This window comes from Salvia splendens, chromosome 13 (genome assembly GCF_004379255.2).
Source record: "Salvia splendens isolate huo1 chromosome 13, SspV2, whole genome shotgun sequence".
Taxonomy (NCBI): domain Eukaryota; kingdom Viridiplantae; phylum Streptophyta; class Magnoliopsida; order Lamiales; family Lamiaceae; genus Salvia; species Salvia splendens.
Window position 1 is genome coordinate 34,007,152 of NC_056044.1, and position 132,497 is coordinate 34,139,648.

Consider the following 132,497-nt stretch of genomic DNA (forward strand, 5'->3'; position numbering starts at 1 on the left):
CGTATAACTGAACGGTCATTGAGTTCGGCTCTGGTGTGACTTCGGTAATTTCGCTTGCCTCTGACTCCGGCTGCTGTGATTGCTATGCTTGATGATGCCGATCTGATTGCTCGGCACTTTTAAGCGCAATCTGCAGACACTCTTTTGCTCTCTTTTGATCACCTCGGATGACCGCTATCCCCCCTTTAGTGGGGAGCTTGATGGTGAGATGATAAGTAGAGCAAACGGCCCGAACTGCGTTGAGCCAGTCTCTTCCCAGGATGATGTTGTACGGAGACCGAGCTTTTACCACAAAGAACTCAATCATCGTACTGGAGCTAGTAGGCGCTTTCCCCACCGTGATCGGAAGGCTGATAATACCTTCAGGGCGGGTGTCCTCCTGGGCGAAGCTCTTCAGGGGAAGCGGAGCCGGACTGAGCCGAGCTGGGTCCACTTCTAGTTTGTCGAAGCACTCTTTAAAAAGAATGCTAACCGACGCTCCTGTATCCACAAACACCCTGTGGATTAGTTTGTTTGCCACTCCGGCTTGGATGACAATGGCGTCTTGGTGAGGAGAGATGGCCGGGACGGGATCAGCATCCGAGAACGTAATCACTTCGTCCTGCTTCAGCCTTTTATGCGTTGGCTCCTCTCGATTGGAGCCTCTGCGCTCTGACTTCAGGGCCGACTTGGTCTTCCCGGCAGGGAGAGCGTCGATAGTCTGGATTACTCCATCATATTGCGGCTCGTCATCGTCTTCGGGATCCGGCTGCCTTTTCGGATCCTGAGGAGCGCAGTTCGCACCTCTCTGCTTTTTATTCTTCTTTGACTGCTTGCTTTGGTATTTTTTCAATGTCCCTGCCTTCACAAGAACATCGATACCTGCAGCCAAGTTTCTGCACTCCTCGGTATCGTGACCGTGGTCTTGATGGTAGGAGCAGTAGTTATCCCGGGGTCGGCGCGCGGCTGATTTCGTCATCCGCTTTGGCTTTTCGAACAGGTCAGAGTGCAGTTCGAAAATTTCCGCTCTCGGCTTGTTCAGCGGTACGAACTGAGCGGGCGGCTTCTCGGGATTGAGACGGGGTCCCAATCTGTCTTGTACCGGAGCCTTTTGAATTCTTTCAAATGGAGTCCGGCGAGGATGCCCCTGATCGCTATGATCGGGCTTCCTTCTGTCTCCTCGGGACGATGAGCTGTCTAACGACCGTTTGCGACGGTCTGCCTCATCGGCCCGGGAGTACTGGTCCGTAATGTCCCACATTTCCTGAGCTGTCTGCGGACCGCACTCAACGAGCTTCCTGTAGAGAGCTCCGGGCAGGATTCCATTTTGGAATGCCGAGATGACAAGCAGATCGTTGAGATCGTCTACTTGCAGGCATTCCTTGTGGAATCTTGTCATAAAGTCGCTGATTTTTTCGTCGCGACCTTGACGAATGGAAAGCAGCTGAGCCGAAGTGATTCGGACTTCCGCTTTCTGAAAGAACCTCCTATGGAATGCTTCCATTAGATCTCGGTAAGATCTAATGCTGCCTTGGGGGAGGCTATCGAACCACCTTCTTGCGTTCCCGATGAGCAGCTCGGGAAACAGCTTGCACATGTGGACCTCGTTGAGACCCTGGTTCGCCATGTTATATTGATAGCGTCCCAAGAAATCATGAGGATCCACGAGTCCGTCATAGGTTATCGATGGAGTTCGGTAGTTCTGTGGTAGGGGAGTTCGGGTAATATCGTCCGAGAACGGAGTCCTCAATGCTCCGTACACGGCGAACCCGACATTTCTTCGGTATGGAGGAGATGGAGTTCTCCTGTGATTCCGGTACCGAGGATTCTTTCTCCTGGAAGACATGACACTACTGCGGTAGTGACTGTCTCGTATGGAGGGAGAGGGAGAATCCGCCGTTTTCGTCTCCGGCTGCTTTTGGCTTTTTTGCAGGAAGGTTAAGAATTCCTCCTGCTTTTCAGCCAAAAACAGCTTGACAGCCTCGTTCAAATCGGGCTGCTGGGAAGACTCAGTGGGACGATTTTTGGAGCGGCTTGTTCCTCCGCCATGAGAACTGGTGGTGGATTTATCCCTAGGCTGTTTTCCAGACCTATGGGATGGATTGGCTTCCTCCTGGTTCTCACGGGCAGGAATACGGGTACTCTGCGATCTGGTATGCATTTTTTGGGTGGAAAAAATGGTCAAAAATTCGCTTTATCACAAATTTGGTTCTCTGTTTCCCACAGAAGGCGCCAGTGATGGATCCGCGAATTATTGATGATGATGAATGCTCGTAAAAATAAATTACGACACGGAAATTTTACGTGGTTCGATTTACTGAGGTAAATCTACGTCCACGGGGAGAAATGGGGGCAGGTTTGTATTGCTTGATCTGCGAATTACAGCTTACAACACAGACTTGCTATATGATTTTTTCTCTAGAGAGATTCTAACCCCTTCATATCAGATCTAAGTTCTATTTATATATGGAACTAAGATCGTGGCTTGCATCTCCACCCTACGTCGTGGATGTCGTGTAGGTCATGGCCTAAGATCGTGGATGTAGCGTAGGTCATGGCCTACGATCGTGGCCTGAGTTGACACCACGGGGTAGTGGGTGTGTTGGACATCCTGTATGGGTCCACTAACTCCTTGTTCGGTCGAATACTGAGACCGAACTGCTTTGGTTGCCGATCTTTGAGTAGAGCTTGATGCCGACCTGAGAGCAGAGCTTGATTGGTTGGCTTTTACCGAGCTGTAGGCTGAGGCCGAACTCTTTGGTAATGCCGAACTCATACTCCTGCTTTGGTTGCCGATCTGAGAGTAGAGCTTGATAGGTTGGCTTTTACCGAGCTGTAGGCTGAGGCCGAACTCTTTGGTAATGCCGAACTCATACTCTTCCTTGGGCTTTGGGCTGATGGGCCGTCATTGCTGTTGGGCTTGTTTAGTACGCACCCCATCAATTTGAAAGAAAGCACCATGATGAAATACAACTTATTTCTTCTCATCGCTTCATCACTTTTACTCCAAGCAACATTGTCTCGTTCTATTTGTAAATAAGAAAAATGGCTGAAAAATTTACAAAGTTATTTTTCAGTAGAAATGAAACAATTTGGACTTATTTGTTTGACTAAGAAAGTAAAGTTGTCGGAAAAATGATTAATGAGAATGTGATTCCTAAATATCAAGATATTGAAATCTATTTTTAAATTGAAATGCCAAACTAAAATATAATAAATTTTATATTATATATAAGTATTGATGTATATATATCATCATCTATCTGATACAATAACGCTTGATATTATTATGATAGTTTTAATATACTGAATCATTAAAATAGTTATGATTTGATTTATTTAAAATAATCTAACAGATTAACAAAAAACCAAATAATTCAACGCAGTATTATCTAAAAATTATCGATTGCATTTTATTAAAATAAGGTATTTACATTGTGAGCCAGTCTCCCTCCGAAATTCCCACCTCTACAATTCCATTGCTTTTCGAAGGATGATGATTGGGATATAATAATCTTAACCCAAATGTAAAATATCGATTCACATTCTGACTAAAACATTTGGCTACAATATTCTCATGTCGTTTCAAATGGAACATAAAGGACAAGGCCCGCGTTCCATCTTCCTCCGAATTCCCCACCTCAACAAGTGCATTGTTGGTCTAAAGATGCTGACTTGGGATATCAATACCAAACACTCGCCCCCGGGTGTAAATTATCAATTCTCATTTTGTGAAAATCCTTTAACCAATTTGTTCTCATTTTGTTTCCAGTGGAACGGAAACGAAAAGGGTTTTCGTCTTTAGACGTGAAGTGGGATCATAATCGATGTCAAGACAAATGTAATGGGGCACACCTATTATGTTGTGATGCCTGAAGGTTTCTTCTTCACAAATGAGTACGACAACAAAAAAATTAGAGTTTTTTATGTTCCTGGGACAATAATAACAAATTATTCGTATGTTAGGGTTGGAACACATTGAATTATTATTTTTGGTATATCCATTTCATATTAGTAAAGTGTAACTTAAAGAATGTTTTGGTATTCAGTTTAACTAATTTATGTTTCGATTCTCATCTATGGTCGGATGTTTAGCTAGCATTATTTTGTTAGTTCTTTAAAGTGAATTTTTAACTTTACCTTGTAAATTCCTCAATTTTAAATGATCACATGTAAAGTAGACGGGTTGGGATATACACACTTTATCTCTAGAGAGGCCATCAAATATAAGCCATGTAAAGATGATTTTTAAGATCACATGTAAGGTCAATGGCTTTGCCACAAAAGATTCGCTTTTGTCAAAACATAGTTATCCATATCGGGTTGGGAGATTTGTATACTTTGAAATAATGATGAACTTTAAGACCACTTTTAAATTCAATATGATGTACTCATTTTATCTACAGGCCGTCCGATAATACACTAAGGCAAATTGCCAGAAAATCCCATGAATATCAGCCAAATTATGTTATATCCCGCAACGTTAAAAATTAGCCATAAAAACCATGAATTTTAATATTTTCCTCATTTTTCCTATGACTAAATATACCAATTATGTATATTTTACTCTAATTATACTTCGTGGGGAATTTGAGAAAAGTATTAAAATTGATAATTTTTATCATTCATTTTCAAAGTTGTTATGTTGACCACAATTCATGGCTTTCTTACAATTTTTCAATATATTAAAGTTCACGTAAAGCTAGTTTTATGTGATCTAAAATGATCCCCTTGTAATCCCTTAGTAATCCGTAATGAATGCTCATTCATCTCTTCAACTTGGGATAATTTATACATTAAAAAAATATATCAAACACTACTCATTAGTCAACGTCCTATGGTGAACTTAGATTTATAAATACAGTCACTTCAGAAGAAGTTGCAAAACCTCACACAATCAACCAATATTTGAAAGAAAGCACCATGATGAAATACAACTTATTTCTTCTCATCGCTTCATCACTTTTACTCCAAGCAACATTGTCTCGGTCTCTTTGTATTACTAATCATTATGATGTTTATATTCGAAACAGTCTCCCTGCAGGTTCTCCACCTCTAAACGTTCATTGCTTTTCGGGAGACGATGATTTGGGATATCATGATCTCACACAGAATGCAGAATATCATTTTGACTTCTGTGAGAACGCTGTGGCTACTATGTTCGCGTGTCATTTCAAGTGGAATGGAAAGGACAAGTCGTTCCATGTTTACGATGCGCGTCATGGAGGTTCTGATCTATGCAATAAAGGAATATGCTATTATTCTGTGGCGAATGATGGTTTCCACTTCTCAAATGTTTACCCACCGAATCAAGGAAGGTTTTTCTGCGATTGGAACCCTAATACCTCATGTAATTAGTTTTTTTTTTTTTGAAATTGTTATAAATAATTCAGTGGCTGATAATGATATCACGTGTATGTTGTATTGAGATTATGATATATATGTGATACTTTTAGATAGTCTCTTCTCTTCGTCCGACTTATCTTAATTTGATTTGTATATTTCGAGTATCTCGTTTCATTTTAGTCGACGGGTTGGGATGTATGCACTTTATCTCTAGAGATGCCATCAAAGATAGGCTACGTAAAGATCAATGGCATGGCCACGAAAGATTCGCTTTTGCTAAAACATATTTATTCATATCGGGTTGGGAGATTTGCATACTTTGAAATAATGATGTACTTTAAGACCACTTTTAAATTCCATGTGATGTAGTACTCATTTTATCTACACACCGTCCGTTAACAAAATAAGGAAAATTGTCAGAAAAAACCATGAATATCAGCCAAATTATTTTATATCCCGCAAAATTAAAAATTAGCCATAAAAACCTTGAATTTTAACAATTTCCTCATTTTTCCTATGACTAAATATGCCAATTAGATCAATTTTATTCTAATTATTATACTTCGTTGGAAATTTGAGAAAAGTATTAAAACTGATAATTTTTATCATTCATTTTCGTAGTTGTTATGTTGACCACAATTCATGGCTTTCTAACAATTTTCCCATAAACTAAAGTTCATGTAAAGTTATTTTTATGTGATCTAAAATGATCCCTTGTAATCCCTTAGTAATCCGTAATGAATGCTCATTCATCTCTTCAACTTGGGATAATTTTTACTTTTAAAAAGTACTCTACATCAAACACTACTCATTAGTCAATGTCTAATGGTGAACTTAGACCTATAAATATAGTCACTTCAGAAGTAGCAAAATCTCACACAATCAACCAATATTTGAAAGAAAGCACCATGATGAAACACAACTTATTTCTTCTCATCGCTTCATCACTCTTACTCCAAGCAACATTGTCTCGTTCTATTTGTTTAACTACAAAATATGATGTTTATATTCGAAACAGTCTCCCTGCAGGTTCCCCACCTCTAAATGTTCATTGCTTTTCAGGAGACGATGATTTGAGATATCATGATCTTACTCAGAATGCAGAATTTCATTTCGACTTCTGTGAGAAACCTTTTGTTACTGTGTTCGCGTGTCGTTTCAAGTGGAACTGAAAGGACAAGTCGTTCCATGTGTACGATGTGACTCGCGCAGGTTATGTACAATGCGATAATGGAATATGCTATTATTCTGTGGCGAACGATGGTTTCTACTTATCAAATGTTTACCCGCCACCAAATAAAGGAAGGTTTTTATGCGATTGGAACCCTAATACCTCATGTAATTAGGGTTTCTTTGAAATTGTTATAAATAATTTAGTGGTTGAAAATTATATCACGAGTATGGTGTATTGAGATTATGACATATATGTGATACTTTTATATACTCTCTTCTCCTCGTCCGACTTATCTTAATTTCTTTTATATATTTTGATTATATCGTTTCATTTTTGTAAATAAGAAAAATGGCTGAAAAATTTACAAAGTTATTTTTCAGTAGAAATGAAACAATTTGGACTTAATTGTTAGACTAAGAAAGTAAAGTTGTCGGAAAAAATGATTATTGAGAATGTGATTCCTAAATATCAAGATATTGAAATCTATTTTTAAATTGAAACACCAAAATAAAATATAATAAATTTTATATTATATATAAGTATTGATGGATATATATCATCATCTCTCTGATACAATAACGCTTGATATTATTATGATAATTTTAATATACTGAATCATTAAAATAGTTATGATTTGATTTATTTAAAATAATCTAACAGATTAACAAAAAACTAAATAATTCATCGCAGTATTATCTAAAAATTATCGATTGCATTTTATTAAAATATGGTGTTTACATTGTGAGCCAGTCTCCCTCCCAAATTCCTACCTCTACAATTCCATTGCTTTTCGAAGGATGATGATTGGGATATAATAATCTTAACCCAAATGTAAAATATCGATTCACATTCTGACTAAAACCTTTGGCTACTATATTCTCATGTTGTTTCAAATGGAGCAGAAAGGACAAGGCTCGCGTTCCATCTTCCTCCGAATTCCCCACCTCAACAAGTGCATTGTTGGTCTAAAGATGCTGACTTGGGATACCAATACCATACACTCGCCCCCGGGTGTAAATTATCAATTCTCATTTTGTGAAAATCCTTTAACCAATTTGTTCTCATTTTGTTTCCAGTGGAACGGAAACGAAAAGGGTTTTCGTCTTTAGACGTGAAGTGGGATCATAATCGATGTCAAGACAAATGTAATGGGGCATACCTATTATGTTGTGATGTCAAGACATGTGTGGGTGATATCTGATTAATACATAACTAATCATAAACACAGAACAGTTAAGATATTTGTTACTTTATTATTAGTTCATTATGGTCATCAAGATCTTAAAGTTACCTAGTTAATTTTTAGATTGTTTAGTTCATTTTTAAAATCTGAATTTTCTCTAATGAACTAAAAGTGGTCTTATATATAATGACCTTATGTTCTGTCATAATTACGTATATTACTTTGGTTATGCGTTCTACATTTAAAAGGTGTTCCGTCTTTAACGTTGGTTCGTGTCAAATCCGTGTAAAAAATAGAATAAATCAATTCCAAAATTAGGGATCAGATTGAGTTAAATGACCTACGAAACAGCGTCTTTCGGCTTAAAATCGGTCATTGCCGTGCAAAGATCACAACTTGCCACGCAAGATGCCTTTTTAGCGGAACAATTCTATTTCGGTCGAATCAGGAGAATTGCACACTTTTAAAAGATAATTTTTAAGATCACATGTAAAGTCGATGGGTTGGGATGTACACACTTTATCTCTAGAGAGGCCATCAAATATAGGCCATGTAAAGATCATTTTTTAAGATCACATGTAAAGTCAATGGCATTGCCACGAATGATGCGCTTTTGTCAAAATTTAATTGGCGTTGGCCGCAAATTTTTTATGGCCCCGTCCAAAATGGACTAAATCTAGACCGTTTTTTCAATTGTGCAAGATAAAATAATTCAAAGGATAATGTTCTTGACCAAAAATGTAAAATCATCATATATTTAGGACCATATTTGGCTTTTAGTCATTCATATCCAATCCAACGTGTCTTGAAATGACATGCTTACAGACTTATTTATTAAATAGGTTATAATGGACTCTTAGCCACACATTATTCCTACTACTTAAAACTATTAAAATAACTCATAATAAGTTAAAAGTAACTCCTAAACTATTGATCCTAAACTATTGATGTGACTCTAAAACATCTAAAATCACTTATTTAACCTAAGAAGTAACTTAAAAAAAACTCTTCGACTTGACTTTCCACACTTGGAGAAAAGTTGATGGGATTCTCCTCAATTTGGGCCACCAAAATCTGATTTGTAATGAGTCCGCTCTTCATGCATGGTTTAGCCCATCAATTTGGATAATATAAATTTGGCCCAATATTGGTTAATCTTTGACTTGGACTTTTATATCAACAACTAAAATCATCGACTTATTTTTATCTTCTTGGCTTTAGTTCTTGTAATTTACCCATTTGGATAATTAAATGTTCCATCTTGTTGTACCTGTCTAGCAAGCTTGGGTGCATATCCCATCATAATTAATAAAGATAAACCTTCAAACATTTTTTTGTTTCTTATATGTAATTGGCCTATAAATTCTTGAACTCTTATCAAATTTTGAATTTGCATACCTATTTAAAAATCTTTCTATAAATTATTGAATTATTGTTTCGTTCTTACTTGCAATCAAAGTATTGATTTGTTCTTATCTTTTAACGATATAAGATTTTGGTGTTAAAATGACTTGATGACTTGCTTATGTGACCTTATCGGATGACAGCTAAAACAGCGTCACATTTAGGCACCAAAACAACGATATTTTATATACAAATTAAACAACTTAATTAGTTAGATTACAATTATATTAAGTAGATGGAAGCAAGAAAACAAGAAATGATAAACTAGATGTGGGTGAGTACAACAAATGAAATTGTTTATTTTATCGTATCATAGTACAATGTTATGAAATTGTTTGTTTTAGTCATTTCACTATGTAAGCAAATTGATAATTGCAAAATAGAAAAATTACTGTATTACTTAAATTCGATTTTTTTAGAATTTAGGAGTATTAGATTTGCTAAAAACAGTAAAAATGATTTACAAACATTAAAAGTTAAAAGAGAATAATAGAGGTAAACTACTCTGCACACTACTGCAATGGCGGCGCGGCGACTTCTCTCTCGCATGGCTGCAAAATATGCGCAGAATCCCCTCCCCAGAGGTAACCTACTCCACGCTCTCTTGTGTGAACTGTGTGTGTGTGTGTAGTTTTTAGGATTGAAGGAGATTCACTATATTTGATTTGTTTGGTTTGAATGCTTAATTTCCTAATTTAGGTTTCTGAATAAGATAAATCGATCAAAAATTGGGGATTCCTCGAAGTGAGCTTAGATTGTGGCTGAAATTTTAGGATTATATTCCCAATTTGTTGCTGAAGTTGGCCTAATTTGTTGAGTGAATACCTTTATATACTTACATATATATACATGTGTGCTTGTATGTATAAATTTCCTCTGATTAGCTGAGGTGTTCAATTTTGTGGAGATTTAGTGGTATATTTGGTTTCTTGTGAAGAAAGCTAATGCTAAACCTTGATGTGCTTATCAATACTGAAGCAAAATTTGAGCGTGTGTCAATTTGAAATGAAATGAATTACGGTTCTCTTGGTGTATTTTGTATCTGTGGATTAGTTGCGTAATCAGTTTAATGCTTGACATTTCATTCTGTGGTTTCGAAAAGAGAAATCACGATTTTTACGCCATTTAGACTGTATTCGTTTTTTCTTGTCTATTACTGTGTTATGTGATGAGCAGCTCGATGTTAACGGTTGCCGACATGTGCATAGCTGCTTCTTGTTGAATTCATATCAATATGTGGTATATGCAGCTTATACAAACACAAAATGTGATTGTGTCTTTGAAATATGGTTTTGATTGGACTTAGTATTTTGCTCTTCGGATAAATTATTTAAATTTCTTTGATTAGGTTAGGGAAAAAGGTTAAGGAATAACTTTTATTGTATTAACCAGTCGCACCATGGCAATAATTGTGAAGAACATGGACAAGGAAACTGTTGTAGAAGTCGTATTCTGTGGAAATTGTGTGGTGTATTACCTTTTATCGTCATTTCTTGTACATTACCGTGTTATGTATGGTTCAGCTCGGTGTTAATAGTTGCTGCCATCTGTTGTAGTAGTCCTGATTCTGTGGAAATTGTGTGGTGTATTGCATTTTATCGTCGTTTCTTGTACATTACTGTGTTATGTATGGTTCAGCTTGGTGTTAATAGGTGTTGCCTGCATTCTTGTTTGAGTTCATATCAGTCTGTGGTATTTGCAACTTATACAAACACAAAATGTGAGTGTCTTTGAAATATGCTTCGGATTGAGACCTTATATTTTACTCTTCTGATAAAGACAATTAAATTTTCTTTGATCATGTCAATCATGGTGAAGAACATGGAACAGGAAACTGTTTTAGAATTCAGAATTCTGTGGAAATTGTGTGGTGTGTTGCTTTTATTACTCCCTCTGCTGCAAGTAACTCGATTCATAATCCGTTTTGTGACGTCCCAAGTTAAAGAGTCAATTCCTATTTTGACAAAAAATCAACCTTTTAATTCTTTGTACTTTACTCTTTCTCCACTTATCGACTAAAGTCACTAACATTACTTTCTTAAATCTCATGCTAAAAAGAAACGCCTCGATTACCTTACTCGGGACAGGGGGAGTATCTTTTTTCTCATATGTAAAAAAACAAAAGCAAATTTTAACCACTTAACTATGTTTCCGATGCTGCAGAGGTCTCTAGGAAGTTTCATCCTTCTCCAAACTCGTTCTCTCGCAACTACGAGCAGTACACCAGAGGGTTCAAGTCTCTCTCAGAAGCCAGTGTTCCATCTGTGCAAAATCCAGCCGAAAACGGAAGTTGCAGCTCGAACAGTGACCAGAGCACGAGCGGATGCGTCTCCACCTTGAAAAATGACCAGGCTGCTGTGAAGCACCAAGTGAAATCCAACTTGAAGGTTTCCGAGAGGCACGATCTTGTCATGATGTTCACTTGCAAAGTCTGCGACACCAGAAACCTCAAAACGGCCTGTCGTGAGTCGTACGACAAAGGTGTGGTGGTTGCTAGATGCAATGGCTGCGACAATCTGCACCTGATTGCGGACCGGCTGGGATTGTTTGGTGAACCGAGCAGCGTAGAGGAGTTTCTAGCGGCTCGTGGGGAGGAAGTGAAGAAGGGATCAGCTGAGACTATGAATCTCACTCTTGAGGATCTTGCTGGAACAAAAGATGTTAGTGTTTGAGTTTCTGTTGTTTTTTCATTTCTTATGATTTATTCTGTAGAAGAGATTTTGGGGATATTAAACCATATAATACCAAATGATTCACCAATGTTACAAATTGCTCCAACATTTTTTAAGTTTATATAAATCATACTACAAAAAGTTTACTCCATAACATATTTTAAAGGGCAATTACAACCCCTAAAACCAAGTAAATCAAGAGAGAAGATATGGTGTTTCATTTCTAGAAACTTAACTAAAAATTCCAAGAGATCACATCTACCATTATTCCAAGATCAAAATCAGCTGCAAATCTTCTACAATGTCACTTGAAAGATGAATCTCCAACAAGTAAAATTTCAAAATTGAAACAATCTCATGCCGCAGATATTTCATCCAGCAACATTTTCCCTTCTTTACTCAATTCCACCTTCTCCATCTTCACCCTGCGATGCATGATGGGACTCTTCTTCTCGGCAGCTGCGTAAGTTCGAATCAACGACTCAAACACCTTGCCTGTCGGCTCCTTCAGGATCTTCACGAACCCTTCAGCGCCCCCGACGTCCTTGCTCTGCTCAAAGTGCCGCATAACAGCCTCCACTACTTCGGCTGATGGGGCCCACTCGCCTCCGTTAGCCCAGCCAGCTGTGACGGCGTTGTTGATGCATTTCACGAGTGGTTTGAACTCTTCCTTCTTCATGTAGTAGTCGATGTAATGCCCCCAGGTTTTGGCGTTGGGTTCCGCTCCTCTCCTCTTGGCGTGCCTCCTCAGCTTGTCCGCCTTCTCGGGCGAACCCTCTTTCAGATAAGCGCTGATGAGGATGTTTGCGATACGGATATCGAAAGTCGAGCTACCGGTTGAGTAAGCAGTCGCCCACTCGTGGAAACATTTCTCAGCACCTGGTAGATCATTCAGCTTAACCAACACCTGAATCATATTCAGATAACTCAAGTTTGCAGTTTTGGGAAAAGCTAGCTTCAACGAACGCCACACTCGATAAACTTCGAGCAGATTCCCAGTGCGTCCGTACAGTGTGATCAGAAATTGGTAAGCCGAGAGTTCTCTGCGGCCGTTTCTGCTCTCCAGTTCCTTAAGTGCCGCCTCAGCTTTATCAAACGCTCCGGCATCAGCATAGATAGATGCCAGATTGCTGTATGTCGTCCAATCTGCTGCAACTCGGCCATCTCTCTTCATCTCATCAATAACCCTCTCGACCCCGTCAATATCACCCGTGGCAGCAAGAGCCCTCATCCACACGTTGTAGGTGTAAACGTCAGGCATGACGCCAGCCTCCTTCATTTCTTTGACAAGTGCAGGGACGAGCTGCGGCAGCTCGTTTTTCATGTTCAGGGTCATGAGGCTGTTGTACGGCATGGAAGTCATCTCCAAATTAAGTTCTTTCATCCTCTCGAACATAGTCTCTGCCTTTGAAGTCATTGAGAGTTTGCAGTAGCAATTGAGAAGAGCGCTGTAAGTGAGATTCGTTTTTGATGACTCCGGCAGAGACACAAAATAGGTCTCGGCAGCAGCAATGCCTCGGCTTTTCGCTATCAGATCAAGATGAATAGCTTGGTCACTCACGGTTTTATTCATACCTCTTTTCTCCATAGTCTCGGATATCTGTGGAAACAAATGACCGAGTCAGATAATCTAGTGCACATTGAGATAAGGATCGAGCTGTAAACGAGGAAAAATATGAGCAAGCAGGTTAGGCATAGTGTGATTTCAAGGGCTACAATGATTCTCCTTCGCCAAATTACAATGCTTGATTCACTAACCATTTCTTCCGCCTCACATTTTCCACTCTCCTTCACGAATCACGAGTCTCACAGTTCAAATACTCGAACAACTCTCTTCGATTAATTCGTTTGCTGTTCTAAATAAACTAATACTACAATCGTTTCATCAAATTATTCCAGTCAAGATGCACATTTTGTACTCTCCTTCACATATAGCTTGCACCATCCAAATTAAGAGCCATAATCATATCATCAATCAAGATAAAAACAAACAAACAAAATCATAAGCTCCAATGCTCGATAACAAAGATCAACAACTCACCCCATCAAAAATCAATCGCACACACACATACTAAAAAATCAACAAAATTAGGGCTTGAAGGTGCAGCAATTAGTGACTACCTTGACAGCGGGTCCGTACAGTTTGCGGCCGCGGAGAATCTTCACGGTGCGGCCAACCTCCCATTTGTAAGCACTCTTACGCGACTTGAGAAACTCGTTCGTCTTCGCCCTGACGCTCCTCTCCTCGCCGCCATCGCTGAGCAGCTTCTTGTACAGCGCCTCCGTCAAATACTTCTTCGACGATCGCTTCACTACGGTCTTCTTCTTCGCGAATTGCTGCATAAACGTCGACGCCATTTTCCCTCTCCGGTTCAATCAATGCTGAGATTTTGCAAAACTGAGCTGATTAAACCTTGAATTTCAGCTTCCAATTTGGGGAAACAGTGGAAGCGGAAGTGAGGTTTGGAAATGGAGAGGGGTGTTTTCGGTAATTCACATTGTGGGGGGTTATAGTGGGCTTTTATTGGGCCTCAATTTAACAATTATCAAACCATAGAATAAAATGGGCACAACAACCCAATAAGCAAACATTTGTAAATCCTAATTATTGGGTATATTTAATTTTAATATATCCTATGAAATATGATATTAATCACAATATTTTTTTTATCAAAATAATTTTATCTTATCCCATATATCATATTGATGCATATAAGACAAAATATAATTTTAAAAGTCAATATAATCAAGCATTTGTGACTCATCATGCACAAGTTACGGCGCATGCCAACATTATCATGTCATATAAATATTCTAGTGTATTAAGTTTAATTATGACTAATGAAATTCAAAGTTTACCTAAACCACAACTCAATAAGTAGCGCATAACCAAACCCTAACACTAATCCCTAATCTCTAAACTCTAGAGTATAAACCTACTTATATACTCTTCTATAATGCTACTTATAATCCCTAATATGGGGCTTCAGTTGAAGGTTCAAAGTTGCAGGATTGAAGAACATGATCGAAATTGCAAGTCTGAATTGTTGCACTTGCAGATGCAATTCCGAAATAAAACTCATGGATACACAACTAGATTTGACTGTTGTTTTCTTACATTTATCTTGCCTCTCAAATTTATTACTCAATTCATTCTCGATTAAATATTACATTTTGACTTTGCATGAATTTTACGAAAAATTAAAAAAAAAAGTAAATGGAATAATTAGTAGTAAAATCTCAATCCTATTTTTATATATTAGTTTTAAATAAAAATAAAATACTAAAATATTTAATGGTAAAGAGAGCATTATTACTTAGATATTTAAGAAATATATTAAGAGCATGGACGGATGTTCCGGCGGACATCCCGACGAACTTTCCAAAAACACCTTCTGCCACATCATAAGGTCCTCCCACTGCACTGCCAAGTCATAAGGACATCCCGATGCACAATGACGGACATCCCCAAGGACATTCCGACGAACATTCACCATAATAAAAATTCACAAATTAACCAAATTAAACAATTTACGGAATTAAACAATATATAGAGTTTTTTTTAAAAAAATTAAAAAATCGGGACGTCGTCGGAAAGCCGCGGATCTGCGGTGTCCGCAAGCGACGTCCGCCTCGCGCTCGCCTAATGGCGGACATCCCGCGCGGACATTCGGCACGCCGGTCCGACATCTGTCAGGACGTCCGTCATTGCTGATGTTCTAATGAGATTGCATAACAAGCTAAAAATTTAATGATTATCGGGTGGCAGATTATAAATAATAATGATAGCATTCAATTTTATTTTTCGGGGGCATTCATAATCCACATGAATCCTCAGCTACCACGTGTACGGCTACGATCTACCCGTGTTTCTCTCAGCCTACCCGCCAACAATTTTAATGCCGGCGTTTCGGCAATTGTGGTTACAGTTATAAAAATCCAATCTTTAAATTTATATCCAAACTCTGATTTACAATCTGATTGCTTCGCCTCGAATTCAAAGGTTGGCTATTCACTTCCACACCCGTTTTTCCTTCCCGTTCTATCTTTGTTTCTTTCTTGATTTTAACTGTTAATCTTGTTAGTTGTTGGTTGTTAAAAGTTGATTTTTTTAGGAAGGGATTCTTTTGTTATGATAATCACGATAGATTGATATTGCGATGTGTGAAATTGAGTGATTGTTTTGAATTTCTTCTTATTACGATGTGGGATTGTTGAGTTTAAAATAGAGAAGCTGAATTTTTGCTGTTTACAATGTAGTGGTTTAAGTCTGTTTGCTTCTTTTCAAAAAAAGGAAATGAAATGAAATAGGGAAATTATTGAGCTTCGTAATGTTATGTGATATCTTCTGTTTTTTTGTTTGAAATTATCATTAATGGTGATGTATGGCTTTTGATGTATCTCCATTCCTCAAAGGATTTGATTTGTAACTTGTAAAGAGTTCTGTATTACGCGGTCGAGTGAATCGAGGAATGGTTTATTGAGTTAAAGATGATGGTTATACTTATTGTTGTTGAGACTTACCGTTGCTTAGGTGGGATGATATGATCTTTAGATTTTTGCCTTCTATGATTGTGAATTGGAGCTTATTAATCCTAATGTATTGTAACGTGGGTTAGTGGATTGCGGTTCCGCCAGTGACTAGGTGTTCTAGAACGTTCTTTTTCCATGGATTCATATGTTTGAGGCCTTGGATATGTTTATACATGTTAAGGTGTGAGCATCACTCGAGTAGTAAACTTAAACTCGTGGTATTTGTTTTCGTAGATGTGCTTTTTTTGCCATTCGGGCTCTGGATGTACAGAGAAGTTGCTTGTCTGCTTAGTAGCTCGAATAGAAAAGAATTTACGGATCAAGGTGATTGGTGTAACGTTTTGTTATTCGAAAGAATGCATTCATAACATAGATGACAGTTTAGAAAGGATAGTATCTGGTTCATGTGAAGTGCATAGCTGTTTCTCTATGCCTGTCGATTCTTTGTGGAATTTGATTCATATTGACTTTTCTGAAGTGGAGCTGCATTCGTTTTTCAGCCGGTATTAACTCATCAATCGTTTTTGGAAAGATCTTTTGCCAAACTTCAGCAAAACTATATGGGGATGGTGTGTGATCCAGATCCTGATGTAGTACGTTGGGGGCTTCACCACCTCTTTGACGTTTGCTCGTTAGCAAAAAATCACTCGCCACCAGCTTTGACGTGCTATGTGGAGGACATTTCAGCAACGTATACATTGAAGGAGGAGTTCTGCAATGCAGCAGAATCCGTAGTGGAGAACGATAAGGCAATCGCTCAAGCTCTTCAGGATGAGTTCATAAGGCTCGATGCTGCAAAGGATCTGGGATCTGTGTCTTCACGAGAAGAACATCAAAATGAATCGATTCTCAGTCAGAATTGGCCCTTCAGCTCTGGTAGGGAAAAGGCTGAATCAGCTGGTTCAGCCTTTTATTCGGTTATTGATGGTGAAATGGAGAAAAGGCTGAATCAGCTGGTTCCTGTTCCTGTAAGATGCCCTAATTTCCTCTTTTACTACTGGCAGAGTGCTCGAAGGGACGATGCATTGACCTTAAATCTTTCTTTGTGCTTATTTCCATTACAGCATGTTCCTAAAATCAACGGTGACATACCCTCCACTGATGAAGCTACATCAGACCATCAAAGGCTTTTGAACAGGTTTCGTCTCCAAAGTTCCTTATCGCTGTGTATTTTTAGTATTTAGTTTATATCTTTTACTATTCCAACGTAATCTTGAAACCATTGCTTTTCACAATCTGTGCAGTGAATCACTCTCGTGTGCTACGGTTCCTAACTCCTGCATTTTTTGTTGTTCTTTATCAGATTGCAATTGTATGAATTGGTTGAACTCAAAATTTTGGGAGATGGAAACTGTCAGGTTGGTTGTTTTTAGCATGTTCTTGTCTTCTCGTATGTCTTTGCCATCGTACTGAGTTCGTAAATTAAATCAGCATATTCTTCTGCAGTTTCGTTCGTTGTCTGATCAAATATATCGGGCCTCAGATCATCACAAATTTGTGAGAGAACAAGTGGTCAACCAGGTTCATTTACCAATCCAATCGGACTAGGTGTTCTTTCTCTTGAAACCGTATTTACTTTAAACGCCCGTTTCTTATTATGTGCAATCTTTCAGCTGAAGTTACGACGAGACTTGTACGAAAATTTTGTCCCGATGCCTTATGGTGATTACATAAAGAAAATGAGCAAGTAGAGCACCCTTCTGACCTACCATACTCCACTCTATCCTTTTTTGCCACTCGTCTAATAAATTTTCATCGATTTTAGGAACGGGGAATGGGGCGATCACCTCACGTTGCAGGCTGCTGCAGATTGGGTAACGGTTTTGTTTCTACGCCTGTTACAAAGTTCTTGCTCTATAGCTATATATGAACGTGTCGTATTTTGGCAGCTTGGCATCAAAATTTTCGTCGTTACATCATACAAGGATACATGCTACATCGAGATCCTTCCACAGACCGAACAGAAGTCAGATAGAAGTAATCTCTCTTCACATCTTATGTTTTATACATCTTGTTTCGTTTCCATCCCAACGAGTTCAAGTAACGTATCATTTACTCGCTTTCCGTTGTATCCTCTGTCGTCAATGCAGCTATATTCTTGAGCTTTTGGGCTGAGGTTCACTACAACTCGATATATCCGTTAGGAGGTAAATATTTTCCTTGTTTTTGTTACCATCGTTGTTGAAATGCGTCTTCGAATGAGCTTTCTTATCTACCTCGTTTTATTTGTTGTTAAAACTTACTTAACTGATGGCAGAGTGGCTGGAGACGCTACCGGAGATTGAAAATGATTCGGCTATCGATGGTGAATTGGGGAAAAGGCTGAATCAGCTGGTTCCTATTCCTGTAAGCTAGCCTAATTTCCTCTTGTGCTACTGGCAGAGTCTTCGAAGGGACAACGCATTGACTTTATGTCTTTCTTTGTGCTTATTCCCGTTACAGCATGTTCCTAAAATCAACGGCGAGATACCCTCGGTTGATGAAGCTACATCAGACCATCAAAGGCTTTTGAACAGGTTTCGTCTCCAAAGTTCCTTATTGCTGTGTAATTTTTGTATTTAGTTTCTATCTTTTTCTATTTCAACATTATCTTGTGCTTCTCGAGCTCTAGCTTGAGTCAATACATTATCAGGCTTACGCAAAATAATTCTTGAAACGATTGCTTTTCACAATCCGTGCAGTGAATCACTCTCGTGTGCTACCGTTCCTAACTCGTGCATTTTTTGTTGTTGGCATCAGATTGAAATTGTATGATTTGGTTGAACTTAAGATTTTGGGAGATGGAAACTGTCAGGTCGGTTGTTTTTAGCATGTTCTTGCCTTCTCGTATGTCTTTGCCATCATATCGAGTTCGTATCATGTAGAAGAATTAAATCGATTCATATTCTTGTGCAGTTCCGTTCGTTGTCTGATCAAATATACCGGGCCTCAGATCATCACAAATTCGTTAGAGAACAAGTGGTCAACCAGGTTCGTTTACCAATCCAACCGGACTTGGTGTTCTTTCTCTTGAAACCGAATTTACTTTAAACGCTCGTTTCTTATTATGTGCAATCTTTCAGCTGAAGTTACGACGAGACTTGTACGAAAATTTTGTCCCGATGGCTTATGGTGAATACATAATGAAAATGAGCAAGTAGAGCACCCTTCCGACCTACCATACTCCAATCTATCTTTTTTCGCCACTCGTCTAATAAATTTTCATCGATTTTAGGAACGGGGAATGGGGTGATCACCTCACGTTGCAGGCTGCTGCAGATTGGGTAACGGTTTTGTTTCTACGCCTGTTACAAAGTTCGTGCTCTATAGCTATATATGAACGTTTCGTATTTTGGCAGTTCGGGATCAAATTGTTCGTCGTTACATCATACAAGGATACATGTTACATCGAGATCCTTCCACAGACTGAACAGAAGTCTGATAGAAGTAAGCTCTCTTCACATCTTATGCTTTATACACACCTTTTCGTTTTCAAGTAACGTATCCTTTACTCGTTTTCCGTTGTATCCTCTGTCATCAATGCAGCTTTATTCTTGAGCTTCTGGGCTGAGGTCCACTACAACTCGATATATCCATTAGGAGGTAAATTTTTACTCGTTTTTGTTACCATTGTTGTTGAAAGGCGTCTACATACGAGCTTTCATTCTTAACGCCGTCCATGTTTCGTGTGTAGAACTTCCGGAGGAAGAGAGCAAGAAGAAGAAGAAGCGAAGGTGGTGGTGATCGTTGCGTGCAGGGCTCACTATGTGGCTCGTCGAAGCATCTACTCTCTAGCTGTGTATAGCAACATGGTTGGCAACATTTGATTGCATATTCCTTCATTATTCAATTTCATTTAGTTTGTAGATTAGATTTTTAGGGAGCCCTGTTTATTTCTCTTGTAGGTTTCCATGTCTGTACAGTAATAAATCTTCACGCCGACATGCGTGCTCGTCTCGTATTTTATTTCATCAGTGCATGTCGTGTGTACATGTACGATAGAGTGAAATACGAGATGAAATAAAGACATGTATATTAAGTTTAGAGCCAATATAGTGTCAATAGACACTATGTATTAAGTTTAGAGGTAATATAGTGTCATACAATTATTTACACAAAAAATATTTGAACAGTTTGATGATTCTAAAATAATTTCTTAAAAAAGAGTATAAATGAACATTGTGAATGAATTGTGGAGAATGCTACCAATAAATACTGTCAAGTTTAAAATTATATTTATTGATTGGTAGCTTTTCTTTTTTTATTCTTTCTTTTTTTTGCTTTACCGTTTTTATTTCTAATCCAGACACTATAGTAAGAAATACTTCATTCGTTCCAATTAAGATGTCACACTTACAGAATGACACATAATTGCAGAAATTGTATTGAATCGATTGAGACGAACTGAATACAACTAATTCAAGATTATACAAAAAGAAACGGCACTACAAAAATCGGGATTTACCGTGATGGAAAAATCCATCGGTAATTTTAAAAATTCTATCGGTATAGAGTTCATTGTCGAACTTGGTGGCGGCCTTCGTCGGATCTCTATGCCACCGGTGAATCTGTCAATAATCTCCAAATTTTCTTTTACTAACTAATTTCATTTTCTATAATTTCTCGAACCTCATATACTACCAAATAAGCTTTATGATGGCCTCCTATCACCTCTTCCTGCTTCTTGCCATCTCTCCATAGCTGCAAAACCAACACAAGATCTGAGTAAACCCTAACAAAACCGGGCATTTCGAACTTACAAGAACAAGCTTTTTACCTGTATTGTAGGCATCTTCTGCGTGTGTTTTGCAAATCAAATAGACGAAGGAAACACGAAAAGAACAGAAAAAAGAGAGTCAGTGACTGAGGATTTGGTGAAGTATGTTGGGGAAAATAGATGAACTTACTGTAACTTCAGCACGAACAACGAGCTTATGTGGAACACTGTTAACATCAACTGAATAAAATCTTACTCTGCATCAGTTGGTGATGAAAAAGAAAGGAATTCAGACTTCATTAGGGCATTATATAGCAAGAGAAATGGTGGATGCAGACCTTGGATGATAATCGGCTGCTAGTTTTTCGAGTTTTGGTTTCAAAAAGATGCACTTCCTGCACCAGCTCGCCATCCTACATATCGAAATACTTCATATTCTCAGCCTAAACAATCCATAAATAGATCAAAACAAGAAACTGATTATGTGCAAAAACTCACATAGGCGATGCAACAAAAGATGTCAAATTCTAGTTATAACCATTTCAAGAACTCATGGAAATATTTCTCGTTCTAACATAGGACATCCATGTGCTACTGAACCGACTAATCAGATATCAAATACCTCAAGATTCGTTTTCTTGACCACTATTTCTCCTTTTCTTTCGACTTCCCCTTTTGTTGTCCCTCTAATCTTCTTCTTCTTTTCTTTCTCTACTCTCCCATTCTCGTGGCATCTGACAATGAGAGCAGATGATGGTTGGGGCCCTTACACTAAAGGGAACGAGGCGAGGCCATAGAAATTGGCTGTCTGGCTAAAACAAGAATATATACTCTCCTTTAATGTGAAGAAGTTCGCCTTATATCTATTTTCCATTGAGGAAGAGCCGGGAATGATGAACTACCACGATAGATAACTAAAGTGTTTACGAGCATCCACATCGGTTCCTCTTCCTATGCAAATTGCAATCAAGAACTCGCCTTCCTACCTCACTCCTCCACACCTTAGACAAATACACATCACTAAAACCAATTCACTCCCACCAAACTTCAATCTAGTATAGCCACTCACGGCTACATCTAACTGCGAATTGAAACGACAAGAAGCTTCTAGCCGCATCTCTCTTTCTTGTGATCAAATGCATCATAATGAACATATGAGAATAACATTCTCGAGCATTATTTTCCAATGTAACCTTTAGAATAAACACATTCATATTCCTATTTACCCAAATAATCGAAACCATGTTCACATAAGCTACAAAATAAGGTATATAATGAATAAAATATGCACTTCAGCTAAATCAATCGTGAAAACTAGCAATCAAAAGGGGGAAAACAGAAAATAAAAATACAATCTTTTTCACTGAGAAATTCAGCTAAATAAAAGGGGGGAAACATGTTTAATTCAGAAAACGATATATATATATATATATATAGGAGAGAAAGAGAGACCATAAAATGACGACGGATTCATCGAGATGTTGAGACTCTGCGACGACGCGATCGAAATGTGCTTCGCTGGAAATGGGAACCAATTCCATCGAAAGCGGCGAAATCTCGAGCTCCTGTTGAGAAATCGGTCTGCTTTCATTAGAATTACAGCTTATTGCCAATCTCCGGCCTTTCATTTGATGAAAACTGCAGCTCCGAGAAACGGAGTTTGCGCCGCCATTGGAGAAATTGATTTTTCTGCTCGAATCAATGAAACAGCACGGCGGAATTTTCGAATACTGGGTTTTAACTGACGGCGAGATTTTCATTGGAGTGAATGAGTGATCGAATGCTTGATTTTGAATGTGTGTGGTTTGGAATTGAATGCGAAGAAGCTCTGAGCCGAATTGCTTTGGCGAAGAGAATGAATTTTATTATGAAATTGAATTGTTTGTTTTTCGACTTTTCTTCATTGATTTTTCTTCGTTTTTTTTAGTTGGTTGGGAAATGTACCAAATTCTTCAACTCAAATTTCATAATTTTATGAATAAATATCTTTAGTAACTTTACTTATTTTAATTTTTAGATATAAGCATTTTGTAATCTTTGATATACACTCTATTACCAATAATCTTAATAAGAGCATCCACAATAGTGTGGACATCCCGACGTACTAGCACTAAGACATTTCAAAAATACCTCATGTCACGTCACTAGGACATCACACTGCACTGCCACGTCACTAGCACATCCCACTGCACAATAATGGACAAGCACTAGGACTAGCTGACGCCCTAGCCAATAAAATAAATTAAAAAATACGATTAATTCATTTTAATTGTTGGTGTTTATCAAATATAAAAAAATGAAGTGCAATGAGTTATAAATATTGAGTATAAATAAAAAAAATTAAAAAAAATTTAAAAAAATGGGACGTCCTTCCTCTTGTCCGCTATTATGCGGACAAGAGGTAGGACGAGCCGCTAGTCCAACGGACAACCTCTCATCCGCCTGGGACGTCCGTCACCTGCTCGCCGGCTCCAATAGCGGACGTCGGATAGGACGAGCCGCTAGTCCATCGCGACATCCACTATTGCGGATGCTCTAATAAATATCACAAAATTAATAAATTAGAAGAGATATAGAGAAAAATAATTTAAATATTACTCTATTTATTTCATCATAAATTGATTCAGATTTTGTTCTAATCCGGATAAAATGGCATTTAACCTCATACATTAACATCTCTACCACTTGGCCAATTCACAAGTATACACGAGAGTCTCATTTTAAACTTCAAGTTTGGCATGGAATTCAATAATGTTTGGCACTAGTACTTTGAATAGAGAAATAAATTCATTAAATATAAGTATAGTTAGGGATAAAAAAGTGACACTTTTGATGAATGGAAATTGTGATGCTTTTTTTCGTCGAAGCAAATTTCTAAAATCATGGGATTTTACAGCAAAAGGCAACAAAAACAATGTCAAAATTCATGAAAAATCACACACTAATAACTAACTAACTAACAATTCCCAACACTACTGTGTTAGGTAGAGAGAATGCTGAAGAAATTGAGGATATGAATATGATGTGTAAGAAACAAACACACTGCAAAACATTCATGAGCTCAAATTCTGGACAATCTGGGAGAGGGCTGAATAGGTTCCGAACGCCGACGAAACCACGCCTACTCCGATCACCACCACGCACATCGATCCCTGTAAAACGAAGCAGCAAACACGAAAAAAAAGATGCCATCAAGTTCGAAAAGAGCAGAGAAACAACCCTACTCGTGTGAGAAATCGGCCTTACTTGAAACACGGAGACCTTCCCCTTCAAGATGCTCAAGTAGCACGCGCACGGAAGAATCAACGTCTGCGGAAAGTGAAATCGCGTTGTAGAATGGAAAAATACACGAGAGGCTAAACGTCGAGGTGGGAAGAAAAAGAGTACTTACTACTAGCATGGTGAGCAGAGAGCCGATCAATGCCATCACGAGACCTGTGTGGCACAAAAACTCATGTAAGACCGTCCGGTCCTAGTGGCATTTTCGTAATTTTCATGGATCAACAGACTCGTATGAAACACGAATGGACTAAATCGAACAAGAAGAGAAGTGAGGGAAACTTACCGAAGAAGGGGATGCTGAGGCCTATGATTAACGTGGATACAACCAATGCTGTACGAATGAGGATTGAATACATATACGACTTGGAGTGGCTAGACGGGATCAGCTCTTCCAGACTCATCGCCACGGGAGACATGGTTAATGCATACGTGTTTGAAGTTAAGGAAGAAAATGTTCTAGCAATCGATGATTTCTTTTTCGTTAGGTCTCTGGTTGATGGATGACTTATCGTTCTAGTCCTACATCGATAAAACTCCTAATGTTCGACCTGAATTGTAATCGTTTATAAACGTCTAGAGGTATAGAACATGATTGAATCGATGAATCGTGAAAAGGATATTTTGTAAATGGATTGACCACCTGCAAAAGAACATGTGAAAAAAGAGCTTAACGAAGCAAACGAAGCAAAATACGAGATGGAAACGACGTCGTTATCTGATATATTAAGCTACGAGAAGAGAATCCGACATACCGTTGTCCACACAGCGATTTTAGACGCAAGTAAGTCCTGAGGCATGTTGAGAGTGAACTGTGATTGTGTCGATTCGCCAAACATCATGTATCCGAGCACAGCAACCGCACCATACATCACGGTGCAGATTGCAAAGCTGCAGCCACCATTTAGTCACGAGGTTCAAACATTATGACAGAATCGTACAAAACAGACAGTCAAAATCGAGCATTTAGAGGCCGCCTCAGAGGTTCGATGGTTCACGGAACGAATCAAAATTCTGCATACCTCGTGAGGAGAACGGAAGGGTACTGGCTCGGTTTGTCCATGGACGTATAAATATTAGGAAAAACAGCGTGCCCCGAGTAGCAATACCCGTAGAGACCAATAGCAACGGGTAGAGAAGAGAGGTTAAGAACCGTCCCTTTCGTTTGGAATCCCACTTCGTCCACTAACCCGACCCAAAACAAGCACGCGACTACTAAGATCGATGCAATGACTCCGCCAGCTGATAGTGTCGAACAAATATGGTCAGAGAGTTAAGATAAAGCTCGTTGGCTGCACTAAACGATGGTGCTTACCGGAGATGTAACTGAGGATGCTCATATCTCGTAACCAAACGGTTGGAAGGACGGCCAAGGTGGCCGCCACGGCAAAAAGATGGTGAGAGTCCAATTGGATGATTCCGAGGTTTAGATGTGCGTTTGGAAATAACGACGACAAGTTATCGCTCTCCAGAATAATGTATTCAACGCAGCAAGCCTGCAAACGATAACTACGGTTAATTTGCAAGAGCATGATAAAGTTAAGAGTCGTTGTTAGAAGTACTTACGTATAACTCCACGTACAAAACTATCTGCAAAACGAGACAGAACGGGGAATCAATGCCTGCAACAAACATTCATCGTTTTCTCTTTAACATAGTACTAACACATACCGATATGGCAACACGGCCTATGGTGCCGAATGCAGCCTGGCCAATGTCGGGATACGTCTCAAGCCCCGGTTTACTGTCCAAACAGAGGCGGAGGAGGATTCCGGTGTAGTAAGAAAGTACAGCAAAGATCAATAATATGGAAAGCCCGAGCCAGCCTCCTTCTCTGACAGCATAAGGAGTCGAAAGGATTCCAACTCCACATAACACATTCATGCCTGAAATCGAAGAATAACGTCTCTTTACACGATCGACTAAAAAAGTTCGTTTGATAGGAAGATTGACGAGCACTTACCATTTAGCACAGCTTGGCCATATGAGCTGTTGCGAGAAATCGGGAGCTCGTGTGAGACTCCTGACTTGCCATCAGGTGTTATTTTCTTCAAACTAGACTTCCTCGATGGGATAGGCGGAAGAAGGGAGTGTGAGCTTCGTCTTTCTTTAGATTTCTCGGCCTCGGGTATAAGAGGCTTGCTGAGGGTAGGTAATATCTCGGGAGTGTGTCTCCTTGTAAGGGATGATGACAGGAACGAGCTGCCTAAACGGGATAATGAGGGCGTCCCGAGAAAGTTGAGGCTCGGAGATGGGACGCTGCTGTATAGATCAATGGATTGCCTGTGACAGGTTTATACAATACAGCAGATTTAAGTAAAAAAACGAAACTTTCAAAAATCCGTTTTAGGTAGCCACTGTCAAACGCCATAAACAAGCCCGTCTCAACATTCTAACATCGATTTAGGACAGAATTTCATAAATTAGCATTCAAGTTTTCTCACTGTCATTCGATGAGCTACCTAGAAAAGGGTTGAGTTCGTCGTAGAAGTTCTTAATCGTGTGAAATTACTCGAACTGACTAGAAAAAACAACTACGTGTTCAGAATCTAACAGCAAAAAACCAGCATCAACATGAGTCTCTCTCTCGGAAAAGTGTTGGTGAGCCGTAGAAATGCTCAAACTCCAACAACAGAATTCAGCACCAACAGAGAATTCAAGAAATAGTAAGAATCTAACACAAAATCAAGCATCATTATAGACCTCTCTCTCTACTGAATAAGTACTGGTGAACTCTAGAAATGCTCAAAATCCAACAACAGAATTTAGCACCAAAAGAGAATGTAAGAAATAATAAGAATCTAACAACAAAATTTAGCATCAACATAAGTCTCTCTCTCTCTCTCTCTCTCTCTCTCTCTCTCTCTGATAAGTGCTGTTGAACTCTAGAAATGCTCAAAATCCAACAACATAAATCAGAACTAAAAGAGAATTCAAGAAATGCTCAAAATCCAACAACAGAATCCAGCACCAACAAAGCCTAACATCAACACTCTCTCTCTCTGATTGCACAAACACACACAAACAAACACAGAGATGGAAAGCAACCTGTAACTTTGAGGCCAAGAGGGGTTAAGGGAATTGGGCTTGCTCTGCTCCCGATTCCCATCATCATCGTCGTCGTTATCACTGCAGTAATTCGACGAATCAGAACCGTTCCCAGCTTCATCCCCATCATCATCACCATCAGCTCTCCCAGACACCTCCACCTCCTCCTCATCCTCACTCTCTATGTAGAAGCTCTGCTCCGACACCGAGTTCTTCATCATTCACTACTCCTCTCCCTCCAAACACCTTCCAAAATCCAAATTCAAAACCACAAAGTTAAGCCACTTTTAGAGACAGCCATTCACTGACACTAGATCAGAAACAAACAAAAAAAGCAGATCAATATTCTCACACCTCAAATCCCCATCCACAGAATGAAAAAGTCATGTGAATATACACATGTGCAATTATTCAGCAACAAGGCATTATTATAATATTGAGTCATAATTTAATCTTTTCAACAATGGAGAAAGGACAAATGTGCAGTAGCTCCAAAGCTTATCAAAGCCCCAATACTTAAAATGCTGCTGCAAATAGTAATCCAATCAAATTTCTTAGCATTTGGGATTCTAACAATAAACACATTATTCACAACAGAATCATGAATCCTATTTCCTCAACTAAGCTCAGCTAATTCAAGAACTCAGCATATGCACCCCAACATATATAGTAATTGGAGAGAAAGAGAGAGGGGGAAAGGTCTAACCTTTGTAGAGAATTGCAAAAGCTGCAAAAGATTCAATTTTTTTTTCTGACAGAATTCTGGGACAAAAAAGGATTGAGCTTTTTTGTATTATAAACGTGTGAGAAATAAAAAAAATGATTCTTTTCTGCTCCGAATCTTCAAGAATCCACCAAAGAATAAACTTCACCTCTTAACCTCAGCAAACACACACAGTGAGAGTGTATCTATGAACAGATAAAACAGCTAACATTCACTGCTTCGCAATAGTTGAATGGCAGATGTATGTAGACATATATACACATATATGAAAACATCTATACCTACTGTTTGAAATTTTTCTGTAGCTAATCAAGTGTGAAGACAAGATTGAATAATTGAGTCATTCGTGGGTGTATTGAATCTTAAAATAACCCCATTTGTTAGTAATATTATTAAAAAAAATATTTCTAAAAATATTATTGCTAACAATATTATTTATGAAATATAATTACTGCTAATAATTTTTTATGGATAACTTATGTTGTATTTATAAATATTAAAAAAAAGGGTTAGATTTGTAAACGTTGGGTATCTTTAATTATCTAATAGACATAATAATTACAATAAAATTGTCTAGCTTAAATTATTAAGTGAGAAATAATATTAACTACTAGTATATCATTCATTTTGATTTATTATTTCTTAGGCTAAGCTTCGATTTTTTCCAATTTATTTAGCCATCTTTAAATTTTTCGGTGTATCCTTACTTTAAGATAATTTTTTTCTATTTTCTAAATAAAAGGACATTTCAAGCGACAGTGAAAAGTATTAATTAAATGTCATAATATAAATTATAATTACTCTTAGTAATATAATAATAGGATAATTAAAAGTATAATCTATAATTTGACATAATCTAGATTTATAATTAGACATGCACAGTTATGAGTTGAGCACCTTCAAGTTAGTGTTAAATTACATGAGATCAGCTACTCAATAAGGGTGGTGTTCGGTTTCCAAGAAAAAATAATACTAAAATACAATATATGATTGAGTTGTGAGATTATTTTAGTCATAGAGAATTAGGTATAACTAATTATCCCATGATTATTCATCCAGGATTAAATTGTGGGGTTGAATCTCATGAACCAAACACACTACAACTTTAATCTCGGATACAATCTTTCAAACCAAACACCCCTAAAGGATATTAATTTAAACATTGAGATCACAAGTAAATACTTTAATATACGTGCATGCCCAATAAAGTGCAGACATCTAAATATGGGTATCAAGATAATAATACTTTTATTTATTATTGTTGATGATTCGAACTCCATTAATTTATTCATAATTTTTAAATAAAATAAATAATAATTTCCCATTTATAATCATGGTTATGATAATTCAAAACTCCTGATTAATTATTTATTATAAGAAAATTATTTTACCAATTAATACAAACCTTGGAAATTTTATTTAGTAAGAGAAAAAGGTATTGGATCTTTATATTTGTTGATGAATCTTTACCACAAACCTTGGAATATTTATTTATTAAGAGCAAAAATTAATGAATCTTTTTATTTATTTGAAAGTGGATGAATCTTTGAAGATTCCATATTCTAGTCCTTTTTTACTTTTACCTTTGATTGGCTTAGCACATCAACTTGAGCTCATAATTATTTACCTTTCATAATTGACATATAATATTGTTTATTGTGTAGTTAATTGTACAAGTGTATACCACAAACTATGTGGTCCAACCAAATTAGGATTAATCACACAAATCTCATGTCCAATTAGTAGATGCTAACAAAGCAAAAGCTTTGACATAATCCATTCAAAATAAATAAATTGATGGTAATTATCGTCTCAAGGTCTATATAGTCTTTATACATTCCAAGAAAAAAACAGCAAATAGCATCATCAACTAACCAATTGTATGAGTATTTTTTTAAGGGAACATTATCTTAAGTTTAGGTAGATGTTAATATCATCAACTCCCTCCATTTGTCTCTTAAATAAAATACAAAAATAGTTTTTTAAGTGTTATAAAATACTTAACTATGACTAATAGAACAATGAAAACGAAGTGCACATAAAAACAATTTAGAATAAAAATACTTACAAAAATAATGAAAGCAATATATTCAATCCAAATCTACTATAAAAAATTAACATATAAACACAAGAAACAAAAGCAAATAGACCATACATCCTTTCATTTTTCAATGACCTCATCGATAAAGTAAAAAATCTATTTCACTCCTTTAGTTTTTTTCATTTGAAATTCAAAGAATCTAGATTTTATGTTTAAATTTGATGAGCTAAATCTTCCTTTACTTCATTAATCACATGTCCACATCAATCGTTTAAATCTGTAAAGTGGATCTCAAATACACTTGGGACATCTTTAATGTTCTAGGACAATCTTGACATCACTTTCTAGCATTATCCAAACGCTTCTTGATTAATTTCAATTCGATTTTTTTTTCATATATAGTTTTGACTTATACTTTATCACCACATAATATATAATATCGTTGAAACATAATGATTCCACAACTTAATTTTGTTTACCAATCAATGTCACTATGACTCAGTTCCTTTTGTTCCACACTAGCACACCATCCTAAAATTTTAGCCTTTTTTTAAGGTCGAAAAACGCCTATCATCTAAAATGACCTAAAAAGTTTATGTAAGGCCACAGATGGCCTGAAAACTATTGACGTTTTCGGACGGGCTAATAACCTTCAAAGATGGGCCTGATCCTACCCTATTTCCCTTGTTAGCTCGGTGGGCTTGAGCTGGGCTAGCCCTTGCCTGGCTCAACAATTTTGCCATCTCAGCATTCTTATACTCCATCCGTCCCATAAAAAATATGAACATTTCTATTTATGGAATGTTATCCCAAACTCATTATCTATATAAATTAATTTATCTACAACTTATATCACTATGATCCACCATTACAACTCCTTAAACACATACTTGAACTACCCTTCTTATCATATCTGTTAATTCACCAATTGTGCATTAATTATCGTGTCATTTTAATTGCCTATATTTTTATTGGACGGAAGGAGTATAAAGAATCACATTAGAGCTATAAACTCATTGATGGTGTCCAACTTGATGGATTGGACAAAATTAAGTCCTATGAATAATTTGTAGTTGGATAGATACATCACGATACTTAACCTTAAAATAATGCGACATAGGATTAGCTCTAGCTGATGAGTGTTGTCACCCCCCTTAACATAATTAATACTCACGTGACAATTTAATCTTGAAAGACCAGTCCAATCAAGAAAATGCATGTCAATCAATGATGAATTAGACATCACAATCCACAATGTGGATAAGTTCTCCACATGTAGCGGTTGGGAGACGTAAGAGCATCTCCAATGCTGACGGACGTCAAATAGCCGTCAAATAGCCTTCACACTGCCACATCATCAGCACTACAATTCTCCTGCCACATCAGCTTGCCACATCAACTGGACATCAAATAGCCATCAAATAGCCTTCACACTACCTATCCACATCACTAATAACAATTATATAATTTAATTTACACTTGTATCAACATACGAAATTTAAATTACGAGACAAATACGGAAAATTCGAATAATAATATTAAAATTTTTTTATTACATTAATATAAAAAAAAGTACAATAATTAAAAATATTACATTTAAAAAATTACATAAATTTGCATAAAAACTACCGCCTTGCAGTCCTCAGCGCCCACAACTCTTCAACTAAATCATTTTGCAGTCGAATATGAGCCTCCGTCTGACGCATGTCGGCATGTGCTTGGAGGAGGGCTTCTTCATCGTGCGGTACCCCACCTCGTACGTTGGCGGTGATGACGCCGTGGCTTGGACCTGCTTCATTATCGTCGGTGGCCCAATCAGTCAGTTGTACACCTTCATCTTCGACGATCATGTTGTGCATGATAATACAGGCATACATTATATCAGCAATGCAGTCGACATGCCACAAACGCGTTGGTCCCTTAACTGCAGCCCATCGAGCTTGAAGCACACCAAATGCGCGCTCCACGTCCTTTCGCGCCGACTCCTGCCGCGTCGCAAAGTAGGCCTTCTTCGGCTCTGATGCGCACCGGATCGTCTTCACAAAGACGGGCCACCTAGGGTATATCCCATCCGCCAAGTAGTAGCCCATATCATGCTGGTTGCCGTTGGCGACAAAACTGATGGCCGGACCGACGCCCTGGCACTGCTCGTTGAAAAGGGGCGACGAGTTGAGGACGTTTAGGTCGTTGTTCGAACCGGCTATCCCAAAATACGCATGCCAAATCCACAACCGGTAATCAGCCACGGCCTCGAGGATCATCGTGGGATTTTTTCCCTTGTAGCCGGTCGTGTAAAACCCCTTCCAGGCAGCGGGACAGTTCTTCCATTCCCAATGCATACAATCTATGCTGCCTAGCATTCCCGGGAACCCGTGCTGATCCCCGTGCATCCGCAGCAAATTCCGGCAATCTTCGGGGGTAGGCTTTCGGAGATACTGATCACCGAATACTTCGATCACGCCCTGGCAGAAATACTTCATACATTCGATGGCAGTCGTCTCACCGATGTGGAGGTATTCGTCCCACATGTCTGCCGCGGTGCCGTAGGCCAACTGCCTGATTGCCGCAGTGCACTTTTGAATAGGGGTGTGGCCGGGTCTGCCAACCGCATCGTGCCTGAAGCGGAAATACAGATATCGCTGCTCCAATTCGTTAACAATACGCATAAATAAGTCCCGCCTCATCCTAAAACGACGCCTGAAATGGTTGGCGTCAAAACGCGGCTCCTCTGCGAAGTAATCTGTGAACAGGCGCTGATGTGCAGCGTCATGATCACGATGCACCACTTGTCGACGGTGGACAACTGGTCGTGGGCGAGGTGCCGCCGGCTGCATATAACTCTGCATCCATCGATCAACCTCACGGCTCGTATAGGCATCAAGCTCTTCGTTCATCATACGCTCGTACTCATCCGCATCCCCACCACTACCACCGGCATTACTCATTTCTTAAATTGATCTTGTACAGAAAGTAAGGTAGAGAGAGAGTACTCGTTAAAACAAGTGGTGCGAATGAAAATGAGGTTCAACGCGCGTATATATAGTGTTTTGCGAAAAAAAAAAAAAAATATTTAAATCCGACGCCGGTTTGGCGCCGATCCGGGAGCCACAATGGCGCCCGTGAGGATCGGCGTGGGAACCGGCGTCGGCGCGGGAATCGGCATGGCGACGCCGATTTTGACGCCGATTTCGCCCACGCCGGTTCCAATGGTTCGGCGTCAAACCGGCGTGGGCGAAAAATCGGCGCTCCGGTGGTGACGCCGACCATTGGAGATGCTCTAAAAGACAGCATTTTGACCCAAATTTGGGAGTTTTTCAATTACACAACATAAGGTTAGTTTCACTTTCAATCTTGCCAAATGCCTCTGTCTGAATCTCAATGGCCCCTCTCATCATCCATTAGATTTTCAATCATCTCACAGATTTTTTTGCCATTCAACTTAACATGAAACAATATGTAGATTTTAGACCCTAATTCATTCCCTAATCTCAGCTGAATCAGGATAGTCCGATCAGCTCAGCTGACAGACCGGTGTATGAGTTCATGTATCTTATAGTTAGATCACACGCGACACAAATCCTACATGTTATGATGCACAAGTATCGGTTGGATCATCTAAACTCGAGCAGCGACTATATGCCAGGCAGCGGTAATGAGAGACAATCATAAAAGGATTAGTTGCCAACAAAGCTGATTAATTGAGGACAAATACTTTACACCTGTACAGAAGGATTTGTATATACTCCAGCAATGTTTTGAATGAAGTATCTAAGCGGAGATTGATAGGATCTGCGAGAGCAGCGTCTAAGGTTTTCAAAATAATACTTACCAGTTTCGAGCAAATATGATATCAAGCAATTAGAGTGGTCTGAATGCATTTTCCCAGTCAGCGGCATACACATGGTATTTTACCCAGAGGAGATGCAGATGCCACTGTGATCCAACACATACTGCAGATAACCGAGTCAAGGGAAATTGGCTGTTTTTCAGGAGATGGTACAAGATCAATGCGGGTTATGAGCTCTCGCGTGTGGTAGGGAAGCTAAGTCCATCTTTGATATGACTGGTTGCCGTTGGCCAAAGCCATTTTAGCATATTAGAACCCAAAACCTGATCAAGATAGATATTCTAACTTCAGCTGATATTTGTAGATAATATCTCAAATATTAAAGAACATTTCTATCGTCGCTCAAAATAAAAACTAATTAAAGTCATCAGATTTGGCTAAATGCATTTGCCTCTCCCACAGCACACCATAATCACATAAGAAAGACATGTAGGCACTGAGAAGAAGGTAAGGCGAGACCAGGGTTGCGTTTTTGTAAAAGCCGACATCATAAGGATGGTGATAGCTCAGTCCAGATTTCCTCGCCAACCAAGCAGCTCGTTTTCCCTCATGGTACTGAGAAGTAAATTATTACGAGACCATTCATTAGAACAATTACCACTGTTGGATAAATTGTCAACACACTATCCTTACCTCTATAGTTGTCATGTTATGAGAAGCAAGATATATATTCCAGATTAAGAAACTTCCAAGCGTCAAACTTAAAGCAGTAATCCACGATCCAATACCAATCTGAAAGTTACAAACAACAACTAAACGAGACATTTTTAAAAACCAATCGATGATTGAGGTTTCAACATACTGTGGCTTGGTTCGGAACTAAAAAGGAGAACTATCAATGCAGTATCTTGCTCTGGATTATAGTATACATCAGACATGGATGCGGTGGTGAAATAATGATCTAATAGAAACTTACGCGAAAGGTCTTTGAAGTGGAACTGGCACCAGTATCCCAGTCCTTGATTATGCAGCTTATTATGATAGCCTGTGAATGGAGAATAATAAATTATAATACGAAAAAACATCAACTAATGTACATAGAAATACATGTTTATGCATACCGCAGAGTATGTGGTTGCAGCAGTTGCGTAGAAGACTAAAAGAAGAAATGGCTTATAATTTCTCTGTCCCACACAGTTACTAATCCAGGTACAGTGGTGATCCTAAAAGGAAGATTGATTACAAGATAATAATGTGACTTTGATGCTACAGGAGAAATTGATACGTCTAAAAGGCACCCACCATCCTCAGAACACACCTTCTGCAGACACGGCAATGATGAGCTCTAGGAGGCTTGTATGACGAACACTTATCACATTTCCTTGGAACCACACCCTGAAAGACATCCCAAATTCGACTGATACAAGCTTCTTTTCTTATTAAGAAAATAATACAAGTTTGACCAGCAAAGTTATCTCACTTATGGTAGGAAATCAGAGATCGCATCTAATAAAATAAGAAAAATGTAGAAAGCTTAGATTTTCACTAGACATGGTTTCACAGAATAATGTGTAACATTTCCTTTCAACATAATTCTATTTTTAAGCTTGTTATCTATGAGTAGCATGTGACAAGAAGACTAATGTATGCTGACAAATCTCATAACTTAATTGGTCAAAAGAGGTATCAAATTATACATTTGATCTTTCTCTCTGCAAATGTAATTTTCTTATCGCGGGGAGAAAAAAAAAGAAAATACTGAAAATTCATGTACTCACCAACTACACGGGAGATATTCAAGCACTATGACTGGAAAAATTGTTAAGAGTTGATGCCTAATTTGACCCTAGCGATTATTATAGGTTAGTTGAATTAAAAGGCTACAGTCTCAACTAAAACACAGTAATTAATAAAGCACGCAAATGTATCTTCTCCATTCAACTCACGAGATCCCTAAACTTCACTGAAGCTTTAACACTTCGTAACTTCAGTGAACTGTTAACATGCTTAAATGTTGGTCCTCGCAATGAAAACAAAAGAGGGTTGCAAAGTAATGACAGTAGAAACACTCAATCTCGTCCAGAGGGAGGGATTAGTGATCTTCGGATAACTAAAACTGATACAGCAGTGTTTATCAATTCCACCAGCTAAACAGAACATCGTCTCTGAAACCAAATGCACAACCTAACACCTTGAATTGTCACCAAATCCCTAAGAATGCTAGAGAATAATACTAATCTCGACTTTTTCGAGTTGCTAAACTAACATTATAGGTGCTAAATCATATCTCCAAATCAAGTTATACACCACTCAAAATCACAAAATGAATGCTTTTTTCTTATTTCAAGAGAAAAATGCTATGAACTTTCACAAAATTCATCCAAAAACAGAAAAGCTAACACTGACATAAACAAGCACAGATCATAAATTGGCATAATCAATAGTTCTATCTTCACATAAACCTAATTTGCCCCAATTTCATTCGAAATTGCTAAAACGAGTCTAAAAACAGCTCACATTTCTCTTGATTTCCTGATCTGAGGCGTAGCTCTCTTCAACATCAGGGAGAAATCCAGATGGAACGCCGCCGGGATCCGCTAGAACACACACTAGAAACGAAAATACACACAGAGAAGCCAAAGCAGTGAAGATCAAAGAGTTGAGAAATCCAGCTGAGCTCTGTAATCCAATCCAATCCTCAATGAACACAAACACGGTCATGTAGTATACGAATCCGACTAGAGTAATTACTGATAAAACTGGGATTGAAACAAATCTTTTCAGCTTCATTTTGGGGAAACTTTTTCAGTAATCATCACAACTTCGTATCTTCAAAATTTGGGGCAAACACTAGATTTATGAAATATTTGGTCGATTTTGAAAATTCATCCACCTTTTGTGGATAATTACATGTTTTATGTACAATGTTTTTCGGTCCATTGTTTCAATTTACGACAAAAAGTATTAAATTTACATATTTTATACAAAAAGTTTATTTAGTGTTCCAAAATAAGTACATTCTTGTAAGTCCCTATTAATACTGTTATTTCCAATTACATAATAAATACAAAAAGTTTCATCAATGTTTCAAATTTGTACAAAAAAATTTAAATTAAAACTTTCCATTAATTATTTCAAACACAATTATCTTTATTATTCACAAAAATGAAAAACACATAAAAAATCATCACTCTTCGCCATCAAATTAGCGAATTAGATTTTACTGTCGAAGCTTTCTCACGTAACAATGGAGAATACCACTAAAAAGATATTGAATCTTTTTTGTAAAAATTAAATATTGATTTATTGACTGTTTGAAGCTCAAATTAGTCATTTTGTAAAGAATAAATATGGAATTATTTGATACTATGTTCTATAAAGAATACAATTAAAAAATAGAGTATATTGAAAAACGGAATTTTTTTAAACCACGGTCAATTGGTGGAAGAATTGTTATTGACTGTTATTTTTTAGAGTGATTAATTGTATTAAATCTTTAATTATTCTTTTATTATGATGATAAGTTGGAAAAATTATACACTAACTAACAGTGTTTAAAATATTTAACGGAATGTATTAATTTAAAACCTTAATATAATTTTTTGTATGAAATATGTAAACTTAATACTTTTTATACTAAATTGAAACAAAGGTAATACATTTTGTATGAAACATGTAATTACCTCACTTTTTGCACTTTTTAATATAATAGCCCATTTAATTAAGAAGATACGTGAGCCCAATTTAATAGATCTACTACAAGTCCAAAATTTTAAAATCAACAATAATTGAAGACGAGTCAAATCGAATCGAGTCAAACTAAAGTAATGGTAATTTTAATTGTAGATTAGTCTAGTTAAATCGAATATAAGCATGCTTGAGTTAGGCTCGTTAAGGTATTCTCACGACTGACCTAAATTGGATTCTCATTTTTCAGGCTAGAGTTCGGTTGGATACCCAGCTGGCGTCCGGCCTTCGATTTAGTTTGCACTTGACTTGTCTGTATTGGATACCATATTTTTTCCTTTTTAACGAAACCATTTATATAAATTATTTTAAATTGATAATAATTCAAAATGTATAGTATTTGTTTATTATGTTTTAATATAGTTTCAAAATTTGAAACTCATAAAAAATAAATTTTATTTCAAAATAAAAAATCCATTGCAATTTTCATAAAACATCACTTGTCACTTGACATAAATTTTGACAAACACACTATTGTGCCATGTGCAATGGAAAACTTTGAGTTGGTTTATTTTATTCACATGTCTATATTTTTGTCTCCAATTCAATAGTTTCAATAATGCTCTAAATCACTTTTTCATTTATTTACTAATAAAATGCTAAGTTCCAATTCATTTTTCGAATGCTATATATCGTCAATCAAATTCCTTAAAGTTCATGCATTGTGTGATTGTGTCCCACCATATATTCTTTTAAAATAAAATCAACCCAAACAATCCATTCACTAGATAATGAAATTCAACAATACATTCATAAATTACATTAACAACACTCTAACTTAAACCTAAAATGAAGCTCTCTCACCCACCCATACACATACACATACACACACACACCCATAAGCAGCGGCGGATCCAGGTGGGGTCGAGTGGGGTCGGCCGACCCCACCATCGCCCCCGGACTGCTGCCGGAAAGTTTGCCTTCGACCCTACGGCGCCCGTTCCTCAACCCTTTTACAGCTTTACCCCACGCAGCGTCTAAGATCTGACAGCGGCATCGCGCAGGAATGGAATGGAGGTGGCGACCGAGAAGGTGAGAGAGGAAGAGAGGCCTTTTCAGATTTGTTTTGAAGAAGAGATACGGGTATGTTGTGGTGATGAGAGTGGGTTAGTTGGTAGATAGAAGTCTTCTCCACTTAGTGGTATTACTTTTATTCCTATATTAATTACATAGAAAAGAATAGGTGGCTCCGTAAAAAATTGACACATTTCTATTCTAACTATCTAGAGTTTAATTTTAAAATAACGTTTGAAATTTTATTTCCATATTTGTATTATTTCAAAATATATCAAGCAAAAATGTAATGATATCTATTTTGGCCTAACTTTTTAAACAATTTTTACAATTAGTCAATTTTGTATAAAATACTATATTGATATTTCAACACATTAATTTATTTAAATTAAAAAACATACTTTAATAATAATACTACTCCTACTATATAGTGATTAGTGATATTTCTTAATTTTTTATAATTTTTTTATATAATTTAGCATTTCAACTTTATTATATAAGAATTATTTTTTAAAAATTCAATTTTCTATATTTTTTTATGTTATAGAAAAAATTGTGTTATTGCCAGAATAAAAAAAATAATGCATATCAAATTACTCCATCCGTCCCACTTTAGGAGTCTCATTGAGCTCGACACGGATTTTGAAAAATGTAAAAGAAAGTTGGTGAAAAAAAGATAGTGAAATATGAGTTACTTTTATATTATTTTTATATTATAAAATATGAGTGTAAAAAAGTTAGTGGAATATGAAGCCTATTACAATTTTCAGCTGGCGGAACACCCAAAAATGATAAACTAGGTGTCACACCTCAACCCCTCTGACGTATAATCTTTTAATAAATAAAACCCTTATCATAAAAGCAATCAATACACGTGTCTAATTCATAGAACACTCATATTATATAAGTTCAAACCAACACTTATCCGATACATATTTCAAAATATCCTGTAAAGTAGTGGAACCCTCTCACCACTCTATATACTATACATTTATCTACATGCAAAATGACGAGGAGGAGAAGGTTGCCAATATGCGTCAGCCGCCGAACCTAATAACACGTGGAGTTCCTATGACCCATGTCAGTCAAAACTTTACTGCTATCTTATTCCAGAAAAATTTAGTGGTTTATATGAGCCACAACTCAGTATATATAAATTTCCACCTTTAATCTCACATGATACAAACATCAAGCATATTCTTTTATCAATACATATAATCAGAAACAATATATAACATAATTTAAAAACAAACCATTTCATATTCATATGTATATGCCACTCTATTCAGTTTATTATTCTGTAACAGTCAAGCCTGGTATCTGCCCGGGATTCCTCTATGATTGACCCGTAGGTCCCATTATGATTTGACCCGAAGGTCCCATTGTGTTTGACCCGAAGGTCCCTCTATAATTGGACTTATAGGTCCCTCTGTAATTTGACCCGAAGGTCCCTCTGTAATTTGACCCGTAGGTCCCTCTGTAATTTCAGATCCAGTGCAAGACCGTCACAGATCCTCTTTAGTCCAATGATTCATATAATCGGTATCATAAACATATCTTTTACACCAATAACATATCCATATCATACTTCATAAAATTATCAAATATATCTATACAAACATGTCCATTTCAGCAATCAAATATTCATATCATATTTGACAATAAAAATCAAATAACATATAATCATATTGAATCACATCGTATAATCAAATCATTCATTTTGTTTAACACCTAGCAATGAAACAAATAAAACATGTAAAATTAAAAGTGTGATTTATACTCACCTGATTATGACAAGAATCTAACCGAACCTCTTATTCTGTCTCCTAATTCACAACCCTCGGTCCTAACTTCATAGCTCAGTCCATGTCATTATTTTTTTTATGATTTTCCAGATTCTATACCGTCTCCACTTCGTCTCCTTCCTCTTCTTTTCCTTATTTTCTTCATTATACTTTCTCAAATATGAAAGGGTCCTATAAAGCTTAGTCCAAAACCCGTTGCCTTACCACTTGGCCACGCCCCATTTCAATTTCTAATTGACACTAAGAAACAATAATATTGTTATCGAAGGTTCATACTCTAAAATTTATCTGATTTTGTCAATTGTTAGAATTTTTTCTCGAGGAAATCATGCATTTTCTAGGATATTATTATTCCGGATCTTATCGAAAACTTACAGCAGCCTGCCAAACAAAAGCTAAGAGAAAAAAAACAGAGGTATGACTGGCATAACATCTACGATTGGATTCAAAAAAGCATAGGCTTCGGGCAATTTGCCGAAGAAAAAACTACTCGAATAAAGGGGCGAATTAATACAAATACAGATCAAATATATGTATATTATTAAAAAATATGTTTATTATTAAAAAATATGGCAGCCAAGGTTTTATCAAGTTAAAAATGTTTCCTAAATTGGGCGTACCCCTGTGTACATAAAATATGTATACTAATAAAACAAGAAGAAGTCATCTATATTAATATTATAGAAGATCACTATACATAACCATCCATAAATTAAACTAACACACATACGCATACTTTTATATACACACACTTATATATAAAATATAATTATACAAATAATATTACAAATATGCAAATTGATGCATGTTTCAGGTTAGGGATGTCACACTAGGACTTGGGATGGAGAGAGTATTTATTTTAATACTCCTTATTTATATTTTTCGACCCCACGATATACAATTCCTGGATCCGCCATTGCCCATAAGAGCATGAAGATAGAAATAGCATAGTTCTTTCTCTATCTCTCACGCACACACATTCTGATCTGATAATATATACTCCCTCCTCCCGGGGAAGGATCCCCTGCTATGGGATAAAACACAGCACTATGTTCTATGGTACTAAACGACGCAGTTTTACATAAATTACATTAGTTTTATTCAACTAATAAACGCACCAACACTTATTTACTTCTTTTTCATTTCCCTCTATTTTTATGAGTGATAGGATAATTTCATCATCTTTCTTTCACCACATTGTTATCTATTTTTCTCAAAACAATCTAATAATATGATACTGCCTTTCCCTCTCATTTTTATGTACATATGATAATTTCACCTTCTTTATATATTTTTCTTGTTAGCTGCTTTTGCGTGTGAAATTTTGATTATTTGGTTGATTTCTTGAGCAATGTTTAGGACAAAAACTAATTTCTGGACAATAATTATATAAAGGTTTGCAAATATCTCTTTCAACAAATAATTTTTGTGAACTAATTTTCCAGTCTGAGTCACTAGTATTAGCCAGTAGAAAACATTGAAGAAAAAGATAAAGGAAAATGACTATTTAAAAAGCAAAAGAAAACTGCTCCATGTCGCAATATTTCATGTAATTCTTATCAAAATTGTACATGCAAAAGCAACGAACATTATAAAATAGTATTCCCTTCTTCTCATGTCTCCTAAAAAGATGTCTCACTTTCCTTTTTAATTTATTTTACTAAAGATGTCACATTTCCATTTTTTTTTAAAAAATCTCTCTCACATTAATATAAATATTATATTTTTTCTCTCTTCACTTAACTCACAAAACAAAAACCTCTTAAAATCCCGTGTTGTCTCACAAGTGTGATATCTTTTGTGGGACAGAGGAAGTATCTTTTAGAAGCTACTCCCTATTAAATGTCTTATTTTTCATTTTTCGTCATTCCGTCAATAAATGTCTCATTTCACTTTTACTATATTTGGTAATTGGACCATACATTCCATCAACTCATTCCGCTCACATTTTAATATAAAACCAATATATAGAAATAGGCTCACATTCCACCAACTTTTTCTACCCACTTTACATTATAAAATAAATAATTTATTAAAACTTGTGTCGATCAAATATGAGACATTTAATTATAAGCGGAGGGAGTATTAATTTTGAATAGTTTCTTGATAATAAATAGTGCAATTACCTGGGAGTTCTAGAATATTAAATTATATAGTTGCAAGTAGCAATATTATTTTATTAGATTGTTTTTAGAAGAGTAGATAACAGTGTAGTGAAAGAAGATGAAATTATCCTATCACGCATAAAAACAGAGGGAAATGAAAAAGAAGTAAATAAGTGTTGGTGCGTTTATTAGTTGAATAAAACTAATGTAATTTATGTAAAACTGCGTCGTTTAGTACCACAACACATGGTGGTGTGTTTTATCCCACCGCAGGGGATCTTTTCCCCTCGCTCTGTCCCAAGTTACTTGAGTCGTATTCTATTTTGGATTGTCCCAAGTGACTTAAGTCATTTCTTTTTTTGGCTAAATAAAAACAAAACATCTAATCATACTTCATTTATTATTTATTTTACTTTACTATCTCTTACTTTATTATCTCATCTACTTACTAAACACAATTTTCTTAAATCTCGTGTTGAAAAGAAATGCCTCAAGTAACATAAGACGGGGAGTAAGAGCATGCGGATTGAGATAGTATAGTTCTCTCTCTCTCACACACACATTAAAAGGGATTGAGATAGTATAGTTCTCACACACACACATTAAAAGCATGATGATTGTATAGCACTACATATCTCCATCGTCTCTTTCTCCAACTGTACAAGAAGAGGTTGTTTGGCAAAATAGATAACTCATCTATATTAGAATTATATGATAAAAATAATCAAAAAAGTAATATTTTTATTATATTTTATTTATTAATTTTGTGTGTCAAACTGCTCCTAACCATATATAAGAGCATCGAGATAGTTTACCAAATCTCTCATAACCCTCAGTTTAACAATACTCAACTTCACGAGCGCCAAACTGCAGCCGCGGACGAAGAGAAAGAATGAGCTTCTGCGAGAGACACGGAAGAGGGCCGCTGAGATCGTTCCGGCGGAGTTCCGGCCGCGTGGTGAAGGAGCAAAGAGCCAAATTTTACATCCTCCGCCGCTGCATCGTCTTGCTCATTTGTTGGCAAGATTGCACTGATTCCTGAATTATAAATTAATCTTGCTTAGTTTTGTATCATATGATAAAATAAAAAAAGGTTTTCAATTTTGATAGTATAAAGTACTTGTTTGATTCGAATTCGTGATCTTTAAATCATATGATCACTTATTCCCACCTTAAATGTTATTATCACTTATTCGGACATTCGGTCAGTTGCAATGAAAAGATCGATCTTGGTACACGTTATTTTTTGTGTTTTCGGAATTCGTGACCTTTAAATTCTATGATGATTTATTCTGACATTTGGTTGGTTGCAATGAAAAAATTGATCTTGATCACGTATTTTGTGTTTTCTGAATTCGTGATCGATAAATTCTATGATGATTTATTCTGACATTTGGTTGGTTGCAATGAAAAAAATTGATCTTGATAACGTAATTTGTATTTTCTGAATTCATGATCTATAAATTCTATGATGATTTATTCTGACATTTGGTTGGTTGCAATGAAAAAATTGATCTTGATACGTTATTTTTGTACTTATTTTCTTGTTGTCAGCTTCATGCATATATAATCGTATATATTATCAATATATGGTTTGTAGCAAGTGAATTAAACAACCTATGGTATTATTGGAGCTATTTTGATAATATACAAATTTAATAGTGATCATGATATATACAATTAGCTATAATTTCACAAAAAATATGTTAATCTTAATTATATGTTGTGACTAGTTATTAATATCACGTACATGAGTAATATTATCCTTATATTCTTTAAAAATATAAATCAAAGGTGAGGCAAATGGATATATGAGAGAGGGATAAATATATTGAAATCATTTAGAATTGTTTTCATCATGTCCCGAATTGATAATCGACCCAAGGCTTTTTTAAGGTTTTCGTTATTAATAATATAAAATCTCTTTCAAAAAATTATATAAAATGATTAATTTTCATTGACTCGTATACAATCTCAAATTCTTAATAAGATAAACCTATAGTACTCACAATCAACAATATGATGATATCTAATGAATATTTTTTCACCTAATTGGCATTATCAAGCCTCGTGTGTAGTTGCGTAATACTTTTAATAATGTATCGACGATATACATACATGATGTCATGTCACCCAATAATATACTACTCCCTCCGTCCCGGGCTACTCGCCCCTTTCCTTTTCGGCACGGAGATTAAGGAATGAGTGTATAGGAAAGTCAAAAATGACGGTTGTAGGTGAAATTTTTTACTAAAAATGGAAATAGTGCAAGTAACTTGGGACGCCCAAAAAGGAAATAAGTGCGAGTAGTGCGGGACGGAGGGAGATACACAACAACTTAAATAAGTGTATGAAAATTATTGATATTTTTGAATTTATGTATTTTTAGATAGTTCTAAAATGATCCATCTCTTATTCAATTTTGCTAAGAGTTGGATTCCCGTTTAATTTAATTCTGACAAGATATTATTAAGATTCGAGATCACAAAATTAGCCAAAATACTTATTAAAGCATAATCGTTTTTCGATAGATATTATGATATGATAAACTTGATTAAGCGATTCGAACACGAATGTCTTGTTAACTGAAAATCTAATCTCGTAAGTAATTAAAATAAAAATTGGCGTATAACATCAAAAATTGGCTACAATCAATAATTTGCATCCCATTGTCATTAAAATAATATAGAAATAATTAAATGACTGGAAAATAAAACACACTTTCTCAATTATTACACATCAGGTGGGATTGTCCCCCCTAAAAGGAAGTTGGCAAGTCTACTCAAATAAACATCAAATAGATATATTCAAAACCCATCAATATTTGTATGAAAATGGACAAAAAAAATTCGCATGCTCAACAAATATCAATTATAGCAGAAAAAGTTTTATTGTTGTACCAAACATTTGAAAATTATTTGAATTTGATTGCCAATTTGAGCTTGACCAATAATTATGTGTTTTTGTGAATGTACAAAATGAAGTAGGATGCATGAATGAATGTTTTGATTTAATTTGTCCCAATTACTGGTTAAGTTTAATGGTGGATTTATGTAGTGGCTCTAGGTAGCCATTGTCTCATTGTCTGCCATTTATTAAATTGAAGAAATATTCAATTATGTCGGTTTTCTAATCTTTTTATTCTATGTAGATCTTATCTACACTTGTTTTGCATGATATAATATCATACTACTATTATAGTAGTAGTAATAGTTATTGTAAGTTAAGTAAGTAACATAGTAGGAGTGCATGGTTCATGCACTATTTAAAAAAGTGTATACCAAACACCGAACTAGTTTATATAAGGAAATAGTGCTCGGTGAAAAAGGAGATGCTAAGCAAATTTTCCAGCACTAAGAGTGCACTATATTAGCCATGTCGGAATTTTGACCTACTCGAAAATTACTCGCTAGTTACGCTATTTTTTCGATGTTTCAATCTACTCTTTTGTTGGAAAATTGTGAACAAATGCAAATTTCCTAGCACTAAGAGTGCATTGTATTAGCCATGTCAGAATTTTTGACCTATCCGAAACTTGCTCGCTAGTTTTTTCCATATTTCAGGCTACTCTTTTGTTGGAAAATTGCGAACAAATCTAAACTTTATAATTTTTTCGATTGATTTTAAAAATTACAAGACCGTCTATAATTTAACTTGATTCAAAGTTTTTCCGCAATTTCCCTTTATTTATGGTAAAATGACATATACCAAATGATAAAAGATGGTCAAATTTGGTATGACACACATGTTTTAATATCTAAAAAAAATCATGAAGTTTGAGAATTTTGCAATTATCTCATCATTTCCTTTTTTGGCGACACTAATATGAAAACTAATTTAAAATATGTGAACAAAACAACAACGTCTAATTAAATTAAAAATAACGTTTTAACCAGGTATTTTAAGTTGGATTCATCATAAAAGATAATGAGATAATTGAATGAAATTTCAAACTTCATGCTTTTTTTTCAAATGTTGAGAGTGTGCGAGATACCATAATTTCGAAACTAATTTCACTAAGAAATTGTACTACTCGATTATTAATTTTCTAAGAAAAGAAAAGAAAAGAAAAACTAATTTATTAATTTTCTCTCTCACATTCACACACGCACATTCCAATCATAGATTCTATCGCATTACGAAGATCATCAACTCTCAGCCTTTGGCCTTTGCTGCGATTTGTAATTGAGATCGACGCCGATACATACGTGTAGCTATAATCTCAACACCCGGCGATCCGCTCCTCCATGGGTTGCGCTTCGTCAGCTCCAGGTGAATTTCAAAAATTTAGGTTTCCAATTGATGTTTCTTAATGAATCAACCTATTTCCCCTAATTCAATGTTCGATTAATTATTTTCACGGAATAAGTGCGATTTTATTCGTGAATTATTGATTGATTGTGTTAAGAGTGGACTGAAATCGATGTTTGATAACGGTTCATGGTATTTATATATTGATTCGTAGTATTTTAGCTCATTTGGTAGCTATAAACTTGGGATTTTAGGAGATTTTTGGATTTTTGATAGCTTGATCGGTGTGTTTTAGAGTTTTATTTTGAATCGTATTTTGCAGATAGAAGTGCTGGGCAGATCGGGGGTGTTAACATTGATAATGGTGGGGCGAATGACCCGAAGAACCTTAAAGTCAAGGTGAATATTGTTTTGCTTGATTTTGGATGGCTAATCATGCTTTGTAGTAAGTGTTATTTTGCTAATTCATTAGGAAGCATGTAAGGATCCGGTGGAATAAATTTGAAGCTGTTTAACTATTCAATTTTGTGATATTATTCTAAGTATTTGGCGAAGAATGCATGCTGTAGATTACAAAGGAACACTTTTGATGGGTGACATGTGGATTAGAATAAGTGTGGCTGGAGATGTAGGTTTGGGTATTAATCCGTGTAATATCGTTATCGTGACTTTGAGCTCAATTTGTTTAGTCTATGAGGTGCTGGGAGTGTCTGAATGATTTTTTGGCTCATTGAGAAGTCAATGTTATGGGCAAGAGTGTTTTCATATGGATAGTCGGGTACTAATTGGGTCTTTACATACTTCTTGATTTGGTACCATTATTGAATGGGAGATAAGAATCTGAAGATTGAGCAAATAATTTGCCTCTTTGGTCAACCCATGTTCAATTTAATGAGTTGGTCTTTGCAATTTAATCGGTATGGGCGCAGACAATATTTTCCTTTTGTTTACTATCACATTAGTATGTTTTAATAATGTTGAGCAAAAGAACAAAAAGATCTGATCTTTAGCACTCATTTTATTCTTGATGTCTGCAGTTGGTGCTGTTAGGTGATTCCGGTGTTGGGAAAAGTTGCATTGTTCTTCGATTTGTCCGTGGCCAGTTTGATCCAACGTCCAAGGTAATAGAAACATAAATTGATTTTTGGATCGTATATGTTTCTGAGTAACTAATTCGAACTTCTAATGCTTTCACGATTTAGGTCACCATCGGAGCATCCTTTTTGTCTCAGACAATAGCCTTACAGGATTCTACTACCGTGAAATTTGAAATTTGGGACACTGCAGGGCAGGAAAGGTATCTTTAAGTTGATATTACTAGTCATACCATATTTTTCAATCGTTCGTGTCTATATGGGAAGAATTTCCTACCTTTATCGACCTATACTCTTGTTTTCACTCAGGTATGCAGCTCTGGCACCACTGTATTACAGAGGAGCTGCGGTTTCCATCATTGTTTACGATATAACTAGTCCAGAATCGTTTCACAAGGCCCAGTATTGGGTCAAGGTATGTTTTATTAACTTAATATGTTGTGTGCAATGATTAACGCAGTTGGTGTTCGTAATGAGATGTAACACAAGGAAATACATTAGTTTGTACAAAGCTAGTATAACGTTTCCAAATATTTACCGCTAATACTCGAGTTTTAGAATCCTTATCATTTACAATAGTTGCCATGATTCTGGAAAACCATCACCTTATCATATTGTCTATTTTGATATACGTAGGAATTACAAAAACACGGGAGTCCGGATATAGTCATGGCTTTAGTTGGAAACAAAGCGGATCTAAATGAAAAACGAGAAGTACCAGCTCAGGTAAAGCAGCATATATACTCGGAAATCTTTCCGTTGCTTTAACATATTTCATTTCTGAATATACATGATGTTTTCTTGCATTCGTGAAGGACGGAATTGATTATGCAGAGAAGAATGGAATGTATTTTATTGAAACATCTGCAAAGACGGCAGACAACATAAACCAGCTCTTTGAGGTGCATTCACATATTTCCACACTTCCTTTGAATTTCCTTTCACTTGCAGCTAGCTGACATTCTTCAATTTCATGACGTTTCGGTTTTCCAGGAAATTGCCAAGAGGCTACCGCGGCCAGCTCCTCCCTCGTAACTCTTCAAATCACATAATCCAGTTATATGCAGCACGGGTGGGGTACCTCCATGTGCCTTGCATTAAAATGTATATTCTAACTGTCGTTTTTGTTGTACACGCATTCTTGTTTACTAGCAAAACCACGACTCCTTTATGTATGACCGTTACGATGGATGTATAATATAATGACCTTTTACACGTTTGTTGTATCGGGCTCATCAGCCGACTCTCGTTCTTACTATTCTTCTGGCATAAAATCTGTGTATACATATGACTCTTTACCTGCATAATTTGTGTTAAATTTCACCCAAAAAAATGCAGTTTATGTTGTGAGTAATATGTGAGAGGGGAATGGGAAATGAATGATTGTAGATGCAGGCTTAATTCATGTTAGTTTATGGGTGAATGATACACTACACATTCAAATAGTAAGAGGCAGCTAGCTAGAAATAGAGATTGAAGAAAGAGGCAGCAGAATAGTTGGTCTTGATGATGATGGGTGAATGATACACCACATATTTTCACATACATACATATATATAAAGTAGGAGCAGTATCTATGTATGTAAGTAGATTCAATCTCAGCGGAGACGAAGCCTTTTCATCTAATTCCCCCAACTGTCAGCTACCTCACTTACTCATTCTCATAATATCTCCATCCTCATGTCGACTAATTTTCATTCTACTAATGTTTACTAACTCAGATTACTAATTCAATCAGATTCCTGGAGTTACTGATGCAGGATAAATTGGATTATAACTCTAATGGGAACACAAGATAAGTATTTAATGGTACATGTCTGATTAAACATACTAGAAACTCAACAAATCTGTCATGTTATCTTGCAAGAAATTGGTGGTGTGGTAGTAGGCATTTATTTATACATAGATATATATAGAAATATATGTGTAGATATCAAGTAGGAGAAAGATGGTGACACAAAAAATAAAATAAATTTTGAGGAGAGGCTAAGGTAAAGTTCCCGGTGAAGTCTTGAATTATTCTTGGATGTTTACTTTTAATATTAAATTTTCTTTTTTATTACTTTCAAGTTTATTCCCTTCCATTAAACTATCAACTTTTATAAATGGATAGATTAGCAGTTCATAATACAGTTAAATCACAAGTAGACATGAAAATGATCAGAAATGCCTACCATTATTATATCTTTTGTAATTAGTAGTCAATCAGATAAGACAAGATTAGAGCAATTTATTCTGGTTTTATGTTGCTTACAAATAGTTTCGGAAATTTTATACTAATAGGGAATTATGTAACGAAAAATGTGAAGGTTAATTTCCAATAAATTACACGATTTTAATCCATTTTTGTAATTTCAGAACCACAGTTGGATTGTTTCTGTGACGATTTCACTTTTTAATTAACCACTTCTGAAACATACTATTTTTTAGGCCAATAATTAATATAGGAGTATTGAATAATTGAAAGATGTGATGTGGTGCTTTTAGTGATTATTACTTGGAAATTTAATCTGAGTAAACTAATATAGATGGACTACCATTTTATTCGTTCTTATCAATAGCCCTCCAATTAATATGCTAATCTCTCGGAATTTAAAAATTAAAACGATGATTTTTGTGATGAGCTGTCGCCTCTTTTACAAGGTTGTGATTTACATGTATTTATTAATTTAGGATATTGATTTATGCATATATATAAAAAAAATTTAGATCATACGTGATACATCTATATATGCTAAAATGCTTTTGACTGTGGACGTATTATAGAGCTCAAGAGTAGCTTATTTCTAGGATCTCATTAACTTGCATCTTGTAACTAAAAATGAGCTTTTGGGTTGATAGCGCAAGCTTTGTTCTGTATTCTAAATAGTTGTGTAGTATTTCATACATATCACCTAAGTCAATTGTCCGTCTCTCACTGAAAGGCAGTTCAAAAAGACCTATCAATTAAGTTGGCTTATATAAAGATACCCAATTTGTTCCTTGTTTAAAATGTATGAGGTTTACATATAGTGTGAAGTATTACAATATGCTATATATGTTAAGACTAACTTTCTTCTGCTTTCCTTTATGGATGACATGACAAGTGTGATGAAGAAGTTGATGCTGCTGTGAGAGATTTGTTGCCCCAACAAAAAACAAAAAGGGACTACATATTGCCTGCTCAATTCCGATTCCGTGTACCGAACGGACCCTTATATTGCCTGCTCAATGTTATTATTATGGTTCGAGTTTGGCGTTGGTCCTCTGTATTGTAGCTGGTTGGGTGTCTCATCTTCAGTTCAAGTAGTATGTACATAAAAGTTTACCTGACATTGTTGCTACTTTTTGCTTCCTGAGTATTCTGATGGAGCTCTTATATCATACAAGTAAACCCATTGCTGAGCTTTTAGTGCCTCAGAATAATGCATTTTCATGGCTATGAAGCAGAAGACATGGTTGTTTTTCTGGGAGACCAACTATTGGCTGGATGGCATATCATACTACATAATCAATCAAGTACGAGAATAGAAATACTTATAGGCATTATGAAAATATTTAAGAGGAGAATGAGTGTAATATATGAAAATAGTTTAGGAGAGGTAATATGGGAAAACTTAGGACACTTTATTTTTCAAACTCTCCTCTTTCAACTTATCTAAAACTCTCTCAAGTTCTTAACTCTTTCAACTTATCTAAAATGTTACAACCCACTCCTATTTATAGGAGTTCTCTTGCTATTTCTAGAATCTACCTAATAATTTTATATTCTAAATATCGATTTTTATCTATAAAAATCTAGATATTTCTTACATAATATCTAGATATTTCTACTAAAATATCAAGATATTTTCTCAAGCTTATTTTTAGACAATTCTATAATATCTAGATATTTCCATTACAAAATCAAGTTTAATAATATTCTAACAGCTAGCTCCTTTGGGACTGTTGCTGCTTGCGCTAGGTCCTTTCGTACCGCTGGTGCTTGCTCCATCATGACCGGGGTGGAAGCGGCTAGCTCCATAGGTTCTCACTCCCAGTCTCGGAAATTCAGGGGAGCTGCGGTTGCTGTTAATCTTATGATGATCCGGAAAGAGGACAATGTCACTATCTTAGATCCAGCATCTACTTTTTGTAGTTTTCGGTATGTCAACCCATGAGCTAATGCAGCCTTCTTCAATGCATGCTTTATTAAGACTCTGGCCATTCCCTGCCGCCGCAGGAAACAAAGAAAACTACATAATCAATCAAGCACGAGAATAGAAATACTTATAGAAATACTTATAGGCATTATGAAAATATTTGAGAGGAGAATGAGTGTAATATATGAAAATAGTTTAGGAGAGGTAATATGGGAAAACTTAGGACACTTTATTTTTCAAACTCTCCTCTTTCAACTTATCTAAAACTCTCTCAAGTTCTTAACTCTTTCAACTTATCTAAAATGTTACAACCCACTCCTATTTATAGGCATTCTCTTGCTATTTCTAGAATATTTCTTACATAATATCTAGATATTTCTACTAAAATATCAAGATATTTTCTCAAGCTTATTTTTAGACAATTCTATAATATCTTGATATTTCCATTACAAAATCAAGTTTAATAATATTCCAACAGCTAGCTCCTTTGGGACTGCTGCTACTTGCGCTAGGTCCTTTCGTACCGCTGGTGCTTGCTCCATCATGACCGGGGTGGAAGCGGCTAGCTCCATAGGTTCTCACTCAGGGGAGCTGCGGTTGCTGTTAATCTTATGATGATCTAGAAAGAGGACAATGTCACTAATGTCATCATAGAATGATATCTTAGATCCAGCATCTACTTTTTGTAGTTTTCGGTATGTCAACCCATGAGCTAATGCAGCCTTCTTCAATGCATGCTTTATTAAGACTCTGGCCATTCCCTGCAGCCGCAGGAAACAAAGAAAACTACATAATCAATCAAGCACGAGAATAGAAATACAGGGCAATAGAAACTTACCTTCGCTGACGAGCTATGGACAATTTCCGTGAGAAGCAAAGATCACAAACTTATTTTCCGGATTAAGTACCTCTGCCTTAGTCCATGGTACATGCGTTACAACTGGGAAGCAAATGTCATCCAACGTGGGGAAGGAGTGGGATGATTCTGTTTTCCCTTCTTTTTTAAAAAATTTATTTTGAGGACGAAAATCTTTGCAGAATCTTTATTTAAAATTTAAACTAAGGAATAATGGATGACCAAGTCAACTTGGAAAAGATTTAATTAGATATCTTTACATAATCTTTATTTAAAATTTGAACTAAGGAATAATGGGTGACAAGTCAACTTGAAAAAGATTTAATTAGATTTGATTCACGGTTCTTTATATTTTATTTAAATTGTGCAGCCCATAATTTATTTATCACCGGACTAGATTTTTTTTGTATTATTTATTTAGTTTTCGAATCCAACACGGAAATTGAGTCCAATATATATATTACTCACGAAAAGTAATTATTTTAATTCGCGTAGTAATTTACTTCACAAATTTCTAGTACAACAACAATTTCACTCGACAATTAATCCACGGACTTCGCAACATTAAAAATATTAAATGCAAGAACTTTATGGTTCAAAAATTAGGTTAAAAAAATGGGGCGAGGTGTGTTTATTAATTGTCGATCTACAAACTACAACTTGTAAACATCATCAACTACAACACACTTTTGTAATATTTGATTTTCTATGTAGGAGAAAAAATGTGAAATTGAAAACAATAATATTATAAATATGGTCTTCAAAACCATAAATTTTGGGAAATTCTGTTATTCTTTTTTTTTTTAAGTTTGGAAAATGAGTTTTACAAACACTTCAAGAAAACCTCAAGAAAGTATGCATTCCTAAGAGCTTTGGGAAGAGTCCACAAAGCTAAGCAAGAACCCATCTGAGCCATGTTTCGCCACCAAAGAAACGGCAACCGGGAGATCTTCGTACGTTCCTAACGGTATGCTCACCTGCTCGATATTCACAGTTTTTATGAGCGAAAAACGAAAGGAAAGGTAGAGGTTGATGGAGAGAGAGAAGAACCTGGCACAAACCGGACACGCCGGATATAGAAAGCAAGCTGAAGGCCTTGGCGCGAAAGCTTTCCAATGTCGTTGGGTCCGTTTGTAGTTTCGGTGGTGGCCCTGGAACCGTAGGCATCGCCAAGATGCCGAAATCCTGTATTAAACATGGTCATTCTGTTTACCCATCTTTGGTTACTTGCACAATGATACGATAGAGGATCCGACTCGATAAAAACAAGCAAGCTTACCCCCAGTAGATCATCGAGAGCTGCACGCAGCTCGCCACGGAGAGAACGACACACGTCGATATTTTCATCCGTAGATTTGACAGCTTCCCAGACTCGTTCTGATATACCGGGGCCTAAACTGGGCTTGACTGACTCAGACCCATTCGCCATGATTGTTCTTGAACTCATGCCTGATCTTCAATCATCAAATTTTCATTCAACAAATGTATATATATATATATATATATATTGAGATGAAAGTATTAACAATATGCACCTTTGAAGCAATCTCATGGCGGTTGAGAGAGCTGCTAATGATGGTGGTATATCATCCTCTTTAGCTCCACTAATTGTGTTCATGAAAACCTTCAAATTTGGGAGTTTTAATTCAATGAAATCACCCAAATTCGTGTATCGTATTATCTGGCCTGCACCAAATATTTGACGACGAAATACAACTTAGCTTAGTCAGTAACATGCTTACTTCCATATAGTTTCTCGACAGAGGTTGTGAGAACATCTTTGAGCTGGCGAGGAGGGATGTTTACGAGATCGAAACAATCTTCTGCGACAATAAGCTGATCAACTCTACCAGCATTATGATCATCTTGCAGTTGCAGCAGAACCTTCCCGACCTTCTTCAATATAACCGGATCCCTAGCAAACCACCCTGAATAAAACGTTTACATAGAAATTCATGCCAAATAAACCGCAACTTAGTTGGATCTGAATATCTTGACCAATTACCGACTGTGTCGAAGCTCTGAGCCATTGGCGTGACTCCGGATGTGGAGACGAGGCCATGAGAGGGGCGGAAGCCGTAGATTCTGCAGTATGAAGCTGGAACCCTCACACTTCCTCCGGTATCAGTACCTGAAAAAATAAAAGAAGATCCAAACAACCTGATAATATTGGATTCCGGAATCCATCAAATTTGGGACTACTATTAAAAAAGGATAAGAGAAATTTGCCTAAGGAGAAATCGGCAAGAGTTGCTCCAACTGCTACAGCGGAACCACTGGAGGAGCCTCCGGGCACTCTATCTGCTGCACATGGATTTCTTGGTGTTCCATAATGCACATTTTCACTATTTATGCTGCCATGAAAATACGAGCGTAGTGTCATCCTTATCTTCACGATTTTTTATTTCCATGTTCAATTTGAATATGCTTGATGCAGTTGATAAGAAATCAAGCAAGAAGTATTAAACAAATACTCTATTTCTCTATCTCTCGTTGCCTTCCCTATCTCTCGTAACTCCATTTCTTCCTCTTTCGAACTATCTTTGTAGTGCTTGGATAGTTCGTGATTCACCTCAGCGAGTAGCATTCTTGGTGAAGTTCAAATTTACTAAAAAATCTCTCCAAGTCTCCAACAACCTTAGCTGACACAAGCAAACTTAGACAGTGATTATTCTATGACAGCAACTTCAAAAAAGTCAGATGTTTAGTTTTTTCTTTTCCAAATAAGTCACTTACTCTTACATCAGAAAACAAAGAATTTTTCCAAAAGTAGCTTATTATGTCATGATAACTAACATTCTGACATTTCTGCAAGAAAACTGTTTCATGACTGCACAAATGGGGCTGAACTGGTCAAACTAGTTGGTGAGAAATCCAGTTAGAATCAAGATTTGAGGTCTTTTTTTCATGGAGTGTTGACTATGAATAATATCAAGAAAATAGAGTTACATAATACTAGTACTTATAAACATAATGCAATTTCTATGGTTTGATGGAACAAACCTGTAAGCCATTTCGTCCATCACTGTTTTGCCAACACATGTTGCGCCCGCCTTGACCATGGACAGCACGGCCAGCGCAGTCACTGAGGCAGTAGAGTGCGTCCTCGCCCAGTCCGGGTTCCCAAAGCCCGTGACATGACCCTCCATGTCGAATCTGGTGACCAAGATCGAGAAATTAGCAAATACTCTGTTCGTCCCACTCAAAGTAACACATTTCCCTTCATAGAACGTTCCACTCAAAGTGACCGCCATCTCTACTTTATCCTCTCTCGCCTTAGCATTCTAAACAACACTGCATAAATCTTGTACCGGAAGGGAAATACTTCGATTTGAATGGGACGGAAAAAGTATATGGTATCCACCCTCGCTTTGTACTCCCTCCGTCCCAGCTTAAGCGAGATGTGATTATTCTCTTTCTTACTTTATTTTATCTCCATTTTAAATATTATCATCATTTTTCCAAAACTGGTGACAAAATGAAACGTCTAGCTTAGGCTGGGGCGGAGGTAGTAACTATTTGACACTACATTTTCGTCAAAATGGTTAATATCTGTCCCAATTTCGGTTCTTCATGTGACCTTCAAATCTAGTTTTCAAATATAAAAACTTTACATTGTTTGCAATTTGTTGATGATTTCACTTTTGAGCAATTTTCATATCCTAACAAACTAAACCCTCCAACAATCAGCACAAATTAAAAGGCTGGTAAAATCAACCCTAATTTCATTTCACAATTAACTGTGATATTGTTAAAGAAAACAGGTTTTATTCAGATAAAGAAGCATTCTCAATTCTCACACACAGAGATATATATAATCAATCATTCATAAAATGAAGAGAGAGAGAGAGAGAGAGATAGAGGCTGACATATCTTTAACAGCAAAGGTAAGGGAAGCTAGGGGAAGGTGCTGAGACGAAGAGGGAGGCAGCAGACTGAATTTCTCCATGAACGCTCCATAATCTGATGCCGATAAGCTCGCCATTTTCTCCCTCTTTCTCTCTAAAATGATTTCGGCTTATCTAAAAATCTCATTAATCAATTAAATATAATAAATTTTCATTTCTGTAAACTACATTCCATTCTTATTGCTGGAATTAATTAAATTAATTTTATTAATTAGTAGTAGTAGTTTGTAAGGCCATAAACATATTTGAAAAAAAAAAAGAATATTGTATCAAGTGGAAAATAAAATAAAATGATTTGTATCAAAAACTAATAAAGTCACTAATGATATTTTTTGTTGAGATACTAGCTCTAGAATTTTCTAGAATCACACATTTTTCAGCATAAAACAAGAGAATATGTTTTTCCTTGTAAAACGACTTATTAACAATAACTAATTTATGACAAATAAGTCTAAATAAACGAAATTTTAATGTGAATACTACTATGAGTTAACGTGTAACCTTTTCTTTTTTGTGACAAATGAATTCTAGGAAGATTCCTTTGGCCATAATTTCTCCTTCTTATATTTTTAATAAATACGAAAAAATAGTATATTTATAATCATAATCAGCTTAATTAAAATGAATAATCAGACATTTAGAATCACCAAATCATTAAAGATTCTTTTCTCTCTCTCTAAAAAGTGGACTTCTTCCAAACATTTCATAAATAAAACCTTCCATTGTCAGATTCATGCCTCGCATTATTCAATTCCCTTCCTTTCCCTAAAAAACCTTCTAATTCGGCTGTTTTCAGCTCAAGGAATTTTGTGGATAGTTTCTGATAATTCAATTTTGCAATCATACTGTTTGATTTCACTCTTTTTTTTGGTGGATTTGCTAAACCTCTGGAGGAATTTGAGTGCGATTTGGGGATTTTAGCTTTTCGTCGGTGATGGCGGAAAATCCGGAGCTGGAGGGGTTGGTGAGTCAACTCAGTGAGGCGGCGACGGCTATCTGCGCGCTGCCGGAGTGCAGAACGGTTGCGAAGAGGATGTACGGAAATCTGGTGAGGAGGGTGAAGCTCTTGAGCCCTCTGTTTGAGGAGCTGCAGGATGGCGGGGGCGGGATTGAGCTCGGAAACGACGTCGTCAAGGGGCTTGACTCGCTCAGGATCGCTATTGACTCGGCTCTTGAGCTGCTCAAGTCGGTCCATGAGGGTAGCAAGATTTTTCAGGTAATTGGAAATTTTCTTTTAATTATTGCTTTTAGCTTGAGATTTTGTTGTTTATGTTTTTTTTGTGGAATCGGAATGAAGATTTAATTAGTAGAAATGTTATTTTTTTATTTGTGTAGAGTTTAAATCTGGTGAATTAGGGTTTATGATAGTTTGAAGATTAGTGATTGTTGCTCATTGATCAGATATAATTATTTGTGTTTTTGTTTGATTTTTATTGTTTTTATGTGAATTTAATGGCTGTTCATGAGAAAGTTGAAGAGTTGGTTAGTCTCTACTTCATGAATATGATGCTGTTTCGACAAAACAATGGTGGATGAAGCATTATATACTTGTTTGGCTTAAGAAAAAGCATTACTTGCAATTGGTTATGATGTTGAATCTTGGATGATATATTGGAATAGTGAATTACAAATCATAAGTTATGCTACTCCGTGAATTTGTCTTAGATTTACTAATATAACGATGATGGATGAAACATTTTATGCATGTTCGGCTAAAAAAGCATTATACACTTGCAATTAGTTATGATTTTGATGATATCTGGGATAGTGAATTAGAGTGTATGAATCATGAGTTATGCTTCTCCGTGAATTTGTTGTAGTTTTACTTCTGTAACGAGGATGAATGAAGCATTATATACTTATTTGGCTGGAAAAAGCTTATGCAGTAGCAACTAGTTAAAATTTTGATTTCATATTGGGATGATGAATTATGATCATGAGTTATAGCACTCTATGAATTCGTCATAGTGAGGATGGACGAAGCATCAACGAATTAGCAGATAATGGTGTATTGGGATAGTGAATCAAGAAACATACGAATGAAACTGGACTGGATTAGTGTTCTCGTATTACTTTCTGTTGTAGTTGTCTTCCTTGGTCATAGAAATGATGTTTTTCTCTCTTTTCCGCCTGCATTGCCTTTCAATAACTTGTTTCGTTAGGTTTTAGAATAAATGTTTTAGTTGTATGCTGCCTACAGATAGAAGAGTTTGGTTGGTTATGTGTCCATTTTCTTGGAAGAATTTAGTAGTATGTTTGAAGAATGAGATTTTTATCAATTTAAGTGTAATTCTGATAGAAGAAACTAGCTTTTATCACATACAGATTGTGCTCAAATGTCTGAGTGAAACTCTTGTTCGTTACAGGCTCTGCAGATTGACAAACTTGCTGGAAAGTTTGAAGACGTCACCATACAGATCGAAGCAGCATTGAGTCAGGTTCCCTATAACGAGCTTGATATACCTGAGGAGGTTCGAGAACAGGTGAAGCCTTGACATTTTTACACCCGACACTAGTTATGTCCGTTGCCTTTGACTTCCCTTTATTCATAATGATTTGCTATTCCATGATAGATCGAACTCCTACATGCGCAATTCAAACGAGCAATAGGTCGGCTGGATTCGCCTGATCTGCAGTTGGTGAAAGACTTGGCTGCAGCGCAGATGGATGACGACCCTGATCCCTCAGTTTTCAAAAGACTTTCGGAAAAGCTGCATTTGAGGACTACAGCTGATCTAAAGCGGGAGTTGCTTGCCATCCACGAGATGGTCATCTCGTGCGGTGGGGTCCCGGAAGGAGTTTCGGAGGAGTATATTGAAACTATGTCGTTCCTTCTGAAGAAGATAAAGGAGTGCGTCTCAGCGGATAATCCGGATGTTGACGCTGCCGATATTGACAAGAGTTCGATGAAGCACAGATCTCCGATCATCCCGGATGACTTCCGTTGTCCAATATCGTTAGAGTTGATGCAAGATCCTGTAATTGTGTCCACCGGTCAGGTTTGATGTTCGAACCTTCAAGCTCCTTCGATGTTTCTATCATGTATTATGCTGTGTGATAAATAAGACTGACAGTACATAAATGCAGACATACGAACGACTGTGCATTCAGAAATGGCTCGATGCAGGCCACAAGACGTGCCCTAAGACTCAGCAGACGCTAGTGCACACGGCGTTAACTCCCAACTATGTGCTGAAAAGTCTTATTGCTCTGTGGTGTGAGAGTAACGGCGTGGAGCTGCCGAAGAAGCAGGGGAACTGCCGGAACAGACGACCGGGAGCTAGTGGTTCGGACTGTGATCGTGCTGCTATCAACGCGTTGCTGCAAAAACTAGCAAACGGCAACACTGATCAACAAAGGGCAGCTTCTGGCGAGCTTCGTTTGCTAGCTAAGAGAAACCCTGATAACAGGGTATGCATTGCTGAAGCCGGCGCCATTCCTTTATTAGTCGAGCTGCTGTCCTCCTCCGACTTGAGGACTCAAGAGCACGCCGTCACAGCGCTTCTCAATCTCTCCATAAATGAGGCGAACAAGGGCACCATCGTAAATGCAGGCGCCATACCTGACATTGTAGACGTGCTGAAGAACGGAAGCACGGAGGCTAGAGAAAATGCAGCCGCGGCCCTTTTCAGCCTCTCGGTCGTGGACGAGAACAAAGTCGCTATAGGCGCCGCCGGGGCCATCCCCCCACTGATCGAGCTGCTCTGCAACGGGTCACCTCAAGGGAAGAAAGATGCGGCCACGGCCATATTCAACCTCTCGATCTACCAAGGGAACAAGGTGAGAGCGGTGAGAGCCGGAATCGTACCCCCGCTCGTGGCTCTGCTCAAGGATCCCGGGGGCGGGATGGTGGACGAAGCGCTCGCGATCTTGGCGATCATCGCCAGCCATCAAGAAGGGAAAGCCGCCGTCGGGCTGGCCGACCCCGTCTCGGTGCTGGTCGAGTTGATCTGGACGGGGTCGCCACGCAACCGGGAAAACGCGGCCGCGATACTGTGGTCACTGTGCACGGGTAATGGGGACTATCTGAGAACCGCGAGGGAGCTCGGGGCGGAGGAGGCGCTCAAGGAGCTGTCAGAGAACGGCACTGACCGGGCGAAACGGAAGGCCGGGAGCGTTCTGGAGCTGCTGCTGCGAGTTGATGAAGAGGTTGGTTCGTGACAGCCCAATTGTTGAGGTTTGTGAAGATTCATCATTCATATTGGCTTGATTTTGTGAGTTAAAAGAGAGTTTGGTAATGTTATTTTTATGCCATTGGAAGGTGTATTATTTCAATAGTTAGGTCATTTGTATAAAGCTGTAGATAGATATAAACCTTTCTCAATATTCATATTGTTGTATTGTGTGTGAAGTTGGCTGTATAATGAGACAATGAAGCGTATCTTATTATATTTTTATTCCAACTAATAAGTCAAAATAGTCAGGACAAATGATAATTGTCACTATTTTCTATTGCAATCCGTTTTACAATAATGGTCACACTTCACTCACATTTTATTATAAAACCAATATAAAAAAGTAAATCTCACATTCCACTAATTTTTCTAACTAATTTTTCTTTTTATTTCTTAGAATCTGTGCCTACAATAAGAGTGACAATTATTGTGGGACGGATAGAGTAAAAGAGAAGAAAAGTAGATCTCTAATAAACCCAAGGCAAGGCAGATGGGTTACAAACAAGATAGACGATGAAACATAGCTTAGTTAACATAAACCATCCTCCAAATTCGAACAAATAAGGTCACAACGCTACATAAAAGCAAAGTCGAAGTACTAGTTCATAAAACAGTGTGCTATGCCTTGCAGATACAAGTCTTGTTAGGCAGAAGATACCACGCAGCTCAGTACCGGTCCAGGGAAGGCGGGCGCCCACCCTTACGGGGCCGGTCATACGGACCCGGCCTCTCGCGGTAGTTGCTTCTTCCATCGTATCGTGCAGGCGCAACTCCACCTCCGTATCTGTCGCCACTGCCTCTTGGTCCGGCATCTCTGTCATAAGCTCGGTCTTTCCCATACCCGTTCACAGGATAACGGTCAGCGACAGGGAAGCGGTCGACAGGGGGGAATCGGTCGACGGGTGGGGGGTACCTGAGATCAGATCAGATGGGTATATGCCAATCAATAAATTGTAGTTGCAGATGCTTGTGAGAGTTGAGAGACTAAACTAAGTAATACCTGTCGGCAGCATAACGATCGCGACTCCCGTAACGATCATCTTTGATTTCGTAACGATCTCTGTCATCATAACGACCTCTATCGTACTTGTCATCCACGTACCTATCACGAACATCTGCATAACGATCTCCACGGGGGGCAGCCCCAGGATACCTAGAACGTGGAGGAGAGAATGGGCGACCACCTCCTCGACCACCTCCACCTCCACCTCCGCCTCCAACTGATGGACAGTCTCGGGCCCAATGTCCAGGCCGGCCACATTTGAAGCAGTCATCCTGCCCTGCTGCTGGCCGGTCTCTTCCACCATAACCCCCCCTTCCACCTCCAGAATAACTTCCATAGCGAGGCCCTTGATCTTCGCCTCCCTTTGGCTGGGCCTTGTTAACAGAGATGACTCTATCTCCAAGTTCTCTACCATGCATATCCCGAATCGCATCCTCCATTGCCCTGCGGTCTGCAAAGGTCAAGAAGCCAAATCCCCGAGGACGGCCTGTATCTCTTTCAAGCACAACCTACAAAAAGCTTGTGTGTGAGAATTAACTAACTAAATAACAGCTAATGCAAAAGGTTGAGCAAATAATTGCATAGATCTGATTGGCATACACGTAGTAAAAGATGAAAGGTATAGTCATGTAACTGCATGGAGTCAGCTTCAAAACTGAGTCTGAGAAAGGAGTGAATATTTGTGATCGAGTTGATCACAAATTTCTCCTAGGATGCGTTATGTAAATCAATTACATAATTTCCTTCAAAAAAGTTAATGTAGGGTTTTCAACTTGCCTATTTAGTTGTATAAATGCCTAAAGCCATTAAGATAAATTAGAGCAGGGCTAGCTCATAATTCATGTAAGTATCGTGTTTATAGTGTAAGAAGATCTTACATGAGTAGAAGAATCAGCACAACTGTAGGTACCATCATCTGATATTAGTTTTCATTCTGACCTCTCAAATTCCAAAATCAAACACCAGTAACAGAAAATCATGCAACCAAACAACGATAGGAAACTGAATCAGAATGCAACAATCAGAAGGCTGCTCGATATCTGTGTACTACTGAAAAGACCTCAGTCTATGGCTTAAGTTGTTGCATTAAAAGCTTGAACTTGTCATGTAGGATCTCCATCATTTGTCTACATATCTGAGAGGTACGGACACATCCCAGAACAATGAATCCAAGGCATCAAGGAGTGGTATACACAGGTTCACTAAACTAATGTTCGGTTGGGATGCTAATTCAGTTTCTAGTAATCATATTACAGCTAAAGATCTAAGTTGCAAACTAGAGAGAACTCTTTTTGGGAGTTCACTTCAATACCTATTTTTATATCAGACAGGCTGGGTTACTAGTTACAGAAAAGATACTGAAATGAGGTATAATCAGCAAGAAAAAGATCCCAAATTGTCTGTAAACTTTCCTCAAGGATAACTTTTCCCACAATCTTCGTCACGACATCTGCCTAAGAAATGAACATAGATTCTAACTTCTGCGAAAAACAAAAAAGGAAGGGCAACCAAAACGTAGGCTCTCATGCAGGACTAGTTTCTTCCAGACCACACAATACAACCACTCTGCACAACATCAAAAGTATCATTTGTAGAGTCGCATACAATACCCATAAGCAAATGTTATCCTGCAGCATGAGCCAGGGCAACTTTCGAGATTCTTCGTCCTTGTTCACCCCCTCAGACAACTTATCACCTGACATGTTGACCAAATATGGACACTGCCCCATACAACTTAACACAGCTGAACTTCGTTCATTCTTGTTTCAGACAAAGCTAATTCCTCTAAATGGTACTGTCTTTCCATTTAAAATATTTAATTATCAGAATTTTCAGTTTAAACAGTTCTGACATCGGGTTCAGATATACAAAGCAAATACTAGTTGAGGCATGGTCAATCATGGAAATGAAACAGAAAAACAAAAGACTTCCCAACAGGCAATACAAATTTTCCCAGCTGGCCAGCTCTGAGAAAACATTTCATGAATGCTTGGGCCACAAATCTGTTATCTGAACATTCTGGAAGCTGATAGAGATAAAAATTTTCTTGGAAATAAAGAACAAATCGAAGTTGAGCATTCTTTCTCTGCGTTCTCTACAAGACATTAACCACCAGCAACCCTTGCAGCTACATTTTTTACTGACAGCTCCAGATACTGATGGGCCACCCTAAAAAAGCTCAGGCATGTTTCTTTCTACTTAATTCTTTTTTTGGGTGTATCATTATGTGAGAATACGCTTACAAAGTAACATCCTTTCTTAAACAGCAGATGACTCATACGCTGTCGTCATATGGAATGATTTAACTTCTGCTCCTATAGTATGGAAAGTGCGCCAAGGTGAAAACAACTGAGTTTAAGCGAGGAGAAGTGAAATCTTCAAGAAGTGTTCCCAAAATATGGAGCTAGCCAGTTGCTTCCCTACTCAAACCCCTTAACGATGAAACTTAAACAAGTGTCCACAGAACAAATATTCACAAATGCCACTTCGTAAGCAAAATCCAACCCATATTGCATCTTACGCTTCATGAGTATAATCTATAACTTTCTTCAAAGCAAACATGATTTAAAAACAGCCAGATCATAACAAAGGGAGCAGCAAAATTCACTGAGCAGAAGATTAAGACCTCCCAACTAAAACTGTTAGCCAATGCCCATATCTGATTCTAGAAAAAAAGGTTAGCCGATTGCAACGCCAGAAACACAACATAATCTGTGCTTCAGCAGTGCTGGAAATCCAACGGACCCAAAGTCCTCCCAATTCCATACAAAAAGAATTTCCAAAGTTGTAAGAAAAACAAACAAAACAGTATGAGATTAGCAGCCAGGATATAAAAAAGTAATGCAATCAGAAAAAAAAATTTAGTAATCAGATTTTATCTGCTTTAACCACAAAGTTCAATAGTTTAATCTGTCTCATACAGGAAGAGTTCCGGAAAATCATAAAAAACGTGAAGAGAATAGGCATAGTATCTCCAACTAATTCATTACAAACAAAAAAGGAACAGTTCGTAACAAAAAATTTAACATTTTTATCCATAAAATCCATTTTCACAATATTAAAAGGAACCTAATTCCATGCGTCTCTGGAAAGCTAAGCATCATCATATTTGTACAGGGGAAATTCATGAAATTCAAATGCATAAGTGTTATTTCAAAGGAAATCAAGCAACAAACACACATATACCTTCGATTATCCCCCCAAACAAAAGGCACTCCAAAATTGAACTCAAACACGCAGATAAATTATGCGCAATCACGCCAAAACAGCTATAAGATCAACCATACGTGAAAAAAAATCGCACAACAGAACAATTCAAGGAAAATGAAACCTGGCAGCTGACAATCTTCCCAAAACGGGTAAAAGCGCTTTCGAGCTGCCGCTCAGTGACATCCCACGATAAACCTCCTACAAATATACGGTGATCCTGGTCCTTGTCCCCCATCTCGACGAAATCTCAGAAAAAAACCCTGAATTCAACGCGATAAAAAGCTCAATTGCATAAAATGACCAAACAAAATTCGTAAAACATAGAGTAATTGAAACATATGCGGAGAGAAAAGGTAGAAATTTACAGAAAGCGGTGGAAAATTAGGGTTGCCAGAAATTGCGAACCTAATTCGAAAAGGTTGAATTTTGAGAGCTGAGAGTATATGCTTATCTTTTATATGGTGTTTGGTTTAGCTATCAAACCCTAGAGTAACAAATACATTTATTTATATTTTGGAAATTTAATTTTAATTTAAAAAATTAGACAAGTAATTTATCCAATGTGATTTTTCAGTATAGTTGGATGATTTTGTAATAATCTAGTATCCTTTTGCCTTTATCACCACCAAAAAATTGTTACTTAATTTGTATACAATAATTATATTATTTTTATATTTATAGTTGACCATGCATAAAAAGTTATAATTTCTCTATACAATGATTTTGATTTCAATTTCAATTTCCACCAACGATGCATCAATTACTTTTACTTTTTGTCTCGTTTATACTTTACCAATTTTACATTCAATTCGCATCGTCTGTTACTGTGAGACTATTGGTAATATACATAGAAATTTTTTTAAGTATTTAAAAGCACTATAAAAAATGTGTTAGGATATTGAACATGTCAAAACACATCAAAGGATCGAGTTTCATATCGCACAACGGGTCGTAGCAACAAATTTTGTGGGTTTCCACTACTTAACGTCAAGTTGTATAAGACGATAAAACACAGTTTAATTAGTATTAACGCTTATCCTCCAACCAATAAGTCGAACGTTTGAGTCAACACAACGATGAGTAACGAAGAACAACGCAAGAGATTTCATTTAAATCGCATTTTGTACAATAAACTTTGCCACAATGAATGGACATTTTACACTTGCGAGTTAGAAATGGAAAAAAAGAAAAGAAAAAAAAGAAGAAAATAAATACACATAATGTACACAACTTTACAAAAGCTGAAGTATCTCTGCGCTGCTTCTTCATTTCTTTGCCTCATCAATTCATTCTGGCAGAAATGGCAGCCTAGCAACGCCCGTCCCTCCTTCACGGGCCGAAACCGAGCCGGGTTGGCCGACTCTCACCTTCACGAAACTCGAAGCTTTCTTGCTTAGCTTGTGGGGAAGGATCTGCAGCCTCGGGTTAGATTCGGTTCCTGAGTTTTCCACAGCTAGTTGATAGCTTTTCACTAGCTCGAGCTGCCGGGCGACGATGTCAGACCGCCTCGGGAGAAGCTCGACCGGCTCACCGCCTGGTATCACTATGTACTCGATAGCAAGTCGGACTTCCTACAAGAGAGGATGAAAATAGGATATTGTTGCATTAGCAGTCGCTAAAGGGCTCGTCGCTATGGACGATAAGAGTGGTATTATATACATATGACATCAAAGCGACGTCGTTTACTTATGTTTAAACGACGTCGTTTTGATGATGTGGAATATCTTAAATCTCCACATAACTAAATATATCAATCGAAACGCTACACGTAAAATCCGACAGCCAGAATCACTAACGAGCTATAATTGTCACTAAATCACCAATTTTTTTCTTTAAAAGAGGATCGATAATGATATCACATTTACCCGTAGTGACTCGAACGTCCAACCTATATTTGGTTGACTGGCAACTTACGAACTAAGTTGCACTTCATCGTCCTCTCACTAAATCACTATTTTTATTTAAAATTTTTATGCTATTAATTTTTGATAACAAAGTAAAAGAAAACATCACGCACCTCCAATGCATCAATCTCCTCCAACGACGGCCTCCTCTTTGGTGCGTCATGTTCAACCTCGATATCGGAAGAAGTCGAGCCGGACTGCTTCCGCGTGAAAGTAAACGAATCCATTTCAAGAATCATCCGTATGGCCTTCACCATCTGTGCCATCGTGGTAGACTGAAACGAAACCAAAGATGAGCCATCATCTCTCAACATCAAAACCAACGATTTCTGCTGTGGTGTAAAGAAGCAGCTTTCGGCATACCTTGATGACGAATACGGGCAGCTGATGAAACTTCGCCACCCCTCGGATCCAAGGGTTCCGTTTCATTTCGATACTCGAAGCCAGAAACGCATCCGCAGAACCAATATCATCCGTTACGTCTAGCTTTGCCTCGAGTCCCATCACAGCTGCTACTTGTAACAAATCAGCTTCTTGGATCTGAACCAAAGGCAGACACAAATGGTTATTTCAATTGAAACCATTGACGAGAAAGAACGGACAATGGAGGCCGATTGGCACCTCGTAAGTATAAACGGACAACGGGTAGCTCTTCCTGTCCGGAGATGCGTTAGCACGCACTTTCTTGGGCTTAAGAGAATAATCTTCATCTTCCAAGTCAGAAACTATGTTAGTATGTTCCTTTTTGTCGGTTTTTGTTAGCCTAACGTTTCGATCATGGTGTTCTTCAGCAGGTTCGCTCGATTTCAGTGGAATAGTAGTTTCGTCGTCTACTCCATGGACTTCAATAACCTTAGATTTCCGATGTGTTATCACCTTTGCATCTCCGATATGGTCGTCTTCAGCAGGTTGGATTGGTGTTGTGGAAATCTTTTCTTCGGGATCTACGCGCCTGACCTCAAACAACGGAGATTTACCTGAAAAAACGTGGCACTCACAGTTAATCACCGAGACAACAGACAAACTCAGTAAAGTTAACGAAGCTCACTTGACAGATTCGAATACCTGCCAGTATAGCATCCACGGTTGCATCTAATCTGTGATGGACTCGACACTCAGTTTTCGATATAATCTCAACCGCACATGTGAATGCCGGAGGGCCTTTCCTCTCGAGAATAGTTTTCTGCACTTTCCTCTTACGCGCTTCTTCGTCACCAAGAGTTACACTCTGTTTGAACAAAGTTGAATTCAACTCACATTTGATGAGCAAACTGATGCCTCGGATCATGCCACAAACATCTCGTAAATCAACACTACAACGAGGCAAGGAAACATGTCTGTACCTCTATTCCACCAACAAGAGTCTGCAACGAGGGATTCTTGATGATACTCTCGATAGTAATCCCGTGAGCTGTGCCAACGAGCTGAACCCCTCGTTGGGCTATTGTGCTTGCAGCCAATGCTTCGAGCTCTGTCCCAATCTCATCTATTATAATGGTCTGCGGCATGTGATTCTCAACTGCTTCAATCATCACCTAATCACATTCGAGCACAAAGTCGATCTTCAGAGACTAGAATACGAAATCACATCAACTCGATAAACACTACAGTCAGCACTACTCACATCATGCTGCAAATGAACGTTCGGGACTTGCATTCGCCTAGCACGACCAATACCAGAATGAGGAACGTCCCCGTCACCACCTATTTCATTTGACGTGTCAACAATCACAACACGTTTCTTCTGGTCATCTGCAAGAATCCTAGCAGTTTCTCTGAGAAAGCAAATTCATCATCATCATCATATATTCCCGGATAAGCAAGATCAACGAATGCAAAAACGTATTAAAAATGAATTCTTGGCTGGTCAACATAATATATACCTGATCAAGGTTGTTTTCCCGACTCCGGGAGGCCCTATGACCAGTATGGATCCCCCACTTTCAATCAAATCGCGTATAATTTCAGCACTGCCGGAAACTGCTCGGCCCACCCGGCACGTGAGCCCTATGATTTGCATTTTGCGGTTTCGAATGGCGCTTATACGATGAAGAGAGTTATTGATCCCGGAACGGTTGTCATCGGAGAAGTCACCTACCTAAGCACCATCAACTAACTTCACACAATTTCCTAAATCCCCAATTATCTACAGTTCTACAAACAAAAGCCATTGAAACAAGCCCTAATTCACAAGCATTTTTGTCATAGATACATTCATATCAACTCATCATTATAAAGCAGTTATCAGAAATGCTAAATAAATCATCATCATTCAATCACTCAATCATTCATCTTCTAACTGTGTTTAGTTAAACGTAATTGCTCAAAAAAATCAAAATTGATCCCAATTTTCCAAAATGCTACCAAAATCAACCTTAGAAATGGCATGGAGCAGATCCTCCGGCTTCACTGGCTCCTCCGAGATCACCGAATCGCCCGAGGGAAATCGAGCTAGCGGCTTCCTCCCCAAATCCATCACCACCTCAATCAGCTCCCCAATTCTCTCATCCCTAATCAGCTCACCCCTCATTCTCAAAGGCACAATCTCGAGAAACAAATCCATATCCGAGACAACCTCATCCCCGCCGCGGCCGGAGCTCGACGCGTTCGAGGAAGCCGAGGAGAGGCCATTCCCCAGCGCCGTCGGCCTCCGGATCTCCGGCGACCTCACATCCGGCGACGGAGCGCGCGACGAGGAGATCCGCCCCCGCCCGCCGCGTGTTCGACGAATTGCCGCTGAGAAGGAATTGCAGCCGCTCGATTTTTGCAGGTAAGCGAAGGTTGAGTTGGGTATTTGCTGAGCTGAGCACCACGAGGTGTGGAGATCGATCAGAACGAAATGAGAATTCAGAGCTATCATTTTCTACTGTTGATCGAATAAATTAATCAACGCATATATAGATTGATTAATCGGGAAAAATCGAGCTTTTTTATTGCTTGTGAAATACGAAGACGTGAATGGGAGTTGGGAAATGGAATTGGGAGGAGAGAGAGGAAGATTCGTTGGCATCTCCTGTGGGATTGGAAGGAGAGAGAAGGGTCCATTGAAGAAGAGCAAGGAGTTTGGCTGCTTCAGACCACACGTTTCAGTTGCGTTGGCGATTTGGTCTGTTTAACTGAAATTTCCAATTCCAACACAATTTTAGAAAAAAAAATTAGTTCAAATATCTATCACAAAAAGATGGTTAGAATTTTGCTATTTATTGTTTAGGTGAAGTAGTTAGGATTATTTTTTAATAATATATGTTATTTTTTTTGTTATGAAATTGTTTTAGTAGTATTATAATTTATTTTGTTTATGCATTTAATTTTAATTTGAATATTTTGAAATTTGTTATTCACATTCACTTAATAATACAAGCTTGACTCGTCACTCTACTTCTTAATTTGAAGTTGTAGAAAAATAACTAAACCAAGATTTGATTTTTATATAAAGCTAATAATGTTAATAGTGATTTTGATATATTAAAATAAATCATTAGTCATACAAGTCAAAGATAATTTGATAAATTATGTATAAAATTAAAACATATGACAATGATTTTATTCATTTTTCTTATTGTAAACGCAGATTTATTCCTCATTGACAAATGGCATTTTATTTGACAGAAAACATAACCATTAAACACACGCAAAACTGCGATAATATTGTAATTTTTGCATATTTAAATACACGCGACGTGACATGCATTTACAATACAAAAGGAACACATCTTATAAAGAATTAAACATTTCTAATTCTAAAATAATTTACAAATCAATAAATTGACCAAGAAAAGATGAAAAAAATGGAAATTACACATTTACACAGTAATTTACAGAAATTCTTTACAGACACCTAATTCTGTACAGTAAAATGGCTTGAGAAGATCATTCCCAACCCATCAGCTTCTTCCTCACACATTCTCCGATCTCGTCTCGAGTCGCCGACAAGCAATCGCATTCGTCGAGCAGGATCCTGTACACTTCCCATTCCCGATCGTTGATTTTATGCCTGCCTATCTCGACCTGAAAAGGAATGACCATACGAGCAAGAGATGACGGTGGTGCATTCGTGTAGTGTAGCGTAAGTGGAAAGGAAGAGTTTCTGGTGAGTACCGAAAATATGTTTATGTTGAGATTCTTGAGGGCGAGGGTGATGTCGTAGAACACGAGAGGCCGGCCACGGCCGGAGAGCTCGACGGGGTTGACCACCAGGAGCTCTGTGTCGGGACCCCTGCTCACGACGTCGACTCTGAGGGGACGGACGAGCTCCATCTCGAGCCGAGAGGTGAGGGCATTCCTCTTGTGCGTGTCCGTTATCTTCTTGCCGTCTTTGTGCATTAGGAACAAGTCCATTTCGCAGTTCCCTTTGGGATTCGCGGAGAAACGGCCGTAGGAGATCTGACATAAGAGCAAGAGTCTCAGTTGCCATCGCGAAAATGCAATGCAAAAGCATGAATCGATTGGAACGTAACGTTCTAATCTCGAAAATGTTCACGAAAACTTGCATCAGACCGTCTGATAGGTCAAGATCCGACACATGGCCGCGTGTACGGATCCAAGTCCGTACCCAGTGGCATTTTTTGTAATTTTTTTTAATTACAAAAATGCCACTATGTATAGAAATTTCGTATCATAAAGGCGAGACGGTCTGACACGAGACTCTCCCGAAAGTATTTAGCTAGCATTTTCAGGCCAAATTTATCATCAACTTTCTCGAGATCGAAAAATCACATCACCGATACAGCTAAAAACGAAAAACGAAATAATCGGATAATCGAAAAGGCGAGATTCGCAGTTACGAGGTATACCTGAATGTTGTAATCCTTCAGAGTTCTCATGATATCATAAATGAGGCCTTTGTGATCCTGGCAAAAGATCTGAACAAGGGTGTGAGAAGGGCTGAGGGAGTTATCGAACCCGATGGACACAGAATCGGAGGCAATTAACCCGGCCGATTGTACGGCGGAAAGCGCGATATTCTCCAAAACCGAAGACGGAAGGAACGACTGCAAGCAAGAAGCAACTTCAGGGGCAGCCAGCTCGATGTCACAACTCATCATGGCATCGCCTAGTACAACAGTTAGGCGCTTGATAGTCTCATCCCGCCTTGTTTGTGTTCGAAGCAGTTCCCTACATTATAGAGATCATTAAGATAAATTCCACCTTGAAATACACCTTGTACGATAAACAAGAAAGTCGAGGATACGTGGTCCACCAAAAACAACGAATAATCAGGAAAATCGAGGTTAGATGGTCCATAAACAAACTGCAGATGCTCAATGACGTCTTATTAGTTAGGAAAACTGAGGAATCTGGTTATGATTGATGGTTAGAGGGAATGCAAAGTTGGAAGGATTAGAAGACAAACTAACTAGCATTGTGTGGTGATCGTTTCTATTCTCCGGAAATCAACCTAGTGGTCCATGAGACAAAGATGACAGAAGTTGAGCGGTCGATTTTGAAAATTTCTATAATATGTTAGAACTTCAAAGACGAAATCAAATCTGCAGACGGCACAGAATCAGACGAGAGGTAAATAAGGACAAACCTCGTATCCGTGACAAAGAAGAGGTCCATCACTCTTCCATCAGGTGCCGTGTAAACTTTGACTCTTTTAATCGTTAGCTCCAGCTCACAGAGAACCTCGGTGACATCTGAAGCCAAAACAAACAAAGCAAGAAAAACTTCACACATTTGATAAAATCTAAGCTATGAATAGTGACATGTAGACTTAATTCTAAACAACAATTTAAATTCCAGTCTGTGATTCCTCATGCTGACTGCAAACTGTCATCACAGCGATAACGACTAAGCCTCGAATCATAGGCTGGCCAAGGAAAATCATCATCAACAACATATAATAGTATTATATCTTTTCACATACTCAAACAGCCAATGGACTCAATTTTGAAGTCAACTTTGGCTAAAGATGATTGATACAGGGGAGCAACTGTTCTCAACGACAACATATTCGATGATAAAGTAACTCAACAACCAATTATCATCATTCATGAAGTCAAAAGGTACCGTGTAAAAGGCCTTTCCGGTCATAAGAGCACCAGAACTTGAGGAGGAAGACCTCCGGGGTGCGTGGCTGCTGAAACTCCGGGATATAGTAGAATATCCCGGATGCGGATGGTGGGCAAGTGGGGCAAACCTCGAGCAGCCTATTCTTCAAGAGGTTCCACCTCGTCGTGGGCTTACCAACGACCCAAAAAACCAAGTAGCACCATTTGCCATCTGTTGAAACATCTGTTCCAAACAAGATCATCGAGGGAGAATGATATCAGATCAGTTTCTTCATCGATTCCAGGCAAAAGGAGAGCTACTAAAGGCAAACTTGAAAGCCTCTACGACTAACAGCAACGAATTCAACACTAAATACTAATTCGCACCAGGATATCCTAAATTATTCAACACTTGAAACTTGAAAGTAAAGCTGAAATCAAGAAAGTTTAAAACTTGATCAAACTAAAATAGGTCAAAGTAAATCTTGTAACAAATCCAGCTTTATATATACTAGAACACAAAATTATACTACTATTCAAGAAAAACACACATATTACACACACTGACCCTCAATCTCTTATCCAAATTCCTGCCCAAATATAACCTAGAAGCACACACATAAAGATCACATTTTTCCTCCTCTAAACACTAATTTGCACCAAGAATTCCTAAATTATTCAATACTTGAAAGTAAATCACAAATTAAGGAGGTTCAAAACAGCTAAAATAGGTAGATGTAAATCTACTAACAAATCCAACTTCACATATACTAGAACAAAAGATTATGCTATTCAAGAAACACACACAGACCCTCAATCTCTCACCCAAATTCCTGCCCAAACATAAAAAACACACACACACACACACATAAAGAATTTTTCACCCCAAGAACAGAAAACTCGAGCAATATTTTTATCATAAAAAGTGAACAATTGAGCTGAAAAGGAAGAGTGAGATTATCAAAGAGCTACCTCCTCTAGATATGCTAATCCCAAAAAGCAAAATAATTCTACAGAGATCACAACCAAGCCCAGTTTTATCTGGACAATTCACAGTGATCACAGTGTGCTCACAATCCCCTTCAGCTTCTTTAATCTCCACTGCATCTTCATAGATGATTCCCATCTCATCTCTCTCCAAATTTAAGAAGTGGGGAAGGAGCAAATCTTTATTGCTCTTGAAATTTAAAGCAAAGATTCAATTTTTAACCAACTTTTTCCCCCTTTGTGGGAAATGGATGAAAGTGGAGAGACAGTGCCAAAACAAACCCCCAATTCGCAAACAGATAAAGGGTGTTGGATTAAAAGTAGATGTGTTTCTCTCTCAGTGTTTGGGTGAATTCTATTCCAAATGTTTCGGGTGGGGAAATGGATAGAGACAAGAGAGAGAAAAGAAAGACTTGAATTGAAGATTCATCAAATTCTTTTATTTTAATTTTTCTGATTAATTCAGTTAATATGACTTACAATATTAATTTATAATACTAATTAGTAGATCAAAAATTCGAATCATCGATTACGTAAATAATTGAGAAGTCATTATGCTTCTGTCTTTTTGACTATTTAAATGTTCAAATATTTAGTAGTAAATGATAACAAAGCAAAATATTTATCTATTTTATTGATATACGATTTTTATAAAAATAATTAAATAGACGAAGATAGTCCTCCATTATTTAGATAGATAAACTATTACTAATATTTCATAATATTTGATTATGTTATAAGATACACATATCACACGTATTAAAGTCAAATTTAAAAACGTGACAAGAAAAATCAAACACTATTTTCACACTTTACTATCAATATAAGTATTTTTTTCGTTTTCTCATTGATACTTCTTGGTATTCGGTGGAAAGTAGGTTACATTGTCTCTAATTAATTAATATTAATATTATCTTTATTTTTTTTGTGCCGTAGAGTCAAAGCATCTCTTTCTTTAAGGCAAAAGAATATAAAAAAAAGAAGTGCCACGCCTATACTTATTGAGTAAAACAAAAATAACAACTTTTTCGTTTTTCCTTTTATTATAATTATTTTATATTTGCTTATATTTTTTAAAAATTTGCATAAAATTTTCTCTTATATGAGTTTTTCATTATTTAGTTTTAAGTAGGCAAAAATAGTGTTTAATAGTTTCTCAACAAGTAAAATCTAACCATTCAACAAATTATTTTACACTACAAATAGTTCAAGGTATTGTTACTTTACCCCCCATTAATTAACATATGATGACTGTTTATTTACACTTGACTTAATTTACCACTAATATATAGTTGTATCACATCACTTTGGTGGGAGTTAGTTGTAACTTTAATAATGGAGGACAGAAAGATATTTCATTTAATTTGTTTGATTTTTATTGGCATTTTTGATAGCTAAGCAATGATTTCATCGCATGATGTAATTACCAATTCAAACTCAAAGATTTTCTTGAAATCTTGATATTGACCCTCCCACTCTTTCACACCAAGTATATTCTTTTAGGATTTATTTTTACAGATAAACTATTTCTTTTATATTCAAATAGTAGCATTTCATATTTTTATCATTCCAATTGATATAAGTCTTTAGTTGGTAAACTTTCTCACTCATTTTAGTTATTTCACATATGGAATATTTATATATGTAGATATAAAATATTATTAACCCTTCTTAATTTTAGCTAAAATAACATGTATTGAGGTGAAAATATTTGTATTGAAGAACATTACACGAAAAACATTGAAAGATTGAAACAATTTGATGTAAAAAAATTAATAACATTTAAAAATATAAACATAAATCACATTAAACCCATATATATATATATATATGAAAATGATGAATACAAAACTTGATCTCAATACAAAATCCAAACCAAATCCTGCTTTACAATGACCCTCCGTGTTTTTGTTTAATTATTGACCATTGGATTGTCAATCTCATGGTCAGGATTTGATCTGGATTTTGTATTGAGATCAAGTTCTGTATTGATCATTTTCCTATATATATATCCCTATATATATGTGTGTGTGTGTTTTTTTGTTATTGTATTTTAAGGAAATTTTATTGTTAAATTAGTGAATTATTGAAGATAATTCCACCATTTGTATCAAAGTTTTATGCCCATACCCTGCACCACCATGTTTTTTATTCCAACTCAAAGTCAATCCAACACTAATAACACTACAGTAGCAATTAAATGAACTAGTAGATTAATTTATTTTGTGTCGGTTTTAAGCTCGACAGTGAAGCCTTGTCAGCATCAAATTAATTAGATAACGACTTTTTTTAGCTTAGTCAAATAATCCATATCCTAATTGCTAGTATTTTTCTAGATAAACCCAAAAATTTTGAGTTATTTAGTACACAGCCTCCTCACACTTTTTAAAATTTCAAAAGAAGTTGAATATTTGGTTCATCCATTTCTATACGATTACGAATATTTAAAGCCACTAATACAATGATGTTTAAAGTATAACATTATCAATCCTAACTAACACACATTTTATCTCATATAAAATAAAAATTACAAAGTTGCAATTTCAATCACCCCCAATGAACCCATAATCTTCTCTCTTATTAATTTTGTTTATTTCATATGACAGTAACACGAGAATTATTGAATTTCTCTAAAAAGTGTTACTATAAGTTAATATAATTCAAATTCAAATTCAAATTCAAATTCAAATTAAATTTTCTACTATTTTTTAGTAATGATTTTGTACTCTCTTTCATACGAATCATCTTAATCGAGTATTTATTTATTTTTAAATGGAATCTGGTGGTTGTAGTAAGTAAAACAAATCACCTAACTGAAATTGAAATTAATTGGGAACAAATATTTTACTTCATTGATTTATATGGAAATCAATCTATGTAGGTCCCACGTTCCTTCTTCACAATAAAGGAAGAATATAATCAAATATGTCCATTTGACCAAGCAAAGATTTTTAATACTACTAAATATGTGTTCAATGTTTCTAACAATATTAGTAGATATCATAGGTTTATAAAATATACAAACATCCACGTGGTTGCATATTATCAAATGAAACTATTAAAGTCTTTAATTAAAACTGAAAAGATAAGGGAGATATCACTATACACTAAAGCAAAAAACAATCAACAAAGAAACAAACAAAACCAATGAGATTGATATGAACACATGTCACAAATTTAATAGAATTGGTTGCTTTTTAAAGAAGGAAAGTAAAAGAAAGGGGAGAAGAATATACTCCCTTTGTCTCAAGTTAATCAAATCATTTCGGGCACATCCGATAAAACTGGATGGCCTTGCGCAAAGATGACACGCATGAATCAAGAAATGGTCCGTCCCAAATTAGTTGAAGTGTTTCATTTATGTATGAGATTTAAGAAAGTGATAGTCCGTGAGTTAAATGAAGAGAATAAAGTAGTGATTAGAAAGGTTGATTTTGCAAAAAGAGGAAATGAAATCATTTAGCTTGGGATGTCACGAAAAGGAATACGAATTGGTTATAACTTGAGAGGAAGGGAGTACCTCTTTTCTACTCATTCATGAAGCCTGAGGTAGCTCAGGTGGGGACTCCCGGTGATGGCAGGTTGGAATTCAAAACGGCCGCATGGTCCCCATCACGAGCAATGACATCAGCATCGTTCAAGACCTCCAGGGGTTCAAGCCCCAGCTGAAGCTGAATCATTTCAAGATTCTGCAAGAGCTTCGTCATGGAAGACTCGAATCCTGCAAATATTTGTTTGCTTTCTTTAGGGTGAGTTTGGGTGCATCGGCCTCTTAGGCCACCTGGCTTTCACCACGTACCCGTCCTTCTTCAGAAGCCGTATTCAGCACAATGTGGACAAATTAGGGCGATAAGACGCGTCTGGACATCCATAAATCTCCACAACAAGCCATGATTCATTCCTATGGCCTCACAAGAGAGTCTATACTCGTCCCTTGCCGCCTGAAGGTCAAATGATTCTGAATCAGATCCTTCCCCGAAGCTCTAAGATCAAATGGATACCCATACTCGAATTCTTGCTTCATCTCATCAAGAAGAGATGAAGAAATATCCGAGGATTTAGGATACGGACTGGTAAGAAAGAAACATGAGATCCCACACCTCATCAGTCAGCTGCTCTGGCTTCACTAAAGACCAGTTTCCTCCATACATATCGCCTCCCTGCAGAATATGAGATATCGGACAGAGAATCCACCAGGAAGCCCTCATCCCACGGGATACGAGTTCCAAGCACAAATTTTGTGAGTACGCCCACTGAGCCAGCCGGCAAGGCGTGCTCAAAGGTGAGACATGCCTCGTCTGAGTAAATATTCATCCCAGACAAGCATTCCTCCATTCTTCTTCTCCATATGTGATGATGAACCACTGATCAGTCAACACAACAAAGCACTCGCCATTTTCTTTTCAGGCTTGCTGTAGACCACAGCTTGCCTAGAAGCTTCGCCCTAATCAAACTCTTAGCCTTCCTATCTTTCATTCAAGCATACTCTCCGGAAATAATGGTCCCCTTGTAGACTATTTTCTTGGCCTCATTGAGCTTCTCTTTCTCATTTTTGGCTTTTGATCTTTTTCTCAATGCATATCCTCTCAGCAGACTTGTCACCAGAAACAAGATGGCGGATGATCTCAAACGGTACGACCCACTCGTCCTTCTCTGAATGTCGGTTTTGCTTCCAAATTCGAAATCATGTAGTCGTCAGGAGAATCACTCGGAACACTAGTGACATTTCCAGTCCCATTGTCCATACGCGCTGACTACATGGGTAGAGTGTATATAAGCAAGTAGGTTTCGCAGGAACACGAGACAGACAGCATCTGATGACCCAAGTTCAGAGCTGCTCTGTTTGTCAAAATAAACACATCAGTGTCATTAATCTCGAACGCCCCATACTTTCTATCTGGAAACACCCAACAATTCATTTTCCCATGTATCGTCTCTGGCCTCGAAGTTGCAGCTGGAAAGGTACACCTTCTTCCCATCCAGAACACTCATCTTAGGTGAGAAAGGCGAAACAACCTCCATTTTCATGAGAGTGTACTCCTGTGGGTTGACACCTTCCCCAAAAGCTCGAGCGTGATCAGCACAGAGCTGACCATCCAATAATGAATATATAGTATATCTCAAAGATTCTCAAGTTCAGATGTATATTATAGTTATACATAATTCTATAATTATGTCGACAAACTATACACGGATACATTATTAAGGTTCTAGATGAGTAAAACAGAATGTGCTATGCTTAATTTCCTCATCTTATTTTCATTTTTGGAGTGTGATCTTAGCCCATTTCAATGTGTGATTACCGGCAACAAAATAGGGACAATAACAAAGAGAACAAGAGCAGTTGAGCAGCAAGTCACCTTAGCATCGGCCATCACATCGGAAATTGGTTCTTCGAATATCTACCAACCACTTCCTAGATTAAGATTAAGCAACTCCTCATCCAAATTGTACAGGCAAAAACGGGAACTGTGGACACCAACCTTTAATCCACGAACCAAGAATGAGTTTTTTCGAGATATCCTAGTTTGGTTTCATCAGTCCGTGCGAGGAAGCAAGACGCAGGTCCCCTGCGCAAGCAAAAGACGAGATTTCAGCTAGAATCAACAATAGATACTAATCATCTCAGCTGAAAAATGATGAAAGCAGCTAAAATCAATCACATGCAAATACTTACAAACCAATACATAATGCCCCAAACAAGATAAGATCAAATCAAACAGCATCAAACCAGAAACAAGTTTTCCCCAATTTCACTGTTCGAATCAAATCACCAAAATCAACAAACGCAGTAACAGAGGATTAGTAAAACAAAATTCCCCCAATTCTCCGTTTCAATCTAAACAGCAAAATCAATACCCCTGCCTTAGATAGGAATATAAATATAACTAACAAAATGAAATCATTTTCGAAGAAAACGGCGGCAAAACCTACAGAAATCAAGCAAATTTCAAATTTCTCATCGGATTCAATGCACAGCAGCTTATAACAGCATAAAACAGCAAAATTAAACGGAAATTGCAGGGGAAAAATTTGTGGAAAAAGACAAACCTTGATTTGGAGGAGGGAGAGGCACGGTTAGGATGCTATTGCCCACTACACACATGTGAAAATGATTAAATAATGTTACTTTATACTTTTTCATTTTTATTTAACCGTTTTTATCTTAATATTTTACTATATTTAGGGGTGTTCAGTTTGTAAAATTGTATCCGATATTAAATTTGTAGTGTGTTTGGTTCATGAGATTCAACCCAACAACTCAATCCTAAATGTATAATCATAAGATAATTAGTCATAACTAACCCTCATTACTAAAATAATCACACAACTTAATCCTAGATTGTATCTTAGTATTATTTTATCTTGAAAACCGAACATCACCTTAGGGGTGTTCGGTTGGCAAGATTAAATCTCATGATTAAATATGTATCATGTTTGGTTCATAAGATTGAACCCTTCAACTTAATCCTAGATGGATAGTCTCATGATAATTAGTCATAATCTCCCCCTCCAACTAAAATAATCTCACAACTTAATCCTAAATGGATAGTCTCATGATATTAGTCATGACAATCGAACGCCACCATAGTGTACAGAAATTATATTTAAATTTATGAAACTAGTAGTATATGATTTTTTTATAAAATAAATAAATAATACTATGTATTTGTAGGGTAATATATATTTAATTATATTTTATTAATTACTAAATTTTACTCCTACTACTTATACATACCATGTGCCCTAATGTGCCCATAACGTGCCCTAATATTGATATTCCCATAATGTGCCATAATTTTCAGCCTAATTCATCTTCTGATGATCGATTCAACACCACGGCCGCAAATATTTTTTGAAAAAAAAAATAAAAAGAAAAACCCCTGGGCGGTTCATTGGTACCACCCGGGGTGCACATTGTTGTGAACTTGGCGGCAGTACTGTTGGCACGCCGGCGAGCAGGCGGCCTCCGTGGCGGCGTCGATTCGGAGACACACCGGCGTGCAGTGCTTGAGGCAGTTCGACAAGGTCCCAACCGGCCGCTTTCCCGGCTGCGGCTGCGGCCGCGGATCATTCGGATTATCGCTTTTGCACGCTAAAAGCATTGCCAATACACATAACAAAATCAAACAATCAGCCGGTTTCTTATCGGCCATATTTGATATTTCCTCTATCTCTCTCTCTCGATGGAATGGATGATGAAATGAAGGGAAGAGAGTTGAGTTATTTTTGGCTAAAAATGTAGAGATTGGTTGAGGAAAATTTGTGATGATAATGGCTGCGAGAAATACTTGGAAGAATGTTGGAACTTTTTCTGGCCGTTCTTAAAAAGGTATTGATTTGTTGTTTTTAATTGATTTTGTCATAATTGTTTTATTGAAAATTTCCAAAATTTGATTTCGATATATATATTTATAATGTAATTTTGATAAGTCGGTTTCAATATAATACAGAATCGCTACACTAAAAGCCAATCTCTTTCAGAAATTTCTTCGAACAGCTTATAAACACTGGTGGTCTAGTTCAAGTTTCATTTTCGGTTCCCATTCTCTGCTAAAATCTTGCGCTTCACTCCACGGTAGTTAAATTGGTCTTCTATTTCGATCTGTACATCGCGACCTCGCTCGTGCAACTGTATGTTTATGGGTAATTCGCCATTGCAGTCTAAGTGTTCGACGGTTTGCCTGAATGCGAGATATTGAGTAAAGACATTGATTGTCATTTCAAGAATGGGTTTATTGGCGAATTCATAGAGCTCATTCTCTGCATTCTTCTTGGTAAGTTCGATGCTTGTTTAGGTGTAAGGTGTAAAATCAATCTAGTTTGAAGGATTGACCTTTTTTGGCTATTATATTACTGTATATATTTTGATTTTGAGTTTTGGTAGATGCAAAGGATATATATACTCTATTCATACATGTTGTGTTGTAGTTAAAAAAAGATGGAATAATCTAGAAAGTATATGAAAAGTCCACATATAATATGTGAAAGTATAATCTAAAATAGAAAATCTGAAAAACTAATCTAAATTACATGTAAAGTTGGTGATCAAATGATCAAGTACCAATGTATTAGCATAAATAGCATCACTAACAACACTATTATGCTTAGACTCTACTGATGGTTGCTCTTCTAGTTCGTCTTCTCTTGCATCCGCAATCGAACATATCTTCAACAAACTCATCTATAATGTCGAAGTATTTCTCTCTGAAGCTTCGACAGAATAGAAGTAGCCAACCAATGCTTCCCAAGGCCACAACATATCCAAGTGCAGCGGATACATATTCCCACTCGATCTCCTTATCTTCCTCGTTTTCATTTTCCGATGGCGATTGGTCACTACCATTGGTACTAGTACCGGTACACGTTATGTTGAGAGGAAAACCGCATAGCCCTGAATTTCCTTTGAAGGAATCAACGGAAAATGTTTGTAACTGTCGACCGTTTGGAATCTCTCCATTGAGTTTGTTGTATGACAGATTCAAGAATGAAAGGAATGTGAGTTCTGCAAACTCGCGAGGAATTGATCCTGACAATAGATTCATGGAGAGGTCGAGTGATTCGAGCTTGCTCATCTTGCCAAATAACTCTGGGATTCCACCATTCAACGCGTTGTGGGAGAAGTTGAGGACATGAAGCGAGTTAAGATCACCGATTGCATTTGGTATCTCGCCATCAAAACTATTGCAAGAGAAATCGATGACGTTAAATTCATACCAAATCTTAACAAACTGCTCCTCTACCCCTTTCAACATCAATTTCACCCCACTCGTTTCGCCAAATCATCGTAAATAGTAATAGCCATGCAAGTGTGTATCATTGTCTAGCAACATTCCACTCCAACTAGAGAAGTTTATTGATTCTAGACGTCCACTAAAATGATTCGAAGATATATCTATAACTTGAAGACGCGGCCAACTGTTGCGACATCTTACTTCTCCATGGAATCTGTTGGAATGTAAAAAAGAACGCGCAGGCTGGATGACAACATGCACGGGAAGATGTCGTTGATCTTGTTGTTCCCGACATTCAAGACCACCAATGACTCACAACTTTTGAGAGAATTCGGGATTTTCCCTTCTAAAATGTTGCCATTAAGGTCTAGATATTCTAGGGAGCAATGGCTAGAGAAATGATCCGGGATGTGACCACTGATGTTGTTTTTCCCTAGCCCGATAACACGAAGAATCATGGTGTTTTCCCTAGCCCGATACCACTGATGTTGAACCTGTAAAATTGTTACTAGCCAGAGATAACACCGAGAGTTCAGATGTCCGGTTTCCAACGTTGGATGGAATTGGAAGGTGCAACTCGCCCCCAAGCTCGTTCGAGTGCAAGTACATGAATTGAAGATAAGTAGGAATACGGTAAGGCTTCTGCACACCAGTCAGAAGGTTCGAGGAGAGGTCCAGACGTTGAAGTCGCCTTCCCCAAATCCAACCAGGTATCTCTCCAACAATCCGATTGTTTGAAAGGTCTAACTCTACCAAATCACAATATTTTATGAAACCTGGAAATTCATTCATGTTACATGAATGTAGTCTTAACACTTCTAGCATTGTAAGTGCGCACACACTTGAATTGGTGTTTCCAACTTCTACTTTAACTTTGTTGTTGCTAGATAGATCAAGCTCTGTAAGATTGACAAGATTTTGAATCTTGTCTAGTTGAAAAATGCCATTGAACATGTTTTCAGAAAGCAATAGGAATTCGAGACTCTGAAGGTGGAAGAGAGAGTCAGGAATAGGCCCTTCAAGTTGATTGCAACTCAAATCTAAAGCAACAAGTTCGGAGAGACTATGAAACAATGTAGAAGAGAGTGATCCAGAGAGGAAGTTATACGACAAGTCGACATGCCTTAGTTCGGTAAGGTTAGCAAAGGTGGATGGTATTGATCCCGAGAATCGACACTTAACTAGGTCTACGTAAGACAAAGTTTTGAGATGGCTAATTGAACTTGGAATCGACCCGAGGAAGTTGGTGAACCTCAGCATTATAGTATTAAGCGATCCGTTCCGAGTAAACGGAGGAATGCTTCCACTGAGCAGTGCATTAAAAGATAAATCAAGAATTTCCAAAGTAGGTATGTGGAAGATGGTACTAGGAAAGGAGCCCTTCAAATTGGAATAAGCAAGAGTCAAGGTGGTCAAACTCGAGAAATTGGCGAACGAGTCAAGAACCACCGTTGATAGATCATTGCCATCTAGCCTGAGAATAGAAAGGGAATGGAGTTGTGAAAAGGACTTAGCCAAATGGCCAGACAAGCCACAATCGCGCAAGCTCAACCCGGTGAGGTCGGGTAAATGTGATGATATAATGTGGCTCCATTTTTTCCTCTCATGATATAAGCCCGGTTAGGTTTCGTACAACCATCTCCAAATTTGGATGTTCGAGCTTTAGGGTTTTATCGTTGTTGGATATGTCGAGACTAGCCGGTCTTCTCAAGAAGGAAAGCTCCATGGGAACCTGCCCACCAAAACCAGCAAATGACAAATTCAAGTGTGTCAAATAGGTCAAATTGTGAATACCTTTTGGAATAGGAGACAAGTTGAACTTATTGTAGGCAAGATTTAGCTTTTGCAGATGCATAAGTTTGAACAGACTCGACGAGTCCCCAATTCCACCGGAGATGGCCTCATCATCGAGTTGCAAACTTACAACGTTGCCCGAAGCATCGCATTCCACGCCATACCACTCATCACTTTGAGGCCAATGCACCAATTTTGTTGAAATGGAAGAATTGAAGATCAGCTCATTCTTGAGTTGAAGCAACAAACATTTCTGATGGTGAAGACATTTGCTATTATATGAATGAGTAGTGAAAATGAAAGAGAAAAGTATGGAAATGAAGATAAACTTTTGAAGCATTGTGAAATAGTATTCTTGTATAAGTGAATATTTGCAGCAATGATATTGTGCCTTAAATAGAGAAGGTTGCACTAGTGCAGTTGACCCTTGTAATAATTAAGTTAGATTTTAATTAAAATTGACTAATGTTTATTGCATAGGGTTTGAGGTTTTCGCACTAAGTCACATTCTCCTTCCTGTCCCTATTAATTTTCTTATTTTGTCATTTTTGTCTGGTCTCCTTGACTTATTTCACTTTTATCATATTTGGTAATTGAACTCATATTTCACAAGTAGTATTTGGTAACTGAACGCATTTTATTCACAATTATTATAAAACTAATTAGAAAGATTGTGTATCAACTTTTTCCTCATATTTTTTTAATAAAGTCAAACAATTTTTTAAAATCAGTGGGTAAAAAATAGGACAATTAAAAGGGATCGAAGGGACTATATTCATACGTTTTTATTGGAATTTGTTCGACCACTAACTCTAATCCACATCAACTTTAGTTCGTCGAAAAATTTACCACTTGGTCAAAGTTTATGCTTTTTTAACAATAACCCTAAATTTGAGATGAAACATTTCTTCTAATTCTTTGACAAAAACAAAACAAGTTGAATTATTTAGAGTTAGTCCTAACCCTACTCTCACGTTTCTATTAAGTTAGATGTTTTTCTTTGAGAAATGGTAATGGACTCTCAACGGATTTAATTTCACAGTCGATTTTGACCAAACGCATAACATCCACTAAGATTAAAATAATAAAGGTGGAGAAAATAGTTATTAAAGTGGAGATCCAGTTGTTGACTTTCATGAAAGGAACAAATGGAGCCACATTGTTTCATCATATATACCCAACCTCACCGCTTTGAGCTTGCACCATTGTTCTCTTTCTGGCCCTTTAGCAAGGAAGGTCGTTTTGGAAACTCCATTCCCTCTCGATTCTTCGACTGGATTATGCGAATCTTTCAACAGTAACAGTTTTGGACTTCTTCACCAATTTTCCATCTCTGAACACCTTGAGTCTTGTTTCATGCAGTTTGAAGGGTTCTATTACATCCACCTTTGCTAACCTAACAAAACTGATTCTCGTGGATTTGTCTTCTAACTCCTTGACTGGCTCACTTCCTTGAAGGTCTTTCCAATCTCGTTCATCTAAATCTGGGGTTTAATTCATTCTCTGGTAAGTGGTAACATACCCCAATCACTTTTTGCTCTCCCATCATTGTTGGAACTTGTTCTTAGTGACAACCAATTTAATGGCAATTTTCAACTCGACAACTTGAGAAGCCTTCCCAATCTCACAGTGCTTTATCTATCCGGCAATAGCTTGTCAGTAGATACTGGCAACTTCAATTCGAGTTCGCATAGACGTCTCCAATTGAAATATTTAGGCCTAGCTTCATGTAACTTGTCCCATTTTTCCTGATTTCATAAAAGACTTGGATCTGCAAGTATTTGATCTCACGGGCAATAGCATTGCAGGGGAGATACCAAGTTGGATATGGGGAACACAACTTGTGCGTCTAGACCTCTCATTTAATCTTCTAACAGTTGGACTCTAACCAGCTCAGGGGCGAGTTACAGCTGCCCATTCCACTTGAATCTCAACTCGAGGACTTGTCTATTGCTAATAACAGTTTAAGTGGATCAATTCCAACCTTCCTTTGCAATGCCACACACCTTGATTATCTGAGGTTGTCTGAAAATAACTCGAAAACATTCAGGGGCTTGGCGTGGATCAAAACAAGGTCAGCAGAAGCATTCCAGATCATTTCCCTTCACATTGTAGGCTAGAATTTTTATATCTTGAACAATAATAGTATGGAAGGGAAGATCCCAAAGTCCCTCGAAAATTGTGGGTTGTTGATGTCCATGGACATTGGGAACAACAACATCAGCGGCAACATTCCAGAAATCTTTTCTGTGGATTGTAAGACAGCCTATTTGGTGCTTAGCAATAATAATTTAGAAGGGAAGATCCCAACATCTCTCAAAAGTTGCATATCGTTGGTGTTCATAGATGTCGGGAACGATACGTTCCCATGCATGCTATCATCCTCATTGAGAGTTCTTATTTTGCACTCCAACAGATTCCATGGTGAAGTGACATGTAACATGACCTGGTCAATGCTTCGAATTCTAGATATTTCTTCAAATAATTTCAGTGGACGTCTGGAATCAATTAACTTCTCTAGTTGGAGGGGAAAGATGCAATGGAGTTATGCAGAATCGTAGGCAGTTGGAGTGACATTAATCATGAATGGCATAGAGTTAAAACTTGAAAAGATTTGGGCAGACTTTGGTAGTATTGATTTTTCTTGGAATAACATTGTAGGAGAGATACCAAATGCAATTGGTGATCTTACCTCACTTTATCATCTCAACTTGTCTCACAATGCCCTCAACGGAAGCATCCCTCAGTCATTTGGCCACTTGGGCAAGCTCGAATCACTTGACCTCTCTCGAAACCAGCTAACCGGGCCAATACCAATGGGGCTTGGAGAACTTACATTACTTGAAGTCTTGAACCTGTCATACAATAAGCTGGTCGGAATGATCCCAAAAGGCCGTCAAATTCAAACATTTTCAGCTGAATCCTTTGAAAGAAATCCCGGCCTATGTGGTTTCCCTCTCAACACAAACTGCAGTCATACTGATGAGTTATCACCGCGAGAACAAGAAGATGCGGAAGAGAAGAGGGAGATTGAGTGGGAATACGTATCTGCTGCACTTGGATATGTTGTGGGATTCGGAAGCATTGCATGGCTACTTCTATTTTGCAGAAGCTTCAGAGAGAAATATTTCGGCAAAATAGAAGTTGTTGAAGACATATTCATTGCCAGAGACATGAGAAGAAGGCGAGCAAGAATGGCTGCCACTGCCAGGAACCGAGTCAGGACACAGTAGTGTTCGTATTGTGATATGAGGAGACCACGTCCGAGGAGGCCACGTCGCGCTAGCCCTAAACCCTTTCCCAGGCCACGTCGCGCTAGCCCATTTATCTTTTTATTTTATTAATGTAATAGGTAGAGTGTCGAGCATAATTGTAAGCTTCATCTCGGGTTTTCTTTGTTGGTTCTTTCCCGTGATGCAAAAAAGAGTCGAACCAACCCTAGGCTCCTACTTCATATTAATAGGGAACTTTGTCATCTTTTAACTGATTAAGAAAAAAGATTATCCCTTTAATATTTTTACGCTCTTGAAATTCCTCCACAAAAGCCTATAGTTCTCTTACTCTTGCTCGATAGGAAATTAGTTAATATATAGATCTATTAAATGGATTTTAATTTGAAAAGAAGTAAAATCCTAAAGAACAAAATTCCAATATAAAAAATCATTAATGGGCTGAAAAAGGTCTAAAACGAATTTGGGCTCAGAAGCCCATAGAAACTTATACCATGAGCATTTTGATGCACTTGGATTTTCGTGGGCTTAAGAATCATAGGCCTTAAAATTTTAATTCTAATTTAAAATGAAATAAAATCATTAAAATAATAATAATTCCAAAAATAAATAAAATCATTAATGGGCTGAATAAGGCCTAAAACGAACAGAAGCCCATAAAAAGGAATTCTCCATTTACCCAGAATCCCTTTCTGCCAAATTATCGAACAGATTGACTGCACCGACGAAAAACCTACATTTTACATACAAATGTAGGATGAAAACAGAGTGCACCACCCGTGTTGAAATTTGAGCTAAATGTATCAGAGAAGGAGAATTTGACCGATTTAACATATGTTTGACGAAATGCCTGAGTAATTTCTTCAAAACGTTACAATTCTTTGATTCGATATACAAAGAGTGTTTCATGGTAGTATCTTGATTTGTTTACAAAATTATATAATTATGTAAGTATATTATATACAAGTGGAAAAAAATGAGGAGAAATGATAAGAATTACTGCAAAGTTATCGCAAATAATGGATTTGAAAGTTTACTAATAATATTAAATATATATTGAGGATAAGATTCATAGTAATTGAGAATTATCCTTTGCCTTATTTACAAGATTATATGCTTGTAAATACATCAACATGAATAAAGAGAAACATCATCTCATAAATATTCTGTTACCATCCTTAATTCATCAATATTCTCGTACATTTATATGTAAAATGTCAGTTTTTCGTTGGTGCAATCAAACTGTTCGGTAATTTGCCAGAATGGGATTCTGTGTAAATGGAGCATTCCTTTTCATGGGCTTCTGAGCCCAAATTCGTTTTAGGCTTTATTCATCCCATTAATGATTGAATTTATTTTTGGAACTATTATTCTTCAGGATTTTATTTCATTTCAAATTAGAATTAATTTTTCGGCCTATGATTCCTAAGCCCACAACAAATACAAGTGCAACAAAATGCCCATGGAGGAGAAGAAGTTATGAAAGTGGTTAGTGATTAGTTAATTGAATAATAATATAAAATTACAAAAATACCATAATTATTGTTCAAAATAGTTTGGCCTAGGCCAAAAATGGGTTAGTACATGATTCTGGTTTCCCAAGTCAAAATTTCAGAAGCTCCCTTTTATAAGTATCCTTAAATATAAAACCAGCCCCCATGCTTCTATCTATTACAGCCCATCCATTAACATTTAGTTTAAAGCTTAAGGTATAATTCATTTTTAGGTCTGTAGCTTAATGTACCATAATTGAGTTTCCAATATTGTTATTTTCGCTGTAAAAACACTCTCTCTTCTGCCTGTATTAATTACAGTTGTTTCTTTTGTAGAAAATTTATTTTTGAATATTATTTTAAAGTGACAACTTAACAATATTTGGTTCGGACAACGATTTTTTTATTTCACTATTCATTTCACTGATAAATAAACTTCTCACAAAAGTAAATATTATTATTATTATTATTTTAATGAATCCTAAGAAATTAACATTTTCCTTTACCAATATCACTATAGTAGGATAAGATGCATTTCGTTGTCCTTTGTTTTCTAAGACATAAAAGTGAATCAATTATTGATAGCCTTTTTCTAAAAGCATAGACAAGCTGACTAGATTACTAGATGTGACCTAAAGAAAAAGAACCCATTATTTTATGGACTTCAGAAATAATAATTTCCCCTGCTTGCAAAGTTGATCAAAATTCAATTATCACTTTTTATATTCACATGTGTTTTTTTTGCTTTTATCGTCAATATTTTAATGCTATATTGTTTGAGATACAGTATGTCATGGGGGTATTTTATACAATAAATAATGGTTTCATTGATAGTGTTTGTACAAAGACATAAAGAAACTTGTGTGGACGTAATCTAAAGTAATGTGTTTTTATTCCATTAATTAAAGGTGTACGTACGACCTATAGAAAGTTTTCGTTGATTTTCATTTAGTTATAACCAAGTTTAATTAATTCTAATTATAACTAGTTACAGATTAATCAATTATTATTAAGTTGACCTCGTAGGGAGATCGACAACATGGTACCTTTTGGATTTAATAAATTGAGTATCAATCCAACCTAAAACAATGAGCTAGTCCCAATTAATATTCCAAAGAAAATATGAGAATAGGGGTTTAAATCCAACAAAATTGGACTTGGTCAAATGTTATGGTTATAGACTAAATAAAACAACTCATCCCAAAATACAAACGACCCTCACCATTGTCAGACTACCACTATGAGTTGTTGGGCCACTCAACGAAGGAATCAATGTAACTAGCCAAACATGATAATTTTTTTTCGAAAAGATTAGACTATCCAGAGAAAACTTATTTGGTTTATAAACCTACACTAGTTGTTGAAAAGTAAAATGCAGAAAATAAAACTGAAGACCTCTTGAAGACTACATTATGATTGACTTGAATTGTCTTGGAGATGCATTGTACATCTGATACGAGTCTTCACTTAATTAGTTTAGATTTATTAAGATTTTGCATATTTTTACATATATTTGTTTCTTGTTCGATAAGTTAGGATTTAGTATTATAAATAGGGAAGAATGTGATCATTTGAAGAAATCAACGAAATACAATATTAATCTTTTGCCCAACGACGAGTTGAGAAATTATCTTTTATTAAAGATCTCGCGCTGCCCGACGGAGAGGAATTCCCGCGCACAGCCGGTTCTTTGCTACCGCCGATCCTTCGCTAGGACGCCGGTGAAACAGGATACGACGTGGGGTCGTATCATCTGGTGCTTTCATCCTGTGTAACTCATGAAACGATGTAACAACAACGGAAGGGAGTGCTGGGGTGCTTCTCGCCCGGATACCTTCCCGAACGGATCTTCCCGTCGCCAACACCCTGTTGGCTGCCGCGATCCCACCAATTACCAACGCCAGCAGTTTGACGAAAGTGAATTCGAGAGTAGACCCATGGACGAGATGCGTCCCGATGATTCGGTTGGCAACAAACTGGATCGATTGATGGATAGGATGGATAAATTAGATGCTTGGAGAGAGGAGACGGACCGGCTGTTTGAGGATTTGGAACTTGCAATCCCGCGCGTGTTCAGCCAGCCGCTTGCCTGCGATGACGACGATGAATGGGAGTATGAGGATTATCGTCGCAAACGTAATTGGAATAGTAATCACCACATGGGATCTGTCCAAACCCGTCGCCCCACCTGTTGGTATCCTCCCGGTGATCGACCACGGCCGAGTTGCCAGTTGTACGACCCACCACAGTCACGGAGGCCCCCTTGTTGGGAACCACCGCCTCGCCGTGCATCGCAAGAATATTCGGACTCCTCATATGTACCGCCATGGCAGCCGCGCTTCACCAACGTGGAGTCCTCATCAATATATGGGCAGCCGCACTTCACCAACAGGGATTCCTCATATGTACCGCCGAGGCAATACAAGACCTCGACTATTAGGCAACCCACCTATCCGGCCGTTAGTGATGATGGGAACTCGATTTCTGGTGAGAAAGGAGGGAGTTTGACTGGTGAATTGCAGGAAGGAGGCAATGCCACTGTGGCTGATTCGTATAGGAGAGAAACCACCTCTGATAAAGAGACAAGTTATGAGAGATTGAAATCTGAGGAAAGTGTCAAGGAGAAAACTGACGAGAATGTGGGTGTCAAAGGCGAAGCTGAACAAGTGGTGAAGCATGAGGTGAAGACGGAGGAAGAAGATATTGAGTGGGACGAAATGGAGGACATTGGAAGTGACAATGACAAGAAAGATCCGATTGGTGAGAGGCCGCACAGAGAAGAACTGAGGAAGCAGAATGTGAAATCTCTGGAGGAGGGGAAATCTGATGATGATGACGATGGAGATTTTTTGAGAGTGAAGAGTAGTGCCACGGATGAGGAAGATGAAGAGGATGGTAATGTGCTTGGGGAGAAGATGAATGAGTATTTCGGGGACGATGAAAAGTTGGATAACGAAGAGATGTTTTTGAAGGATTATTTTCGGAAAAGGGGGTGGATTGATGAAAGGAAAAGTAAAGGGCATGGCGATGTGGATGTAAACATTTCAGAGGAGGAGCTGAAGAGGTTCACGAATGTTCGGAAATTTGATGGGGATTACTATGTCAGGAGACGTTTGCCTATTTGGCGTGCGTTCGATCCAGGAGGGGCCGCCTCACCAAAGCTTCTGCTACCGACTATCGTTGTTGCTTCGTAATTTCCACCTTGAGGACAAGGTGGATTTCAACCGGGGAAGAGTTGATACGAGTCTTCACTTAATTAGTTTAGATTTATTAAGATTTTGCATATCTTTACATATATTTGTTTCTTGGTCGATAAGTTAGGATTTAGTATTATAAATAGGGAAGAATGTGATCATTTGAAGAAATCAACGAAATACAATATTAATCTTTTGCCCAACGACGAGTTGAGAAATTATCTTTTATTAAAGATCTCGCGCTGCCCGACGGAGAGGAATTCCCGCGCACAGCCGGTTCTTTGCTACCGCCGATCCTTCGCTAGGACGCCGGTGAAACAGCATACGACGTGGGGTCGTATCAACATCTCTATAATAATGATATATTCCCTTGAGGGGTTTTGATCCGTTGCTAACTTTTCTTAATTGCTAACTTGCTAACTCATCAACGTAGTGTATTAAAATGTCAACACGATGATAATGAAATGTCAACATAAACTTACGTTGATATTTTAATACATTGTGCTGACATTAATATTTAAATGTCAACACAGTTTATTAAAATGTCAACACAAATATGTGTTGACATTTTAATGTGATTGTGATGACATTTTTAATACACTACGTTGATGAGTTAGCAATTTAAAAAAAGTTAGCATTATAACGCACCCCTCCCTTGAGACCCTAAAAGTACTATTTTCCATAATCTTGAGACTCTCAAATTAACTATTTCCAACACCAGTTCCCTAACATAATCGACGTGGGACACTGGAATTAGTAACATCCATGAGATGTGTATATTTTATAAAGCATGAATATCTTATTGATAGTACTTTTTTGTCCTAGTTTGTGAGTATAAAAGGTTTTAAATTATTCACCAAAAAAGAGATGCATCTTTACATTCGACATGCATAACATAAAAAGAAAGTTACTTTGCTTAAAGAAAATTAAAGCAGCACTCGATCATGATAGTCACTAAATAAAAAGGTGATTAACGCCTATTTTGTGGGGTTTACCATTAAATACTCCATCCGTTCCAGTTTAAGAGTCTTTTTTTTGCCATTTCCGTCCATCCCAGTTTAAGAGTCTCATTGATAATTTACCATATTTAGATATAAAATTTAACCTCATTGTTGATGAAATTTACACTCAAATGCTATTACTTTCATAAAAATAAAACAAAACAAAATCCTAAACATACAAAAAGTCAATAGGGTCCCACTTTCTACTACCTCATTTTAATTATCACACACTCTGACAATTTCTTAAAACATGTGCCCTAACTAAATTGCACTTCTAAACTGGGACAGAGGGAGTAATTATTAGTCATCTTTCGTTTTTTGGAGCAGTACTTTAATAATTTTCTATTTCTTCAATTTAAATATTACATATTAAAACTCGTGAGTACATTTTTTCAATGAATCAGCAAACTACTCTTAACCAAGCCATTCAATCTCAAATGATTTCTCTTCTCCACTTGATCATTTTCTTCTTGGTTGCTCTTGATCCACTTGCTTCATCTCCTAGCCCGACCCATAAACCAGGCTGCCCCGCCCGATGTGGGAATATGATGATTCCATATCCCTTCGGAGTCGGGTCGGGTTGCTCTCTAGGGTCGTCGTTTAACATCACTTGCAACACCTCCACCACCCCTCCCAAACCCTACCTCAACATCAGTGGAGTTAACTTAGAAGTGGTTGAGATAGGAAGTGATGACCCGACCCGGATCCGGATCTGGTACCCCTACCTGCTTTATGGAGTTTGCTATGATCTAACTTCAGGCAACGTAACGTGGGAAGATGGGAGTTACATTGACTTGTCGGAGACCCAATATACGTTGTCGGAAAACAACTGGCAGACCACCATCGGCTGCGATGATTTCGGGACGGCGAGTACATATCGGGGCCGAGAAGAATACCGCGATGCCTGCGTTGGCTATTGTTCAATTTCAGCTAATAGGTCTAATGTCGGCGTTTGCCCGAACAACGGTTATAGCAATTCCGTCGGCGAGGGCTGTTGCCGGGTACCCATTGCCAAAGGTGATTGTTCATCAATATTGCATCGTACTCCCTCCGTCCCCGATTAATTGTCACTTTTTTCCATTTCGGTCCGTCCTCAATAATTGTCACACTTTATTTTTACCATAAATTGTAAATAGGTCCCACATTCCACACATTTTATTATAAAACCAATATAAAAAAGTTGGTCTCACATTCTACTAACGTTCTCAACCAAATTTTCTTTATATTTCTCAAAATTCGTGCCGGGTCAAAGAGTGACAATTAATTAGGGACGGAGGGAGTATTATATTTTGACCTGCACGTGGCAAAACAAACAATAGAACAGTCTGATCTCACTTATTTTATCTCATTTAACCTACTAAAAACACAATTTTGTGAATTTCTTATTAAGGCCAACAATTTTGTTGATTCACCTCATCACCCATCACCCAGGCTCTTTTTTATTCACTCTTATAATTTCACTAGATCTTGGATATTTTATATGATACGAGTATATCTACAAAATATTCTCATATCTCTATTATTTCCTATTCCCTCTGTCTCATTCAAGATGACCGCATTTCCTTTTTTTTCCCAATCAGAATGGTTACTTTCCAATTTTTGAAATAACCTCCTCTCTCCTCTCTTCTCATTAAAATATTCAACTACTTTTTTGCTCTCTACTTTATTCCACCTCACAACACTTCCTAAAATCCGTGTCACTCAAGAATGTGGTCATCTTGAGTGGGACGGAGGGAGTATATGATACGATCTTATATCATAGGATATCTCAATTATTTAGCCATTGTTTGATTCACCATATCTTTTTTTATATGTTTAGAGATTTATTTCTTAGTCAATAAATTAGGGTAGTAGCATTCAAGTATTATAAATAGGAGATATTGTATTTATTCAATCAATCAATGAATTATTATTTCTCCCCAAAATATTGAGTAAAGCACTCAAACCCTAACCATCTTTTCTTTGTCTTCCGACGGGAAAGCCCCCGCGCTTAGACTATCAAACCCCCTCCGCCGAGCCAAGGGCCGGCGGAATTCAGCCTCTGCCGCCGAGCTTCATCGCCGTCGGCAACCGTTAAGGAAAATACCCTTAACAACTGGTACTTTCATTTCGATCGGTGTTTTGGAGGGTGAGATCGCGATGAAAGCACCAATTTGATAGGATAAACCTCCTATCAGCATCCATGGATCGGCGATCGATACATGTCTGTCGCGGGCGAGTGCCCGTCGAACAAAACGGTTTTCTCACTTTGGAGAAGAGAATGAACGATAATATTGATATTCTTGATTGATTTCTCAGATGATTACAGTAGCTCATATTTATAATGCTAATAACTAACTTAATGAATAAGAAAACAAAGATATGAAAAAGATACGCAAATCCCTAATTTTACTAACTAAATAATGCTCTAAGTTAGGTTATTAGGGAGTATTATAAATAGGAATCCTTGTTATCTTTTGAATTAATCATTAAAGAAATTCAATTATCTTTTATCGTCTTTTACTTTTTTGCAATTTAATTTTGTTGTCTTTGTTCATCACAGAATTCCTTCCGCGAACGGACCTCCTTTATCCGGCAAATTCTCGCTAATATCTTCAAATACGAGTTTACTCGTATCATTATACCTCACTTTCATCTTTTAAAAATAGACCAATTTTGTAACGACAGGATGTTGATGTATACTTGGTAAAGTGATTGAAGTTTATTTAGAATTAGTCTAATTTTAAGGATGATCCAACCATAAAACTATCAATTTTTAGGGGACGGAGATAGTATAATATATCATGAAAATTTAGAATAAAATGTCACGACCGCCATTTCTAGGGTTAATAAATGCGAGTGGTCGCGACTCATGACTTTAAGAAAGGATAATTTTCTAGAGTTTCAATAAAGAGTTTGACAAAGATAATTAATATTCAAATAACGAGGGAAAATCAGAGTACATACTTAGGTTTTAAAACCAAAGTCACACAATTATCATAATTTATAATCCAAGAGTGAAAAGGGGTTCAAAAACATAATGGAGAAAAAATGTCATAATTCAGCGGAAGCATTCAAGAGTAGGAGTGACGCCATATATGAACACACGATGCCCCTTGTTATTTGAATATTAATTATCTTTGTTAAACTCTTTTTTGAAACCCTAGAAAATTATCATTTCTTAAGGTCTCATTAGTCGCGACCACCCGCATTTATTAACCCTAGAAAGGACGGTCGTGACATAAAACATCGGAAAAATTCTAGTTTCAGTAATTAAAATTCAAAAGTAAAAATATACAGTCCCTATATAAAAGATTTGTATCCGCCCCTGATTTTAGGTGTTGCTTCACAGGTACCCAGCTCCTTGGTGTCGGTTTACTTGACCTGACTAAGATCCTGAATCGTACGAGGCTTTTCCCTTGTAGCTATGCCTTTGTGAAGGAGAAGGGAAGCATCAACGAACCTGCCTACTCGTATAACCTCAGCATCCTGCAGCAAAGGTCCGGAGCGTTCTTCGAAAAAAATGAAGCGCTGCAGGTGGTGCGTCTGGATTGGAGGATCGGCGACCAGAATTGCTCTCAAGCACACCGGAACTCGACTTATGCATGCCAAGCTAACTCTCATTGTGTTGATTTTGGTGCTGAGATTGGGGGATACCTTTGCAACTGCTCGAAAGGATATATCGGCAATCCATACCTCTACCAAGGCTGCACAGGTTAGTAGTATTATGTTTTACATTTTGGTGGGAATATTAGCAGGGATGTCGTGCGGCCCGCAATATGTGGATTGACCCAAATAGCCTGCTAAAATTAGAGAGTTAGCGCTTGAAAATGATAAAATTACAACCAGATTAGAATAGAATAGTAAAAAAAATTCAATTTGTTCTAATTTAACCACAAAATTATGCTTCCTTTGGGCCAAAGTCTACACTTATCAAGTAGGCCAGCCGGCCCATCTTGAACCCAGTTGAGGCCTGATTGAGTTGATGTCCCGCTCAGCCTCAAACCCATGTCTAACTTGGATCAGTCTAGGCTAGACTTTTCTATATATCTGGACTCGGTACAATCAAGCCAAGGCCCATATTACCAAGTGATACGAGCGACCCGTCCAACGCCGAGGACATCGAGGCGGAAGGCGAGAGCGCGGCCTCGCCACCTTCACCGCGCACGACGGCAGCAACGGAGAGGAAGTTGAGACCGAGGGATCGGCTCAAACCGCCGAGGAAGTTCGCTTGTTGAAGTCCTTATTCTTTTTGCGTCTTTTTTTTCTTTATTTTATTTCCTTAATTTGCTGCTATTTTTGTTAGTATTAAGTTGGGCGATTTCCAAGCCCTTGTTGGTTCTTTCCCGAACGTATTAGGATTAGGTCGAACCAACCCTAGGGTGTTTTAGTATAAATAGAGCCTCTGTATCATTCAATGAGTTATCGATGAAATATAATACTTTGGCTCAATAGCTTTTGCATCAAGAAACCTACTTCTAAGCTGTCGACGAGAATTCTCGCGCACCAGCTGCCAAAATCCTGCCGTCTAAGTCACGACCCGACACCAGGCGCTCGACGAACGACGACAATCCGTTTCTTGAATTGCTTGGAAATCGACGTTAGGGAATTCGAACCTTAACAACTGGTGCCTTCATTGCGGACTCATTATGTCTGGATTGGATGATCGTATACCGCCGTCGGGACTCCTCACCGGTGGCAACTCACAGTTGGTGATTGGCGGTGTCTCGCGCCGCACATCGACAAGCGCAGCGCGCGGCGACGACCAGTCGCGAATTCCGTGGCGAGAAGTTCCAGCAACTGAGGAGCCGCCTTCGGACGCTAATGGCACGGTGGTGGTTTCCTCCGCCGGCTTGGACAAAATTCTGGCTCGTTTAGACCGATTAGAGTGCATGATGAACTCGACAAGTCGGCGAGGCGACAAGATGGAGGGGACGCGTGATCTAGAGCCTGATTCCCCATATCTCTCGGAGGAACATGATGACGAGGGGTATCCATCTCCGCGCAACGCTTGGAAGATGGACGACGAGGTCCCCTGGCCTTTCATCCACGGTCGCCGAGACCGTGGAGGGGATATCCGTCGCCGACGAGGCCCAACCCGGGCACTGTATGACCGCGAAGGCCGTTTTCCGCAGCATGGGGCGTACCATGATCGCCCCGAGCCTCGGCATCGCACGTGTTGGGATAGACCGCGGGACCGACCCTTGGGGGATGTTGAACGGGGTTCCGCCACCCGACGTCGTGGGACTCACCTCTACCACGGCACGACTATGGGACACACAGGGCGGAGAGACCAAAGGAGCTTTCTATGAAGGCTCCCCACTTTGACGGAGCAGACGCTAGGAATTGGATTTCAAGAGTCGACTACTACTTCGACCACTTGGGGATGCCCGATTCTGAGCGCCTACACTATGTGGTCATGCTTTTTCGCCCACCGGCAGCCGAATGGATTTTCAATTACCGTGAAAATAACCCAGTGGTGACGTGGAGGGAATTCTTGGAGGACGTACGTCACAGGTTTGATCCGCAAAGCTTTCGCAATAGCATCGGCCCTCTATCAAAATTGGTGCAGACGGGTTCAGTATTAGAGTATCACGACGCTTTTGAGCGTTATCTTAGTCGGGTAAAGGGTTTGTCCGACGAGGCTCTAATCCCGATCTTCATCACGGGCCTCAAGGAACCCATCCAGGAGAAGGTAGAATTGAAGGAACCGCGCTCTTTGGCGGAGGCAATGGCCTTGGCCTTACGGCTGGCGGCGTCGCACACCGAACGCCAAGACTAGTCAGGGCGCGGGCGGTGGAGCAACCGCGACACACGCGGTTCAGGTTTCGCCCAGCCACTACCTAGCGGTCAACCAGACGCGGCGGCGAGAGAGGCCCCGAGAACGGCTTTTCGGCCTATCCGGGTCTCGAACGCAGAAAAGGCGGAACGCTCGCGGAAGGGCTTATGCTACCACTGTCCGGAAAAATGGACACCCGGCAATGTATGTAAACAGAAAATATTATCATACGTAGGCGAGGATGAGGGGGACAATATCATTGAAGGGTCCGACAGCGCGGGGGAAGGGGAAACGATTTTCACAGCGGACCTATCAAACCTTCACGCACTGGCGGGGGGAGCGAAAGGTCGCCCGTTTAATGTTGTTGGGACCATTGGCACGACGACCGTGAGTATACTCATTGATACAGGTAGTACGCACGACTTCCTTCATCCCCGGGTGGCTAAGCAGTTACAGTTGTCATTAACCCCTATTCGACCCTTCCGCGTATACGCGGGGAACGGGGCATCGTTGGTATGCTCGCACATCGCGCGGAAAACCAAGCTCTCGGTTCAAGGGGTGGAGTTCCTTATCGATCTGCACATTATGGAAATTCACGGCCCCGACATTGTGCTGGGAATGGAGTGGCCCCGACATTGTTCTGGGAATGGAGTGGTTCGAATCACTGGGCAAAATCTCGGCCGATTTTGTAGGCAAAACGTTGGAGTTCAGTAGGAACGGGGTCAGGATGACCCTACATGGCGTTCTTCCTTCACCACGTCTGATATCCCTGCAATCCTTGGCATCACTTACGGCCCGGTCTTCAACCCACGAGTTCTATGAGATAATTCGGATTGACGCCGACAGTGAAAGCATCCAGGCTCCGCCGGAGGAGGACTTTCCGATGGATACCCATCCTGAGGTACGGCACGTTTTGGAACAATTCAGGCAGGTCTTTGCGGTGCCGACAGGCATGCCACCACGTCGCGAGTTTGATCATCGCATCCATCTACTTCCGGGGTCTAAGCCAATCAATGTGAGACCCTACAGGTACCCCTACTTTCAGAAAACCGAGATCGAGCGGCAAGTATGGGAAATGCTCGAGCAGGGACTTATTCAGCGGAGCCACAACCCCTTCTCCTCACCGGTCCTTCTCATTCGGAAGAAGGACGGGACGTTCAAGTTCTGCATTGACTACAGAGCCCTCAACATGGCGACAATACCAGACCACTTCCCAATTCCGACAGCGGATGAGCTTTTTGACGAGCTCGGGAGGGCAAAATTTTTTACAAAATTGGACCTGCGCTCGGGCTACCATCAGTTCCGCATGCACGACGCGGATGTATTCAAGACGGCCTTCAGGACACACGACGGTCATTTCGAGTTCTTGGTTATGCCTTTTGGCCTTACCAATGCCCCATCCACGTTTCAGGCTGCAATGAATAGTATTTTTCAGCCCTTGCTCAGGAAGTGTGTGATCGTTTTCTTCGACGACATTCTTGTCTACAGCCCGACACTAGAAGAGCATTGCTCTCATTTGACGGAGGTACTAGAGTTGCTGCAGTCGCACCAATTCTTTGTAAAGATGTCCAAATGCTCGTTCTGCGGCACAACGGTGGAGTATCTGGGCCACTTGGTGTCAGATGGGGTTCTCAAAGCCGATCCATCAAAAATCATCGCCATGACTTCTTGGCCCCTGCCTAAAACGGTCAAGCAGCTGCGCGGTTTCTTAGGGTTAACAGGGTACTATCGTCGGTTCGTGGCTAATTACGCCATGATCGCGGCCCCACTCACCGACCTGCTCAAAAAGGAGGCATTCGTATGGTCTGCGGCAGCAGAGGCGGCATTCACGGCCCTCAAGCAAGCAATGACGACGGCGCCTGTCCTAAGCCTCCCTAATTTCGACAAACAGTTCTGCGTGGAAACGGACGCCTCCGACATTGGCATCGGGGCGGTGCTAATACAAGATAAACACCCGATCGCGTTCTTCAGCAAGAAATTGGGCCCGCGTCGCCGCGTGGCCTCGACGTATCACAAGGAACTGTATGCGATAGTGGAGGCCGTGCAAAAACGGCGTCAGTACCTTCTTGGCCGCGAATTCATCATTCGCAGTGATCAAAAGAGTTTGAAGGATCTCCTACAACATGTGGTCTAAACCCCGGATCAGCACCTTTACGTGCGCAAATTGATGGGTTACAAGTTTAGCATTGAGTATAAGAAGGGCAGCACGAATAAGGCTGCTGATGCATTGTCACGTCGGGATGACGACCGCGGCACTCCCGCCGGCGAACCTTCCGCGATGGCCCACCCACATACCGAGGCCGCCGACAGGCCAAACGGTTTCACACGTTCCACTTCCAAATGATTTTTTAGGTGACCGTCCTATCGTTCAACCGGTGGCGTTTTTGGAGTCGCAAGTGATGTGGCCCGACGGGAAAGCTGTGGAGCACGTCCTGGTCCGTTGGTCCGACGGGTCGGACTCGCCGTCTTGGGAACCTCTGGAGGAGATTCGCATGTGTTTTCCCAACCTCCACCTTGAGGTCAAGGATGTTGTTAAGGAGGGGGGAGTTGATACGAGCGACCCGTCCAACGCCGAGGACATCGAGGCGGAAGGCGAGAGCGCGGCCTCGCCACCTTCACCGCGCACGACGGCAGCAACGGAGAGGAAGTTGAGACCGAGGGATCGGCTCAAACCGCCGAGGAAGTTCGCTTGTTGAAGTCCTTATTCTTTTTGCGTCTTTTTTTTTCTTTATTTTGTTTCCTTAATTTGCTGCTATTTTTGTTAGTATTAAGTTGGGCGATTTCCAAGCCCCGTTTGGGTTTTCTTTGTTGGTTCTTTCCCGAACGTATTAGGATTAGGTCGAACCAACCCTAGGGTGTTTTAGTATAAATAGAGCCTCTGTATCATTCAATGAGTTATCGATGAAATATAATACTTTGGCTCAATAGCTTTTGCATCAAGAAACCTACTTCTAAGCTGTCGACGAGAATTCTCGCGAACCAGCTGCCAAAATCCTGCCGTCTAAGTCACGACCCGACACCGGGCGCTCGACGAACGACGACAATCCATTTCTTGAATTGCTTGGAAATCGACGTTAGGGAATTCGAACCTTAACACCAAGCGGGCTAAGTTAAGTTGGGTTGGGCTGGCTAGTTTTGTGCTATTCAAAACAACCTTATAAACTATGTGTTGCAAGTCTTTGTACTCCCTTCGTCCCAGAAAGTTCGTCACACTTCCTTTATGCACTCATTTTATAGAACCAATAATAAATAGTTAAAGTGGAGATAGGATAAAGTAAGAGAAAGAATAATATAGAGAAAAGTCTTAACTAAATTATTCTTTCTCTTACCTTACACTTTCTCCAATCTAACTATTTATTGCTCCCTCCTTTCCATAGTAGTGATGTCATTTTACCATTTTGGTACGTTCCATAATAGTAGAGTCATTTTCCTTTTAGGTAAAAGTCTACATAATCCTTCTCACTTACTTTAATCTCTCTTACTTTATTCTCTCTTCATTTGTCTAACCTTTTTCATTTCCTACTTTATTTCCTTTACTTAACTCACTTAACATAATTTTTCTTAATCTCTGTGCCGAAAAGAAATGCCCCCACTACTATGGAATGGAGAGAGTATTATTTTTACAAAATTAATGTAGAAAAAAGTGTAATAAACTTTTAGGGACAGAAGGAGTATATATGAATGACATAATTTCTTTATTTGGCTTTATGAAAATCATTTTTATTTTATAAAACATCTTATTTATATTTGTGCTCATTGTTTCAAATGACAATAGACTAGTGATTAGCCTTGTGGTGCAGATATAAATGAATGTGATGATAATCCATGTGCTCCACATGCGAAATGCAAGAATATTCACGGCTCTTTTAGCTGTTCGTGTGATAGTGGATATAATGGTGACGGTAAGAAGGGTGGAAGTGGTTGCACAAGCTCAATGAAATTTGTCCTAATAGGTACTCCCTCGATATTCACTTTTCCTTTTTCGTATATTTCATTCAAGGTGTCTAGTTTCTATATTTATAAATTTACATTCTCTTTCTTCCTAAAAATTATGCAAATAACCTTTTAACTGTATTTTATCACATGCAAGTTGTTAGATTGAGGGAAGTATTATATTACTAACTCACCCTTAAATTGTTCAACTAAATGATAAGCTTTGGATCATTTAATCAAGGTACAGGATCATACAACCACGAGTGTCAATACAGTATAAAAAATGTCAATTAGAGGGTATTAATGTAAATTAACAAAAAGTTAGTTATAAACTAACTTTTAAAAAATATCTCAAATTTTAAATAATTATAACTATCTCAATTTAAATTATTTTTTCACACATCATATATCAAATTAAAGATAACTGTATAAAATTCGAACGAGATCATGCATATGTTCTGATGCCAAAATTTAAAAAAAACATAAGATTTCATATTTCTCGACGAACAGCTTAATATCAATATAGATAACATAATATGTCAACATAATATATGTACAATGTCAATATTAAATTGTGTTGACATATGCAATGCATTGTGTTGATATCTTTAATGCACTGTATTGATATTGCAATTCAAAACCCTAAATGTGTTAGTTAATCTTATCTTTTTAATATTAAAATATAAAAACGAAATTAAACATAACAAATTATAGACCATTTGATCTTTTAATTCATATGGTGTTGGTTGAGTTAACAATTGATCACACTCTGATAGATAGATAGATAGATAGATAGATAGATAGATAGATAGATAGATATTGTTCTCTACATTATTCTCCATTTACTTCACTTTCTCTCTGCTTTAACTATTTATTACTTCCACTGTCCCATTAGAAATGAAACATTTTTTAGTTTGTCCAATTAAAAATGAAACGTTTCCTAAAATGGAAACATCTCTATCTCTACTTTTTCATCTCTCTTACTTTACTCCATCTTCATTAACTCACAAAACAACACTATATAAAAACTCGTGCCGATTCCCAAATATTTCATATTTAATGTGACAGAGGGAGTATTATTTTCTCAAAATGAGTGCAAAAAGAAGCGACTCAATTACAATGGAACAGAGGGTATAATAACTTTTTAATTCTATGTATTAAATTACCATCACATAGTAAAATTAAATATCAACACAAAGATATAAGTTTATCAACACAAGAAAGTTGATAAAGTTATGTCATTCTGTTCATATTTTAATATACAAAGTTAAAAGTGTTATTAGTTATTACAAGTTAGTTATTATTTTAACGCGACTCTCCCCTTGATAGATATGCACAAAACGTAATTAAATTTGAAATGATATTCTTTGATTACTATAATAGTCAGCTTGATTTTATTTATTTGGAAATGAAACGTGAACATAGACCTGATATAATGATATTGTTTGGTTAGTATATTCATAAGTCATAACTGTTGAATGATATGCTTGTAGTCATTTTGATTTCAAAAGTTGTACAGGTAATATAGAACGTGGTCCAATTAGAAGCCAAAGATGTACTGATAATTTATATTGATAGAATGATTTATCTTATTAGGTCATGTTCGGTTACTATGACTGATTATCATATAATTATCCATCTAAGATTAAACTGTGAGATTTAACACATGAACCAAATATAATACATATTTAATTATTCAAACCAAACAACCGTTAGTATACTTATATTTGTTTAACCTTGTGCTGATATCCATGGTCACAGGTTTAGGTTCTGCGTTGGGACTTGTACTACTTCTTTTACTATGTTATTGGTTGCTTAAAATGTTGAAGAAGAGAAAATATAAAAAACTCAAAGAAGATCTCTTCAAACACCTTCTTCTCCTGCATCAACAAACAGGTCAGGGAACCTTTGGGAAAACCAAACTTTTCAATGCAAAAGAGTTGGAGAAAGCCACCGATCACTTCAACAAGAGCCGAATCTGTGGACGAGGAGGGCAAGGCATTGTCTACAAAGGAATGTTATCCGATGGCACAATCGTGGCAATCAAGAAACTAAATAAGGTTGATGAGAACCAACTTGAGCAGTTCATCAACGAGGTCGTGATACTGTCGCAAATCAATCATAAGAACGTGGTCAGATTATTAGGGTGTTGTCTTGCGACTCAGGATCCTCTTCTTGTCTATGAGTTCTTACCAAATGGGACGCTTTTCGATTCCATTCATGATCCAAAACCCGAATTCCCGCTCACATGGAACATGCGGTTGAAAATCGCCACAGATGTAGCAGGGGCACTGGCGTACTTACACTTCGCGTCTTCTGTACCTATCTATCACAGAGACATCAAGTCCACCAATATTCTTTTGGATGAAAAGTATGTTGTCAAAGTGTCGGATTTCGGAATTTCCAAACTTGTTGAAGTGGACCAGACTCATCTAACCACGGTGGTGAAAGGGACGTTTGGGTATTTAGATCCAGAGTATTACCAAACAAGCCAGTATACAGAAAAGAGCGACGTATACAGCTTTGGAGTAGTGCTTCTCGAACTTCTGACAGGGCAACGACCGATATCAATGGAGAGAACGGAGGTGGGAAGAAACCTAGCTTCACATTTTCTTGCGTATATAGGAGCGGACAACCTTGACGCCATTTTAGACGCACGGGTTTTAGAGGAAGGTGGAAAAGACGAGGTGATTGCAGTTGCAAGGCTTGCGAGAAGATGCTTGAATGTTAGGGGGCAAATGCGGCCAACTATGAAAGAAGTTGCTACGGAATTGGAAAGTTTAGTAATGTCTCAAATACATCCAGCCAATGATATGGAGCTCGAAGAAGAAGCAATAGTGTCTGAAGCAAAGGACATGGAGTTTTCGGACATTGAATACTCATGGACAAGCAATGTTCATGGTGTGGCCACATCATCATCAGATGCACATCCCTTGATGTCTAATGACTAAAGTGGTATGATTGCACTTCTTTCTCATTATAATTGTTGCACTAATATACTCATGAATTCTTTTCTTATGTATTTTGTGTAGTACTAGAAGACTTCTTGTTTGATAGTATGTTATTTTTTTCTATTTTTGGTGACAATTAAACTCTCTGAGTTCATAACTTTATAATATGATAATAGAATTAATATGGTTTCTTTTAGTATACATATATATCAAATATAAGTGGTATAATGGACGTAAACATGTTACAAGAATGACTGATTTGATATGGAAACACAAAAATCCTAGCCTTTTGAATTGATTGTAAAGTGCGCCACTATTTATAAGTGATTTGGGAACTCAAAAACTCGCAAACAAAGTGCAAATTTCGCGTCATTCCGACCCAGTTGACGTTTCCGGCATCATTGGCGGCAAGTGACGGAACTACATCAATCATCAGATGAAATCGTATGCCCAGTAATGTTGGAATAATGCAATCAATCTAGAATCAAAGCGATGACCGAGAAGAGAATTATTGAGGGAATATCAAGTATAGGAAAGAAAAGAAAGTATGGGGAAATTTAATTGTATGATTGAACACTACATACACAATCCAAGAACATTTAGCACTATTTATGGAATACTACACACAATCAAGAACATACACTCATAAAGTTCACTCATTTTAAACCAAACAAAACACTTTTCAGTCATACAAAACACACAAAAATTGCTTCTAAACTATGTCTTGACATGTCTTCTCTTGTTTATGGCTTCAAACACACCATCAACAATATCATCTATTTTGTTCAAGTATTTCTCTCTGAATCTTCGACAAAACAAAAGTAGCCAGACAACGATTCCTACGCCCACAACGAATCCAAACGCAGCAAATACATATTTCCACTCAATCTCCCTCTTATCTTCCACATTTTCATGATCAGATGAATCATTGTTATCGCTACGAATGCATGCTTTGAGATTGAAACCGCATAGCTTCGGATTCCCTCTGAACGAATCAGCTTGAAAATTTTGCAACTGAGGGCCATTCGGGATCTGTCCCTCCAGATCATTGTAGGACAGATTCAAGAATCCGAGGAACGTGAGCCCTCCAATCTCCGCTGGTATCCGCCCTGTTAGCCAGTTGTAAGAGAGGTCAAGCGATTCGAGCATCCCCAGCTTACCAAGCGACTTTGGGATGCTTCCAGCGACCGCATTGTGGGAGAAGTTAAGCTGACGAAGCGAGATAAGATCACCAACCGCATCCGGTATTTGTCCTTGAAAATCATTGGAAGAGAAATCAATAGTGCCAAAGTCTGACAAAATGGCACCATACTCCCTAGGCATGCCTTTCATGGTTATGATCACACCACCTGTGTAGAGGCTTGTATCGTCGTCACCTTGCAACTCTGTCATTCTCTTCCAGCTAGTGAAGTTCACTGACTCCAGACGTCCGCTTAAATTATTCGAAGATATATCCAGAATTTGAAGCTCTGGCCAGTCTTTATGACACTTCACTTCGCCATGGAATTCGTTGGTGTGCAAAACAAGAACATGCAAGCTCGGCGGCAGCATGCATGGGAACGTGTCGTTGATGTTGTTGATCCCGATATTCAAAAACACCAACGACTCGCAGCCCTTGAGGGACCTCGGGATTTTCCCTTCTAAAGTGTTGTTGTGAAGATCAAGATAGTTTAGGAGGCAAGTGGTAGGGAAATTATCCGGGATGCCACCACTGAGACTGTTTCGCCCTAGATCCAACTCGCGGATGTTTTCGACTAGACAGGGAGGTATACTGCCACTCAAGTTATTGAAGACAAGTCGACAGCAGAGAGGGATGAGACAGTGCAGAGAGAGGTTGGAATAGTTCCACTAAAAGTATTGTTTCCAAGTAACAAGGTTTGTAGATTAGATGTGATGTTAGGTGGAACGAACTGTTGCAGGTCGCCCTTAAGCTGGTTCGAATGCAAGTCTAGTTTCTCAAGAGAAGCCGGGATATGGTAAGGCTTTTCCAAATCTGTAAAAAGATTGGGAGACATATCCAATCCCTCAAGTTGTTTCTCCCAAATCCAACTAGGGATCTCTCCAACAATCCGATTGTTTGAGAGGTCCAGTTGCATTATGTCGGAATCTTTCAAGAAACCGGGGATAACACGCAAGTTACATGAACCTAGCGATAACTCCTGTATCCGGGAAGGTCCATACGTACTTGAGTTCTCGTCGCCACCATCTACTAACAAGTTGTTGCCAGACAGATCAAGGCTTGTAAGATTGGCAAGGCCTCGAATCTTGTGTAGCTGAACAGTTCCATTGAACAAGTTTCCGGATAGCAGCAACAACTCGAGGCTCTGAAGCTGGAACAGAGAGTTGGGAATAGGCCCTTCGAGCCTATTATCCCTCAAGTCCAGTAAAACCATGCTGGAAACATTTACAATGGGAAACTCTTCAACTAGTCCAGTAAATTTGTTACTCTTGAGATGAAGCCTTTTCATCGACGGTAGAGCAAAGAGCGAGCGGGGAATGTGACCGGAGAAGGAATTGGAATTCAACCGCAGATAAGAAAGACTGGAAAGGCCTTCAAACAACGCGGTAGGATGTGAAGAGATTAAACTGCAAGTTGACATGAACTAGTTTGGTTAGGTTAGCGAAGGTGGAAGGGATTGTCCCGGAGAATTGGCAATTAGACAAGCCTATCATGGACAAATTCTCGAGATTGCTAATGGAACTTGGTATCGACCTGGAAAAGTTATTGCCATTTAACACTAGTGACTCGAAAGATCCAGTACGAGGAAATGTACCTATGCTTCCGCTAAGTGAATTTTGAGACAAATCAAGATTCTGCAGAGAAGGAATCTGATAGGGTCCTCGATCTAGCAAATCTCGTCGAAGATATCTCCAATATTTTAGCGTATCTTTTATTTTAGTTAGTTGTGTTTATTTATTTCCCATATCTTTTGTAATCTTTTATTTTAATTATGTTTCTTGATTAAGACATGTGTTAGAGTTTAGAATTCTATATAATAGAATTCTATCGTATTTCAAATCATTGAGAAATAAAGTATAATTACTTGTTCTCATTCCCGGTTCTGGCGGAAATCACCCCCTAGCACCTCAACTAGGGTTTATCTTGTTCTTCATAATCGTTCGTATTCTTCGTTTCACTATAATTTGTTGATGCTCTAGTCAGATAGATCAAGGGTCTATCAGAATCTGAAACAGCTTACTATGAAAGGAGCTGTTCAACTGGCAACCAATAAGGCTCAAGTTGGTTAAACTTGGAAAAGAGGCGAACAAGTCCGGAACTACTGTGGAAAGATCGTTATTATCTAGTCGAAGAACAGAAAGGGAACGGAGTTGCCAGAAGGACTTAGCCAGCGGGCCAGACAGGGAGCAAAAACGCATGCTCAAACGCGTGATGTTGGGTGCATAAGATGAAATGATGTGGCTCCATTTCATCTTTTCATGCGACGAAAGAATGCCTGGACCATCAAGATAGAGTTCTCTAAGCCCGGTTAGATTCTGGAGAAGCATCTCCAGATTAGGGCGCTGGAGCGTTAAAGAGGTGTACTCGTTCGACATGTCAAGGCTGACCAATCTCCTCAACGACAAAATCTCGGATGGAACTTGGCCATCGAAACCAGCATATGACAAATTCAAGTGTGTCAAGTATGTGAGCTTGTGGATACCTTTTGGAATGGGAAGGATGCTGAAGTCATTGTAGGTGAGGTTAAGCTTCTGGAGATACACGAGCCTGAAGAGACTCGATGAGTCCTCCAGTGCACCGGAGATAGCCTCATGGTCGAGCTGCAGGCTCACGATGTTGCCTGCAGCATCGCATTCCACACCGTGCCACTCGTTGCTTTGGTTCCATTGCACTAGTTTTGTTGAAATGGTGGAATTGAATATCAACTCCTTTTTAAGTTGAAGCAACATGGTTTGCTGATTGGGAAGTCATTTGCTATGGGAATGAGTGAAAATGGAGGAAAGTATACAAATGAAGAGCAAATTTGGAAGCATTGTGAAGATTGATTTATAGATATGATTGAATTGTGTACAAGCAAAGAAATGTGTGGCTTTAAATAGCCATCCAATAAGACTATTATTGAGATCAAATAATTGTTCTTGCATACATCTCTATAAAATAATTGTTCTTGCATACTAGTACTATAAAATAAGTGAACAACCGACAAGAAAATGTAAGTTGAACTAAGAATTCAATATTCATATTTATCCATAATAAAAGGTTTACTTGTATATCCAATAAATTTCAGATGTGAATCAAACACACGACTTATTGATAAACGGAAAGCGTGTTACCAATCTAGTATATTTTAGAATTTCAAAGTTGTGGATTGAATATATAGATGAAGTTTGGAAGTCAAAAGTGTCGTTTTGTTCATATATTCAATTGGTAGGGCAATGCTAATTAATTGTGACAAATATAGAGAAGAAAATGAAGCCGGGAAATTGGCATTGCAAAGAGTTGAATATTTGACTTATAACTAGGAGTTTAATATTGTATTTAATTTACTTTTATATAAATAATAAAATGTGATTAGGATGAATTAATGAAATGTATAGTTTATTTATCAAAAGTAGGTGAAAGTAGTAAGTAGTAATAGTATTTAATTATTTATATTCCCTCCGTATTCAAAAAATAGAAACATTTGAAATGACACGGATTTTAATGCACAATTGGTAAAGTAAGTGAGAAAAATTAGTAAAGTTAGAGAGAGGAAATGAAAAATGAGTAAAGTAAGAGAAATGAAGAGAAAAAAAAAGTAAAAGTAGAGTTAGTGAATTATGGGGTCCATGTCCTAAAATAGAAAAATTTTAAAGTTTCTATTTTTAAAGAATATTCCAAAATGGAAATAGTTGCTATTTTTAAAAAACGGAGGTAGCAGATGAATGGAAAAAAATCAAATACTCTCTCCGTTTTTTAAAAATAGAAACATTTGAAACGGCACGGGTTTTAATGCACAATTTGGTAAAGTAAGAGAGAAAAAAAATTGGTAAAGTAAGAGAGAATGAGAGAAAAAAGTAATTGAATTAATATTAGTGGATTATGGGTTCACTTTATTAGTGATATAAGTGGTAAATAAATTGATGTATATGGGTGTAAAGATTTCCTAAAATAGAAAGTTTGAAAATTGTTATTTTTAAAGAACGGACTAAAATGGAAAGAGTTGCTAATTTAAAAAAAAGGAGGTAGTATGAGATAATTATTCGTGAATTGCAAGAGTATTATATTAATTGGATGAGTATTTAATTATTTTTAATGCTTAGAATTAAAATTTAAAATACTCCAGAGTAAATAAATTATTGAGTACGGATCCAAACTAAAAAACCCGACCCGTAAACTACGTCCAAAAACTGACTCATTTCCGAAGATCCGAACCCGGGTTCAGACAACCAGTTGACGGGTCACGGCCTGCATAGAAGACTTGCTACTCATTACTGTAGAGAGAGAAACTCACTAAAAATCTTCACTCCAATGGCAGCTGCGATTTTCTCTCTCTTCATTTTCGTCGTCGCGCTGCTGATCGGAACGTCGTCGGCCTCCTCCTCTGGCCTCCAGATCCTCCAAGCCGAGCGTCAGGTGAATTCTCTTCTCCGATCCTTTTCTCTATTTGTTCGAAGAGGTAGGATTTGATTTTAATCTGCAAATGTAATCCGTTGATGAATTATTGTTTTCATTTTTATGTGATGATTTCATTTTGATTCACACTTGTGCGATTGAATTTGGTGCAGATTGAATTGACTTCGCACATTGTTAGGGTTTATCTGACATTGAAGGTAAATTTTCGTCTGTTATGCGCTTTGATTGAGTGGAAATGAGCAAATCTGTATATTTTGAAAGAGGATGTTATGCATTATTTGTTTCATGTCTCTTCTTTTCTTTTACTGTTTATATCGCGAAGGAAATCATTATGTGTTTTAATGAAATTGGGTTGCGTTCCTGCGCTATGAGGCAATGAGTTTTCCGGCAACCGAATGATCTGCAGAGACAGTGTGTTGTTTTAATGACTTTGAGCTAAAATAATCTTCAAAAAAATGTTATTGTTGTTTACTTGTTTTCGAACTTTGTGAAATATCTGTAAGGAATGCACGATGGGGTTACAATTTGATTGACAATGGCTTAAAATTAACGGAAAATTTAACAGAAACTGAACGGACGACCAACTTCCAACTTTACTGGAGAATGAGTGTTTGTATGTGTGTTATCGGTTATTGTGCCTAAACTACAAATACTTACCTTGCTAGTACGTTTACGAACTTCTTATAATTGATCTGTAGAAAAAGTTTGAAAGTGTTGATCGGATCAATTTTCTTTCTGTAGATAGAGAACACAGAAGTTTGAGTGTTTGTGTGTGTGTTATCGGTTATGGTACCTAAGCTACAAATACTTACCTTGCTAGTACGTTTACGAACTTCTTATAATTGATCTGTAGAAAAAGTTTGAAAGTGTTGATCGGATCAATTTTCTTTATGTAGATAGAGAACACAGACGATGCTCCAGCAACAGAAGTTCTTCTAGCATTCCCACCTACCCAGTTTGACCATCTAGCATTGGTTAAAGCAGCTGTGACTGTCGGAAAAAAGAGGAAGAAATCGTATTCCCCTCTTGAAGCCAAGCCAACCGAACAACCTGACGCACCTAATGGAACAAAATACTATTCTGTGTCATTGCTCAAACCATTGGCAAAGGGTGAGACTACCACTCTAGAAATACTTTACATCTTGACCCAATCTCTCGAACCCTTCCCAAAGGAGATAGCGCAGTCTGATCCTCAATTAGTGTATTACCGCGATAGTGCAATTATACTGTCACCATATCATATTGCGCACCAGGCAACCGTGATTAAAACCCCAAGTAACAATGTGGAATCCTTCACCCAAGTCGATCCTGCTCACCGTAGTGGCAGTGAACTGAGATACGGGCCATATGAGGGTCATGGTCCTTACTCATACTCTCCTATTATCGTCCATTTTGAAAATAACCATCCATTTGCTGTTGTGGAGGAGCTTGAGCGGGAAATTGAAATCTCTCATTGGGGAAGTGTACAGGTCACTGAGCGTTACAAGTTAGCTCATGCCGGTGCTAAGCACAAAGGTGCTTTCTCGAGGTGAGGTTACAAGGAAATGGACAGAACTTCTATGTATTTTCAGTTTTTAAGTTTCTTTACTATAGTGGTTTTCTTAAGTTAAATGCAGTTTTTATTGTGCATGTACATCCAAGCATGTCTTCAAAGTTTTGCTGGTAAATATCAAAGTTATAAAGTTTACTTGGTCGTATGCCTTGCAATGCATTATATGCTTGCAATAGTTAGATCTTTTTGTGTTATTTTTGTTTTAGCTATAATTCATGGTAACTGTTAAATTTACAGATTAACTGAAATTTGCTACTTCTCTTACGTTGGCCCTTCACATTATTAAATTTTCTTTTTTACAGGGTTGAGTATCAATCGAGACCCGGCGGTAGTGGTGTCTCCTCTTTCAAGCATCTTCTTGCAGTACTACCCCCACGCGTTCATTCTGTCTACTACAGAGATGAGATCGGAAATATATCAACATCCCGTTTGCGTACAAACTCCAAGAAGGTCATTCTCACTCTTACACCTCTATTAATATATGAATCACTAATGTACAAAAACTAGGAAAAAGTTGGCCCTATCTTAGGCTGCTGATTTTTTAGCCTTCTTTCTTTTTGTAAAGCTAACTCAATTTCTTCTTTCTGAACAATTATGATTGAATCTATATCTATTTTGATTCTTCCATAGTGGTGGTCTATAATTGAATATTTAAGAACCGTGTCCTTATTTAAATGCTTAAAAATAGATCTTCGCACTACATAGTTGTCAAACTTTCTGGAAAGAGAATAATGATGTCTTGCCTTAGCACCGTTGTTGTGCTGGCTTATCTGACTTTATGCTCATGTTTTTTCCTCTCCCAGTCTGAGTTGTTAATAGAGCCGCGTTATCCTTTATTTGGAGGCTGGAAAGCAACCTTTCTCATTGGATATGGGGTGCCACTGAAGGACTTCCTTTTTGAATCAGCTCCTGGTGCTCGTTACCTGAATTACACTTTTGGCTGCTCTATCGCGGATACTGTAGTTGACAAGCTGACAATCAAAGTATGTGCTCTATTATCAGTTAACAAGTTGCTATATTGAATTATGTTTCTATAAGTTAAGGATTTAATAAATTGTCTGCAAGCACGTGCAATAACATGAAATTTAATTGTTTTAGGTTGTCCTCCCTGAGGGCTCAAAGGATCCGTCTGTTGAAGTTCCATTTGCAGTCAAACAAAGTTTAGAGGTATGCTTATTGAAATTAAACCTCTAGTTCTTATAGTATCTACTAAAACATCAAACATTCTTAACAGATTTGTTTTTGTATTCCATTTTAGCTCCTATTGTGCCATATATCTGCATCTTTGTAATTAAACATCTTATCATAACAGCGCTGGGTGACATGTTATTTTCCAATTTTTTAGAGCTCTGGTTTTAGTAATTTTCTCTCCATATACTGGTGAAACTCCATCTATTGATCGATATTCTGATTAAAAGTTTTTTCTCAACAATGAACCTTTTTTATGAGGATTATGGTCATCTTTATGCAACAAAAGCACCAAAACTGTGATGCGGACGGCAATATCATATAGTTACTCTATACTGTAATCTTTGGTTCATCTGATTGAGATGTACATCCATTGATATTGGATTTAATGCTCTTACTACATTTGCAGAAGAAGTACTCGTACCTTGATGTCATTGGACGAACTGTGGTGGTTCTGGAAAAGAGAAATGTAGTCCCTGAGCATCATGTTCCTTTCCAGGTAACCCTGAACTTCTATATAGAAATAATTGTCCAATCACACTTTCTTATAATAGGAGCTATATATTGCCTTCAAAAATAACTACCAGTAGTATATCATCATGAAGATTATTCACCCACACAAAAAAAAATACATTCAACGTGCACACACAAAAAACACAAAAAAGGGGGCGAGTATGAAAGGTTATTCGCCTTTAGTTGAAGCATGATATTTGTTCAGGTAGCTGCTTGTGTTTGGCCTTGACCCGATATGCTATATATTGGTTTGTCATAAAGCTGTTAGTACATCATTTCGAAAATTCCCAAAATATTACTGACCCTGTTCTTAAATGAGCTACTTTATTATCTGTAGTTCTTGAAATCTCTACTTTTTTTGTAGATTCCATGAAATTGTAGGTCTCTATAGCTATTTATATATTACAAATTTTCAATCTCCCTCACTTTATTCCGTACGTGCAGGTCCATTACAAGTTCAACCCATTATTTATGCTTGCTGAACCCTTGATGCTAGCTTCTACGTTTTTCCTTCTTTTTGCCGCTTCTGTTGCATACCTCCACATCGACCTTTCAATACAGAAAAAAAGCTGAACGGTGTAACACTTGGAAAAGGTATCATTTCTGATCTCATGGCAATAATATAGTTCTCTAAACTATTACAGCATTCAATATGAGCTGTTGCATATGTAAAACCTCAAATGTAACGCGTCTGTTGTGATTAGGTTGATGCCATCGAGGATCACGGATATAGGAATGAATTTTTCGCGGATTTAGCCAAAAATGTAGCACGAACTGCATACTTTACATCATAGTGAGACATTGCATCTGTTCTTGACATTGACTTTGTATCTTTAGATGAGAAAAACTGGATGAATCTTTTGCCTTGAATTTGAGTAGCGAACTTTTTTTGGCCTTGAATTCGAGTAGCGAAACCTTTTTTGGCCTTGAATTCGAAATGATATAGTTTATTTTGCGATGAGTCTGGAATTCTGAGCCCCACGTGGGAGAAATGGGAAACCATTACTGATCCTCTTAAAAGAGCAATGGTTCTTAACTTTTTTTTTTTGTTTTGGGCTACGAATTCTTTCAATTGGGCTGAATTGATTGGATTTTTTGTATGGATTTTTATAATGTGATAACACAGATGTAGCTTGTAAATAACACGAATTTCTCTTAAATTGATCACAAAGAAGTTGGAATATGCCCTATTCAAATCGAATTTCCACACATCATATGCCTACTTAAAAAAATAGAAAAATTTATTGTTATTAAAAATGTCCCTCTAAAGAAGATGAACAACAAAAAGTTAGTACTATTAAAAATTGTAAATTAACTAAATCAATTTTGAAATCTACTGGTGTCAAAGAAGTTTCACAAAAATCACGAAAACAACTTCCTAAAAAACTTGAAAGGCAATAGACATTAGAAAATATCGCACAACCATTAATCTCACGACTCATTTCCTCTTTTTTATCAACAAACAAAAGCACCAAAAAGGGGTAGACACCAAGGGCATAACCTTAAATTCAGAAAACAATGTTAACTACCTTAAATACACCAAAATTTACATTCGAATTCCTCAAACGACAGAAGAAAAGATAAAACCGAAAACAATAACTGTCAGAAAAAACAGAACAAAAAAAGAGAGAAAAAAAAAGATGGGAAAATTTTCAGTTCTGTAGAAAATTTCAACCAAATTGTTGGAAGTTTCAAGCCTTGGATTCTCTGCATCCCATTGGTTGGTGGGATCAGAGGATCACACCTCCAAAAAAAAATTTATTTTCTTTTGTCGAGAAATAAATCTGCATGCATTTTGAAGTGTAGTTGAAAAAAGGGGATTTTTTATTTCTTGTTAAAATTCGGAAGAAAAGACTGTTTTTTTATTTGGTTTGGTTTTAGTAGTGGAAAAAAATGGCAGGAAACGAAGGGGAAATGAGGGGATGGTTGTATTTGATTCGTTATAATAGATTTGGGCTTCAATATTCACGTAAGAGATACTTCATTCTTGAAGATAACTGCCTCAAGAGGTTCAAAGCAGAGCCTACTTCAGTTGATGAGGTTCTCTCTCTCTCTCTCTCTCACATTCATGTAATCATGTGTGTGTATATATGTGATTTTTTTCTGATAAAATCTTGAAATAAAGGAATATTATCATATTCATGCAAAGGCTTCTATCATCAAATTGAATTATAGAAAAATTGACTCTATAATAATATGTGTAATGTGTTTTTGTGTGTCATTCAAATAAGAGAAACTGGTCTCTAAAACCATGAATTTTGGTATTTCCCACAAACTTTAAAATTGGTCTAAAATATCACAAACTTTATATTTTGTTTGTTATTTCCCATGGCAGCCCAAATAAGATATCTTTGGCAAAAATCTTATTATACGTGGGCTACCGTGAAATGTTTATGATATTTTAGATTACTTATCGTGACAAGTAGGATAAAAAGCTACGTAGAAAATCACGCTGATTTAGTAGTCCCAAGTAGGATAAAAAATGCACGAAAGTTGGTTGGATATGGTGACTGACCTGTGACCTGCCGTGGGAAATAACAAACAAGATGTAAAGTTTGTGATATTTTAGACCAATTTTAAAGTTTGTGGGAAATACCAAAATTTGACTAAAGTTCATGGTTTTAGGGACCAATATCCCTTCAAATAAAGTTCTACATTTTCTGTATAGTTTTAGTAATTTAAACAAATTAATGCAGAAATCAGTAGTAGTAGTACATTATTATTTCTAAGTTTTTAGCCTTTTTATCTATAGGATTTGCAGTTTTTCTGCTCTTCTGTAATGATTTTGTTCCTCTTAATTTTTTCCTTTTCCTTTCATTTCTATCATTCCCACATGCATTTTTCACTAATCTTCAATAACCATATAATTTTTGTAAAATTAAGGATGAATATTGCTAGTAATTGTGATTCTAAACTTCTTTTTTCCCTCTAATATTGATGGATTTTCACTCTCAGGAACCTATGAGAAGTGCAATAATAGACTCTTGCATTCGTGTCGTCGACAATGGAAGAGAGAGCTATCGTAGAAAAGTATAACTCACCATACATATATATGTATTTGTACAATCTTAGGTTCCAATATTGGTTCAAGCTCATATGATCTTTCATTTTTTTTTACTTGTGAATTGCAGTTATTTTTCATTTTTACTCTTTACAACACCTCTAACCATAGAGACAGGCTCAAGGTAAGAAAAGATCCTTCCGTTTCTCCAACTTTTTCGTCAAATTTTGATGGTTCGTATTGATTAGTGTTTCTTGAATTCTTGCAGCTGGGAGTGACCAGCTCAGAAGAAGCTGCTCGCTGGGTCCGAGCCTTGCAGGACGCTGCACTCAAGCCGGGAAAAGATATGGAGTCGAGCACTGACGAAAGAAAATGGCAGCCTTTCACGTACGCATGTCCAAATTTGATCAATTTTTGTGGAAATGTGTTAAAGGCCTTTTTTCTGCCTTTATAGATCAAAATTGCAACTTATTTTTTTCTTTTATGCCTAATTCTGTTTTTGTGTTTCATTCGTTTTTTTCGCGTTGAAAAGCATGAGCGTGTCAAAGAGGATGCAAAACAAGAACTCCATTGACTGGACTGCGACTTCTATGCAAGTGAACACAAAGACATCTGATGTTGTAGCGCCCGCGTCTTGGAAGATATTTGGCTGCCAAAATGGTACTAAAATAGCTTGATTTTGAGTCATTTTCTTGTCGTCGAAAGTCACATTTTTATGCTTATTTTCTCCCCGTTGCCTCTTTAGGACTGCGTCTCTTCAAAGAAGCTAAAGAGACGGATCCAACTGGGAAGGTAGATTCCCTTTCGGCTTTCAACCTCACTTTCTAGCTAATATTTTGCATATTATAGAGCTTGCTTTGATGAAAATTGTGAAAAAATGTTGTTTTTAGGAATGGGATGAGCATCCGGCTATTATGGCCGTTGCTGTCATTGATGGAACTCCAGAAGCTGTTTTCCGTACTCTCATGTCCATCGGTACCTCCAGAAACGAGTAAGCCTGCTCGACTCATGGAAATCTAACACATTCTCTTCATTTTCTCAGAGGATTTTTTGCTGATTAGTTTCTTGAAAGAGTATGATTTAGTTTTGGTGTGTTTTGGAGATTCTCTTGCTGAAAAATGGTGTTTTTCAGGTGGGATTTCTCGTTCTCCAATGCCACAGTAGTCGAGCATCTAGACGGGCACACGGACATCATTCACCTTCAACTCAACAACCACTGGCTACCATGGTTAGAACTGTGACTTTAACTCATCAAAATTCAATCTTTCTGCATTGTTTAGCATTGCTGATCGCCTTTCCTCTGCAGGGCGATGAAACGAAGAGACTTGTTGCTTCGTCGTTACTGGAGAAGAGAAGATGATGGCACATATGGTACATTTTCTCAACTCAAAAACACAAAAAACAGAACCAGAATCAATCCAAACGCTTATGCACATCATTCGTTTCAGTTATCCTCTACCACTCTGTCTTCCACAGAAAGTGCCCGCCTCTCGATGGATACGTCCGCGCCTGCCTCAACAGTAAACACTACATTTCCCCTAAAAAACAGTTAAAAGTTAGTTAAAGTTAGTTAAGTTAGTTAATTTTCTTGCTGTCAAAAACGAGCAGGCGGTGGCTACGTGATCTCCCCGAGCCCTGAGGGGAAGGTGTGTATCATCAAGCACATGCTCGCCATCGATTGGAAGTGCTGGAAGTCATACATCCAGAAGGGGGCCGCCCGGACCATCACCACTCGTATGCTTGAGAAAGTTGCTGGTGCGTTTTTCGCTTCTTTAATATGAGTTTATGTTATTGCTTTGGTCTAATTTTCTGAGCCCTCTTGTTTTAGCCCTGAGGGAGCTGTTCCGGACGAAGGGAGGGAAAGGGAGCCACGAGTATATCCCGGGAGAGGTGAGCGAAAAGGAAGAGGTGGTGAAGGCAGAAGCTAGCTTCGATAGGCAGCATAGTGTGACAGATGATGAGTCCTCTAGGCAGCCGGCCTCGTCCTCCAACACCACTCTCATGGCCCTCCGTGACTCGGTCGATGAGTTCTTCGACGTCCCTGAGCCCTCGGACGATGAGGGAGGGCTCGAGACAGGCGGATGGGCTGAGAGCCCGGATATGTGCTTCGTGGTATGGCCTAATAGTCCTGTTTTCAACAATCAAGAAAATTGACAGACCTTTTTTCTTACAATTTTCGTGTTTGAAATGGCGGACGAGCAGGAGCAGCCGCAGACGAAGGTTTCGTCTGCGACCACCTTCATGAAGAAGCTGCAGAATCTTGCAGGTTAGTATCTCAAAATCAGTACTAATACTAAACAGCAAGATTTGAAAATTTTAAAATTTGCTTGATTTTGTAGTCCAAAAGAAGGGGTACATTGAGCTGCCCGAGCTGTCGATGGAGGAAAGTTCGTCGCACTACTATGGCTCGACACTTCCAAAGGACCCTAGCTACACTATGCCGTGTAGCTGGGCGGCCGCGGACCCCTCCTCGTTCTTGATCCGAGGGGAGAACTATTTAATAGACAACAAAAAGGTTTGCACTTTCACTTGCTATAAATGGAAGGCTTTCTTGAAACAAAACTACCTAAATTCTATTTTCTTGATCAATGGTTGCAATGATTGATCCACTGTCCTCATTCCAACACAAAATCGAGCTTCTTGAAGCTGCCTTCATCTGTTTTTCCTCTGATCTCTCTTTCTCTTAGAACAAGGCAAAGACTACCTTGATGCAATTGGTAGCAGCTGATTGGCTAAGATCAGACAAGCGCGAAGACGATCTATCCGGCCGACCTGGCAGCATTGTTCAGGTCAGAATTCGGATTCATCACCCGAAAAAAAACAGAATAACACAACTACTAACACTCTTGATGTATAGATTTGTGCATCAAGAAACTATGCACAATTTTCTGATGAGGCAATCTGATGCGATTTTTTTCGTTATGCAGAAATACGGGGCAGTTGGAGGTTCCGAGTTCTTCTTTGTCATTAACATACAGGTAAAGCCTAAAACTCGCTCATACTCATACGCCTAAAACTTGCTCAAATTGCGCGTTTTTTCATCATTTTCTTTCGTCTCGTAAACCAGATCCCGGGCCCAACAATGTACAACTTAACCCTCTACTACATGCTCAATACTCCCTTAGAGGAGACGCCTCTCTTGGAGAAATTCATCAATGGAGACGACGCTTTCAGGAACTCGAGATTCAAGCTCATCCCTTACATCTCTCAGGTCTCGCGTCCATCCTCCAATTTTTCACCATTTCTTTTTCATCCGACACTCACACGCTCGATGTGATGATCATCGCCACAGGGCTCTTGGATAGTGAAGCAGAGCGTTGGCAAGAAATCGTGCTTGTTAGGCCAATCCCTCGAGGTCAACTACTTCCGCGGAAATAACTACTTGGAGGTATCTTAACTAACTTAACTAACTTTTTTCAGCATCTCAACCAACTTAACTAACTTTTTTCAGATTGCTTGGGAATCTTAACTAATTTAACTAACTTTTGAAACTACTAGACCATCTTAACTAACTTAACTAACTTTTTTTCAGCTTGACATTGATGTTGGCTCATCAACTGTGGCAAGGGGTGTAGTGAACCTCGTCCTCGGCTACCTAAACAATCTCGTGATAGAAATGTCGTTCTTGATACAGGCGAGTGAGATGTACTTGAGGAATTACGCCACTTTTCGATTCATAACCATTTTCAAGAAATTTTTCAAAATAATGATTTTTTGTCTCTTTTTTTGTAGGGAAACACTGCTGACGAGCTGCCGGAGGCCCTGCTGGGGACGTGCCGCCTCAACCACCTAGACGTGGGCAAGTCCATTGCCGCGGACACCATCAGATAGAGAAGGATAAATAAGTGTAAATGGTTGGAGTTTGAAATTGCTAAAGTTGTAGTCTTTTTTGGTGTTTTTTTTCATCCCATCAAAACACACACACACACTGTTGTGGTGTTCTTGGATATGGAGAATAGAAGAGGTTTTTTCCTACTTTTGAAATTAATGTTGTTTCATGAAATCTCCCTTTGTAACCTTATTTTTGTGCTTTTTTTTGGTACCAAATTTGTAGATACTGTATGATTGTGTGATAATCAGTTTAAATAAAAGAATCTTTGTATTGTATTTTAGAGATGTTCAAGTTTTATTTATTTCTTATTTTGATAAATTATTAGAGAGTAATTTATTCTTGTTTGAAAATGAATTTGAATGTAACAAAGTAAAAGGTACAACTTGTTGGATTCTGATTAGAAAGCCCAATTCAGCTATATTTTGACTGCTTTTGATTGCCCATCTCAAGAATCTTATAAATGAAAAACTTTTTTTATGACTTCAGTTAATAATTTTGAATAGAATTAAAACTTGTTGATTGATCATAGATTTTTCGAGGTTTATAGTTTTTTTTTTTTGGCTACATACTGAGTTTTTGGTAATCATTTATAATTCAAATCTAGGATTCAATTTTTTAATGTAACTGTATTTTATTAATTTGCATAAGGTTTTAAATAGAAAGAAATAGGGTGGTGCTTGTGGATAGTTTCTTTCATTCAACCTCAGTTTTTATTTTCCTTTTTTAATGTAAATGTATTATTTTCAGTAATTTATGGGCTGATGGGTCATAATCTTTTTTTAATAAAAGAATTGATCCAATAGTTGATAAATGAGCCCACATGGTTCTTTCTATCATTAGTTTTTCAATTCAAAATTAATAATAATTCTCCATTTATTCTCGTGAATCATAAACTGTGGTGAATCGAATTATCAGTCTATTGATTAGAGTATGTTTTACCCATTTCATCATATCTTTGTATAACTAAGTCGAAATACTTTCATCTATTTATTTATTGAAATTTGTCCAATAAAAACATCTATTTATCTAAAAAGAAACAAATTAGACCATGAAATGTGGCACGTGCCACGTGGGGGCCTGAAACAGGTAAACCAACGTGAGGACAACGTTGTCAATTAAAAAAAATCTCATTGTGAAAAGACATATGTGGGCACCTATATTCAAAGGTGTAGCCTTTCTAGGCCTAAAATAGGATAAGAGTAGACTAGATACACTAGGGGTATAATTGGAAATTCACTCCGGTTATTGGTTGCCCATCACCTTGATCCCATGCAGTGATTCAAAATTTCAAATGAATCATAATTCGTGGTTCAATTTTATTTTTTAGTTTTGGAAAAGTTTCAATTGTGTTAAACGATCAATAGTTAAAGAAAAGTTGAAGTGAATTACAACTTGTGTATGATATGTTAATTTTCTACAACTTACAAAGTGTGTGATCTTTTAATTTCAGTCAAATTGTTAATTTGGTGAAAAGTCAATGTTTAGTTAATTATATCAATAAAGCACCATCAATATCTAATCCACCTTATTTATTATTCATTTAATCATATAAATTATAATTCATATTTATCCCACCAAAAATTGTCCTAACACACCATTTATTTCTATCACGTTAGAACCTTTTGACCAAAATTAGCCTAATCTCAAAAATCATCCCAACATCCACACACACTTAATAAGAATTGACTAAAATAGAAAATTACTCCAAAATGGCAAAATGTAATAATTTTTCATTCATCTTAAAAAAAAATACTAATTGTTCATTGATTGCACGTTCACTTTTATAAGCTTTTGACCGACAAATTCAGTATCTAGATGACTGATAATTTATTATAATATTTTCATCCTTTCAAAAAATTATATCCAAATTTTATTAACTAACATTCAATGAAATGTATTATACTTATAATACAATCCTTTCTAAATAATTGTAACTTTTTGGGTTAAATTTCCGAAATGGAATTAATGGCTATTTATTTTTTGTAAATATATACAAAAAGTAAAAGAAAATAATTTTTATACAAAAAAAAGATGGAAAATTTAAGCATAAAACATATCGTTAGGTAGTTGCCAACATTATGAAAGTGAATTTATTATTTTCCACGTCACCGTCACAACTTATAAAAGCATTTAAACAAGCTGACGCCGTGAGTGGGACCCGCAATTGAATCTACCACCGTGAGTTTACCGGAATTTTCCCGGTGGATGTGACGTGTCAGGCCTCTGTCACCTGCTGTAGCCGGTGACACTGTCGGCGATCTCCTCTTTGTCGGTACCGACACGCCTCATCTTTGTTTTTGGCCACTCAAATATTTTCTATATGATTTAAATATTTTATTAGGATACAAAAATTATTTGTATTTGTACAAGAAATATTTCTACTAGTATTATTTCGGATAATAAACGAGAGTATATTTTATATATTGTGAGGCATTGGATGGGGATTATATAGTGCATGTTTTAAATGTTTTTTGGTTACTCAAAATACGTCTACGTACTTTCGAGTACTGTTTTTTTATATCAAAATTAGTAACTTATATAAGCTATTTCTATTATAATTTTGAAAATAAAGGATAATTAATACTGTGACGCATTTGATAGGGTTTTCAGTTTTTATAGCACACATTAGTTTTCTCATTTTCAATTCTAGCAGGTGGTGTTGGGTTTTCTAAATAAAATAATATCAAGATATAAATTAGGATTGAGTTGTGAGATTATTTTAATTAAAGTGGATTAGCTATAACTAATTATCTCATTATCATCCATCTAGGATTGAGTTGTGGGATTGAATCTCATAAACAAAACACACTACATGTTTAATCATAGAATACAATCTTGCAAATCGAACATCCTCATAGTATACAATGTAATATTGTTATCAATAATTTTACAAATGATGTGTAGTAAAAATTAAACTTCGATTTGTTCTTTTATTCGTTTATTGAAATTATAGATCAATGAATTAATGAACAAATCAAACTGTAATTTTTATACGATTTATAAAATCGATACTCCCTCTGTCCGTGAAATGTTGTCCACTATTGTCATTTCGGTCCGACCGTAAAAATGTTATCCACTTTGCTTTTTTTCCCATTTTTGGTAAATGAAGTCCACTTTCCACTAATTTATTACACTCACATTCTAATATAAAACTAATACAGTACATAAATGTGGAACCACATTCCACTAATTTTTCCAACTCACTTTTATTCACATTTCTTAAAACCCGCGTTGAGTCAAACTTGAACAACATTTTGCGGACGGAGGTAGCGGCATATTAGCATTAATATATCGATTTTAAAGTATTCGAATCAAATTACGAAAAATGCAATGCTAACGTTGATCAATTGGAACGATGCTTGTTTTCTCTGCATATATGTATGCATTTCAAAAGCAATTCCACTAATTTGTTTAAGTGGATTGGAATTTAAGAGGATATTGAAAATTGTTGATCGAATAATTGCAGTGTTGAACAATATTTTTATTATGGTATGAATCCATGCAAATGGGCCAAATTAATGCAAAATCTCATGATGATGCACCATAATATGTTTTCCGAAATTCGGTTTTACTTTTGAAATTTATCAAACGCTCGATGAATAATTATTTAATCGAATTTTATCAAATTCAATTATACTTTGACACGTAAATAAGTTATTTTCATTTTTAGAATAAAACTATACTTTTTACTTTAACAACTAATATTAGTATTTCAATATTTCGTTTTGCATCGATATTAGTCAATTATATTTAGATTTTAAAATGATATAAGTATATCGAAATAGAGTTTATTTCCATTTTCAAAAATTGGAACTACCATAAAGCTAAAAGTGTAATTAACCCTTTCTATTATATAGTAGTAGTTCGTTAATTGTCAAATCTAAGATACATGTACACAAAAGTGTTTTCTCAAAAAAAAAATCTAAACAAAAGTGAAAGGCGTTTGATCATGTGCACACAATTAAATATTTCGACACAACATATATTAGCATTAAATTAAGAAAACCGACGCACCGACGCCAAAGCATTTATTATATTTTTCTATTTAAATCATATATATTTTAGTATTATCGTTTCAAATCGTATTACCACCGACTCAAAACTAAAGATAAAACTATATGTACTAATATGTTTCCAAACATATTAATAATTAATTTAAAAAATCACCTGAATACTTCAATATATGCATAAAAATTGTACTTCATCGACATGTACGCAAGTACGACTTATTTATTAAATATAAAGTAATTAAATCCATAACAAACTTATAGGTAGACATGTCAATTTTGTGAAAAAATTTTATGCTCTTAACGTTTTAAAAATGTATAGTCTTAGCGAATTAAATTAATAAAATATAGTATGAGCGTATGACTTATAGTAGAAAATTGCGGGTTAATTACTTATATCTGCTACCATTACGAAGTCAATATATATATTTCATATAATTAATAAAATATCCATTAATTAATAATTTCTAATATCACCCGAATCATGCACAGCCAATTAATGCTTGATCCTCGGACCTTATTGACCAATCACAACAACCCCTACAAATTTTGTAAGCATATTTACATTCGAAAATAAGTAATTTGTGTTCAATCTTTCGACTTCACAAGATAAAAAGTTTTTTATAAAAAAAAGTAAAGTAAATAATGAAAATTCACGTGAAATCTATTACTACTATCTTTATATTTTGACATAGATAATAAAATACAAAAATAAATATAGTTTAAATATTGGAATGCACGAACATGATTTGTTAATGTTCCACTTGTTTTTTTCATAAATTAAGAGAAATATGAAACTTCTCACTACTATAAATAACAATTAATTAGTTCCCAATAATTTGACTTTTATAAATATTAAAAATATTAATAAGCTTAGGTGTATGCACGTGACTTACAACCAAGAAAATCGATTTGGCACACCAGCATGATTTTGACTCTTCAACCCACACTTTGAGTATGAGTAGTCACTACTTCTCAACTATTTCATATTTTATTTTTTAAATATTTTTCTAATACTTTTAGGTAGCATTAATTCATTTTAAAATTGCAGGAAGTGTTGGTGAGCTCGAGATCGACGGATTGGAATTGGATCAAGTTATATGGAAGATAACTGAACCGGTCGGATCAGTTAGCAAATTGTCGTTGCCACTTAATCAAATCAATCCTCAAACCGACTCACGCAATAAAATATTTATAACTCTCAATTTTGCACAACTTTAACAGTAAAACGGCAAGTTCGGGGTCGATCCCACAGAGAAGTTGGTGTGTCGAGTGTGTGAGTAGTGAACAGGGGGAGTTGGCTGCTGCCACGCTTTAACTTGAGAGTTTTTAACTACTGTTTTTAATCTAGGCAGAATTAAACTAGCTAGCTTGATCAATGGAAATTAACTACTGGGTCAAGTGAATTGAAGGTAACAGCGGAAAAGTAAATGCGAGGATGTAAACGAAAAATAACTTCGATTAAACTAAAAACTGAGTACAGCGTGAAATTAAACTAAGCTAACACTTCGGAAACTAAGAAAGCGGTAAAAACTGAGAAGAATCTCAACGGAAAACTTAAGATAACGCTAACAGAAATGAGTATTCTGCAGCGCTCCCTTCGGTCGCCCTTTTAACTAAGCTATCTAAACTAAACTAGAGAACTGATCTAAACTAAGCTAGGGAGCTGAACTATACTAAGCTAAGCTAAACTAGACGGAAAGTAAAGTCTCGGATCTAATCTTTGTGATGGCACACCCTCTATTTATAAGCTCGATTCGGCCTCCAGCTGGATAACGCTCTTGACAGGGAATATTCGCTCATGCTGAGAATGAGCGACTCGTTGATTGCTACGTGCCCTTCCTTCTAGAATGACGACGCTTTTAAGTAACAGATTCCTGACTCAGCTCCGTCCTTGCGTCTCATAAGCTAGCACGTGTCCCCTTCTAGAACGTCGTCCTTGATAACAGAATGGTGCGTCATATCCAGCTCATTTCCTCACATATTCTTCTTCTAGAAGCCAGCGGTCCCCGCCTAACTGCTTGATCACTCCCCTTTGATCAACTCCCCCGATTCTTGGCCTTTTATCGTCTTTTGTACTTGCTTGATCAGTTCGGCATTGCTGCCTTGGTCAAGTGGCATTTCTGCACATTTAACATTTGTTTTGCGCGATAAACCGATCAAATAGCATACATTTTACCCTTAAACCGATGCATGAAATGAGCCTTATCAAGTGTCATGCTCGAATAAAATATTTTCGAGCTCAAATAATTTAATGTTGTATATATAGTTAAGATTAATTTAGTTTAATTGGCTGTTTCATTGATTTTCATGTATAAGAGTAAGTACTTGTATGTTGATTTAAATCATTGTACTTATGTCCTTACTTTTGTTGTGAAAGTGCAAATAACATGTACACAAAACTTGACTAAAAATAATAGTAGTAAAATTTAATAAATGAGCTCAACTATAAATTTTCCTTTTTTGCAATAAGTCAAAATATAGTGATTTTTATTGGTTGTAGACATCGTTAAACGCATTTAATATATTTATAACTTTATAAATGCATGTATTAAAAGGTGTGATTTGACTCATATTATTGTGCACTTTAACATAAAAACTAAAGCAATTCTAAAAAAATATCATAAAAATAAAGCATTTAATGAATAGGTGGGGTTGTGTTCCCTTGAATGTCACATGGCTCTTGTGTAATAAGTTTGTTCAACATTTTTGGAATTAAGTAGACACAATTATGATTATATTTAGGAAAGTAAAGAAAGCCCTAATACTCACAGGGCAGTATTTTCAAATTTGGATTGATCATTAAAAAAATGTGTTTTATATAATAATGAGTAACGGATTAAAAATGAAGTCAACTCCAACCTTAAACGGTTGGGTTAAGCTGTTACACTATCAGGTCGGCAACAACTTTAATGACTGAATTTAATTGAATTCTTCCGGCTTTCACGGGTCAGCAATAGAAGCAGTTAACCTCTTGACTCGCCTAAAACTGTTATTGAATATATCCGACATAAATCATAATATATACATTTCTCAACAAGATAAACATGTATCCATCATAGCATTAGCAATTCATACACTAGTAGAGCTATGATTGGGACAATGCTAATGAATTATTACATTAATATCATGATGTGTTAGTATATAAACATATAGTACTAATATAAAGGAAAAAAGACAAATATTCAACAAAAAAATTAGTCAATATATATAGTTCCAAATTGAGTGTAATCACACACACACACGATTTAGGGTCCCACAAGGGACTGCCACGTCATACATTATGCACCCACACCTATTATCCTTCTGTAAGAATAATTCTTTCGTTTATTCCAATAACGACAAATTATGCATCGGAAAATAACATTATTCTTTAATAAAATATATTTATTCGTTTCGCCATATTGCCATGATTTGTGTTTTGTTACTGTTCTTGAATAGTTTTGAAATAAACTCAGTATCTAATATTGAAAAAGAAGTCTATAGATTATAGATAACTGAGAAAATCAGTTTCTAGTTCCAATTTTTAACACCAAAACTAATGAAAAACACGTATCTTGTTGCGTGCTGATAAATAAAAGATTGAACATAATTATATTTTAGCTGAATAATTCATGGTTACATATACAATTATACATCTTTTGTAATAATGTATTTTGTCAATTATAATAGTAATGCATTTTGCATATTGTAATAATACATATATTTTTAAAATTTAAAATTATAAAATATCTTTATATTAGCAATAGTATATCTTGCTAAACTTTACAGCCTGTGAAAAAACTATTCGATCTTATCTCATTATCTATAAAGTACTACTACTATATATCCTATTACAAAAAATAATCATATTTTTTTATTTTAGCATGTTCACCAAATTAGTCTCTATTAATTTATTATAAAAATATTTCTAATGATAAGGTATCCTTTTTTATTAATAATACTTTCTTTTTTTATCACTTTTATTTCATCAAATTTTATTAAAATTCGTATGGTATACTATCAAGACTACGGATGATGAACAAAGGAAATAGTATTTCATAAATAGAATAACATCCATCTCAACTCCACTATATTCAATTTACTAGTACAATTATTTGGATCACAATTTGATACAAATATCATTCTAACCTAATCTAAATAATTTAAAAAGAAAAAACCCTTCAAATACAAATGTAAAATCCTCAAATCCACCAAATAAAGTCCAAAAGTTTGCTGAATCCCAAAACTTCATTCTTTCAAAATCCAAGAGTTCTAATCTGAAAAGACAAAAGTGTAAAATTATTTATTTTATTTAAAAAACAAGAGAATATATGAAGCTCGGATCCCTAGATATTATCACGTGAGAGCTGTCTGCCAAGCTGGAAACAGCCAGCTAATTCCGCCGCGTGGGCTCCACCGTAATCGTCATCTCTCTGCCACGTGTCGGATCCTACGAATCGGATTCGACCATCCAGCCACGTGCTAGGGGGCCCACTCCCTCCGCCGCAAATGTGCTTCCCCCGTATTCCACGCAACACTTATCCGTTTTGAATTATTTTTTTGCATAGTGTAAATAAATTTGTCATTTTTTTCAATTTTGTTCTTAATTTGCTACATTAACAATTGTAATCGGTTCTCCAATTGCTTGTCACATTTTAATAGCACAAGTTTAATAATTTGATTGAATCAGTTAGGGAAATTTATTGTAAATAGAATAAGATGATTGAATTATTTAGAATAAGGATCATAGAATTGTGACAATACGTGATAGATAACTAGTCTTGTGTGATAATATTAATCAAATGTGTTAATAACATATGCATATATGTATGCATGAATAATTATGGTGGAAGGCGCAATAAACAAAGAGATCGTACTATAAAAATAAAATTTAACTAACTTAATGCTCGAGTATATAAAAAAATGTTAGTGAAATTCAAATTTAAGATATTTGACCTCGTAGTCATATATTTTACCATTATATTGTTTGAACTGAATGGACTTGGAGAATTTTAGCTGGAATATTGTACCGTGTATATCCTTTACCACTTGTAATTTTTGGAATTTTACTATTCAAATTAGGTTGAATATCAATAAGTAAAAAATAAATTTGATATATTCAAGAATATTATTGTAGATCCTCATGTTGAGAACATGCTTAAGCATGTTTACTCTAATCCCATTTAAATATTTGAAAACTATCGAATATATATAGTGTGTCCGTTGATTTGAGATCTAGAATATCGTTTCATAATGGAATGTACTTATCGAGCTTTAAATATATTAGGCAATTAAACAAATTAAAATTAGGAGTATTATGCTTACAATTGCAATCAAGGGTCACCTTCTTCCATATCGTATCTATTTATTATTTCATAGTATAGTAAACTTTATACGATATTTCAAATGTATGCATATAATTTTAATTTAATTGTATATTTAAGCAGATGTGAAGTCAATTTTATAGTTTAGATTTCTTTGTTATCTGTTAAAGTGTATGCTCAGTTTCAACTAATGCCCTTCTAGTTGTTAATACCTACTACCAATAAAGAGGTTTAAAATCCTAGAGTAAATTATTTATTTGTTCAAATATAACTGATTTTAGCTCAACAAAAGTTGATTATGAAATAAAATTAATCCGAAGTGTTCTTAATTAATTAGCACAACTTTGATAGTGTTATTTTGCATGATTAACCCAACTTTTATCGTACTGGAATATGCGTTTTACAAAAGTATCTTTTAAAATGCTTCAGTTACAATATTAGAATTCTATGATTCAATTCATTAATTGTTCATAGCAAAGTTTTCTAATACCTAAAATAACTACGCAACTCAATAAACTTCATAAAATACAATTCAACTTATATTTAGAGAGTCAGAGGTCATTCTCCAGCAATCAAATTTAGAAAGAAAAAATAAAGTAAATTTGCCAAATATTGATATATTCTAATTTATGTGAGTAGATGTAGTGTTGTAATCCGTAATAAGTATTGGCATGCATGCTTTATATAGTAGTACTATTTCAAAAAATAGTACTACACGAGTTAGTAAATTACTCAAATAATTAATTTCTCACAAAGTTGACCCAAAATCCTATTTTTACATAAAAAAAACTAAAAATAATATTCTTTGATAACTGATAAGTGTAAGATTGAAAAAAGGAAAACGAAAGTATAGAACATATATTCATGGACGACAATGGAAAGACTGAAAACTTGTACTTTACGTATCGAAGCATTCAAGCATGTATCTCAAAAACTATATTCTGCATGAAGTCTTGTCATTTTTTCTTGGCAAATTGGTAAGAAAATCATAAAATTTAGTCCAATTCTATTTTTTTTAATTTAAAAAATCTAGCAAAATTTATAAAATTTTAATTTATTCTCAATTATCCTATAATAAGATTTTTTACTGAAATTGTAGTTGACAAGACTGTCGAAAATTTTACTGGCATCACAACCAAAAAATTAAACAATATTTTTTATTTATAAAGAAAACGGCGTCATTTGAAAGAAAAATATAAATAATGTATATTATATGTAACGTAAGTGACCAGAATTTTTTGATATACAAATTCAAAGTATCTTTTTACAGATGATGCTCAATTTAATTTTTTTAGCAAATTTTCAATATTCAAATTCAAATTTCATAGTATTTGTATCTTTTTATAGATGATGCTCCATTTATGATACAGAGCAAAAGTCGGAACATCAAAATAA

General features: G+C 37.2%; 14 protein-coding genes and 4 pseudogenes across 19 annotated transcripts; 7 read left to right on the forward strand and 11 right to left on the reverse strand.

Annotated features, from left to right (window-relative positions):
* Positions 1 to 9,408: 9,408 nt before the first annotated feature.
* LOC121762480 (uncharacterized protein C24H6.02c-like) lies at positions 9,409 to 11,851 on the forward strand. Its single transcript, XM_042158363.1, has 2 exons — positions 9,409 to 9,670; positions 11,250 to 11,851. Exons 1-2 carry the CDS (start codon positions 9,607 to 9,609, stop codon positions 11,756 to 11,758), a joined length of 573 nt encoding a protein of 190 aa, XP_042014297.1. The 5' UTR covers positions 9,409 to 9,606; the 3' UTR covers positions 11,759 to 11,851.
* A 149-nt stretch (positions 11,852 to 12,000) lies between these two features.
* Positions 12,001 to 14,219, reverse strand: LOC121762479 (pentatricopeptide repeat-containing protein At1g60770-like). Its single transcript, XM_042158362.1, has 2 exons — positions 13,880 to 14,219; positions 12,001 to 13,358 (listed from the first exon to the last, which is right to left on the reverse strand). Exons 1-2 carry the CDS (start codon positions 14,114 to 14,116, stop codon positions 12,114 to 12,116), a joined length of 1,482 nt encoding a protein of 493 aa, XP_042014296.1. The 5' UTR covers positions 14,117 to 14,219; the 3' UTR covers positions 12,001 to 12,113.
* A 1,360-nt stretch (positions 14,220 to 15,579) lies between these two features.
* LOC121762723 (OVARIAN TUMOR DOMAIN-containing deubiquitinating enzyme 9-like) lies at positions 15,580 to 20,419 on the forward strand. 4 transcript variants are annotated; one of them, XM_042158689.1, is made up of 19 exons: positions 15,580 to 15,761; positions 16,526 to 16,615; positions 16,792 to 17,259; positions 17,356 to 17,429; positions 17,595 to 17,649; positions 17,738 to 17,812; positions 17,905 to 17,978; positions 18,057 to 18,105; positions 18,181 to 18,268; positions 18,382 to 18,438; positions 18,549 to 18,637; positions 18,734 to 18,807; positions 19,031 to 19,085; positions 19,187 to 19,261; positions 19,354 to 19,427; positions 19,506 to 19,554; positions 19,630 to 19,717; positions 19,817 to 19,873; positions 19,965 to 20,419. In XM_042158689.1, the coding sequence occupies exons 1-19, from the start codon at positions 15,585 to 15,587 to the stop codon at positions 20,012 to 20,014; spliced, it is 1,818 nt and encodes a 605-aa protein (XP_042014623.1). In that variant the 5' UTR covers positions 15,580 to 15,584; the 3' UTR covers positions 20,015 to 20,419. The 4 variants fall into 4 exon arrangements, with proteins under 4 accessions (XP_042014623.1, XP_042014624.1, XP_042014626.1 ...); XM_042158690.1 differs by lacking the exon at positions 16,526 to 16,615; XM_042158692.1 differs by lacking the exons at positions 15,580 to 15,761; positions 16,526 to 16,615 and having other exon boundaries at positions 16,934 to 17,178; positions 17,235 to 17,259.
* A 222-nt stretch (positions 20,420 to 20,641) lies between these two features.
* On the reverse strand, positions 20,642 to 22,871 carry LOC121760033 (thioredoxin-like 3-2, chloroplastic). The gene is made up of 5 exons (XM_042155636.1): positions 22,440 to 22,871; positions 21,326 to 21,400; positions 21,178 to 21,244; positions 21,048 to 21,065; positions 20,642 to 20,971 (listed from the first exon to the last, which is right to left on the reverse strand). The coding sequence occupies exons 1-5, from the start codon at positions 22,745 to 22,747 to the stop codon at positions 20,867 to 20,869; spliced, it is 573 nt and encodes a 190-aa protein (XP_042011570.1). The 5' UTR covers positions 22,748 to 22,871; the 3' UTR covers positions 20,642 to 20,866.
* An 884-nt stretch (positions 22,872 to 23,755) lies between these two features.
* On the reverse strand, positions 23,756 to 28,361 carry LOC121760155 (amino acid transporter AVT1C-like). Of its 2 annotated transcripts, none has more exons than XM_042155775.1 (13): positions 28,021 to 28,361; positions 27,315 to 27,560; positions 26,230 to 26,549; positions 25,938 to 26,152; positions 25,833 to 25,856; positions 25,582 to 25,762; positions 25,289 to 25,508; positions 25,022 to 25,157; positions 24,890 to 24,909; positions 24,553 to 24,698; positions 24,379 to 24,422; positions 24,234 to 24,296; positions 23,756 to 24,139 (listed from the first exon to the last, which is right to left on the reverse strand). In XM_042155775.1, the coding sequence occupies exons 2-13, from the start codon at positions 27,533 to 27,535 to the stop codon at positions 24,041 to 24,043; spliced, it is 1,689 nt and encodes a 562-aa protein (XP_042011709.1). In that variant the 5' UTR covers positions 27,536 to 27,560; positions 28,021 to 28,361; the 3' UTR covers positions 23,756 to 24,040. The 2 variants fall into 2 exon arrangements, with proteins under 2 accessions (XP_042011709.1, XP_042011710.1); XM_042155776.1 differs by having other exon boundaries at positions 27,315 to 27,624.
* Positions 28,362 to 33,753: 5,392 nt separating this feature from the next.
* On the reverse strand, positions 33,754 to 36,770 carry LOC121762711 (probable protein S-acyltransferase 15). Its single transcript, XM_042158674.1, has 7 exons — positions 36,384 to 36,770; positions 35,169 to 35,261; positions 34,988 to 35,089; positions 34,843 to 34,911; positions 34,560 to 34,658; positions 34,386 to 34,481; positions 33,754 to 34,189 (listed from the first exon to the last, which is right to left on the reverse strand). The coding sequence occupies exons 1-7, from the start codon at positions 36,654 to 36,656 to the stop codon at positions 34,094 to 34,096; spliced, it is 828 nt and encodes a 275-aa protein (XP_042014608.1). The 5' UTR covers positions 36,657 to 36,770; the 3' UTR covers positions 33,754 to 34,093.
* Positions 36,771 to 46,614: 9,844 nt separating this feature from the next.
* Positions 46,615 to 49,097, forward strand: LOC121762920 (ras-related protein RABF1-like). Its single transcript, XM_042158948.1, has 8 exons — positions 46,615 to 46,809; positions 47,111 to 47,187; positions 47,826 to 47,909; positions 47,991 to 48,085; positions 48,192 to 48,297; positions 48,519 to 48,608; positions 48,698 to 48,784; positions 48,876 to 49,097. Exons 1-8 carry the CDS (start codon positions 46,785 to 46,787, stop codon positions 48,915 to 48,917), a joined length of 606 nt encoding a protein of 201 aa, XP_042014882.1. The 5' UTR covers positions 46,615 to 46,784; the 3' UTR covers positions 48,918 to 49,097.
* A 4,487-nt stretch (positions 49,098 to 53,584) lies between these two features.
* LOC121760327 lies at positions 53,585 to 56,953 on the reverse strand (annotated as a pseudogene).
* A 456-nt stretch (positions 56,954 to 57,409) lies between these two features.
* On the forward strand, positions 57,410 to 61,177 carry LOC121760326 (U-box domain-containing protein 14-like). The gene is made up of 4 exons (XM_042156001.1): positions 57,410 to 57,983; positions 59,134 to 59,250; positions 59,341 to 59,766; positions 59,855 to 61,177. Exons 1-4 carry the CDS (start codon positions 57,702 to 57,704, stop codon positions 60,926 to 60,928), a joined length of 1,899 nt encoding a protein of 632 aa, XP_042011935.1. The 5' UTR covers positions 57,410 to 57,701; the 3' UTR covers positions 60,929 to 61,177.
* A 274-nt stretch (positions 61,178 to 61,451) lies between these two features.
* Positions 61,452 to 65,648, reverse strand: LOC121761681 (glycine-rich RNA-binding protein RZ1C-like). The gene is made up of 4 exons (XM_042157314.1): positions 65,521 to 65,648; positions 65,277 to 65,415; positions 61,943 to 62,454; positions 61,452 to 61,855 (listed from the first exon to the last, which is right to left on the reverse strand). Exons 2-4 carry the CDS (start codon positions 65,388 to 65,390, stop codon positions 61,609 to 61,611), a joined length of 873 nt encoding a protein of 290 aa, XP_042013248.1. The 5' UTR covers positions 65,391 to 65,415; positions 65,521 to 65,648; the 3' UTR covers positions 61,452 to 61,608.
* A 588-nt stretch (positions 65,649 to 66,236) lies between these two features.
* On the reverse strand, positions 66,237 to 70,145 carry LOC121763077 (protein SEEDLING PLASTID DEVELOPMENT 1-like). Its single transcript, XM_042159138.1, has 9 exons — positions 69,434 to 70,145; positions 68,943 to 69,157; positions 68,684 to 68,834; positions 68,403 to 68,594; positions 68,125 to 68,287; positions 67,681 to 68,036; positions 67,423 to 67,599; positions 67,173 to 67,334; positions 66,237 to 66,726 (listed from the first exon to the last, which is right to left on the reverse strand). The coding sequence occupies exons 1-9, from the start codon at positions 69,917 to 69,919 to the stop codon at positions 66,442 to 66,444; spliced, it is 2,187 nt and encodes a 728-aa protein (XP_042015072.1). The 5' UTR covers positions 69,920 to 70,145; the 3' UTR covers positions 66,237 to 66,441.
* Positions 70,146 to 70,697: 552 nt separating this feature from the next.
* On the reverse strand, positions 70,698 to 74,444 carry LOC121761876 (ACT domain-containing protein ACR10-like). The gene is made up of 6 exons (XM_042157580.1): positions 74,025 to 74,444; positions 73,072 to 73,296; positions 72,593 to 72,698; positions 71,853 to 72,174; positions 71,158 to 71,442; positions 70,698 to 71,067 (listed from the first exon to the last, which is right to left on the reverse strand). The coding sequence occupies exons 1-6, from the start codon at positions 74,176 to 74,178 to the stop codon at positions 70,930 to 70,932; spliced, it is 1,230 nt and encodes a 409-aa protein (XP_042013514.1). The 5' UTR covers positions 74,179 to 74,444; the 3' UTR covers positions 70,698 to 70,929.
* A 2,426-nt stretch (positions 74,445 to 76,870) lies between these two features.
* On the reverse strand, positions 76,871 to 80,799 carry LOC121760949 (annotated as a pseudogene).
* A 1,348-nt stretch (positions 80,800 to 82,147) lies between these two features.
* Positions 82,148 to 84,908, reverse strand: LOC121760950 (annotated as a pseudogene).
* Positions 84,909 to 93,890: 8,982 nt separating this feature from the next.
* On the forward strand, positions 93,891 to 106,324 carry LOC121761000 (wall-associated receptor kinase-like 8). Of its 2 annotated transcripts, none has more exons than XM_042156580.1 (4): positions 93,891 to 94,503; positions 96,818 to 97,180; positions 103,045 to 103,197; positions 104,939 to 106,324. In XM_042156580.1, exons 1-4 carry the CDS (start codon positions 93,924 to 93,926, stop codon positions 106,126 to 106,128), a joined length of 2,286 nt encoding a protein of 761 aa, XP_042012514.1. In that variant the 5' UTR covers positions 93,891 to 93,923; the 3' UTR covers positions 106,129 to 106,324. The 2 variants fall into 2 exon arrangements, with proteins under 2 accessions (XP_042012514.1, XP_042012515.1); XM_042156581.1 differs by having other exon boundaries at positions 105,074 to 106,324.
* Positions 106,325 to 106,674: 350 nt separating this feature from the next.
* Positions 106,675 to 110,055, reverse strand: LOC121760209 (annotated as a pseudogene).
* Positions 110,056 to 111,550: 1,495 nt separating this feature from the next.
* On the forward strand, positions 111,551 to 115,917 carry LOC121762840 (dolichyl-diphosphooligosaccharide--protein glycosyltransferase subunit 1B-like). Its single transcript, XM_042158846.1, has 9 exons — positions 111,551 to 111,703; positions 111,856 to 111,900; positions 112,600 to 113,231; positions 113,558 to 113,705; positions 114,059 to 114,238; positions 114,354 to 114,422; positions 114,853 to 114,942; positions 115,401 to 115,550; positions 115,661 to 115,917. The coding sequence occupies exons 1-8, from the start codon at positions 111,599 to 111,601 to the stop codon at positions 115,527 to 115,529; spliced, it is 1,398 nt and encodes a 465-aa protein (XP_042014780.1). The 5' UTR covers positions 111,551 to 111,598; the 3' UTR covers positions 115,530 to 115,550; positions 115,661 to 115,917.
* A 576-nt stretch (positions 115,918 to 116,493) lies between these two features.
* LOC121762839 (protein ENHANCED DISEASE RESISTANCE 2-like) lies at positions 116,494 to 122,064 on the forward strand. The gene is made up of 20 exons (XM_042158845.1): positions 116,494 to 116,996; positions 117,912 to 117,986; positions 118,088 to 118,141; positions 118,226 to 118,344; positions 118,490 to 118,617; positions 118,703 to 118,749; positions 118,848 to 118,948; positions 119,090 to 119,185; positions 119,264 to 119,328; positions 119,406 to 119,477; positions 119,566 to 119,712; positions 119,786 to 120,069; positions 120,160 to 120,223; positions 120,297 to 120,472; positions 120,645 to 120,746; positions 120,885 to 120,935; positions 121,025 to 121,168; positions 121,250 to 121,345; positions 121,490 to 121,591; positions 121,690 to 122,064. The coding sequence occupies exons 1-20, from the start codon at positions 116,850 to 116,852 to the stop codon at positions 121,786 to 121,788; spliced, it is 2,169 nt and encodes a 722-aa protein (XP_042014779.1). The 5' UTR covers positions 116,494 to 116,849; the 3' UTR covers positions 121,789 to 122,064.
* The last annotated feature ends 10,433 nt before the right edge of the window (positions 122,065 to 132,497 follow it).

What these genes read in the sequence shown, in the direction of transcription:
- LOC121762480 (XM_042158363.1), top strand. Translation starts at nt 9,607, where the DNA reads ATGGCGGCGCGGCGACTTCTCTCTCGCATGGCTGCAAAATATGCGCAG. An exon ending in GCAGAATCCCCTCCCCAGAG is followed by an intron (nt 9,671 to 11,249) that starts GTAACCTACTCC and finishes CCGATGCTGCAG; the next exon opens with AGGTCTCTAGGAAGTTTCAT.
- LOC121762479 (XM_042158362.1), bottom strand. Translation starts at nt 14,116, where the DNA reads ATGGCGTCGACGTTTATGCAGCAATTCGCGAAGAAGAAGACCGTAGTG. An exon ending in TGTACGGACCCGCTGTCAAG is followed by an intron (nt 13,359 to 13,879) that starts GTAGTCACTAAT and finishes TTGTTTCCACAG; the next exon opens with ATATCCGAGACTATGGAGAA.
- LOC121762723 (XM_042158689.1), top strand. Translation starts at nt 15,585, where the DNA reads ATGAATCCTCAGCTACCACGTGTACGGCTACGATCTACCCGTGTTTCT. An exon ending in ATCAGCTGGTTCCTATTCCT is followed by an intron (nt 18,638 to 18,733) that starts GTAAGCTAGCCT and finishes TTCCCGTTACAG; the next exon opens with CATGTTCCTAAAATCAACGG. An exon ending in TACATAATGAAAATGAGCAA is followed by an intron (nt 19,428 to 19,505) that starts GTAGAGCACCCT and finishes CATCGATTTTAG; the next exon opens with GAACGGGGAATGGGGTGATC.
- LOC121760033 (XM_042155636.1), bottom strand. Translation starts at nt 22,747, where the DNA reads ATGAAAATCTCGCCGTCAGTTAAAACCCAGTATTCGAAAATTCCGCCG. An exon ending in GAATCCGTCGTCATTTTATG is followed by an intron (nt 21,401 to 22,439) that starts GTCTCTCTTTCT and finishes TTCGATATGTAG; the next exon opens with GATGGCGAGCTGGTGCAGGA. An exon ending in GCAGCCGATTATCATCCAAG is followed by an intron (nt 21,245 to 21,325) that starts GTCTGCATCCAC and finishes CAACTGATGCAG; the next exon opens with AGTAAGATTTTATTCAGTTG.
- LOC121760155 (XM_042155775.1), bottom strand. Translation starts at nt 27,535, where the DNA reads ATGATGAAGAACTCGGTGTCGGAGCAGAGCTTCTACATAGAGAGTGAG. An exon ending in CATCCTCAGTTACATCTCCG is followed by an intron (nt 25,509 to 25,581) that starts GTAAGCACCATC and finishes CGACACTATCAG; the next exon opens with CTGGCGGAGTCATTGCATCG. An exon ending in GGAAGGTCTCCGTGTTTCAA is followed by an intron (nt 24,140 to 24,233) that starts GTAAGGCCGATT and finishes TTCGTTTTACAG; the next exon opens with GGATCGATGTGCGTGGTGGT.
- LOC121762711 (XM_042158674.1), bottom strand. Translation starts at nt 36,656, where the DNA reads ATGAAGCTGAAAAGATTTGTTTCAATCCCAGTTTTATCAGTAATTACT. An exon ending in CCACTTCAAAGACCTTTCGC is followed by an intron (nt 34,659 to 34,842) that starts GTAAGTTTCTAT and finishes TGTAACTTTCAG; the next exon opens with ATTGGTATTGGATCGTGGAT. An exon ending in ATAACATGACAACTATAGAG is followed by an intron (nt 34,482 to 34,559) that starts GTAAGGATAGTG and finishes TTTACTTCTCAG; the next exon opens with TACCATGAGGGAAAACGAGC.
- LOC121762920 (XM_042158948.1), top strand. Translation starts at nt 46,785, where the DNA reads ATGGGTTGCGCTTCGTCAGCTCCAG. An exon ending in CGAAGAACCTTAAAGTCAAG is followed by an intron (nt 47,188 to 47,825) that starts GTGAATATTGTT and finishes TGATGTCTGCAG; the next exon opens with TTGGTGCTGTTAGGTGATTC. An exon ending in AACGAGAAGTACCAGCTCAG is followed by an intron (nt 48,609 to 48,697) that starts GTAAAGCAGCAT and finishes GCATTCGTGAAG; the next exon opens with GACGGAATTGATTATGCAGA.
- LOC121760326 (XM_042156001.1), top strand. Translation starts at nt 57,702, where the DNA reads ATGGCGGAAAATCCGGAGCTGGAGGGGTTGGTGAGTCAACTCAGTGAG. An exon ending in CTGAGGAGGTTCGAGAACAG is followed by an intron (nt 59,251 to 59,340) that starts GTGAAGCCTTGA and finishes ATTCCATGATAG; the next exon opens with ATCGAACTCCTACATGCGCA. An exon ending in TAATTGTGTCCACCGGTCAG is followed by an intron (nt 59,767 to 59,854) that starts GTTTGATGTTCG and finishes ACATAAATGCAG; the next exon opens with ACATACGAACGACTGTGCAT.
- LOC121761681 (XM_042157314.1), bottom strand. Translation starts at nt 65,390, where the DNA reads ATGGGGGACAAGGACCAGGATCACCGTATATTTGTAGGAGGTTTATCG. An exon ending in GGAAGATTGTCAGCTGCCAG is followed by an intron (nt 62,455 to 65,276) that starts GTTTCATTTTCC and finishes AGCTTTTTGTAG; the next exon opens with GTTGTGCTTGAAAGAGATAC. An exon ending in GATCGTTATGCTGCCGACAG is followed by an intron (nt 61,856 to 61,942) that starts GTATTACTTAGT and finishes ATCTGATCTCAG; the next exon opens with GTACCCCCCACCCGTCGACC.
- LOC121763077 (XM_042159138.1), bottom strand. Translation starts at nt 69,919, where the DNA reads ATGATAGCTCTGAATTCTCATTTCGTTCTGATCGATCTCCACACCTCG. An exon ending in TGTCCGTTTATACTTACGAG is followed by an intron (nt 67,600 to 67,680) that starts GTGCCAATCGGC and finishes CCTTTGGTTCAG; the next exon opens with ATCCAAGAAGCTGATTTGTT. An exon ending in TGCCCGTATTCGTCATCAAG is followed by an intron (nt 67,335 to 67,422) that starts GTATGCCGAAAG and finishes GTTTCGTTTCAG; the next exon opens with TCTACCACGATGGCACAGAT.
- LOC121761876 (XM_042157580.1), bottom strand. Translation starts at nt 74,178, where the DNA reads ATGGGAATCATCTATGAAGATGCAGTGGAGATTAAAGAAGCTGAAGGG. An exon ending in CCGGAAAGGCCTTTTACACG is followed by an intron (nt 72,699 to 73,071) that starts GTACCTTTTGAC and finishes TTTTGGCTTCAG; the next exon opens with ATGTCACCGAGGTTCTCTGT. An exon ending in TTCTTTGTCACGGATACGAG is followed by an intron (nt 72,175 to 72,592) that starts GTTTGTCCTTAT and finishes TCTATAATGTAG; the next exon opens with GGAACTGCTTCGAACACAAA.
- LOC121761000 (XM_042156580.1), top strand. Translation starts at nt 93,924, where the DNA reads ATGATTTCTCTTCTCCACTTGATCATTTTCTTCTTGGTTGCTCTTGAT. An exon ending in CCGGGTACCCATTGCCAAAG is followed by an intron (nt 94,504 to 96,817) that starts GTGATTGTTCAT and finishes GTTGCTTCACAG; the next exon opens with GTACCCAGCTCCTTGGTGTC. An exon ending in CCTCTACCAAGGCTGCACAG is followed by an intron (nt 97,181 to 103,044) that starts GTTAGTAGTATT and finishes CTTGTGGTGCAG; the next exon opens with ATATAAATGAATGTGATGAT.
- LOC121762840 (XM_042158846.1), top strand. Translation starts at nt 111,599, where the DNA reads ATGGCAGCTGCGATTTTCTCTCTCTTCATTTTCGTCGTCGCGCTGCTG. An exon ending in CAGTCAAACAAAGTTTAGAG is followed by an intron (nt 114,423 to 114,852) that starts GTATGCTTATTG and finishes CTACATTTGCAG; the next exon opens with AAGAAGTACTCGTACCTTGA. An exon ending in AGCATCATGTTCCTTTCCAG is followed by an intron (nt 114,943 to 115,400) that starts GTAACCCTGAAC and finishes CCGTACGTGCAG; the next exon opens with GTCCATTACAAGTTCAACCC.
- LOC121762839 (XM_042158845.1), top strand. Translation starts at nt 116,850, where the DNA reads ATGGCAGGAAACGAAGGGGAAATGAGGGGATGGTTGTATTTGATTCGT. An exon ending in GAAGCTGCAGAATCTTGCAG is followed by an intron (nt 120,224 to 120,296) that starts GTTAGTATCTCA and finishes TTGATTTTGTAG; the next exon opens with TCCAAAAGAAGGGGTACATT. An exon ending in GCGGAAATAACTACTTGGAG is followed by an intron (nt 121,346 to 121,489) that starts GTATCTTAACTA and finishes ACTTTTTTTCAG; the next exon opens with CTTGACATTGATGTTGGCTC.